Below are 144,179 nucleotides of genomic sequence, written 5' to 3' on the forward strand. Positions count from 1 at the left end.
TAAATGTTCAATACAGAGAAACCTCCCTTTCAGTTCAGAGTAAAATTAGCTATTTAAATAGCTAGCTTACAATTTAACATCTGACACATAACTGGTGTGTGGTATATTTTGATAGTAAGCAGAGGCATACAACAGCACACAGTTAGCTTAGATGTTAAATTTGTCATGATCAAGAATGAAGAGGCTTTGTGCTCTCATCCAAGCAAACACCCAGCAAACAGGTATCCTTCAGGGAGGGGTCCCTAAAGGTTACCTGGAGGTTCATTTTAAAAACGTTTTTGGAAAATACCTCCGGTTCACTAAAACCAGAGCCCTTGAACAGAGAATGGAAAATTTAAAATAAAATAAAATAAATTCCCCATGCTCTCTGGAAGTGAACTAACAGTGACTGACTTCTGTCAGTGTTGTTTCCAATTGCTGTTGAATGTTATACCCTTGTTTCAGCCTTCTTGGTGCTGCCTCAAGTTCTGTCATCTCATGTGAGAATGTGGCCACCTGCTGATGTGGCGAGTAACTACACCGCACACACACACGTTTTTACAGACCTACTGCAGTAGGAATTAGACAAAATAATACAAAACAGATAGGAGGGAAGTCACAAATGTCCCAGGGCCCACAAACTCACAGGAAGTGATCCACAAATGTGCAAAACTTGTTTCATGTGTAAAAATGGACCCAAAAAATGCATAAATATGACTTCACCTGTAATTGCTGTGGTGAAACTCTTTACATTTGTAAAACCTGTGACAGTTTTATGTGAAATTAAAGTACGTGTTTGCAGAGTAGCCTAAGTTTTGTGCATTTGCAAATGAATTTTTGTGGGTGTGAATTAACACAAATGTAAAAGGACATGTCTGTGCATAGTGACATATTTGTGGATCATGGTACACAGCCAAATAATTTCACATGTACTTGTGTTATAGTTAGTCCAATTTTTTATTTTCTGATATTAATTTTTGCTATAATTATCCTTGTTAATGACCACTGCTAAGACTTTGAATCACTCAAAGCAAAGCAGAAGTCAATCAACAAGGATCAATGCCTGTTTAAGAGCTAATGTAACAGTGCTGTGGTTGATGTGTGGTTGTGTTTAGACACAGAAACCACTCAGCTGTAGTTAGTAAAAGCAGCTGAAAAAGCAGCAGAGGGTCGCTATAAAACACCACTGCCTGCATGTCTTTGGATGTGGGAGGAAACCAGAGCACCTGGAGGAAACCCACGCAGACATGGGGAGAACATGCAAACTCCACACAGAGAGGCTGGCCCCCTGTGAGGTGACAGTGATTACCACTGCATCACCATGTCGCCCTGCATTCATAAATATACATGATGAATATATATTCATCATGTATATTTATAAACACATAACAGAGATGTTATCCACACCTCAAGTGTAGAATGGTCGTTTGTCCTGTTTAGAATGGAGGAGGTGTTATGGGTTTGATGCTATAATAAGGAGTGAGCGGGCTGAAGTCACTGGCTAATGAGCAGATGCTGCAGGAAGCCAGGATACTCAAAGGAACAAGTACACGCACAGCTGTAATGCCAACACGTAAGCCTACTTTCTGCACACCTCTGGCACAGCGACGCCACCAACTGCTGCTCTGACCCTCCACAGCTGGAGCCTCGACTTCTGGAGCCTCGATATCTGAAGCCTCGGCAGCTGGGGCCACCGGCTCCTCAGATACATCTAGCTGGTCTAAATTCTCAGTCACACTACATTCCTCTCTGAAACTAACACCAGCTAGAATCTCCTCCTCCTGCCTCGTGTCGAGCTGCGTCTTAATATCGTTGGACTGTTCTAAATTATTTATATGAAGCAAAAGCACCTCTATCACTTCCTTCATGTCAACAATTTCACCCGATTGCTTTGTTAGGAGCTCATCCTTCATGCAGATAAAACTCTCATCCTCCACTATCTGGTGCTGAAGAGCTTGCACAGCTTTCTTTAGGTCTTCATTTTGCCCATTTTGTTGTTCTGTCTGAGTCTCCAGTCGAGCCACTTCCTCGATGAGGCTTATATTTTGTCCGGTCAGAGAGATTTCATTGTCCTTACTACTGCACAGTGCAGCCCTCAACTCTTTAATCTCTGCCTCCCTACTCTCCGCCAGAGATTCAAAATGGGTCAGAGTCTGGGTCAGGTCCTGTATGACTAAATCTTTTTCTCCAGTGGCTTCCTGAGATTTCCTAAGCTCATTTTTCAAACTCATTATCTCCTCTTCCAGTATAACTGTGTACTTCTGAACACTGTTCAGCATTGCATCACACTCAAGCTCCTTGCTGTCACGCAGTGCTCCCCTCATCGATTCCATGGCTGTCATCTCCTCCTCCATAATGTCTCCAGGGCTGTCACTTGAACTTGCTGGTACTGACATACTAACATTCTCAGTGGCCTCTTGTGGAGACAAGCAGAGGCGATGAAACTCACCTACCTCACCGACGACCTCACTATCAGACATATTGTCTCTGTTAACGGATTTTCAAACGATTGTAGACGTTTTAAAAAAAATCCTACACAGGTCAGTTTGTAGTTACGACGAAATCCTATTTACAAACTTTCTCTCTGTGCTCTGAAGTGTCATACAGGGCGTTCTAGATTCTAGAACGCCCTGTATGACACTTCAGAGCACATTCGCACATTTGCGCATGCGCTCGAATCGCAGTGACGTCACTACTTCTGTTGTGTGTGACATGTATGGAGTGTGTTCTCCTTTATGTAAATATGCTTTTATTTGTGCTAAAAAAGTTACAGGTGTTGTGCCATTCATGTAAATATCAAAAAGCGCTTACTGCTGGAATATGACTGCAAGCACTTGGCCGGCTTGGACTAGTTCAAATGTAACGTTACAAACATGTTACGGCCTATCGGCCCACCGGGACCCACGGACCGGGTAAAAGGAGCCGACGAAAGAAACGCGAGTCTCCATGTTACCTACATACTTTGTGAGTACTCGTGCTAGTTACTGTATTTCAATAAAACAAACCAGAAATTAGCACTATGAATAGTCTTATTTCACAAAATTGTTGCCGTGACCGGAAGCTGGGAATCCTCAGTTCCGGTCACTACTTTCGTATGTGCCGCTACGATCTATTGCTGTGTGAACTGTTACTATGGAGCCTGGACAGCGCACTCTCTCCCAGTTACTTATATCTTTGCCCAAGTTTACAAATGCAGATGTTGTTCGTCTTGTTGACACATTTTCGGGAGACGTGAAAAGGTCAAAGTTGGACAAGGGATATATAAGCGTGCTCTCCTTTATGTAAATGTGCTTTTATTTTACAGGTGCGGAAAAAGTTACAGGTGTTGGGCCGAGCTGCGCGTGCACCTCTCGGGAGCGCCAGAAAATATCTGACTTGTAAATAAATGGGGTTGAGGCTCAATAAAAGATGCAAAATGATTATTTAGTCTACTTGTATATTTACTGTTGTTTTTTTTTTGTTACTAAGAATTAAATATAAGAAAAAGCTTCTAACCCTGCATTAGTTATCCATATCATTGTAGTTTAACACATTTACAGTGGTTTTGTTTAAAGTTATTCTGAATGTTTAAGAAAGTTGACTGACTCATCTGGTATTTCATAGATGTTACACATTTGACACACTGGTTAAAATGTAACATGCACCTCAAGCGATGGCACCTGAGGTGTGTGGTTCTGGAGTATATAACTGACTGAATGTTACACGTCATTCCTGTAATCAGTAATTACTATGTTGATGTCAAAGCCAGTTTTATACCTGCTCTACAGACTTAATAAACTAGGTAAAATATATATTTTTTTATTATTCATATGGAAATACAAAATTAAGATACATGCATTGGTAAAGGCATAAATACAGTAGGATCAACATAAAAAAATATTTATAAAAACACAGGAAAATTTAAGCTCATGACAGCTTCCACTGAAACAGCCTCTTTTAGTTGGAAAACAACCATGTGCTTGTCATGAAAAAACAGACGCCATTTTGATCTCATTGTACTGAACAAAGAAAAGCCAAAGCAAAAAAGCACATATACATTATACCACAGAAACATGTACTTTGGTCAATGAACAAAAGTGATGCTGAGCGACAAGGTGATAAATGCACTGATTAGTAGACTGAATCACGATGGAGTACGATGGAGTATGATAGAGAGTATAAAAGCAGCTTTAATGATCAATGTGGAATTGTCCGTTGAACTTAAAACACTGAATTAGTGGTAATAAAAGCAATGCGATGAAAGCTAGTGGACCAAAGCAGCACAATAATCAGTCAGTTTTCATGACTCAAGGCGTCTTCAGTGAGTGCCTGTACCATAGATTCTTCCTGCCTGACATCTCAAAACACGACTTCATCCTACAGAGGCTATTTCTAACAAAACCACTCTGGACCATGTTTCCACATTGGTGTGTTTTCTCCCCACAGACAGTTTGGCATTGTATATAGATACACGTCGCTCTTACAAATATAGATAATATGCATGTCAAAATACTGTCACACAAAATATGGTTTAAAAAATAGGCACAAATGGGAGTTTTGTGTCAACAATGAGTTTTAACTGTCCTCACTATTTTAAAACTAACTACAACTTAGAAACAAAATGTACAAATACCACAATATAATGCCTTGGCAACAGTCCTTATTCCTCGTGCTCATTTGACTAACTCATAATTCTGGAACATAACAAGCCTGACACTGTTTTAACAGAGCTTCATTTCTGAGCCTGTGGTGACATGACTGTAAACCAAGCACAGGAGACTTATTATAACCTTGTTGAGTGCATAATCACACCCAAACTGAAATCTTTTGTGTGATGGTGTGGCCTGGATCATTAGTGTCACTCACCATGTAAGAATAGCACCTTGGAGCTACATCAGAAGCTCGTGGTTAAAAAGAGTATGCACACAAAACAGGCACTTCTTAGCACGTGTTTTAAAATCACACATGATCATATGATGCACACATGCACATCCATGCACACAGTTAAGACCTGAGAATGCCACAGTAATGATACATGAAATTAAATCAAGATGATAAAAGTTCAAAATGAAAATACATTTACTCAACTACTTTTACTAAATTAATATGCACTATTTATTCTGTACACGGGGATTTGTCTAAAAATGATTCAATTGACCTTGTTCTTCCGTGTCATATTAAGATTGTGGAGGCTTTTGCGTCATTTCTTTAATCATAACTACGGTTACATATTCCTAGTTGATGTTAATAACTGGTTCACTCCACATCAATTTTTCCAACATTACATCCACATTAAAAATCTTTTCTACAGAGCTTCTTATGGCAAAAACAGAGCTGCTGAGTAACAGCCTGCTCTTCTCTGAAGACAATAAGCTTATTTAAAATATAATTTTTAACAATTATGTCCCTTACACTAAAACAAAACCTTGAGGTACACCTGAAGTCACTCCAAGGCACGGTGGTGGTGCACCATAGCCTAAAAATGTTCAAACGATCCTCTTGTATCTGCCCATATGATCGTAAACCCTGACCATCTTGTAAATGAGGTGGATAAAATATTGCATATTATCTTGAGTAACTCGAGGCTGCCGTCTCTACACAACAGAAACTGCGTTCGTTCTTCAGCATAGATGACAATAATATCCATTCAGACACTTGAAAAGTCCAAGAATAAAAAAAGTAATAGAAACTTTAAAGCCACAATGAGTCGCAACATGCTGGCATATCCTGCTCCTTCACTACACCATGAACTGGGTGTATCCCTCAGCGCCTGTGACGATCACATCCATCCAGATCCTCATGGCCTCAGGAGAGGGAGCAACCATGTAGTAGATTCTGTCATGAGTCTTTACACTGAAGGTGAGGGAAGGGTTTGGGCTCTGAGGGAGAGGAAGGAAGGTGAAAGGAGGGAGGAGCCAGTCAAGGATGGAACAAAAAACACAGAAGGGAGATGGTGGATGATAAATGGTGAGTGGGAGACAGACAGGGAGACGTAAAGAATAATTTTACAAGTAAATTAGAAGATAATAATTCATACTTTTCAAGATATGAGTGATTTGCACACATCATGTTTGTAGCAACATATACACATACCTTATGTGCATTCTTCAAGTGATCATAATACACTTCTTCAATTGCTTGGAAGTAGATGACTCCTTTCAGCTTGGCTTCATGCTTGTCTACAGAAGACACAACAGAGGTTATGACATAAACAATATGTGTGAATGTACTGTAGGGTGTTCAGTTTTGTTTTAACGTATTGATTCATATTTCAAATGCACGTAAAATATAGGAAATACAAGTGATGATGCTCTGGATACTCTGTGCACGTATGTGTGTATTTGCATCTTATGTAGTAGTTTTAGTGTCTGCATGTGCATCTTCTGCCATACCTGAATAGTAGGACAGCGTGCGTCGGTTGCGGTCAAAGACAAACCAGCGTTTCTTCCATGTTTTGATTTTGCCTCCCATTTTGATCAAGTACCCACGACAGGTCTTTTCAGAGATGGACAAGTGGAAGCATGTGTCCGCGCTGTGGCCCGCCGACTCAATGTGAGCCCGCAAGTCAAAATCGTCCTTCCGCACCGGCAGGTACCGTGTGAGCGGCCGGGACTGGAGAGAAAAGAGTGAATAGGTTCATTGGAAAGGAGAGGGACTTGGTTAAGTAATAACAATGATGTATTTCTAATGTGTTTATATAATTCATACAAATCATGTAAATCTATATCATATGTTAGATGGATTTAAGTTTTCTTTCTTCTGCTGCCAGCAGTTGATGGTCCGGGCAACAGAACAGAGGATGATGGATGAAGCTTATACTAAGAACTGTCAGCATGGACATGATTGAAACCATACAGAGAGAGCAAAGTATGCATGAAATGTACAAACTGTAGCTATAGAAAAATAATTGAATGCTTTGTCAAAAGAATAAAAGTTGAGTTCCCTGAAAATGTGACATCAAGTTCAAAACAATCTTTTGGAACAATTACAGCATGACAAATCTCTCTTCTTGTTTAGAGAAAGCTTAATTAGTCTTCTCATAATGCTTCACTGGTCCCATAAAGGCTCACACAATTTGATATATGAGTCTACAGGTGATTAAAGTACATGCTGGGTCATCACAAATTGAGAAACACTTTCAAATCATAAATTAACGTTTATGATTGAAACACACATCTTTTATGCTCCTGGTTTTTCATTCCTCTTACCTGTGCCCTCTGTTTTTCTCGCAGTTTCACCTCACGGTCAATGAGTTTCTGGCGTCTGCTCGTCTCTTCCTGTAGCCTTTTCTCCAGATCCTCCCGTCTTTTCCTCTCCTCCTCCAGCGCCTGCTTCCGAGCCTCCATCTCTTGCTCCTGATGGATAATTGAAGTTGTCGTAAAGTTTGAAAACACACAAACACACACATACTCACAGACTTACACTTTTGCCATCTCTAAAGAACTTTACATTAATGCATTAATACTTTCACCCTGCGTGTACCACTAACACACTGTACAACAGTTAAAACAAAAGCATGAACTCATAATGAACAGGATTTGATCTCGTGCCGACCTTGTGTTCCAGGAGGCGGTTCTTCTCTGCCTGGGCTTCTCTCAGCATTCGCTCCATCTCCTCTAGCTTGGCCATATTTGAAGTACTGGCACTGTGCCACACAAACACATACAACACACATCAACTACACACGTACAACATCTTCTGTATAATCTATCACTGACACAGTCATGGGAAAACAAACACCGTCCACAAATCAACAGTCATGTGGTTGAACCTGAAATACACTGAAACTGTAATGAAGCTGAGCAGCTGCAAAGATAATTAATTAGACCTGCTACACCAGCAGCAAGCTCGACACACTGACTCTGTGACCCTGTATTGTCTTATTCTCTTATTATTTTAATGCTTGTGCACGTGTAACCCCACAGCGCTCAGGTGAGGTCGGGGCTTTATTAAAAGGTAGCGACCAGGTGCCAGACTGTAAGCAGCAGGCATCCAAGAGACACAGTGCTGGAAAAACACAAATATGGTGAGGCAAATAGCCAAACTAAAGTGAATCTGGAGTTGGCTTTTACATTCACTTTCGCTGGTGAGCGTGTTAACGAACAGTACCTGACAATCCTGCATTTTATACCTTTAAATACAGAGCATAATCACATTTGAGAAACAAGCCCCTCGTGTGTGTTAAACCTCAGTGTAATAATGCAAATGTACAGAGAGAACACACACACACACACACACACACAATCACAGTTTTTTTTTTAGCATTTCAGCAAAAAGGCTGAAGCCTCCTGAGAATAGTCCCAATTATCCACTGTTTATGTGTGTATGTGTGTGTGAGTGAGTGTGTGTGTGTGAGTGTGCATGCTGACTCAAAGAGGAAATCCATTAGGAAAGGAAGCCTGGATGTCAAGGCAATCTAAGGATCAGACCATCTCTCTCTGTCTCTCTGAAAGACTTTCTAACGCTCTGCAGTGTCACCGTCTTTAGTTCAGCACAGCAGGCAGAGTCAGGTCTCCCTGACTGCAGATGGACAACATATGACACACTCCTGACTGACATCACAGCGAAGAGATTTGTGTTTATGTTTGTCATATTTAACTGTATTTTTCTCTCAACATTTTCTCTCTCTCTCTCTCTCTCTCTCTCTCTCTCTCTCTCTCTCTCTCTCTCTCTCTCTCTCTCTCTCTCTCTCTCTCTCTCTCTCTCTCTCTCTCTCTCTCTCTCTCTCTCTCTCTCTCTCTCTCTCTCTCTCTCTCTCTCTCTCTCTCTCTCTCTCTCTCTCTCTCTCTCTCTCTCTCTCTCTCTCTCTCTCTCTCTCTGACATGCAAACACACACGCACACGCACTCTCTCTTATCCGCAGCCAGGAGGAAATGGATACCCAGTGTTGATCTGTGATGATGTCGCAACATTGTTAAGATGAATGGTACACATTAGACTCAGTCTAAACAAATCAGGAAGGAAGGGAGAGCAAAAGACAGAAGCAGGGTACCCCAAGTAATCTCAAAAAGGACTTGGAGGGAGGAAGGGAATTAAAAATGTAGGAGAAAAAAAAGAGCATGCAGAAAAAAAAAATGCTTTCCCGCTCTGTGGTATTTTTTTCATAAGCAGTTGCCATTTTCATATGAAGATCACCACAGCTCTCACTTTATATTCTGCCATAACCTTAACATAATACTGCAGATTTACGTATTGCTGAATTTGTCTGAAGTCTGTTGATTGCATACCATGTTAATTTTTATCCACTTCCATTATAAATATCATTAGGCAGAAATGAAAATCAACATACAATCAAACGTTAAAAAATATAATAGGCAGACTTACTTGAATCTGTATCTGTGACTGCTGTATATTGCATATTTTAGTCTTGTACTTTTATTTAGACTCAAATTAATCTTACATGACACATCCCCTGTTTCTTTGTAACTACTCACATAAACATGAATCTAACCAAACTCCAACCTCACTGTAACATCCATCCTTTCCTCTCTTCCTCCCATCTCTTTGCTGTTCTCTTACCTCAATCGATGAGAGGGTATCGCACTCATAGTCATCGTAGACCAGCCACGCTCAAATCTAATTATTCAAGTATTTGGATTACTTCCTCTTGCTCCAGCACTCCAAAAAACAGGAAACATCACTGACAAGACGACAAAAAACTCCACTTCTTTCATAAAACTACTAGTTTGTCCAGCACTGATTCAGGTTCCAACGCACACGCCTTCCAATCCGATCTAAGCCGGTACAACACAATCCAACTGGAACCATACTGAGGATCACAGAGGCAGCCTGTTCCAGGAAAACTTACAATGCAGAGAGGTCAATCTGCAAATGGTTTGGGACTGTGCAAAATTTCTCTGCAGACACAAGACCATACCATTCAGAGAAACAAGAGGAGGGGAGACAAAAGACAGATGCAACCACTGTAAAAAGGAGAGTGAGCACACATGGTTTCAGTCCAGAAGGGGGATGGACCCCTAAATGTGCCCCCTCACTCATACTGGTTTGCTCAGTTCATCTGAACCTGAGGGGGTTGACTGTGAACACACACTCACACAAACACACCCACACACACACACACACCTTCATGTTTTCTGTCTTCCGTAACCTGACCCTTCCAACACTAATCAAGAGTCCCCCTTAACTCATATAACACACACACTTCTACACATCTAATTCTCCAAGGAGGGACCATGAAAGGCGGGAAACCTCTGCTTTGCAGCTCCACACACTTTTTACATTAACTCAGTTTCTACGCTCTTTGTTCACCCCCCCCCACAGTCCATGTTTCACATTATGAACACAAAGGGACATTTTTGTGTATTCAAGTTTTCAATTTTCTGTCTGTCTCTTGTCATATTTCAACTTTCCAGCCTTTCTGTCATTCAAAGGGACACACAAAAGCACAAACACAAAGAAAGTATAGAAAGACGCAGTGAGTGATGTTGGTCAGCAAATACTTCACTTAGAAATATTTAAGCTAGACTTATTTTACACCTACAGCAGAAATGACACACTTCACTTTTTTGTTTCTGTCACTTCTATTAATATCCACAGACATATATGTACACACACACACACACATGACACACCAGCGACACTCACCTGGAGACATTATCAGGTGAGCAAGCAGAGATGCTGGTTTCAATGGAGTCAGTACTATCCACACTCATTGTGTCAAAGGCCTGGTTGTCACGGTACCCAAATGCATCGAGGTAGACATTGGTCTGGGAGGCTGCTCGGGAGCCGGGCTGACCTGGAGACACACAAACACAGAAAGAGAAATAAACAACAGCTTCAGTAGTTACTAACACAATCTATTATTCTAATGCATGTGTGCACATGCAATGTGCTGTACCTGTCTCTGTCACTCCATCTGGGACAACAGTTTGCCCCAGTGGCTTCAATTTTGGATCACAATGCCCCGCCACTGTGAACGCTCGTATACGTGCAGCCGAGAATAAATCCACACCTAACTGGTGTATCTACTCTTGTTGAAATGTGTCCAGATAGTGAGAATCACAAACAAACAAACAAACAAGCGGTTTCCAATATGAGTAAACGCAGCACAGAGTCCTAAAAGTAACTATGGCAGTCCAAAAATACCTGGAAAGAAAATGAGATGTCCTCAGAATTAGAGGGGAAAATAGGAACTAAATTATGGTGCGGATACTCTTAAGAAAGACAAACTCGGCCCCTGGGTACAGGAAGAAACACATACACACAAAAAACCTGATACCATCTGCCCCATGCAGCAGACCCACCCATCTGATGAGCCAGATCAAGGGACCAAAGGGACTGAGGGACCAAATACACAAACCAGTGTCCGGGAAAAACAGCAGTGCTATTATAGGACAAGGCACACACACACACACACACTACTCTAAAATTATACGTGAATAAAACTGATTTTGGGGATTTCCATCTTAGATAAGTGTAGTTATGAAAGAGTCATCTATAAATAATCAAAGTTGGTTGTTGCATGTAGTTACTTTGCACATAAGGAACTACATTTTCATTCACAATACTAAAACCATACGCACGTCAAAGCTGACATGGAAGAAAGGCACAGGGTCCTTGAGGTAACGGACCATCCTTCATCTTTCAGCAGCTATATCTGTGTTCAAAACCACATGTCAGCACACATCTAAACAGAGGGCACAAGGATTAGACTCTAATGAGTGATCTTAATGATGGGAAATGGCTGGTTGACAGTTGTGGCAGGAAATTTAATTAGTACAAACCTACCTCTAAGTGCGTCTTTTGTAACACTTCTAACAAATTAACCATTTTCTAACTGTTCAAACTCAAACCACCACCTCTGCTGAACGCTCACGTGCACAAACACACTTACTGGAGCAGCCCTCCTCCATTTACATTCCTGCACTATCTCCACTGACAGATAAACAAATGAGAAACTTTGTGATCCGACAAAACACAATCAGGTGCACGCCCACACACAAAACCCGTAACCAGGATAGATGCTACCATATTAGGTGTATTTTCATGTGATAACCCAGAGATGAGTGTGTTTGATCTTACAAGTACAGACATGAATAATAATAAGAGAATAATGAAAACAATGAAGATAGTCTTTACAAGTGGAGTTACATATATCTGTGCACCTACACGTACTCTCTTCATCTGTATTAGTGGTTTCTGAGCAAGTGTCCTTGTGGATGTGTGTGTACCTTTATGCAGACGTCGAGATTCATTTTCCTTGTTGGATAAGGAGAAAATTCTTGGAAGAATGCTGCCACAACTTGTGCTCTGTACCAGGGGATGATGGGACTGTAAACAACCAAGATGAGACCAGATGTTTTTACTTACATGTATTAGCAATTCGAAAATAAAAATTACAGTATTTACACAATATTTATAATACATTACACAACTCAATACCAAATTTGAGAAAATAAGCTACAGATAGACCAAGAGAAAGTATGACATCTATAACTTTGTACTGAATTATTTCATTTATTATGCATACATGACCATGACCATCTATATGTATGCGTACCTTGGTGGGAAAGCTGCGTCCCAGCGTTGCACATGTGAACTGGGGGGTCATGATGGGTGTGGTTTTCTTCCTGGGCAATGTGTCACTTAGATGGGAGCCACCTTCTCTCTCTGACCTCTTCCTCTCTTCCAGCAAACGGAAATGCTGATCAAACATACACACCACAACAGAGGGAGGAGGTGTACACTGTTAATTGATTATCAATTATTCATCATTGCCATCCATTCTGAATCAAATGAATGATAAAAATGATCTAATTTCATTTTTGGTTATATAACATTGTCCCAATTCTTTAATGAAAATGTAATGACTTTAAGTTGCAATGTGTTGGACTTAATATTTTGTACTTTTACCTTTGTAAATCAAAAAAGACACTGTAACAAAACAAAATGCATACCACAATTCTTCAGTCCATAGTGATTTATTTCAGCCATATGAATAAATACTCATTTATTCATATGTGTATGAGAAGGGATGGGATAGAAAGAGGATCAGCATTACTTATCGTGCACTATAAGTTAACTACAACCTGAACAATTATAAATCACCTTTTACAATCAACATTCATCAAAAGAATTGTGTAAAATGTGCATCTGGTTTCTACACATTGTCACACAAAAACAAACAAACAAAAAGTTGCTGATGTGCACACACACACACACACACACACACACACACACACACACACACACCAACAGACACACACACATTACCTGCCTGTGTTGGTGTCGGTGTTTTTTGACAGGAAGGGGAGGAGGGGGAGAGTCAGGAAGGGGAGAGGGATCTCGATATGACACCATGTTCTCTGGCCAGTGCACAGAGGGTGTTTTGGGGAGGGGGCGGGGACACAGATGGGAAGAGGAGGAAGAGGAAGAAGAGGAGTGACAGTCGGCAGGTGAGGAAGAATGACAGAGCTTTGAAAAGAAGAAAGGAATATTGTCAGAAAACTGGAATGGTGCAGAAGGAGGGAAAATAGCAACACTCTCATAAACACACACACACACACACACACACACACACACACTTTGCATCAACTACGTCCGCGTACTACATACGGAAACCCTTAACACCACTACACACACCTCATCCTCCGGTGGTTTGGGGCTGTCGTCGTCAGGGGACAAGTTTGCCTCGGACTCAGGGGAGGCATTGGCCAGTGTGGGGGCATGGACGGGATTAGGGTCCCCCCCAAGCTGTGAGTAAAGCTCATTGATTTCACTGACTGTGACATAGCCCTGGAAAGTGTCATGTGGAGAGAGAAGGCGTGAGGCATAGCATGAAGTGAGTCAGCCATATTAATGACAAACTTGAATATTAGTTGTGAGAGTGATGCAGAATTTGGTGGTGATTTTAGCAGTTTCAAAGCAAAAACAGAACAAAAAGTCTCATCACTTAGAAGTTACACAGACACTGAACTGTTAACATTCATTGGGTGAAGTACACAAGACAATAGACACTGTTACAAGGTTACCTGAGTATTAATACATGTGAGTATAAGCTGTGCACAGAAGTAATGAAATAGGTCTCTGCTTAAATTTCTGTAACGTCTTTCTTTCCTGCATTGCAGTGACTGGCAGTTACAACAAGAGACTGAAAGGGGAAAAAGAAGGAACCACAAGGACAGAACAAAGGAAGGATGGTATGGCTTTACTGTCTGGACAAAGAGGAAAACAGAAAGCGATATATTAGTAAAACAAGACAAAAGTACCTCTGCATTCTTGAGAGAAATAGAGGAAAGGAGGGATGACAGGGTGCATAAGTTGCTTGGAAGAGGAGAAATTGTGGCAGAGGTGGTGTCACAGCATCGGTCGCTAAAAGACTGACACACATCAGCCAGAGAGGCTGTATCCTAGCAGAGGAGGAAACCCCAACCATTAAAAATGAGGAGAGTCCTGCCTACTCTAAGAGTCTGAAGGAGTTCAAAGAGAAAAACAGTCTTCAGTTTCTTGTCTGACAGCTGTCAATCAAACCTACCTCCCTTAAAGTGAAACTTCGGCCACCAGTGAAGTCTGCATATTTTCTTTCCAGCATAGCGAGATTTTCCTTCTCCTAAGAGACAGAAAAAGGAAACAAATGAAACAGCAATCAATTTTGAAAACAAAATAAACTTCTTCTTCATTATTCATTCTTTATATTCATACACAGAAGCCAGGACAGCCACATGCAAACACACACAAACACGGACAGCTTCGTACCCTTTGCAGCATTGCTTCGAGGGTGCTCCTCTCCTTCAGGAAACTCTCCTTCTCTCGCTGAGCCTGCTGGGTAATCTGCGCTGCCTGTTTCTTCAGAGTTAACAGTCGCTCCTGAAGGTACAGCAAAACAAGCCTGTTACGTGTTTCTAGCTCACTTATCAAACTAGTGCCAAAGCTACTACATGAAATAATTTTGTATGCTTTCAGACCATTTTAAACAGAGATTCATCTTAAAAGGTTCAGTGTGTAGAAATTAGGTGTTTCACAACAAACCAGTACATCTTAGAAAATTCGAAAAGGCTGCACATCAGCAAAAATATGGTTAGGTTTTTATTTTAATGGATTTTTAACTTATTCTGGATTGTAAATAAAACATGATATTGTACAGTATACATATTTCCATAGGTTGGATTCAAAACAAATAGACAGACAGACAGTCGATACCTTGCGAGTGACAGTGCTCCGCTGGAAGTCTGCGATTTCCCGGAGAAGCTGTTGCGTGTGGGTCTCCTTCTCCTCGTCTTGCCTGCTCTCTTTCTCCAGTTGCTGGAACTCCAGGTCCTCAAATCGCTTCGACTCTGCATCGAGCACCTCACAGTCCTGAAAGACAAACACACACAAGAAATAATGCACAGGTAAACAGGTAAGACGAAGGATTGCATGTATACATCGTAAACTTAACGGGACATACAGTACAGGCCAAAAGTTTGGACACACCTTCTCATTCAATGCGTTTTCTTTATTTTCATGACTATTTACATTGTAGATTCTCACTGAAGGCATCAAAACTATGAATCAACACATGTGGAGTTATGTACTTAACAAAAAAAGGTGAAATAACTGAAAACATGTTTTATATTCTAGTTTCTTCAAAATAGCCACCCTTTGCTCTGATTACTGCTTTGCACACTCTTGGCATTCTCTCCATGAGCTTCAAGAGGTAGTCACCTGAAATGGTTTTCCAACAGTCTTGAAGGAGTTCCCAGAGGTGTTTAGCACTTGTTGGCCCCTTTGCCTTCACTCTGCGGTCCAGCTCACCCCAAACCATCTCGATTGGGTTCAGGTCCGGTGACTGTGGAGGCCAGGTCATCTGCCGCAGCACTCCATCACTCTCCTTCTTGGTCAAATAGCCCTTACACAGCCTGGAGGTGTGTTTGGGGTCATTGTCCTGTTGAAAAATAAATGATCGTCCAACTAAACGCAAACTGGATGGGATGGCATGTCGCTGCAGGATGCTGTGGTAGCCATGCTGGTTCAGTGTGCCTTCAATTTTGAATAAATCCCCAACAGTGTCACCAGCAAAACACCCCCACACCATCACACCTCCTCCTCCATGCTTCACAGTGGGAACCAGGCATGTGGAATCCATCCGTTCACCTTTTCTGCGTCTCACAATGACACAGCGGTTGGAACCAAAGATCTCAAATTTGGACTCATCAGACCAAAGCACAGATTTCCACTGGTCTAATGTCCATTCCTTGTGTTTCTTGGCCCAAACAAATCTCTTCTGCTTGTTGCCTCTCCTTAGCAGTGGTTTGCTAGCAGCTATTTGACCATGAAGGCCTGATTCACGCAGTCTCCTCTTAACAGTTGTTCTAGAGATGGGTCTGCTGCTAGAACTCTGTGTGGCATTCATCTGGTCTCTGATCTGAGCTGCTGTTAACTTGCGATTTCTGAGGCTGGTGACTCGGATGAACTTATCCTCAGAAGCAGAGGTGACTCTTGGTCTTCCTTTCCTGGGTCGGTCCTCATGTGTGCCAGTTTCGTTGTAGCGCTTGATGGTTTTTGCGACTCCACTTGGGGACACATTTAAAGTTTTTGCAATTTTCCGGACTGACTGACCTTCATTTCTTAAAGTAATGATGGCCACTCGTTTTTCTTTAGTTAGCTGATTGGTTCTTGCCATAATATGAATTTTAACAGTTGTCCAATAGGGCTGTCGGCTGTGTATTAACCTGACTTCTGCACAACACAACTGATGGTCCCAACCCCATTGATAAAGCAAGAAATTCCACTAATTAACCCTGATAAGGCACACCTGTGAAGTGGAAACCATTTCAGGTGACTACCTCTTGAAGCTCATGGAGAGAATGCCAAGAGTGTGCAAAGCAGTAATCAGAGCAAAGGGTGGCTATTTTGAAGAAACTAGAATATAAAACATGTTTTCAGTTATTTCACCTTTTTTTGTTAAGTACATAACTCCACATGTGTTCATTCATAGTTTTGATGCCTTCAGTGAGAATCTACAATGTAAATAGTCATGAAAATAAAGAAAACGCATTGAATGAGAAGGTGTGTCCAAACTTTTGGCCTGTACTGTACATCTGATAAAACATGCAAGATGCAGGTAAACAAAAAAACCTAAAGGACTTGTGGTCACACACAGATACAAAGGGGATGTATGGCTGTTAAATGCATGCAAATACATCAATATAATAAGATGCTAAGATTTACAGTGGACTCTGGAGTAGCACTGAAGCAGTAAATATTATGTTATATGGTTCAGACACACTGAGAACACTTAAATGATGTATACTTTATTGATGAATTAATCTAACATCATGAATTATCTAATCGATCAAGTGTACATTCAAGTGTTCATGGACAACCTGACAACATGAAACTCTTCATTTAATTTGATAATTAACCTTTGAAACTTTGAGTGATGAGAATTCTTCCCAGTATGGGTAAACATGTGAATCATGTTGATATTATGACAAATCATGAAATATAATAAAAACTCTGAGAGGAAACAGCTTTGACACACACAATAAGAAAGCACCTTCTCATTTCACAATACACACAGACACAGACGAAGCAAACCAGACACACACATATCCCTGATGTTTCATCAACACTTAACAGTCATGCAGAGCACTACACCAAAGCATAACCAGTGTCTGAGTAAGCATGCAACATGTTACAGGCTGTAAGCATTCCCCTGAAGTACAGATGATTTAAAAGTGTTGTCTCTTCAATGCATCTTTTTAAACATGTTGTTATGTGGGATAAAACCAAAGCACCCAGAGAAAACCCATGCAGGTTTGGTTAGTGGTGACTCTAAATAATCCATAGGTGTGAATGTGAGTGTGAATGATTATCTGTCTCTAAGCGTCAGCCCTGTGATTGACTGACAACCTGCACAAGGTGTACCCCACCTCTCAAGCAATGACAACGGGCATAGGTTCTAGAGCCCTGCCACCCTCCAAAGCAGAAGCAGGTACAGCGAATGGATGGATGGATGGACTGATATTATGTGGCAGACACAAAGTGTAATGCCTTCAACCTTTTGCCTAAATATCAGTGTACTTATATAACAGCCAAATAAAGAAATGTGTGAACACAGAAACCAAAAAAGCTAGACATTGAGAAGAGAGAACATGAACCAGGTAAAAATCAAAGATAGATGTGGGGTGAGGTGCACGTTAGCCTAGGAAAGAAAAAGTGTGCATATTCACATGCAAGTTCAAGTATGCATCACGTGTCTCTTTCTCGAGTCTTTTCATGTGAACACCTGTCCACATATGGTTTATGTTTTAAGTGTCAATATCCTCATGTGCACTTACATCTGCCTTTGTTCTGAGTCAGTCAGTGTATGCATGCTCAGTTTTCTCTGTATGGATCCACTGGCCTACACACTAAAGTACATACCTTCTTATGCATATGTTTGTGAGGTGTGAGTGTGTGTGTGTACTGACCCTGGCCAACTGCTCCTGCAGGGGCTCCTTGGTGGCCTCAGGGCAGCTGTCCAGCTGAGAGCGCTGCTCACACACAATCTGAGCCAACCTCTCTACTCTGCCCCTTTCTGCCTGTAGCAACACGCTCGCCTGGCATACACACACGTACATAACACATAGACGCACATACGTGCCCACACAAACACGCATGTACACAATGATCATGTGTACATACGAACAAAGAAACAGAGACACACATGAACACACACATACAGGACAGAGAGAGGATGGCAGCGTTAGTGGGACTGGGGAGCCACAGTTAGTCACTACGGCGACCAGGTCAGCAAGATTAGCCTAGAGGGACGGCAGGGGAGGGAAAGCACGAGAAAAAAATCTACCAAAGGGATGGAGAACTGGAGAGGTATTGAGTAGAAATGAAGGTAGTATGAATAGTGTCATGAGTTCTGTCTCCTGCCTTTCTTCCTCTGTTTGTTTGAATGGAAATGACTGAGGGAATGGATGAGAAGGAATGGCTCAGAAGATTAATGATCCTCTCTATAAATAACACAACATATACACACACCCAAAGTCTGTTCAATCACTCAACATTACCTGCTCTACAACGGAAGCTTTGAACACTCGGGGCAATACTTATCTATCTGATCAGTCTGTCTGTCTTTCCCTCTGGCTCACTCGGTATCACAATACGGTTTTATCATATACAGTATCTACTTCCTGTGGGGTCCATGGAAATTTCACAATCATTCTTGGGCTCAATCCAACAGATGAGAACACCCCAATGCCAAACTGAGACATGTGCACGCAAACACACACATATACACACAGCAAATTTAATCTGTTTATCCACTTACACTCCCCACCCTGTCAATGATACCACATATTGGTATAAATGTAGACAGACACACATAAACACACACATACACACTCACTCACCCACACCCACGGTCCTCCCGCAGAAGTGTGTGTAAGACAGGATCACTTGGTGACTGCTATACCCTGGGCAGTATTAGCAGATATATATTTGGAGCAGAGAGCATGAGAGGGATTAACACCTACCAGTTAGTCACATGACCCCTAAATGTATGAGAGTCGGAGAGCAGAGTATGTATTTTCAATACCACATACACACACACATACACCTTAGGAAGGGAAATGTTTAGTGTACATGTTTGAAGAAGGGTTTTAAAACACTGATACATTTTTTCCCCCCATTAGTCAGGGTATGTTTCTCTGCTCTGCCCAATACTAATATGACCTACAAGTCTTTCAGCAAAGAAAGACAAACAATTTACAGGCGATGTATCATCAAACGTCATTGTCTGTGGATTATTGCTCTCTGCTCTTGCTCTCTGTGTCAGCCATTCTGAATCTCTGAGAAATATCCATCTCACTCACTGTTTTATAATGAGACGGCCCTGTTAAATACCTTTTCCTTTTCCTGCTGGGACTTGGTCTCTAGGTCAGCCATCTTGTTGTGAAGTGCTTCCAGAGCCTCTTTCTCCTGCTGGAGAGCAGTGACCTCTGAGTCCTGCTCGGCCTCCACCAGAGCTCGCTCAAGCTCCACCTTGGGTAAATACACAGCAGTATGTAAACCATTTGTAGTGATCCTTGGTCTATCTTTACTGTTATTACAAACCTGTACATAACACTACAGAATAAAGTGTGAACAAAATGCATTACGGATTTGATTTGATGCTGTGTTCTGTCTGCCCAAAGCGGCATCATCCCTCACTCTGTCTTCTCTTTACCTCTTGGGCAGATTCCTCCATTTGGTTGTCCAGCTCTTTAATCTTTTGCTCCAGCTCCTCCATGTTGTTCAGCACCTGGATCCTTTCCTCTTCCACACGCCTCACCTCCTCCTCTGAGGGCCTCACTTCATGTCCGCGGCGATGAGCTGCATCATCTAGAGCCTGGTAATGACATTGTCACAGAGATTAAACCATTGTTAGGATGTTGTTAAAACTTTTTTAGGGCCAATATGTTCACAGAAAAAAAATCTAAATCTTATATTAAAGCTTATAATATTTGTATCCACTGTCAGACTGCTTTAAGTTTTTCTTATGGTGGCACAGTACTTACTTAAGGCGATAAACATTTCTGTTCTATTGCACCAAGAAATGTGGGCAGACACCAGCACACATAGACCCACATACACAAACCCCAGCTGTCAGCTCTAAATTGTAACACTTAGCCTGCTCTAATCTAATAAATGGGCTCTAAATATCTCCTATCTGTGTACGTGAAGGATGTGTGTGTCGATACTTTAATAAGAGGAGTGATCCTTGTCACTCTCTTCTTTTCCAGAGAGAACAGGGAGCATAAACACTTCCCACATCAATCCTGATTAATCTTTTAAGAAGCTGACTAAAGTCAAAGGTGCTGCTTCAGCAGTCTTACACTCTTTTCAGACAGGAGACGTGTATGATGCTGAATGATAATGTAACATGCATTTGAACTGTTCAAAAGAGACTGTTGCTTTGCATTATTCAACCCATATTCTCAGTGAAATAAAAAGGACTCTGTATACTTTTATGTTTCATACATTTCTGCACATTTTAAAGTCTGAAAATTGGGATGGAAATTCTGTAATAAGTCTCCTGTTCAACACTCAACAACAGCTAAAGATGTAGTAAATTTGTAAAAATAAATATCATATCTCTTGTACCTCATTGGTCCTCTGAGCGCGTGGAGAAGGTGAGGGGGCAAAGCTTCGCAGACTGACGGCAGGTGACTCTGCCCTGTTGTCTCGGTGACCGCTGCTGCGCCTCCGTCGTACCTGTAGATCATCATCATAGTAGCCATTCTCTGATCCATGATCTCTGGCCATGTGTCCATTCCCCGTCGTTCCATTAACAGCTGAAGAGTCAGAAAAGACAGATGGTGTGTCGTCATCGTCGTCGTTCACTTGAAGCTTCTCGAGCTCCTGGTTGATCTTCTGGAGGTCCGCCACAGCTGACGTGGGACTTGTAGCCTTGTTATCGCCATCTCTTTCAGCCCGGCCCAGCTCCGAACACAGAGACAAGATGGTCTCCAGCCGTTGTCGCTCCTGGGATAAGCACACACACATACACACAAGTTACAGTATGTGCAAATGTGTTAGTGTCAGCTCATTATTATTATGTATGATGTTGTTTAGGAGAGGTTATTTAAAAAAAGATGTATTTCTAAGTGGCAGGTCGTGATAATTTTACTTCAAAACCTTCATAGTAGCTACCTTGAGTGACAAAAGCAAAGTTCCCTACTGAACCCAGTCAGTCTCCTAGACACACTATAGAGTGTTGGGGCGCTACACAAATACAATATAAACCTGTGCTCTAAAACAACACAGACTTGTAGTGGTGCTGAATGAGCGCACTGAAGGTGAGATATGTCAGACAACAAATAGAGTATAAATGATTTCAGGTAGTACCTAAATTTCCATGTCATTTCTATTAGTCAGATGTTAACTATTCAAAACCAGTATGCAACAAATTTTGTGCTATTTCACGCTGATTCTGACATCTTATTTTTCTTCACATACATGCATTTGCGTTTGCAAAATCGGTTAAAATAAATGTACTTGTTATGTACCATACTAGAGCGAGAGTCACAGCAGCTCATCTAGTATTATTTCTTTCTGTCATAAAATCAAGTTTCCAATGCTCAAGTTACCTGGGGAAGCATCGTGGAAGTGAATCCCTCTAGTTTAAATGTCCTTGTTTAGTCCAAAATACACTCAGTGCCATCCTATTTGATGTTGTTTGTAATCCACATACTCAAGATTAGTATATAATTTGTGTAGTCTAGAAAGTATATTTCTTCTAACTATGAATCCCTGGAGCAAGACTTCCCCTTCCCACACTTCTGCCTGCCTGAACACAGCAATATGGGGGAGCTACGGAGGCTGCACACAGTCAAAATACCCCCTCATAGGTTCAGCAGTTGCTTCTCTGGAGGGAGAGGTGTGTAAGCTACACGGCAAGCCTGTGTGTGTAATATTAGAGGTGGAAAGAGGGAGGTTAGAAAAAGAAGAACGTGGAGCAGAGGTGTGTGAATGTGTGTGTATGAGGGAGAGAGAAAGAGTAAGCTAATGAGAAGGCAGACAGCTGTCAACTATGATCAGATGTGTGCACAAGAATGACTCAGGACACAGGAATGTGTCTGTGTGTACTGCCGCTAAGGAAACAAGACACTTTCCAGGGAAATGTGCTCTAGGAAGGAATCTGAACCAGGTGAAGTTTGGACTTTGAAAGTCTTAAGACAGTTATCTGCCAGATTAGAAAGCCTGAAGAGAGATATCCTATTTAAGAAAAGCATTCAAGCACTACACATACATTATATTGCTCATCATTTAACCAGTTATTTTAGAAATGAAACATAAAACCGTTATTAATTTAAATCAACATAAAATAATTAATCAGAATACAATTTGTTTACCAGGGGAATTATCTTTTGTATAGATGTGTGAATGCACACAAACAAACAAACATATAAAGCCCATTTATAGCGTGTAATGGTAACCAGGGGCTGAGGCAAAACAAGCCTGTGTCAGTTTGTCACCTTGTTCTATTCTAATAGACACAAGCCTCTGTGGAGCCCTTAAAGTAATCAGCTGTCAACTAGAGAAAGACAGATGGAGAGAGGGAGACACACTGAAAGAATAAAGATGGAGATAGAAAGATGGAGAGAAAATCAAAGACAGGAAAAATAGCAGGAGAAAGTGTGAGGAAATAGAAAGAGGGGTAACAAGTTAGGAAATATGAGCCGGGGCTTTGGGCTGACAGTGGACAAAAAGTGGAGTGCTGGAATTAAAGTATTCTGATCTCTCTAACCTGCTGTGCTTTTCAGGGGAAATAAAAAGCAGAGAGAAATGGGGAAAATGGAAATCAATCACACTCTTACTTTAATCTCTCTGTCTCTTTAATCCGTCTTATTCTATTCGTCATGATCACCTTTCAGTGCTCCGTTTTTAGTAGCCATTACAGTTATGCTTTGCTTTCAGTCCTGTAAACTCCAAACTAGTTACACTAACAAGACATAATACAGTACTATGGTAAATGACACTTTGTAAATATGGACTGATGGAATAATAACTTAAACTTAACCAAACCATATCAAATGTATTAAAACTGCAGATCCTAAATATTAATCTTGTTAGCTGTTATTTCCCTTCCTTTTGTAGGATGTAGGTTTCCTGTAGTGCCACTAGAGGGCAGACAAGGTTAAGGCAATGCTTTCCCAAGCTTGAGTCTTGAACACCGATTCTGCAGGTGGCTTTCTCACAATGCCGTTAAAATCAGTTAGGATCAATCACTCAAAGCTGTTATTCGAAACATATTTTAAAGGTATTGATAATTTTGACACTTAAATACAGATACTCAAATAACTGTTTGATTAAGCCAATTAGAATACATCATTTACTGTACCTAACGAGTGGCTGTTATTTTATAGATTGGGGCACAAACTAAAAACAAATGGTTGTGAATCAATCAACTTCAAATGCAACATGGCTGGGTTTAAATAAATGTTCCTTCTTGACATTAAAGTGCACTCTGATCAGAGAGGGAGTGGCATGTCCACACTACTTCATCTTGCAAATATTACTACAATCAAAAATATCTGGAGGCCAGCTGAAAGCCACTGAGAAGCTTGTGAAACATAATTTGGTTTGTACAGCATCCAGAAAACGATTTCTCACAGTCACCACTTTACTTAGCAGAATATGACTGTGTGAAAGCGAGAGCGATTTACAGAGGGAAGGATAGTGGCAGTACGAGTCCAGCTGTCATTATTATATGCTGAGCATCTGTGTGTTTATCCACCTGCTACACTACAACTCTGCTCTCTAATCTTCTTGGTTTCACTAACCCACATGTGACTGATGTGTTCTGTGGCTCTTCAGTGGTCCGAACCACACTGGGCGGACCTCCAGATGACTGACATAAACACGCACCACACATACACACATACACAATCCAAGCACAAGGTTAAGAATAGCCCTGTTAGTATGGGCTAACTGCCAGAGGCATCTGTGGAGTGGTGAACCTCAGTGTGTGTGTGTGTGTGTGTGTGTGTGTGTTAAGATCCCTGGGAGAGTATGTTTGAGGGGACAAGGAGGAGGTTAATGTGAAGGGATGCATTCCTGAACTCATTTCACTTTATTTGTGTGATTGCATGTGTATGCAAAACAATAGCAATCTTCCACTGCAAATTTGAACATATTCCCCTATTTTCCTTCAGTCATCTTACGAGAACAGAGTGTTCACCTGCAAACAGTCTGTCCATCTGTAAGCTTAACTAATTTACACATTACACTACAGGATGGGGTCTGTATCATAGGTCACATCTATACAATGTCATGTGATCCAAATGACAACATATTTCCATAATTTGAATATGCAGACACTGGGGACATGAGGAAAATTTGGTGTCCTCTGTTCAAACAGAGAAAGCCACGTGAGCAAACACAAACTCACCAGTCTCTCCACCTCCTGCTCACGGAGTCTCTCCTCTTTTTGGTGTTGGTGGTAGTCGGTCAGTTCCTCCTTCCCACTCAGTGAGCTGATGCTCCCCCTTCTTTCCCTGAAACCTCCAGGTGGGGTCACTCCTGCCTTTCCAAATGACTGCTTCCTCTCACCCAGCCCCATCCCAGGTTCCAGCCCCGCCTTCCCAAATGAAGACCTCCTCTCTCCAAGTCCAAGCCCCAGGCCACCAGAAAGCTCTAAGCCCACCCCTCGCCTCTCCCTTTCCCCCAAAGTCAGGCCCACTCCTGGGGAGACTCCACGGTTGGCCACCCGCTCCAGCTCTGGGGGGCTGGAACTGGTGGAGCTGATGGAGCCAACAGAGCTAGTGGAGGTCAGGCTGAGTTTTTTGGCCACTCGAGGAGAAGAGGAGCCCCCCGCTCTGGATGGGATGGTCACATCAGGTGGGGCGTTTGTGGAAGAGATAGAGGGGGTGGTGGAGGCAGAGCTCTTAGGGGAAGAGAGTGAGATAGACACAACACTTTCTCCTTTTGTGGTCTGGATTTGATTCTTGTTGGATGAGAGCTGGCTAGAGTTACTAGAGTTGTGGTTGAGGTCAGGGCTGGCATTCTGGCTGTTGTTGTAATGATCTTTGCTAAATTTGTAACTGCCAGCAACATCGGAACGCCGTGGGGGGAGCGTTGACAAGGTCAGAACTCCGTTGTTGTTGTCACTGGGGGACTGGGAGGGGCAGAGGCGTGGCAGTGAGCGGCTGTGCCCTCCTCCCATCATACCACTTAGCGAGCCCGCTGAGTATTTCCTGGTTCTGCTGCTGGGCGATGGCTCTTGGTTGCCGTAGCTACGGCGGCCAAGACGGGGGCTTGAGGGCATGCTGGCTGCACCTCCCGTTGATGGAGTGCGGGGTGAGGAGGAGGAGGGAGGAAGAGACAGGAGGAAACTGTTGCTACCATCAACAGAAGTAGAGGAGCCGCCGCCATTCCATGTGGACAGTAAAGAAGAAGAGCCCGGGTTGTGCAAACGCCGGCCATCGCTAATGCCGTAGTTGTCCTGGTTGCGACTGCTTGAAATGCGGGAGGTCAGAGAAGAGTCAGATCGTCGTCCAGGGGAAAGAGGGGGAGCAGATTTTAAAGACATGGGTGCACGATCTGAGCCATAGAGACGTCTTGCCTGTTCCTGGTAGGATGATGAGGATGTGGCAGGACTCGTGATAGGTGTGGTGGGGGGAGACTGAGAGATAAAATAAAATATATATATATGTTACAATAGAAAATACTTAAAATGCAATCTTAACATAATACCTGATGCATATAAAATATAAGCAGACCTCCACTCAAGCTTTGTGACAGAAACAAGAGTTACGAGTAAATCTTGTGTTGCCTGTTAAACATTGTAGTGGACTACAAGACAAGGGGTAAACCCTGGTTAGCCATATTAAGTCCTGTAGATAATAAGTAAACCCTAGTTAGCTCTGTTTCCCCTAAGACAAACATCCAGGCTAACCATATAGACTCTACAAGCTCTGTTGGGGCATTACGTAGAAAGCAACATAATAAATCCTGAAGTGGAGCTAAATGATGGCTGACCTGTGTCACGCTGAAGTAGGAGGGGTTCGCATTCCCGTTGGCTCTCAGGCTGTTCTCCAGGGCAATCTTCTTACGCTGCAGGGTGTCCATCAAGTCCCTGAGCTCAGAGGCTGATCGCATGCCCCTGGCACTGCTGGTGCCACCCACCACCGCATGGCTATAGTCACTGCTAAACTTCAGGTAGTCTGGAGGTGCGGAGAAAGTCAAAATGGAAAAGAAATTAAATGTAAAATATGGGTAATATGCAAATAAAGGTTAGCATTCATGGGTAAGAGGAACAGAGAGGAATATGGAGTGAGATTGTGAGCAATGAGAAAGGAAAACTAAGGGCAAATACAAGTAACTTGCAATGTGCAGTGGAGATTCATATATATATCTAGACATGGACGTTACATTCTTCTCCGTTCAGTTTGTGGAAAATTGAGAAAAAAGATCAGCAACAGGAAAAGAAGAAGGGAGAAGAATGAAACGAGGGAGGAGCACAGAGTCATAAATAGTGGCAGAGGAGAGAAAGGGAGTAAGAGAGCAGTTGTGTATGTACCTGAAGCTACAGCTATTCGTAGATGGGGCTATTGGCAGAGCAAACCCAACCCAAACAATCTGCAACTGGCAGCAAATCACCCAGAATACGAGTCAACCCCCATACACACACGCACACTGCACAAAACCATCCATTAGATCCAAGACAAATATTTTAACTCTAACTTGGGTTCAGTTCCTTGAGAGTAGGATTTTGGGAAATGAAAAAGACCACAAAATATTCTGGAATACCCTCAAGGGGCCCCCCGCCTTTCCTAAAGCCTTTTATTTAAAGCAGTTTCAGCAGTAAGGGGGTCTTTTTCCAAACCTCAACTAAGTCCGTTTTAACTTCCTTCCTGCTAAATCTTACCAAGACAAATCAGACAAAGACTATTTTTGGTAAAGGATTGCTGGGGTTGGAAGGAGTATTTTTGATTGATAGCACTCGTTCTGCTTTTTTGTGCAGAATTTAAAAAAAAAAAACAACTCTGAATAATATCCTGTCATCAAAAATGCAGGTAACACAAAGAAGAGGGTAGGAAGAAGCAATATGTGAGAACCTGCCCAGTGTTGTTAATTCATCTGCGGCTTTATGTGGAAAAGGAGCTATTACAATTTTCAAGCTTAGACCACCCAGTGTTTAAGTGTCACACACGCCCACACACACCAAAAAAAAAAAAAAAGTTTTCCTACAACTGAAAACTGTGGCTCCGCCTGAGAGAAACACACATATGTGTACATGCCAAGAGTGTGCAAAAGTGTTGAAGAATTTAAGCATATGTTAGAATGTTAAATTACTACTGCTTTGTTGAGTTATATTGTCAGAGAAACTGGAGTAACTAAAAACCCTTGTTGTAGCTGAATATAAGCCTGTGTGAGAAAATGTCAAACAGTACACAGTGGAGAGAAATGGGGCAGAAAATGAAAGACATCATAAGACCTAGAAACACACAGACACACACGCGCAGGGTGTTTGTGTCCATACATGGGCAGAATTATGCTGGAGGCCTGGCGTGCATCAACTCCCTTCTATCGTGACTATTCTCCTCCATGCCCAGCTTCTTTTGCTTTGTGTGGCAATCTTTGTTGTAGGTGCACGTGTTAAGAGTGTGAGTCTTGGCAATCTGGAGGATAATAACTTTCTGTTTGCAAAGTGTGTGTGAAAGAGATGTGAGCTATTTCTACAAAAACATCAGTGAAGCAGAGGAGAGAGGAGTGCACTCCTCATGTCTAGAAGTTTAAAGAGCAAGGACTCCACTGATTATGGCACACACACACACACACACACACACACACAGACACACACACCTTGCTCAAAGTCTGATCAATCACAAAGAAGACAGCGGAGTCCAGCTGTATCACCATGGAAATGCACAGGCACCAGATGACAATAACATTCCAATATGCTTTGAATTTAAGGTTTAGCATGTGTGACAGAGAGAGCGTATGTTTAGGAAAGACAGATGTGAGGACTGAAAGACATACCTGCCTCCACCCTACCCTTCAAGCTTTCTAACACACGCACTCAAGACTAACATCCCAATGTCACACACCTGTCTGGGTCACGACTACCTGTGACTTTACCCTGAGGTCCCTGCCAGGGCACAGGAGCAAACATGTTCATGTCAGATGTTACATAAGGAGAATAAAATGATGATGAACTACAGGCAGAGCGCGGGTGAAAAGCAGATAGACGAGATGATGAAAAGGGAGAGGGAGGAGGAAGATGAGTTGGTGATGTCGGAGAACAAAGACAGAGAGGAGGATCAAAGAAAAAGAACAGGGATCAAGTGCAGGTTATGGGTCAGGAAAGGGTTTTACCAGCCCCCCTTTCTCTGTGTGTGTGTGTGTGTGTGTGTGTGTGTGTGTGTGTATACCTGTGTTGTAGGCTAAAGCTGACACGGGGCTCTTCTGTGGAAGCATGCTCTTCATTCTGTTTGCCTCCTCAGGGTGATTGAAGCGGAAGAAATAGGACTTACCCAGACACAGGGAATAACCTGGAGAGAAAACACACAGACACACGGGGTGAAACTAGAGATACAACTCATACTTACTTTGACTGAGGTTGAATACAAAACAAGTTAGACAACGGTGCCATATATATTAGGGATACATTATACACTACATATGAAGAGGCACTCATAAAGTACAGTTTCATATTGGTATGAGCCTGAAGTATTTATTCACAGCCAGAAACACAGTCTCTCACACACTCGTGCACAGCCAGCCATTCCAGACCACAGTGTTTGCTCTGGCCATCAATTAGGCTGAGAGGGCCAGGTATTAAACAAGATGTCAGGGTCACAACCTCTGTAATACACACAGACAGCCACAGCTGTCCAAATACCTCAGAAGGGAAGGGAGAAAGACACCAGTGCTGACACACACATAGGGGATCTGACGCAGGGAAAGTGAGAAAGTGGACAGCAAAAATAAGAAACAAAGAGACCACAGTGATGCAAAAAGGAGAAGACAGCAAAGAGGAGAGTAAATCACAAGACTGGCTAATAAACAAAGAGTTCGCTCTTATTTGCCTGTCTTATCACACACACACGCAATCTCCTTTCTCGCTTCATTCTTCAAACCTCCAGCCCTGGAGGTAGAAGGTTCAGATAAGCATTACAGTAAACCCCCACAATGTTAGCATGTGTGTAATAGGCTAAAAAAAAGCACCTCCTTAATAGCTCCATTACAGTTACATCAGATTCCTTGGACCTGAAGTCAGACACAGCTACTGAGGCAAGAGGGGGGATAGCGAGAGGGCGAATGGAAAAAGACTAAATGGAAAAATGTCAGTTGTTTTTCTTTCTTTTCCCCCCTCTCTCATTCTCATTTCACTTTTGCCTTTTCCTTTCTCACTCGTTTCCCCAACACCTCCACTGAAACATCATGTTAAAAGCCTAATTTCAGATTATAGTTTAGTTTTAAGAGGTTGTATCTGTCTAGACGTGGCCTTAGTGTGCCGAGAGAGCGGATTCTTTACTGCCATCAAAGCTGTAATTTCTCAACACAGTGGGGGGGGGGACCTGAGTGCTGTGGTGAGGTGGAGCTAACACCACACACATGAAAACAGTGTAAGAAATGTTTAGTCTGCACAGCTGGACTGTGAACTTCTCAAATACATACTGGTGTAAACACAATCTTGCAGGTTTGGGTGCAAACTGTGAAGCAGGGGCACTGTGATAGAGAAATCTAAAGATGTGCGTCTTGCGAGTACAAGAAGACAGAAACACACACATGTTAGCATGAAGGTTAGTGTGAGCAAGATCTAATAATATGTGTTTCTCACTGTCAGACATGAGTAATGTGTGTCTTCAAAATGTTGTGCATGCTGTGTGTGTCAGTGTGGGAACATGTCGCGTAGCAGTGTCTACCTAATGACTCACAGTAACTCTCAGTATTTAGCAGGACAGCAAACACAGAGGCACAAGCACACTCACACTCTTTGCCAGCAGTCAGCTCTTGTAAAAATCTAATTTCCTACTCTCAATAGCCTCACCATGTGCCACCTTTAAAGTGGAGGGTAAAGTGTGTTGCCCTGATTTGTTCACAGCCCCCACCCCTCGTGTCTATCTAATTTCCCCACAGGACCTCTTAGCTAACAAATAACCACTAGCTAATCCTCTCCTCCTGCACATCTTGGGCATAAACAAATAAAAGCAGTGTGTGTGTTTGTGACAGAGGAAAAAAGGGGGAGACGGGGGAATTTAGCAACAGTATTTTTAAAATGTAAAACCAGCTGATTCAACTTTTAGATCTCCTCTTGCTCTTTCAGACACACAAAGCTGGATTATTAGTTAAACAGAAAAAAAATGCTGACCTTTCCCTAACCCTTACTCCTAAAATACATCTCTGATTTAAGTACAAGAGAGCTCACAGCATGCGCTACATCCAACCAAAAAATGCTAATCTTAACTGCTTGCATACAAACTAAATTTAAGTCTGCTGTCCTAAATAACTTGCACATAAACACATGCCCACTGCCCTCTGCACACACACTCACAAAGACATACCAGGCACAACACATTTTGATCTCATTCACGTGTTTACTTGTTTGCCAGCTAATTGAGTTTGCCTCCCACGTCAAAGCATGCACCCCCCCCCCAATACACACATGCACAGACCCTCTCCAGCGAAACTGGAAATTAGTCTGTATATACATTTATGGGGATAATTTAAAGTTTGTGATCTACAAAGTCAGACCTCAGAGTCTTTGAGGGCACAGATGTAGGAACCGTATCACGTCTGGAGCCAATTTTTGTTTCCATGTAGATCACAGCGAACCAAACTACGCTCTCACCACAATGTTATGGAAGGGGAAACTCAAAACTGTTTCTATATTTGGTTAACATAAGTGGGGGAATCAGCAAATTGTGACCATTGGGTCAGAATGAAAAATAAACCAATGAAGATCCCATGTCGAACAGGATGAAACTCTGAACTGAAACTAATTGGTCAGGTTTGACATGCAAAGTAATCACAAGTAATCACCAAAAAAGATGCCCTATGTGTTTTACCAAGATACATAAACTATTTAAAAAACTGGCTGCCTTCTAAATGTTGCTATGATCCCTTCATTCTACATGGTACCAAAAGCTGAATTTACTCATTCATGAAAAGATGCATACACACAAGGTCCCAGTGGGAGTGTAAATTGGCCTCAAAACCACAAATGAACCCTCTCTGGGGGACAAGGGTCCTGCAGTAACATCATAAAAAAACAGACTGGTCTTTCTCAGGGGAGTCCGTGTGGATTAGTTCAGTCAGTCACTCGCACTTTCTCTCTCATATATATATACACACACACACATATTCTGGCTCCTCACCAGAGGCTCAGTAGATATCTGGTCTGTGCTTTATCTCAAATCTAGTCCACAGAGCATCACTTCATTGACCCACCCCACTTCTCTCAAGAGAGGGTTGCAAGTCTAAGGACAACCACGGGTAAACCATAAACTACCCCTAATCTATCACAGAGAAAATACAGAAAGATAACACAAAAACCACACTCATAATATGACTTATTTCTTATTTATCTGTTTTTTTTGTTTTGTTTTTAAAAAAGCCCAAATGTGCTTGAGGCAGCCAGAAGAAAGACTTGCGGACACAATAGCATCCAGGACAATGAAGCAGGTTTTGTTTTCAGGTGTCAGGTAACATTAACACTGAACCCGTCCTCACAGCCATGGGCTAGTTCTCTTTGTCACATGCAGCCACACCAGTATGTGAACTTGGCTGCTAGTTTACGACCCTGAGGCATGCACACTATCAAAAAGCAGCAGCAGCCAACAGGTTGAGATGGAACACCTCAAAAAATTGGCTGCGAAGAGGAAATCTGACTTTCACCACTGACCGGCTTGGACCGCATTAAATAGCAGCACTGATTCACACCTCCACTCCTTAAACAAAAAGGCATGTGCTTTACAGTCTTATATCATTCCTGACATGTAAAAAGGCTAATTAAAAAAGCGTATGGTTGATAAATAAAAACAGGCAGACATCAGCTCATTTTCAGATTAGTGCAGTAGTATTTCCATTGATACATGGTGACAGATGGGACAGATGGGACAATCAGAAGGGCTTTCTTTTAAAGGAAAATCAATAATATCTGCTGATGAGCAAATGCTGTTTATCCTGGGTGATAATAGAAGCCAACCCTGCAGATTTAAGTGTCATGAGACAAAGCCTTAAATACACACATGTGTGGATTGATGGGGATAACATTGCTTAACCTGTTCAAAGAGCAAGTGAGGCTGGCTTCAAAACAGTGTGCTCACAGAAAACATGGTAGATAACATTGGTTTGAATGTGAAACAGCCATTTTTAGCATCAAACACACTCACAACACATTCACATAGATAAATAGCATCTCAAGGGAAACTACAATAGTTTACTACATCTGTAAGGTGTTTGGCGTCGTAAATAGGTACAAAACACTAACGTATTTAATTCAGGAAAAGGTAAAAAGCTCAGTGCCACAGTGCCTGAGAAAATGTTACGGCACTTTGTTACGTTGTTTACAAGAGCTAACGTTAGCTTAATTTTAAAAAACCGTTACAAACCGTTTGAGTCCCATTCAGTGAGCACAACGACTTGTTCCTGACTTCCCTTTAACGTCTAACAAATGTTCATGACAGGACCTCAAAATGCCTCCTTCTAGAAATGTAAAACAGAAAATAAAAATATATTTATATATCTACACTCCTGCCGGTCCCTGTGTCGTTATTTGCCTCCTCAGCTGTGATATCTCCTCACCCCGCTTCACTCCGTGTCGAAGAAAGTTCACTGATTTACCATCCACGAGTCTGAGTACTGGACTGTACCAACTCTCGGTAGAGAGGGGGTAAGATGCTCAATGTTTATCAAAACGAATGGTGTTTAAATACTGTTGAGAAATCCAATACCACTGTTGTAGATTAATAACACCAAAACGACTATTTTAAAAGGAAAAACATGTGTAAATAAGTAAAACCACATGTAAACTATCGGTGTGATACGCCAACACCCCTATCTGCAGATGGTAGGGTCACAAGCTATTAGACAGTGAGGTATTTGGTGGACGCCCCCTCAGCCTTCCTTTGTCTACCTACCTATTTTCTCCCTGTTGTCTTTGAAATACCTTGGACGAGTGTAACCCAAAACAACTGGGCTACAGAGACTCACACACAAAACATATTAAACTGATGGCTTTCTTTTATTACAATGACAAACTAATTCATTTAAGAGGCAAATATACTGACTTCTGAAACAAAGCAACAGTTGACAAAGAGCAGATTTGGGGGGTATGCTTGGCAGACTGACTGGCTAACTTTGCTCCCCTGCCCGTGTCAAGGGTGCTCTCACCAACTGTTTCTTGTTTCTTTTAGATGCTTTGTTATCTGCATGTATTTCAACACATGAACCCATTGACAGCTAGAGCACTGCTTTTTATCATGCGTGCAGATGCGTGTGTGTATATAGCCTCATTTCCATTGCATGGTACAGCAAGGAGAGGCAGAGTGGTTGTTGGAGCAGCTGTGTTTTGTTCAGCAGCTTGATTTGCATTTGCTGCAGACCGGTGTGAATGGTGGGAGATTGAGTTTTAAACCCAAACTCCATTTAAATGCTATCGGAAATGCAGAAATAGATGTTATCCCTAATGGTTTTCACAGTATTTAGAAAGATCAAAGCCTGCAGTTATAGGGCTTGTCACTGTTGTTTTTCCTACATGATGATTTCCATTGTCATCATTGGAAAGCTTAGTATGCTGTATGAACACATTACTACTCAACAAGTGACTTACAGCTGTTCCAGTGAGTTGAAAGTGAAGCTGATGTGATTCCAGGTCAAGCTCCGAAGTCCCAAATACAGAGCAGATCACTTCCTAAACATAGCTAATCATCTCCAGACTGCCCCACAGTGTGCATGTGTCAGTGTGTGTGTGTCAGTGTGTTTGTGTGTGTGGTTAGACTAACTCAACCCAGAGCATCTGAGGCCAGTGGATATTCCTGAAAGATGTTCACTCTTTCTCTCGCTCCATAATTTTCCTAACCATGCCCTTTTGACTTTTTTTAAAAACACCCCTTTTCTCTTTTAGTCCTTTTCTCCACCCCTGCGACTTCACAAAGCCCCGGCATCATGCGTGTACACAGACCAAGATGATGTCAATATTTGAATCAGCCAGGCACAGCGAGAAGATAAATAGGCCTGTCAATATTTAACTTGAAATGGCTAGGCCACACAGGACACAATGAAAAAGGAGGAAAGGGTACACAGAAAGGATGGAGAAGCAAAGTTCAGAGCAAAAACAGTGAAACAAGGAGAGAGCTGCAACTGTGTAGGCAACCTGGCAGAACAGAGAGGGCAGTTCGACAAGAGGTAAACAGATCAGGATACTGGCAGACGAAAAACAGACACGTGGGCAGGGGAGGACAGAAAGATAAGAAAATACATGCATTCAGATATGGGAGGATACCATGTGTGTGTGTTTTGCAAGTTTTCTGCAGGCTGCTGTAACAGAATTGGATGTGCAGTGTGCGCTCCACAGTTGCTGGAAGCTGTGACTCACTGTAGCAGCGAGCTGATCCAAACCACAATGAATTAAACCAAACCAGAGGTGCACACACATGCACTACATCATTCAAAACACACACACAAACATGTGGAAATGCTCACACACACACACACACACACACACACACACACACACACACAGGCCTATACATTTATGTGAAAACACACACATACACACACACGCACACACGCATTGTTTCCATGCAGAACGTCAGCACAACGTTAACTGTGCCCATGTGATTCATACACACACCGAACGGAATGCAAGTTAACCAAACCACAAACTAACCACTCTCTCTCTGTCACACACACGCATGCACACACACAGGAGTTATGAAATACAGAAAGTATGCACACTCCATGCAGTTAAGTCAACTTTCACTCCACCTATTTTAATGACCAGTAGGTGGCAATATATCAAAGCATGTACAAGTGTGGCCCCAACACCTGATATACTGTATGGGCGCTTTCTGTAAGTAAACTGAGCTACAACAAGTGTGTGTGAGTGTGCTTAGATCTTACCCTGTGTGAGTGGTGTGGGCACAGTAACCTGTACTCCATCCAGACTGCAAAGGTGACCACAGGGGTCAAGGGTCACCACCCCTCCTGTGTTACAGGTAATGATGAGAAAGCAAGGTATCAGTATACCTTCAGTGCAACGTAAAGCATCTGTACATTTCTACATCATCACTTATTCAACAGCGCCTCGCTGCTGAAAGATCACTCCTAACTATTTTAATTATAACATACACACAAAGCCATGCTATTTCTATCTTCACTACAAGGCTTCGTGCTGAATGCTTAGCGAAGTCATTATACAGGATGTATCACACAGGAACAAAAAAACAGTGTGTAATCAATCACTCTGCCTCTCTCTTTAAAGATCACTTTCTTTCATCCACACCATACACTGACAATGTACTGAGAGATATCCAGCTTTAAAGTTCATCCACTCCTATATTTATCTTGAAACACATTTCATGAAACAAGTTTTATATCTAAGTTCGGGAACAAAGACCACCCCTCAATGTCATCTAAAGGTAATTAAACACACCTTATCTGTCTCCCCTTAATCCCCTTTTCTTAATGACTCCCCCACCCTATCTCAACTTCCCTGGTTCCGTTGCACCCTCCTCCCTTCAGCTGACACCTGTCCGCAACCCTCATTACCCCTACCTTCCTTCCTTCTCTGTCCCTACATCCCCTACATCATACCTTCGACCCTCATCCCTTCATTCCACATCCCTCGAACCTCTTCCCTACTTCCCTCGACCCTCATCCCCATACACCGGTGTGGTATGGTAATTCTAACTGACTCTGATGCAGCTTTGTTATATTAACCCTCTTAAAACAAAAGACTCTGAGAACGACTGAACTAAAATGAAAAGCCTTGTTATTTAAACAAATCCTTGGCCCACACCTAGCAATGTGCAGACGCTAACTGGGTAGCAATTTAAGTACACATTTGCCTGTCCTGAAAAGATAACAGTGTTAATTAATCGGTCTGCCAATATTATGAATCCATTCCATAGAAAGTGAACTGACATCAACCTTCATTGATGATGAGACAGTGCTCTGCCTCGATGCCAGGCCCCTGGATGGTGATGTCCTGGGGAACTGGAGCATCTTCTCTGCCGATGCGGGTCACCCCTGGAACATCGAGCAATACACAATAAAAATTATAGAAAATTGAGATTAACTTTGATTGATATTGTCTCCAAGAAAACCTGATTACTTGTAGACAACATCTTTACAAGTAAAACTAAACTAGCGCAAAGACGCACATGTCTTTTTGAACCATGTGTGGCCTGTGAGCCACACTTATAAGGAGTACTTCAGTATAATTAACTTGAACTGTTTATTCTTTTTGGAGAAAAATAGACCCTCAGTTCTCCTTAAATGGCTTTTCACATTGTTGGCATTCCTCACTGAAATGGAAGGGCACACCAAGCCAGGCAACTGTGAACGTGTGTGCAGTGTGGTAGAGGTTATCCAAGAAGCATAATAATGTCAAATATTCCTATCATTTTAATACCATCCACTGTGTAATACTGTAAATCATAAGTGGCTGATATCACACTTAACCAACCACTTCATATGCATTACTGTGGACGTATGACTGACTGTGGTTAATAATTTATCAAACTGACCGCAGCTTTATTTAAAAAGGTCAAAAATCCATCCATTTAAAAGCCATTACAGTTTTCCTCTGCACTGTTCTCACGGCCGAGAGGAGGCAAAACAAAAAGTGTCTGTCTCTCTGCATTAGGGACATAATGAGAGCTCTGTGATTCCCACAAGATATGTTAACTGTACGAGTGTATGTGAGAGTCAGCGGTGTTAGCCAAGGACAGACACTCACTTACTTTTAATGCTTTTAATCTACTGTCAGTCACTTTGTATTAGTATCCCGTCTACTGTCTGCAGGCTATTGAATTATAATAAGTCCTACAAGCGTGCCTCTCGTTATATCATGTCGTAAATCTCCATATCTTCGCTCCCATCTCTTTGCTATCATGTGTTTGGCTAACTAGCTGGAATAGTAATTAAGCTATGGCACCAGGGCTTGCTGATGTAATGAATGAATGTGTGAGCATAAGAGAAGGTGAGAGTGAGAGCGCAGCCACCTGTGGATGGCTGATGATAGAGAAACTATAAATACGTTTAAATACACTGCAGTGATGTCACCATAATCATCTAGTGTGTGTGTGTGTTTGTGTGTAAGCATCATGTGTGCCATGTTTGAACTTATTTTAGTGCAACTTCTCTGAGGAATAGTGTAGATTTCAGTCTTTATTTTAGTTTAATGGAATGGTGCTCTCTCTCTGTCAGGCAGCCACAGCGTGAGTCATCTCTCTTTTATAGTTGTTTGGGTTGCAGTCTGTAAGCGCAGTGTTTTCCTCATTTTTATACGGTTAACTTTGGGTTCAGTCAGCGCACTAACCAGTAAGTGGGGTAATTTTCGTCCCCATTGACAATAAAAATAAATAACCAGGGATGTAGTAATTTGTTTAAATATGTGTTTTCGGTCCGAGGGAGCCTTGTAGGAAGAAGCTATGTTAGCTCCCTGTCTTGACTTTATTGCGACCCAGCATTAAGTATCACTTTCCCCAGTCATAGCCCCCCTCCCACTTCTCCAGTAACCATGGAAATGAAGCGATGGGTGGGCGGGGAGAGGGCAAAAAGAGAGGGGAAGGGGAGCGGGGGAAAGGCAGGGAAACAAAGCAATGAGGGAGGGACAGAGAGGGAAGGGAGAGTACTGTGAAGGTCTGGGTTCACCACAGGTGACAGCTTTACATGACTTGTGAGAAATTACATTCATTTAAAAACTCAATGATCCTGGGCATTTGTAAGACAGGGGAAGATGAATGGTTACTGTATAGCCTGGTAATCCTAACCCAATATGTGAGTGTTTCTCTGCTGCAAGTGTGTGTGTGTTTTACCTTCTTTCAGTGGCAAGAGGGTGATTGCTATACTCAGCCTCCCACTCCCCAGGCTCACCAGGTGAGGCGTGGCTGTCTGGACCTTCAGCCCCTTTCCAGTGTCAATCAGGTCCAGAGGTGGAGACTAGAAGCATCAGTCAGAGTGGAAAGGTAATTCTAACCTTTATTTATTTTAAGTACAGTATATAAGGGAAATACAGTATCCTAAATGATATAAAATGTGTGTATGTGTGTTTCTGTGCATGTGTATGTGTGTGTACTGTGTCACCTTGGGTTCAACTGGGGACATCTGATCTGACTCTGGTTGGAACATCATCTCGGAGTCCTGCAGCACGGATGAGAGAGAAGGGAAAATAAGCTCAGACCGCACATGTAATTATTCACACACTAAATGCCTATGCTGAAAATGGTACTGCATACCAGCATGTAAGCAAACATGACATACACATGTGAGAGCAGGGTCAAGAAAGTACACACGAGTTGTTGTACACATCTGCGCAAATCATTATGCCCATGCACAGCTACACACACACACACACACAAAGAAAAAAAACAACTGTGCCCAGCTGCCACATGAGAGGAACACTCCGTGTGAAAGTGTTCCAGAGGGAAAATACCATTAGAGAGGAAAACTACACACACAGGCACACAAAAGCTGGTTTGCAGTGGGAAGGAGTGGTAGAAATGTTCCATGAAAACAGAGTTCCCACAGGGTTATAGTCTGCCATTATACTGCCTAGTGCTTTAAATGTGTGTGTGTGTGTGTGTGTTGCACCAAAAAGCAACAGAGCTAAATGACAGTAAGTAAGTGTCAATCAGTTGCATTACCTACACGCCCAGTGCTTAAGTCCGCAGCAAGATACTATGGTATAGTCCAGATTGTCCTGATATTGGCATAGACATTCATAGTATCCAGAGGGTGATCCCTAATATTTTGGCAGTCCCCTGACGTCTCCTCTACACACACACACACACACACACACACACACACACACAAACACGATCAAAATCTTTCAGATTTTTATGAATTTCACCGAGTTCATTCACGCTCCCCAGAAGGTGAGCACTTTCCATTCTCCATAAGCTTTCTTCTTGTGCCACTGGTCAAGACATCTACAAGGCAGATGCTGCTCGTATCCATGCTCTCAAGTAAATCATTTTATTTTTGATTAAGTGTCCAGCTCATGACAAACCTCAGAAAAATCATCAGTAAACACTTTACCAATGCTTTGTGGAGTGTAGCAGACATTTCAGCCTCGAGGGGCCACTAGTAGGACTTTAGTGTGATGAATACTCTTATTTTGTATTAGTTGACCGCGGAGTCCAAGATCAAGAAGAAAAATCAAAATGTCTTAATGGTGGGAATAAATAGCAGGACATGGGAAAACTCTGAGACAGCAGGGCAGGATCAGACTGGCAGAAAAAGACAGAATGATAAACTATAAAGAGGAATGAAAACACAGCGAGATAAGAGGAAACAAAATCAAAACTGCCTCAAAAATGTGTGTGTGTGTTTGAGTAAAAACACTCAGATCCAGTGCCAGGGACAACCCCTGCAGTACCCTACAATTCAATAAAAGGAAAAACAGTCACAGACACAAACACCCAGACGGATGAGTGAAATGCTTCACACCAAAGCAGGGATGATTACAGCACATGGGAAACCACCCTAACCACATCTCCATTTCCACCTTCCGTCATCTCCTTCCTCTCTTCCTCTGCTCTCTCCGTGTTATCCTGTAATAATCCCGTAATAATATACATTATCCACCTCAGTTTTCACGATTAGTATCTGATTTGTTTCCAATACTTCTCCTTCCTTTTACTAAAGTGCTCTTTGCTATTTCTTCAACTGTTTTTCCAGCTCTTCCTCCTGTCTTTCTTTCATTTCTCTTCTCTATGTGCCACCCTCCTGCCTCCTCAAATTCTCCTCTCTTTTCCTTTTTCACCCAATCTCCAGAAGAGGAAGCGCAAATCAAAGCCAGCTCCATACCACTTCCTCTAATTCAGCGCCAACTTCCCCTCTGAGGTCACTTCCTTCACTGCACTGACACCCTTATTGCCTTTAAACACACTTGCTCACACACTTGCTATTCTTCGCAATTCAGCCACCCTTGCAACCCCTATGCACACGCAAACATCCACAAATAAAGTCACGCATCAGCTCTTTTTGTTATCGCATGCAGATATGAGGCCCCACATTCCACTGATTTTTTTTCATCACTAGTGTAGACAAAGCAAACACGCGGTGTATGATGGCAACATCAGCCGGACAAATTGCAAAGGTGCTGCAGAGACCAGATGAAAATGGAGATCAAAGTCACATTTCAAAGTTCAGTGGGACTGTTTTGAGTATAGTGACAAGACTGTTCTCTTTTTTTCCAACCGTCTCCTCCCGCTTCCTTCCTGTATGTCCTTTCCCACCTCCTAGACTCTCCCCTTTTGTCATATGCCATCGTGCCTCCTCATTGTCTCTTTTTTTTCCACAGCTCCCACTTCTCCTTCTGAGCTTCACTGTGGGCAGGTCAAGACAAGTCTTTGGCCTTGTTGTGCTCCAGTTTAAGCAGAGAGGTGAGGTGAGTCAACCCCCCTTCTAGATTTAGCAGATTTCAGCTCTGGTATCCTGAGGGATCTCCACAATCTCCAATCACCAAACCTGGTGCTATCAGGGTGTCTGAACTAGACAGCTGGAGAAGTTTGAGATTACTGGATGGTCTAGGTATTTGCAGGCTTATAGAGACACTTGAATATATATAAAGATGTGCTTGTAAAGAAACTTGCTGTTATTTCCCGAACCTTTAAAGCTGTGCTAAACAAAATCTTGGAATTGCTAATACATGAAACAATTATATATAATGTAAAAGGAATTGCTTCTTGTGGCAAACCCACAGAGAATTTCCACTCGACTCTCTCCTATTTAGCGTCGTTCAGCTCATAGTTGGTGATCATAGTGGAGCATTTAGTAGCTAAAGAGCCAGATCAAGGAAATGGTAGAGACCAAAAGCTAAAAGAGAGTGAATACTGGATTTATACTCATCAGCTGGTCAGAGACAAGACTCCAAATGAATGCGAATGTTGCTGTGTTTGCCTTATGTGTATGAGATGATAAGATATGTTGAAGCTGTATTTTGCCTATTGCCCCAAAGTGACCACAAAAATAGATTATAGCTGGTCTGAGGAACCCATTGAGAGTATACTAAGAGCATAGACTGTATAAAGCAATGACGCTACAACCTTTAGGTTTGTGGACTCCCTCTAGTCCTTGAGTCTGGCATTTTGGCTGTCACCATCTTGGTTTTTTGAAGCCAGAAGTGACCATATTTGGACAAGAGAATGGAGCTGTGGAGGAGTGAGTGGTGGATTGGACTCATAGATTGTACCAATGTCTTACAGACAGCCTGTCGCTCAAGTATTCCTGCTCATATGCGTAACTTTAAGCCTAAATAAAATGCAAACGGCGAGTTATATGATAATGTCATCACCATAATAAAACTGTAAAGCTGAATTTGGTGCAGCTTGGTACATGACGTTCTGTAGTCTCATCTAGCCACTTGTTAGCAACCATCTTTTTGAAGACACATAGAAGTTTCAAAGTTTACAAGTGGGGTATTTACTGATGTATTTTATGCCGTAGAACAAAATGTGAAAGTCTCCTAAGCTTGTGTTATAAACAGACCTTATTTTAGACATTGAACCAAAACCCATTTTCAAAAAACCTATTGACTTTGAGACCAAGGAACAGGGAGAGATAAAATGCGAATTCATTTCTGGAGTTTAGGTCTCATTCTGACAGCGCTAGCCTCAAGTGGCCATTGAGGGAACTGCAGTTTTTGGCACTTCAGCATTGGCTTTGTTTTTTTTAGCCCTAGAGGTTGCCACTTGGTTAACAGTAGGACAGCTAGTTTTTCTATCTCTGGCCTTACATTAACTTGTCAGGATGTCACAGTATCATTACAGCTACAACAGAGTTTTTTTTAATTTTTTTATTTTTTAGAAATGTTTTTGGGCATTTTAGCCTTTAATTGATAGGACAGACAAGTGTGAAAGGGGGAGAGAGAGAGAGAGGGGGTGACCTGCAGCAAAGGGCCACAGGCTGGAGTCGAACCCGGGCCGATGCGGCAACAGCCTTGTACATGGGGCGCCTGCTCTACCACTAAGCCACCGACGCGGCGACGCCCCAGCTACAACGGAGTTTGATGACAGAATATGTTATAATATATGTGAATAATTACTATCAGGTTCTGGTATTAAGTAACATTTGAGGCAGACTGAGGGAAAGAAGGTCCAGCAGAGTAAAATTCCACATTTGATTACAAACTAACTCCTGTAATGGAGTGGAAGACTGGGGATGTTTCAAATGTATTTTTTCCTTTTATGGGAAAATATCCTAAACTCACAGCCCTGACCTACTTTTAATACTTTAACACTAAATCTGGTTTACACCTGAACTCCCCCTTTATAGAACTGAAGACCAGCTAAGACAAATTTAAACATACATGATGTTTTTAAAAACACAAGAAGACAAGTACAAGAAACTGCATACACACACAGTCCCTCTTTGATCCCATCTGTAGAACAGCTGAGTCTCCCCAAAATGCTCTGTTTGCCCTGCATCTGGCGACAGAGATGGGGTTAGAAATGCGGGGTGATGGAAAAAGAGAAAGCGATGGAGGATAGAGAGAGGACTCATAAAACCAGAAGAGCAGATCCAGCATTCTCAGACTGTTTCATTTCATACTTTTTCTTCATTCCCTCCTTTCATCTCTCTGTCCAGTCCCTCCTCTGTTTGTCTTTCCTCTACATCTGTTTAGTCTTTCTCTCTGTTTCAATTACCTTCTGCGTTGTTGTTTCTGTCTGTTTCTGTTGCAGGCTGCATTCTCGGGACACTTCAGCTTGTTGTTAATGCCACTGATGTGAAACAGATTCTTTTTAGTGCACTTAGAAGTTGGGACATTTAACTCGCTCACATGTGTGTGTCTGTCAAAAACAATAAGCTCATGATGTTGGGTTAAATCTTCTATATGGCGTTTTTTAGAATAAAATATATGATACACATGGACAAGAAGCACGCCTCAGAGAAATGCACAAGCGGAGTTCAAACGCACATGCTTACCCAGGTGTGCTCTTTGTGTAAGGAAGTATTTTAGATAGTAAGGTTTTAGTGAAAATGCATGTTTGGGAAGTACTGAGCTGGATAAATGAGAATGTGTTCACCAATAGAATGTGAGAAAAATGTTTTCCTCATGAATTCAAGGTAACACAGGTTGACTATATACAAATGGTCATTTTGTAGGTTAATTAATAACATTGTCAGAAAACAGAGAGCACACTAGAGTGAAACATGCAACAGACAAACCATCAGGATTCTTCTTTTTTACTTTTAATGCAGATAGTCCAAGTTGGCCATCTGCGTCTTCGGTGCATGTGGCTGCTTTATTTAGATAGCTTACATTGGCCTTAGGCTTGAGGGTGTTTCAAGGCAGACAGCTTCTTAAGATGATATATGGGCTGCTGGGGTATAAACTTGACCAACTAATGGAGATGGGGGTGGGAATAATGATACACTAGCTGCAGTCAAGGTGACTGTTAAGATGGTTTTAGGCGTTTTTGCTACAGAAATAAAATTTGGCCACCTTCACATGCAAAAGACAGTTTTACAAAGAGCACCATGAGTTCCAGGTGCTGAGGAGTGCACAGATTTACTCATTGGTCTGGTCAACTTCTTTGCACAACCTTTGAAAGACTATATGACAGGCTGGAACTGTTACATCTGTTGCTTCGGTTCCTATTGCATCTTTTTTCCCCATATATATATGCAACCTGGCCAGCTCTAAAGAAATGACTTCATTGGTGTAAAGACAACAGATAATTTCCAAAATGCTGGTTTTGGAACTGTTCTCCAAGTCTTTGGGTTTTGGAAACCAATGTTTGCCATGCAGTATGATTGTAGAGTATTCTGTTACTGTGCCCAATATCTATATATTGTGTCGTGTTCATGTGCGTGTCTGAGTGTTGATTGTGCCTGCAGCACCTTGATGAATCTGTAATCCTATTTCCCAAAATGTTAAGAACAAATATCTTTCACATTTTTCTTGTCAATTGCTCTCAGTCTCATCTTTGTCCATTGTTTTTGATGACCTGTATCTGCTGTCTTTCCACCTGGTTTCTTCTCTTATGCTCCTGATGTGTTTCATCTGCCATTTAAGCTTTAAATGCTGTGTCTTCACCCTCGTCACACTCATCTCTGTGCCTTTATCTCTCTCTTTCTCCATCTCTCTGTCTCTTTCTAACATCCCCTCCCCTTACATTCCTGCATTACCCTCTCCTCCTCCCACCTGACAAAGCCGGCATTGTATCACAGATGCTGTTTAATATGGAGTCCCTCTCTCTGTGTCCCTCTTATAGAGCAACTCATAGGGCTAAACAGGGTTATCTTCCTCACTTCTCTTCACTGCACTCTGTGTTCGGTGCGCAATTATGTCTTTAACAAAACTTGAATGTATGCCTTATGCGTGCGTCAACACTAGAGATGTTAACATTCTCACACACAAGCATGCAGGCTACCCTTTTAGACATAAAATACTGCTACTCTCTGTCACTGTTCCATAAGAAAGTCTTAAATTGACTTCATCGTGCGTGGGTAAATGTGTTTATGTCTTTGATTGTGTGCATGTGTGTTTTGGTGAAAAACCTGCAAGCCGATTAACTTGACCTTAAAGCCCCGCTAAAACACAACAAACATCCAGCAGCATTGTTCAACTTAAACTCTCTCACACTCCACTGAGCGTTTTTTTCCCCATCATTTACCAAAATGCAAGATCCTCACAGGAGAGAAAGTCCATTGTTGTTGCAGCTGACTCAGAGTTGGAGGAAATCTAACTTGAATTTCTATCGAGGGTGTGTGTGTCTTTGGAAAAGCCCAGATTACCTTTACGGCCATATGGAGGGGATCAACTGATGTTTTGGTTTCTGAGGGGCCGGATATGACAGAGAGACGAGGAGGGACAGTGAACTGGTAGAGGGACATATAAGCCACATTAGTAACATAATGTAGCTCACATGTTGAAATGATCTGTGACTACTGGATAGAAAAGAAAAGAGGAAGGCAGAAAGATGGACTTTGAGATAATAAGAAAAACAAACTGAGTGTGTCGGGGAGAGAGAAGAAAAGGAAGTGGATAAAAACACAGACCAAAGAATTCAGAGATGAAGGAAAAGAGATTACTAGTGAGCCAAGACGTTTCCCCAAGTTGCATTTCTGGCCTCCAAACACAATGTGATCCTATACTGCACTGATGACAATCCAAACATATACCTGGCAAACACATAAACAATAAATACTGTGGAAAGAATTTTGACAACACAGAGTAGAAATCTAATTTGCTTCAGCACACAAATGATGCTTTCAAGTGCTGTATTGTATCTGGTTTTTATGTGCACCTCTATCGTAAGTCTTTAAACTTTGCTGTGGTAGTCTTGCAGCGAGTCTAGTAGCTGATAACAGCATTGGTATGTGCAGTCCTTGTGACAAAACGGTTGCATCCTCCTGGTTTCCACATCACGGCCAGAACAAACTTGACAGGTATAATGGTTTTAACATTATTATTTATTTATTATTTATTTTTTCATACCTTCATACCCTCCTGACATTTCACTCGGCCATAGAGCATATGATGGTATTGGTATAAAAAACTAAAGTAAACTGAAGTAGCTACTGGTGATAGAAGTGATTTTAGTATGTATGTATGTCTAACCTACAATGCTGTGTTTCTAACATGCAGTTAGCAGATATCAGCACATCAGTAGGCTGAATGGAGGTGATGTGTTCAATAAAATCATGTGGCTACTGAAATGCTTTGTGGTTGGAAGAAGTCAACATAAGTTATATGTGGCAATACTCACAAGCAGGGGCAAAGGTATTTTTCTTATTTACTAGTCCTGTAACGTTATCCCCACCACTCTTAGTCGCCATCTTTCTCAGCTCAGCTGCCTGTTCTACCAGTGCAGACTGACCTCTGGTGGTGCATGCTGGGCACTACAATACATTGTCTCAGTACAGCATCTCCATATCAGTTTAATTATGTGTATGAGTATCTGTATTTTTGATGGTATTGAAAATCATACCGTTGGGACTTCTAAATACCCCAGTAATACTTTGATACCACCTAAGCCTAATTCTTTTTTTTTTCAATAAGTTATCAGTAATTTTTATTGATTTCTTATGAACAGAAAAAAACCCCATCAGATTACCTTCATCATATGACTATATAAAAACATAAAAATTAAAAAGTAAATAGGATGCAATGACTGTAGAGGTTACACAGTTGTGTCATTAGACAGGAGACGGCGCTAAGACAAACTGACTACAAGAAAAAAACAAAACTAAAAATAAAATAGATAAATAAATAAAAAATATATAAGAATGAATAAATCAAACAACCAGTGGTGGGTTTGAGCCAGTATGTTGTGAGATAGTTGCATCAGGGGACTAATGAAGGAGATGCCCACTTAGCTTAGTATTTGTCCACCTGACTGATGAGCCTAAAGGAACCCATGCCTAATTCTGATAACACTGTTGCTATAATGGCACCACACATGGAGAATTGTAATACCCTCTGTGATAAAAACATTTACACAGAAGACATAAAATGCTGTGGTTGGACCCGTCAAGGGCAAATCTACAACCTCATAATTACACTACAATCCAGAGCCATAATACGCAGTATACAACTTGTTCCCATGCACATTACTGACAGCTCCACATGACCCCAGTGCAACACCTTATATCATTTCCTCACTGGGAAATCAAAAGTAATAAGGTCTTCATTAGACATCTGACATGTTAATAGAGGTGGGAGGTGGTAAGACTTCTGACTTCTTTCTTAAATGTGCTGGTTGATTCCCATGTTAGGCCACTAGACTAGAGTGCCATGGACTGCTTCACTGTGTCAGATGTGGGATGAGGCTCTTATTCATACACTAACATACAATATCATCATCAGTCAAACTGCTCTGATTTGTCCTCTTAACATCCCTGTGGTACTCACATGGTGTTGTTTTATAGTGGGCAATGTCAGAATTACAGAATAACGCATAGGCCCTTTTTAATGTGTTTATCTTCAGTAGGATCACTTAATACACATAAAGGCTATTGTGTTAATGGGACTTTTACTCAGTAGCCCAGAAACCAACAAAACTTTCATTGTATTTTATTTGCTGAGAACAAAAATCCGGAATTAAAGTCGGATAAGATTTGGCTTATCGTTACACAGCTCACTTTAGAAACAAACACTGTAAAGAACTCCCGGAGCTGTGGATTAAACATCAGTAGCTGTTGAAACACCATGAAAGACTTCCATTAAACGTCCTAATTTAGAAACACGCATTTGAGTCATATAAGAAATTGGCTTTCTGATATTTTCCCCTCATAAAAACAGCGCTTACCATGATTGAAGCGGGACTGGCCACTTCTGTCATCGTGCAGCGAAGGGCGCAATTACGCAACTGCTCCAAGATCCCGAAAATATCCTGTCACTTGTTGATCACAGTCTCTTTCTTGACAGTGAATACATTCCCTGCGCGGCATCAGCAGCCTGTGTGTCTGGGAGATACTTTCAATCCTCCGTTACCTTCTCACACACACACGAACACTCTCCAAATGTACACAAACGTAAAAAAAGCCGGCGGCTTCAGCCAATTGCGACGTGTGGAGGAATGCAGCAACAGCTGGAAGTGGAAGCAGGAGAGGGAACAAGGGGAGGGAGTTTCTCTCCTCTTTCCCTCCCTCTCTGTCTCTCTCTACCACACTGACACACACACACACACACACACACACACACACACAGATCATAATGTGCAGGTGTTAACAGACCACCTCCACCTGACCTCTAATTCTCACTGACTCAAAGGGAGAAGCCTCTAGGCTGACACAGAGGAGGAGAAAAGGGGAGAGAAGGAAAAAAGACAGGGACAAAGAGAGGCAGAGAGCATTCTTTCAGACCCACTTGGCTGTAATGATAAGACACCACGATAAAGCATGTTTAGCTAATGATATTAGAGCAGGAATGCAGTCTAGTCTCCCTTCACATGACACACTGCAGCCCCAAATACTGCAGGTTTTGATTCATTCAGTCAGTGGAGACAGGTCCAGACTGGTGCACAAACAAACTGATACAATGCATGTCATGCAGCACTTGCAGTGAGTGATAAAGGTTAAGAAAATGTAAGTATTTACATTCCTTTGAGAGAAAAAACCCATAACACCATTCAAAGGATCTGTACTGTGTGTGATAGGCCTGTTACAAAATATATAGCCCGTCTGTATGAACACAGGATGGGTTAAGGCAGTGAAGTAATCTACACATTCAACCCAAACAAAAAATTCAAATATTCCCAAGGATGGAAAATTATAATCTCTCCTGTTACACTTAAAGGTTCAGTGCAGGCTACCGTAAAACTTCAGTTAATAGCCTAGGCTATTGTTTGCTTAAATCACTGAAATCAGCGGGCCTATATTTGGGACAGGCCTTTAATTCCTCTCACACAAAACTGTTGCTCAACACAGATGGGAAATACAATCAAATTGTTTATTGAAACCAGTATGAATATTAGTTGTTTAAAAATTAGGCTTCAGATAATATATCAATTATGAGTCATTCATTTGACAGACACTTGATCTGAGGACCCTTGCAGACTAAAGGAATACGAATAACTTACTGGGTAACTGAGGAATGGACACATAATTTGAGGCAGCCAAGAACCTGATTTTATACATCTGAAGAACTTCTATAGAAATGAGCTGCTTGGCAACCAGACCAGGCCTCTAATTGAGACAGGCCTTTATTTGTTAAAATGTGTAGCCACACCGGGCTAGTAAAAAGGACTGGGCGTTTAATTGAAGTTTAATGGTAATTTTTACCAGGAAAAGTTTTTGTCATATTCATTTAAACTATCACTGTATCCTGGCAGTAGGACAAGTAGGACGATTATGTGACACACAATCCACAATTCTCCTCCTACTCCTCTTAATGGTATTTGCAAGAATTGTGAAAACAACCAGTCAGAGCCAGGAGGAGTCTCTAACGCAGCTGTCAATCACTGCTCCCCACACAGCAAAGACAAGTAAACAGGAGCAGGTATGTGGAGCAGGCTAAAAAGAAAGCGTTAAACTGAGCCTCAGATAAAACAAGTAAACATCGGAGCAGCTTTTCCAAGGTAAAGGGAGAGCCATGGGACTTAAAAGGATTCAAAACTAATGTCAGCTCAGACTTGGTTTCACTGTTTCGTCTTTGCTTGCTTTTCATTGTCAGTCTTCTTCTGTTGACATGTCTTTGCCGTGTACGCTGTTGGCAAAGAAAGCACAGGCAGTTTTTTAATCGCTGGTGGTTGTTTCTCAGCCACTGTGTTGGCGCATGCTGAAAATATTGAGCCTGTGCGGTGTAGACGAGCAGTGATTGACACTGTGTTACAGCTCTGATTGGTTGTTTCATTCAGAGGTGGTGGACTCTTGCAAATGTCATTAGGTGCACTCAGAGGAGCAAGAGGGACCGGATTTTTTTTGAAGATGATCTGTCTCATGTACTACTGTCAGGATGTAGTGACCGTTTCAGCAAATATGACAGAATTGTTTTCATTTTTTAAAAAAGTTATCTCCTGAACCTTTAAAACATTTACGGTAAAACTGAAGTGGCTTTTAATTCCACTGCACTTAGCCTTTATATTGCTGAGGGATAAGTTCATTACTTAATTATACGCTGTCTGATATGACCACACTAATTTGCCCAAGACAGGGGGTGCAGATGATGAACAAAGTTTGTTGGCTGTTTCGACAAAATTATATAGGAAAAGAATGTGCAAACAGTTTCTTAATTTTCATCAAAAAATCCATCTGTGTTTCCACCATGAAAACACATATTCTAGAACTTAATGCAAAAAGTTAATTTATCATTAAATGTCTGGTCTGTCCGATGCCGCATGAGAAACTGTTGGTATTTAAGCCGTGGCTGGCTGCTCTTTGCAAAAGCTATGTTCACCATCTGAAAAATCTCAGCTACATGTATGGTCATGCATCAGTCTGAAGACATCATGCAGGAGATGCCAGTAGTTCTGTATCAGAGGTAGTTAATTTTATTTGGCAGAGGTTCGTGCATTCTCCACAGTTCATAGCAGAGGTTACATAAAACAACAACACGCATTGTGCAAAACTATAATACAACCTTAGTCATGCAGAATGCTGTTTAGGCTATGCACGCCAACCACAACTAAAGCGTAATGCATGGTGTGCTCTCTTGGCTGGAGAATGATAAATGTTGTCTTGAAAGTGGTCCTCTGGTTAGGACTGAGGCCAAGGAGGGTTTGCCTGCACACAAGTACACACACAAAAGCACAAACACACACACATGCATATCCATGGCAGCAGGATTATCTTATCTCCCAGGCACTGCAAGGATCTCTTTGTGGATAAACAGGAAGAGAGCTCGTGCACCCGGCCCTGCTCCACTTTCTCCATTGTTCCTCAGTTTTCCTTGATACTCAGTATGTGAAGAGATCTACTTTATCAATAAAGGTTTTGAACTCATAGACGCACATATCCTTAAAAGTGTGACTCTTCAAATTACATAAAGTTCACAAACCTGACTGTCCTCGCAAGGATAAAGGAGAGAAAAAGGGGAGGACATGCATTATAGGCCAGACCCAGAGTGGAATAAGTTTATTGGAAAAAAAAGCACTGCCCATTACATTTGTTTTTCTCATTACTGTTAACCAACACCAGAAATGTGCCTCCATGTGGCACCATGTCATGTGGGCTTTTGTGGTCACTTTAGGCCTTGACTCAACATTAACAGATGCATCGTTTGAGCCAACAGCCTTAAAAAGGCAACAGCTAAATGTTATCAGGATAATTCTCCCTGAAAATGGCCTTACACTTCCTTTTAACTTTCCCTGTCAAGTGTTTCCAGAAGCTTAAAGCTATTATGCTTTCCATGGTCGCTTGCTAGCATGAGAGCTGCTCAGCATTCCCAATGACATCATCCCGGAGCCCGTGGGTTCGAGAGGGTTTGAACGTTTGACAGCATTCCCGAGTGAATTCCACAACTCCCATGTGATCCCAGGAGGCTGAGCAGGAACTCTGGAGCTGTTTGGAGAGGGATTCCACCCGGTGTTAGGAGACCTTGCCGTGAGAGACCCCTTCATTCAGACAAATCGCACATCTTTTTCTACCTCACAAAATGCCTGTGAAACAGTATCTGAACTATTTACAACCAGTACTCTGACAATCTCAGGGATGATCATCCATGTAGGTCTCTGAGGTGTTGTGTGGGTAAAACTATTCAAACCACATGCTTTTAATAACATCTTAATGACAGATAAATGGATGACATCAACACTGTTTGTGGCAAAGGGTGAGCCAGGTGCATTTTCATCTGTTTGCAGTGGTCTGGTGCTGTGCCTCTACACGTTTCGTCAAGTCTTTCTCTCTCGTTACTCATCCCACACTTTGTCAGAGGTAGGACAGTCATAAGATACAGTGTCATGTGTTTTTACAGCTGTTTCAATAGTCATCATGGTCTAAAAGAGAGCACTAACAAATCTGTGTGTAATGGATGTTACTGACCTGGTCCACTCGGGCCACTGACATCACTTCACATATAGCAGTGGTTAAATGCCTTAAACTCTGTTTACTCACAGTGTATACGCAGGGTTAATCACTTTTTTTAAGCCAACGCAAATGGCTTTCCAAGAATAGTTAGACATCTTTATTTAACACAAACACACCACGTAACCAAAGCAACCAACTGCCACTGAAATGCCAAAAACCATCTCATTAAATACTGGAAACTGACCGTGTTTTTGACTGTGATGAAGTCAAGTGTGGTGCAGACCAGGGAGGGGGCTGAAGTGTTGAATTTAGCGACACAGAAATGAGGCGATGGGGCACAAAGGTCATAAAAGCCAAGTGTTGTTGCAGATCTACTTAGACTGTGGTGCCCAAAATAGTTTTAGGGAGCTGTGTGTCAATGTTTGCTCCACTTTTGGTACAGACTGTTTGTAGAGGATCTTGGTCTGCAAACACATGCACACAGGCACAAATGCAGTGTTATGACTTTAGGACTTTATTAACACCTGGAAGTACATGCTTGAGTTGCTGTCTTCTCCTTTGAAACCTGGGAAGCCAGCAGGGATACAGAGGACTGAGCGAGTGAGAGAGAGAGGACCAATCCAAACAACAAAGGAATGCTCTCCATCAGCCGGAGCTGCTGCACTCCGCTCTCCCACTTGCCTGCCGTGGTATGTGTAATTACTCCACAATTAAAGTGCCTGTGCTTGTGACTGTGTGTGTTTGTGCGTGCGTGAGCCTCGCAGCACTTGGTGACCACGCTCAGCCATGTCAACAATGTGGCCTGGACAGAAGAGCCAATTTCACACAAGTGAGTCAGGGAGTGAAAAAAGACGGGCAGAGTTGATACGAAAAGACAACATTTTACTTTCCTGTTAGACGATGCTGCTGCTGCTGAAGAGAGACACACAGCTGTTCAGATTTCTCTCTCTGCATCCTACATTTTTTTATGATCCCAGCTGAACTTCCTCTTGCTTTCTTCTCCTTCTACTTTCTTTCTAACTGCCTCTGCTTTATAAATCACTTGCGTCTTCTTCTGAAATCTCCTTCTCCTCCTCTCATTCCCTACTCTGACCACAGGAATGCTGGGTGACTGTCACTGCAGTACTGTCCACGTCATGCATAGTAATCACTGGGCCCACAAGGCACACACACAAACACAGCAACAAACACAAAACATTTCAGACTACAGTACGTTGGCGTTTTTCTTTCCTTGCTATTTCTACATGTATATAAGCCTTGTTTTATGGAGCCCAACACAGACTTGACACATGCTGGACATGATATACTGTAAATGCCTGTCTATGCATTTCCCCTACATACTTTTACAGTCCCAGCCAGGAAATTGTTTCTATTTCTGCATGTCTAGTAAAACAATGACATGGAAAAAAAGATACTGACAAACAAACATTTATAGCTGTGCATATATATGGGTTTACATGTTTTATGAGCATAGTGGCACAATTTCTACATATATTTGGCTTTCCCTCTGCAGTTCCCCCCTAAAGGTGCCACTGTTTGTATCTCTAGTTAAACTTTACAGCCCAACAATATGTACTGAGAGTGTTGGCACAGTGGGCATCGTTTTCACAACACATGGCAATGCTTAAAATGGAAACATAAAATGCTGCTAAGAATGCAAAACACGCTACCTGTACTTCTCATTATGGGAAAAACACCAAGTGCGTCGTTAAAAACTCAGCTACCGCTCTCTGGCCAAGTGTTTACAATTACTGATGCTATGTAAAAAAGACTCCACTGCCATGATGTCGGGCATTTTCTTTCACAATTTTTTAACATAATGTTGGATGTATTAGTAGCCTGTAAACAAAATATTTGTCCTTACTGCATTTTATAAACCCTTTGAAACCTGGAGCAACATTACTTTTCTTGTGCTGCTTTCAGGTGCCTTTGAACCCTGTGCTAATTGGCAAATTATTCTCAAAAACATGGGGAAAAAGGCAATAAGCAACTTAGTAAGACGTGTCCCATAAATTGCAAAAAACTAATAGATTTAGAAAATTATTTTTTAAAAAATGGGGAAAAATTATATTTAGAATTATTATTATTACATACTTAAAAGTATGGTACAGAATTATTATAATAATTTAAGCAATTTTTAAGGTCATGTCCTTGTTTGTTTGTTTTTAACATTTTTTTCCTAATTTTCTTTCTTTTTTTAAAATTTTCTCTTTTTACTAATTTTCGGGGGAATTTTTTTGGGTCATTTCTTTTTTCGTTGCTCATTGCCTTCTTCCCATATTTTTGAAAGAAATCAAGCCGATTTGCTCAGGTTTCAAAGGGTTAAAATACCTGAAGTTTTGATGCAGCCATAACTTAAATATCTATACATACAACAAAAATCAAAATAATCATGTAATATCGGATTAGGGCTTCCCCCTTGGCAAAAACGAATCTGTGATGTGGTCGGAACATTTTAAAGAATGACAGCTATTTTAATGTTTAAGATCTTGGAACCGTATAAGTGATATCTCTGAGTCATATGATCCTTGTCCAGGTCACAGCTTCCTGTGAGTCTCTTTCGTCATGGTGACCTTGCTGCTCCGCCATTTGATAGTACCAGTGTGGTATATTTCCATTATTTCCCCCAAAAGGAAACGCAGGAAGATTAATCCAGACATGAAGCCAGAGCTGTGGTATGACAGGATGATGGTAAAAATGCCACTGGGCATGCTCTGTGATCTGAGCACCAGCTTCTTTCCCTCTTTTGGACTTTGTGTGCATGATATTGGGGGCTGAGAGAGTCGGCTGCATCCAAAGCAGTGACGTTCAAAATTCCAAAAAGTTCAAAGGTTTTATGTCATTCAAGGGCCATTCAAGGGTCCCTGGATCACACAGTATCTATCTATGTGTGTCCTTGAGCAAGACTAAGAAACTTGGTCAGCTAAAGAAAGAGCCATTTTCTAGCTGATGAAAAAAATTCTTATTAAAGTCACAAAGCAAAATAATACATTATTATTTAAAGTTATTTCATAGCATTACGTAAGTATTATCCAACAATGGTGGAGGAATCTGACCTCTGACCTGCGACCTCCACCACTCTGTGGGTCAGCGCACATTTGTCCTGTTGTGCAAACATATGTCATCTTGGTTTGCGGCCCTGTTCAGACAACAGCAGGTTGTTGAGTTTGATGACTATGTTGGCAAAGTCAGTGAGCTCCACAAAGTCAGAGGTGATGATGTTTACCCCATCCACCCCTGGCCTCTGAGCCTCAACCCAGGAAATGATGGTCGGCAGGTTTCTAAAGCCACAAAAGGAGAAGGTATGTATTAGAGGGGAGACAGTTACACCGATTTTTGTTACACCAAAAATGCTGTCACTTCAATTTCAATTTAAACTCATACCCCGACCTTGCGACTCAGATTATCCCGAGCCAAGTTTCTGTCTCTGTGAGATTTATTGTTATGTCTATCACGTTGCCAAACTCTAATCAGTTGTTCCTTGGCTGACTTTCTATCTGTCCACCAAAATCCATAAACAGCCATTGATAAGGTTTGGAGATTCAGTATCTTGATGTTGGAGAAAGTGGACCTAATGGAAAAACAGTTAAAGGGAGTGATGTTTGTGTCCGTCTGTCTGTCAGTGAGAGACTACTTTGCCACTATTGTCTGAAAATCATTGCTTTGCATTCAAACACATTCTGTTTTGGTTCTTGGCAAAGCAATGACACATACACAGGCACACAAACACATGCCATGTCTCTGTAACTGTATCTTTCCAACACCCTTAAATTCTCCACTATGTCTGAACCGCCAGCAGAACAAAACCAGGAAGTCAGAATGTTTATCCAGTGGCGATAAACAATCCCATTTCCTCGGAAGTGCAAAATTAGGCCGCCTCCTGTCTCGCCAGAGAGTCAGTTCAGGAGTTTTATACCCCGGCATCAGTGGCAGTTTCTCTCAGATTTGCGGGTATGGTGGGTATGTACTCTAAGTCAGGATTTCCGCTGTCATTTCCACTCAAAGCTTCGGCTCCACGAGCTGGGTGACTGCTGAAGTTTGTGCAAATAATCTAGTCCTTGCTTAGGAAATAAGGTCTCTTATCAGAGAGATGAAATGTGTTTCTGTTTGATCCTCTATAGTTTGGAAATGGATAAAGAGGATTAGAGCTTATCCTTAGTGAAATAAACCAGTGACGTGAAAGAAAATTGTAACAGAGAAGTCACAATTTGTTTCACTACTGCACTACATCCTCCATCAGAGGGTGTGGTGTGTAGTAGATACACTCATATTCCCAAAACAGCTGTGCCAATCCATCCACAGTAAAGCCTGACAACAATAGCAAATGGAAAGACGCTTTTTCAGGAGATCATATTGTTGTCTGGATGATGTAGCACAGCACCATGTGAACACACAACACCACAAGTCTTAAGCCAGAAGCAGATACTGTGGGTTTTTATTCATCTAATTTGTACTATGACAATAGAAATAATTATTTTTAAAATGCTGATGAAGCTGTTTCTATATGACGGCATCTATTAATGGTCACATCAAACTGTTAAATGTGACACAACAGCGTTCGCACAGATCAAGAACAGAACATGAAACGCCTCTTTTGCAAAAAGAAAGTGTGAAAGTCAGTAATAACACACAGTCATCTATTGGTTGTAGTGTGTTTCATTTAAATGAGTTCTTTACATTTTTGCATTTTTCTGTTACTGTGCATTTGCTCTAAGTATCTAGTTTGCTCTTGTTCATAATGCCATTTTCAAGCACATGTGCAAAGATGACAATCCGTTGTTGCATGCATGAACTGTACTGCCCTCTACTGGCCACAGACTTACATAGTTAAATGGAGATGACTCTACAAGAAGAGGATAAGGCTCACAGATGCCTGAGCACATACACAGTCACACACTTGGGCTCAATTGCTAAATCTTAGACATGTGTTTGAAAGTTAATTCTAAGTAAAAACTGAAGTATCAAAACTATAATTAATGTATATCACATCCTCAATGTTCCACCACACCTCACTCAGTCACAACCTTCTGAAAACACCCAAACTCAGTTACTGACTTCTCCACCAGGTAGTTGCGCAGCCCCCAGACCAGGCCCTTGGCCACGGTGTTAACCCTGGGTGTGAGGATGGCCTGAGACACATGGAAGGAGCCCTGCTTGGCCCTTTCTTTCAGCGTAGTTTCCAGGAACTAGAGGAGAGAATGTCAAACACAAGCAGTTTAAACACAACATATCTAATCTGTATCACCTCCTAATGCGAGATAGAGGTCTAAACTGCTGACTTGTTAGCTTGAATCCTCCATCTCGTGCAGGTATCTGTACTGATTTACCACTGAATGTATGAATGACACAAGTACATATGTGGCGTTGTTGTTTTTTGACCTGTGTGAGTTTGTCGGGTTCGGTGGTGTTCGCCCAGGGAGCAGGGATCTTGTTGCCAGGCCACATGACAGGGATGCCCTGAGCTGATGGATGATGGTAGAACACAATCACCTGAGGAGACAAGTAAATCAAAGACAGTGAGTAGAAAAGTTTAAAGACTGCACAGATGGGGTATACCTCACATAACATGAGGTAACACTCAGATAGTCCCATGTTGACAGTCAAGTAGATATCAGGTACAGCCCTGCACACAGAAATGGCTGGGCCCCTGAAAAGGTCCAGTATGTTTTGTTTTTACCCTGCAACAGTGGAAAAAGAAGAAGGAGAAAAAGTAGAAGAAGAAGAAGAGGAAGAAGAAGAAGCAGCAGCAGCAAAGACTCATACCATTTGGATGCCGGTACAGCAAATTAAATTTGGTTATCATTACTTATATTTAGGATGAACATGATTATTGCTGGCTCATTTTTACCCCCTTATGAGCAACATATGAAAATTATTTTAATTGTTCTATGTCCTATTTCTTCAGCTACATGCACTAACATGACAATATTTGCAACCTAGACCCCAAAGTTACTGTATAATAATGAGTAGCCCTGCATCTACAGTAATATCTAAACACTTGTACAGCCGCACATTATGGGCATCTGAGATAAAACTCATCTGCATCAGAGTTTAATATTCCAATAAAGTAGCTGTGACCATCATAAAAACACATCTGACTAGTCCACTGTTCACCACAGTGATTTAGCAGTGGAATAATAAGACAACTGATGAGGTGTCTTCTCTATAACATGTTCAACAACATAGTTAGCTGGTAATTGTGCAGATCTCTCCTCCTCTACTGTCTCTCCTCTGTCAGCTCTGCACTCTCTCCCTCTCCTTCTCCTTTGCCAACTAAGCCAGTCACAGATTAGGGTCATAGGAGCAGGAGTTAAACTGATAGTATGTATGAGACACAGACATGCACACAGAACCGTGCTGGCCCAGTCGCAAAAATAAAATGTTTACGCACCTTGTATGTTTCTGCAAACCAAGGCTACGTTACATTTGTACATCAGACGCATGATGTAGTTCAGATGGCATGTATATGAGCTGAGTTGCTCATCAGGAGGAGGAGGAGGAGGAGGAGGAGGGGATGGTGGATGGGGCGATACCTGCCAAGCAGCAGACAGAACATGTCCAGCTGTGTTTGTAGCCACAAAAGCGGGTGTTTCTTTTTTTTTTTAATGACAATTCGGGACATGTCCAGCTGTGCTTGTAGTGACCACATTGGGTATTTTAAACCAAAACATGTTTTCCTTCAACTAACCAAGTGTTTTTGTGCCTGAATCTAACCACACATTAGCCTCAGCTATGTCACAACATACTATAAAACTATTTGAATGTATAAAAAGAAGAGAATGAAGACAGTGTGAGATGAGGAAATTGAAAAAGAAATGTAGGGCGAGCCAACACAAAAAGAAGAGTGTGAACAAAGGATAAAAGCTAAATACACTGAAAGAAGAAAGGTGGTGTGGATGATGGAACAAGTGTTAATGGGATGACACTGACCACTAATTGCAGCAGGGGATTACCTGACCACAGGGGTTAAGTGGACTGTCCAGTAAACACACACCTCCATGTTGCTTTTACTTGTACATGTGTATGAGCTCTAAGTGGTCTGAGATCACTGGAGTCAATCGATGCACTCTGATCTCACCTGATGTTTCTTCTGCCAGAGGTAGTCCAGAGTGATGCTCTCCACTGCACAGTTGTGACACAGCTTGCTGCCAAACACTTCCTGGAGCATGTTGATGAGGTACACATGATGCTCTGGGCCCATCGCGTAGTAGTGGTTGAAGTCTAGAAACACTACCTACATCAAACAAACATTAATCAGTTAGTAGGCAAACTCTATCCGTCTATGGTCATGCTTGTGTATTTGTGTTTAATTTAAATCATATTTCTCACCTCTTTCCTGTGCCTGCTCAAGAAGGAGTTAATTTCTAGCAAGCCATCGCACACCTGTGGGCGAGAGAAGAGTGAAAGGTCGGGGGTCATTTGCTGCATCAAACCTAAAGGTCTGATGGTGACGCACTACTGGTAGCAAAACAGAGTCATAAAGGGGACAGGTCAGATTTCAGGAGAGGGATGTTTACACCTAAACTCACAACCTTTGATCCCTGTCCAAGGCCATCTCCATCGCACTGCTAACAACATCAGCTGGAAACTAGAACACAACACTAACAGAACACATTCAATGTCCGCGCTGTTGTATAATGCTGAAGGACAAAAGTGGAACGTGACAGATGATATAAAACATATCTAATCACAATAAGGGAGGACACAGAGGCAGACACAACAGCCACAATGATGTCTGTACATATTTACTCCACTGCTCACCTTGTGGCCAAACAGGCCGTGGATGAAGTAGATCTCATTCCCAGCCTCGCCCGGTTTGGAGGAGACCCTGAGATCAAAGTAGCGAATTCCTGCATCCAGCTGCTCTTTAAATGTCAGATTCTGGGAATACAGACATTATATATTACATGATGCATAACTACTGGCTACACAAACCAACACATCTGGTATTCTATAAAACATACAGAAACTCTGCCCAAAATATCACAACATAAGTCATCTGCAAGCTGCCAGGCTCCAGATGGTTAGATGTGAACTCAGTACCTGGGTCATGGACCACTTCACCATGACTTTCTTAGCTATGACGCTGAACATGGTGGCGAGGTATTTCACATATGCCTTCTGGTCGGGTCCCACAGGAGCATGCACATCCACCCAGTAGGTGAAAGAATCATGAGACCCTGGAAATGACAAATGAAGATCCAAAAGAACAATTAACAGATCATATTCAAGTCAGACTTGCAGCTGTGTTGTCACCCAGAGCTGACAGTGCTATCAATCCAGGTGTGGTGTAGGCTACAGATGGACGCAAAGAACCAACCTCTTTACGCATGACAGTCTCACCTGGCACTGCAATGTGCTTGAGGGGCATGGCACTGAGCTTGGGGGGCAGCGAGCCCATCCAGTCGGCATTAGCATTGCCGATCCCTGCAGGTCGGGTCTTCATGCCACAAACAGGCTTTCAACAACCCCCCCACTCAGGAAACCGCTCTCCGGTGCAGATGCAATCCCGGCGACGGATACCGGTGCGCTCCCATCGGATAAGAACTACAAATTATCATCTTGCAGTGTCACAGTTAATCTACATGTACCACCGGTTCAAAACGCTTCCGACTCCCACCAGTATGAGCCGTGTCCTCGCCCGGTTTGCAGTAGGTTATTGCACGCGTCTCGATGCGCTGTTTTCAACCGGGCATCCGTTGAGAAGACCGGCTGCTGGCTAACGACCGCGATAATCCTCTTAGAGCAAAATTCCACTTGTTATCCCCCCTTCTACTGTTTCTTGGCTTTACATGCTGTGTGCGTGTGTGTGTGTGTGTGTGTGTGTGTGTGTGTGTGTGTGTGTGGGTGGGTGGGTGTGAAGACCACCCCTTGCACACACTAACGCACACACACACAAAAGCACACATGAGAAAGCTGTCTTAATTTAATTATTTAATCTTAATGTACTGTGGCTCAGAGTCGCGTGGACTGCAATGAATGAATACCTGAGCATTAATCAGCACATACAGATCATCTTATCTGTGACCGGGAAGTGATGAAGATGACACACACGCTCCTAGGCTGCATCAAGTCTGACATCAAAACGTGTGTGTGTTCAGGTGTTAATGATTTGATCTATTCTATTGTATTCCATTCTATTCTATTCAGTTAATCTATTCATTTCTTTTATTGGGCCTGTTGGAAATGTCTTGGAGGCTTGGTCTATCTACTGATCCACACTGACAACATTTGAATAGTCAGTTAACATTTTAAACGTGTGTTTGTCTCATCATCACCATACATAAGGCCTATACAGTGTATTGGCAAATGTGAAAAAAAAAAACAGAACTACACCACAGCCCGACAGCTCCATCTAGTGGTGCAACACATGAACTGCCAGTGTGTCCACAGAGGTTGAGCTCTCACTTATGTCACTTTCTTGTCATCCTAAACTTTCGTGTTGTGATTACTGTGGGAAACTAGGGATATTTAGACTTGATATTGAATATTAGTGTACTTTATGTGAATTAGAAGAAAAAAACAATTCGCCATTTCTTTTATAACAATGTATACCAGAATATTTTGGGTGGATGTTCAACTTTATATAAGAAGAAAAATTGGGCAAAGAATACATTATCACTTGTTTTGAAAGCCACGAGGTGGAAAAATATAGGCTAGTATTTTTTGTATTGATTTTAAAAAATTCCACATCCACAAAAGCAAACAGGTGGACTCAAAACCTCAACAGAATGTGGCTTAAGAGGCCTTGCAAATAAAAAGGTTACAAGGACGAACACTGACTTTTACCACTTTTTCATATTTTTCTTATTTATTTTGTTTGTTGTTTTCTCCTGAATTTCTTCTCTGTTTACATGTACCCCTGGCATGTTCAGTTGTTGTGCATATAATGTTACTGTAGGCTATGTATTGATATTCCTTAAATAAAAATATAATAGCCTAAATAAATAAATAAAATAAAATAAAATAAAATAAAATAAAATAAAATAAATAATAACGATAAAACCGGAAACTTGGAACACTGCCTTTTTCAGTTCTAAGCAGCTACAGCTTTGGAGCAAAACTAAAAAATACTCACCGGCAGCTTTGGTTGTCGCCATTTGTAGTTCAAATAATTTTGCCAGTTTGTTAGGGTGTTGAAACGTTAGCCTGTTAGAGTCAAAATGTTTTAGGGACACCGTAAAACACTAAAATACTACATGGCATATAAATATCAATTAGTTAATTACATTTTCAGCCGTTGTTGAACGTGTTTTTTCACTTCCGCACTCCCACAAAGCATTGCGCCCGCACGCGCCACCGCTCGTCACCTGGCAACTCAGCAAGCGTCGCGTTTGTGTGTACGTTTCCACGGGGAGCAGTCACGCGCACAGGCACGCACCCTGTAGTCAGAGCTCCTAGGTTTTAGATACTAGGTGAATTTTATCTGATGTCACGTCGTGTTATCAGCGGGCACAGACAACGGCTGAAGGGAGAAGCTACAACCTCCATGGTGAGTTTAAAACTACACGAAACATAGGGGACAAGGGGCTAACGGAGGGAACAAGGGACTAACCGAGGGGACAAGGGGCGCGAGCAAAAATGGTTGAACTCAGCTGTCAAAATGACGTGAGCTACTACAAATTTACCTCTAGTTTGTGTCAGTGAACTGGGGCCACACCGTCTATCTGACAGAATTTTAGATAGTTCAAATCTTGAATTATTAGGCCTATTTTAAGTTAGGCTGTGTCTAAGGTAACGTCCTAGTTTTAAGGACAGTTAGTTGAATGTGTGTGACAGCTGAGATACTTAACTACACTGTTATTTGACCAAGTAATCGCATTCAGAGGTTATGATCAAATTGAACTTTCTCTGTTTCAGAGTCCACGTGTGTTTTCAATATAATTGACCTTGAATAGCTTCCTAATGTCACGGGGCCTGGACACATCTTAATTCCCTTTAAATCCCTCCACAACAGATTGCAGTATGTGAAAGCTGAGTGCGTGCCAGCAGCCTGGCTTCTCGACCTGTCTTACTGTTTATTGTGTTAGGGAGACAGGGATATCAAGCAGGGGCTTGTTCAGAGAAGTAATCTCTACTTTACACTGGGAGTGGGATAAACTGAGAAGCCAAAAATAATGGACATACATGTAACTACACTATGATTATAATTAGTCACACAGCTAAATCCAGTTTGGGCACTATCTTTGGACGGGAGTTCCCAGCCCCATTCAGTGAAATAAACACTAATCTTATTTTGTTCAGCGGCCCTTGGCTTACCTCTGTATTTCCTTTAACCTCAATATAGTAGGTCAGGAAGGAGACAGGTTTTTGCTCCACACACTTCACTGAAGTTTCATGAAAATAGCTGACAGATGGATTTCTAATCCTTACACCCTGGAGCTCACATTTATGAGGCAATTATTGCTCAGAGTGTGTGTATGCATTTCATTCTTTGCTGCCAATAAACCCATTAACCACCGTTCAGCCCAAAAAATACCTGGTTTTCCTTGACATTTAATTAACCACATTATGTCAGGGTATGGATGGTGTTTTTCAGTTAACCAGCACCACCTGTGTTAACTGCCTTACACAAAAGAAACTTTATGTGAGTTGATGAAGAAAGGTACGATTTCTTGCAACTTGTTGGTCACAACCGCTCTCATAATCAGAAAATGTTCTTTGAATCCACCCTTTTAATGGCTGAGTTTATACCTTGAGGATGGTTCAAATAGCCAGATTTGTTTTGTGGAAGAAATTAGAGTACTATGAAACATGGAGCTGTACTCTGCTTGGATATTATGATATATACATTTGTTGGCACCACCAAAATCACAGACTTTCCCTGTGTTTTCTGTTTGAGAAACTGTCTGGGGCAATCCAGCGTGAATCCTCCGTGCAAAAGGATAAGGTAGGCTTAAAGGGTTCCAGAGAGGCGATTCAGTTTACCTTATTATCTCTAAGGTGTTAGACATGAGGCAGATGTGAGAATATTTTGAATTTTATTAACACAAAAGATGTGATTAAAAACAAGTATATAAGATTAGGGATGGTGTTGGAGAAAACCTGCCCTCTAGAATGTAAAATCTATTCTATTACAAACAATATTTCTCCCCTAAACATGAGAGTATAACAGACAAAACAAGAAAATATAATAAGCATAAATGCACATAACACATAAACATAATTAATACATTAAGTCATTCAGATTTAAATGAGGGTAATGATGGACAGGTTTTAATGAAGTGAGGACTGTTGTTCCAGAGCATATTGTCCAAGTGCTGTGCGGTAATAGGGAAGATAAATATCTTCTGCTTGTCTTGTTGGATAAGCTGTACTTTTAAAACATAGATTTATACAAAAAAAATATTGGTTTTATAAATGTTAATATTAAACATTGGCAGCAGATTTAATTTCTTGAACAGAGGAGCCGATGATTCCCAACGATTTGCTGCAGTTGCAAACTGGACAAATTTCTTTTGGATTACAAGTAGTAGTGCAGGGAAGAAGGATATGTACTGGCCCAAACGATGTGACAGTATGATGCGTAAGTTTTCTAATGATGCCCAGTGACTTCATAGTCTTTTTTAGAATTTTATTTTCCGTGTTTTCAACAACATAACTACTACTGTAATATATCCAGAGTGGAATACCAAAATACAAACATTTGCATATTGTCCATTTTTATGCCCCGATCCCTCAGAAGCGAAGAAAAAAAATGGTTGTATAGGACTAAAATGGAAGCTAAAATGACAGTACACATGTGTACATGGGCAGACACACATTTCAGACATACATAAGCAGACAGCAACATAAGTCTAAATGTGAACATACGCACACACACACAATCATACAAATAGATTTATACATCAGTTACAGTTGTCTCTAGCCAGTCTACATTGCAATTTGCTCTAAGTAAGAATCAATTATGAACTATCACACCGTTTTAGTGTCTTTGTATGTGTCAGAAATGGTTGCCATGTCCTGTAAAATTTACCTGTAGATCCACCCAGCGTATACCTTATTTTGAAAACCCACTGGACATGTGTGTGAGACTCCTCCTGCTCCCACTTATAAGTGTAAGGCGTCGAGCGATTAAGGAGGCAAAGGCATTTGAGTGACTTCATTGTCTTTTTACACACAACTCAGTGTGGTCTTTCCAGGACACTTGTTCATCTACTAATACTTAAGATAAAGTTTGTTTATTCTGAACCATTTTCAGTACATGATCGGTAAAATTAGCTTGTGATCGGACAATATTAGTGTCATCAGCAAAGAGGATGGGTAATGCAACTAAAGTCATGTGTGGGAAAAAAACAGTACAGAGATATTTATTTTTTACCAGAAGAAAATGCAGAATATCAGTATCACACAAGTCTGACAACTGCTGTTAAAAAGTATTTTGGCAGAATATACTGTGCAGTATAAACAGTGTGATCACTGTGGCCTATGGCGTCAATCAAATCCTCTTGCCAGGCAGGGTGCTTGGGGACGGCGGTGGATGCCGGTAAGCATGATGGTGATGTAACATCCTATTTACATCCCTGTTGGCCTAATCTGCCTAGGGCTGGCTTTGTCATCTCCCTTGTGTGGTCATGTTGGAGCCTCCTACTAGTGAGACGCACACCTAATCCTCCTCACTCAGGGAAAAAAACAAGAAGTGGTCCTCGCTTTGCTTTGTCTTAAGATCTCTTAAAAATCCAGTTTTGTGAGCGGGTAAAGCTTCTAACTGCTGTGCACTTTGTATTTGTAGTTGGTGTGTATCTGCTGCTGCTAATAATAATTTCCTTATTGTCACTGAAGGATCCCAAAGACACAGTGTCGACTCTTGGCTGACCTACATCACCAGCACCCAACCTTTCTAACAACGGATCAGTTACCGCAAGATGAGTTTGGATCTTCAAGAATTGGTGAGCATCCTGACATACTGGCTTTCCTGGGAAAAAGAACGGCTGAACACCTCCGGAGACGAGAGAGACATGTATCAATAAATCTGCACTGTGTTTCGCCAACTTTTGTTACGCAGACGGAAAGTTAACAAGCTGATGAAACCATCCTGAGAGATGATGAATCGCTACACCACCCTGAAGCAGCTGGGTGACGGCACCTACGGGAGTGTGCTGATGGGGAGAAGCAACGAGTCTGGAGAGCTGGTGGCTATCAAGAGGTGAGGATCATTTTTTAAGATTAAAATATTGTTTCTCTTTGTGAGAGCGTGACAATACATTGATATGATATTAATCACCTCTCTGATATTTGCCTACATGCAGTGTTATAAAGCAGATGTACTTCAGGACTGTCATACTTTGCCCTGGGTTAACATTATACTGAGAGGGCCACTGGTTTCCTGCCATGACGGGGGCAAAACAAACCAGCTTACACGCCTTTGTTTCAGCAGCATGGCAGCAAGGTTCAATAATAGATGAGAAACTGGGGAGATGCGTCCACTGGTTGATCATTTGGTTACCATGCAAGACAATACACACGGTGACGGTGAAAGGGAGTGAAAGTAGAGGGAGTGTGTCAGGTTGCTGACATTGTGGAAGGGCCGGCCGAAACTGGCAGCTGCCCAGAGAGGAGAAAAAGATATGTGCATGTTCTGTAACTGTTACATAATTCCAGTTGGAGGGAGAGGTAGCGTTGAACAGAGAAGAAGAGCTGTCATAAAGGTGTCCTGTACACCAGCAGCTGTGTGGTTGTAATGTACAGAGGAACACGTACTGCGATAAAGCTGATAACTTAATACATCATAATTCAAGTAGAAAGAAAACAATGGTGAAGCCTGTACAGTGTAGAATATAATATGTATCACTTAACAGTCTTGAATGTATAGTATGCTGGTTTTGTTCTTGAAATGAAATGAGCTGAAATTAGAGACACCTCAAAAAAGATGAATTATTGATGGAGACAGCAGTTTTGTAAGGATAGTGTCTGTACTGCGTGTTGCCTACATTATATTCCCTGTATTTTGTAGTTAAAATATCTGATCTGTGCTCTAAATTATTGTTTGGTGTTGTCTTTCTTTCACAGAATGAAGAGGAAGTTTTATTCCTGGGAAGAATGTATGAACCTAAGAGAGGTGAAGGTAAGGATGGTGACACTTCAGGCAAGTTATGGGACAGTGGCGGCCCTAGCACATTTGGTGCCCTAGGCGAGCCTCCCCCTTTGCCCAATATTTTCAGTTTTACTGAATAGAACTTGAACGCTTCACAATGTAAATCAATGCAACCTCCATGAGCTGTTTGTTTTAGCCACCAGGTGCTTAGAGATAATGATATCTAGCTCTCCTCCTGCTGATTTCGTGTTCGTTCTCATCACAGATATGTTTGGGATGTATACCAAGCCTATCTGGGTGTTACCTAATCACCTTAAAAGGATGATTTATCCTTAATTAATGTTTTAGTGAGCAGAGAGAGAGTGTAGTTTAGGTTTTACACCACTCATTTATGAAGAAAAAACATCTACAATCACTCAGTATCATGTCCTGTTTTACCTAAGGCAGGAGAACATAACAGCCATAATGATGTGAATGTATTTTATTGAAACTGAAAATGGCAAGAACACTCTGGAACTGTGGGGTTAATTATATAAGCATTTATAACCATTACAACCATCAAACACTGTCCTCACTGCTAATGTATATTATTAAAAAATCCTCATAACTACTATCTCATACTACCACTAATAATAATAATAGAGATAATAGAGCAAAGCGGCTGAAGGCTCTAGACCTCATTGTGGTCAGGCGGGCTGGCGGGGCAGTGAGGTTGATCGAAGGGGAAGACCCGAGAGTGTGGGTGTAGGTGTGTAAAGAGTTTGGAGAGGTGCTAGGTTGTGGTTGGCCTTAAAGGTGAGGAGTAATTAACTTTTAATTCAGCATTAACTGATATTTAACCAAAAAACAAAACCTCACATTCAAAGCAGTGATAGGAAACCTTGCGTGTACAACCTTAGCATATGTGTTTCCTACATTTGCAGCAAGTTTTGAGCATGTTTTGCTCTCCTTTAGTTACTGAAATGCCAGCTCAGGTAACTGAATAATCTTATGATTTTTAAATATTTTCATTTTTGTGGGTCACTGTAGAAAAGGCTGTCAAATTTCAGGCTAAAAAAATGGCATTTAGGGTGTTTTTACTGCTGTCAAATGTTAGGACAGGTCAAATTTGACCTGAATAGTATGTGTGGATTAAGTTTTCATACAATTATATCACTTTACTATAATACAGCCATTATCACCAAGAAAAGAAGACACTTACCAACACTTTTTTTACACTATTTATTTCTGTTTGTTTTTTTACTTGATTGTTTTATTGACTAATTGGCACCTGACCAGCCGTAGCACTGATCAACTTTATATACTAGTTGTACAATGACAATTAAGGCTTTCTCTTGTCTTGAAATATTATGATATCCAAACTCTGAGGTGGTATCTCGTCTCACATCACAATATCAATGTGATATCGATATATTGCCCAGCCTGACACTGTGTTTTACTGACCTGTTATTATTTACACAAGTGCCATTATTCTTACTTTTACTTTTGTTTCTTACTTATTTGTCATACCAGTCACTGAAGAAGCTGAACCATGCGAATGTGGTGAAACTGAAGGAGGTAATCAGAGAGAACGATCACCTCTACTTTGTCTTTGAGTACATGAAGGAGAATCTCTACCAGCTTATGAAGGACAGGTAAGAAGAGAAAATAACACACTGTAAGATGCAAATGTCTGTACAAGGTGTATAACACAGTCTAGTTTGATATCATATGAATATATATGAAGTTTCTAAATGTCAGCATCTGTTTGGGAGCACAAGCCTGACATGGCAAAAAAAGGTTTAGACACTTATTAACACTATTAATTGGTATAATTTGTAAGATCTCACAGGATCTGATGGTTTCCAGTGGAATATTTTATGTTATTGTCACCACACCATGCCATGCATTAGACACTGCTCTGTTTGTACACAGCTGCCACCCAGACTAACATCACCTCTGGGGGAAGTGCTGATGTTTTTGCTAGTTTGGAACCCCCAGGTGTACACTGCGCTGGCTCACACCTGTGTTTGTCACCTGTGAAAGGCAAAAAGCAGACAAGTCAAGAAAGCCTGTGATGTTTTAAATGGTTAAATGAATATTTTCATGTGTGTTTCAGCATATTTTACCAGTTACAGTGCGTGTGTGTGTTCAAGAGCAAACTGAATGCTGTTAATGTAATGATCCTAACGTTAGCAGGCTCAAGAGTATTCTATCAATTTTATGTTTGCAGAAAAAAACTGTTCCCCGAGTCAGTGATAAGAAACATAAGCTTTCAGATTTTACAAGGCCTGTCATTTATTCACAAACATGGTAGGTGTACTGTGTTCTCTTCATGCCTTGCAAGTGCATGAGCGTGGTCACTTACTGCAAGATTCACTGAACAGTTACACAGCATCAAAATAATCAGAAAACTATAAATCTATGAAATATGGAATATTTCAACCCTGAATTGTCAAATTGGTGATTAACTGATCTGAATCTTGTAGTTTGTGAACCCTTCATTACGACCTCTAACTCACTGGTCTGCGTTTCTATAATTTATGGATGTGTGCAAGTTTTAAAGAATCTCACATAAACTCGTTCATACAAATTTATTGGTGTGTAAATGCAAACAAACACATTCACAGGCAGCCTGTGTTTGCCTTATAGTACAGTCCTACACTTCCACACATCCAGGACGCATGTGCTCTTCAGGATTTCTCCTTCTTCTAACTGCTTTTCTTTAATTTCTCTTTTACCCCTCCCTCCTTCCTTTGCTGCCTCTTTGCTCCGCTGTTAGAGAGAATAAGATGTTCTCTGAGAATGAAATTAGGAACATCATGTTTCAAGTGATATCTGGGTTGGCTTTTGTACATAAGCATGGTAAGAGGCTTTACTCTATAATTCTTTACCTGTTTAAAGTAGCGTGGCCTGTCTGTAGTTGGTTTGGGTGTACTCTAAAACTTCAGTTAAAAGCCCAGTCCCTTACTAGCCCAGTGTGGCTACACATTTTGACAAATCAATGCCTGTCTCAATTAGCCAAGCAGTTTATTTTGTTTTATAGAAGTTCTTTGGACATATAAATCCAGGTTGCTGGCTGCCTCAAACCAGTGTCCATTCCTCGATTACCCTGTAAGTTATTCATATTCCTTTAGTATGTAAGGGTCCTCAGATCAAAAGAATTAAAAGGATTTTTCATAAAAATAAAAGTTGTGAGTATTGTTTTAACAAGATAAAGTGGTGTTGTGTCGCTATGCTGGGTGCCGTAACCCTCGAGTGCCGTAACTCACTGTCTGTTGGAGCTATCAAATTCATGATTGATATATCATCTAAAGCCTAATTTTTAAACAAGTAATATTCATACTGGTTTAAAGAAACAATTTGATTGTATTTCCTGATCTTTGCTGAGCAACAGTTTTGTATGAAAGGAATGAAAGGCCTGCCCCATATATAGGCCTGTTGATTTTAGTAATTTAAGCAAATAATAGCCCGGGCTACTGGTTGAAGTTTTATGGTATGCTGTAAAAAAAGTCTTGTAATTTAGTGTGACCCTCAGATAGAACACCTCAAGCTCTACGATGTATGTAAAGTACATGTAATATACTTGTTTTACTCTGTATGCCTGCTAGATATGTTTATGTTCAGATGCATTTATAGCATTTTAGCTTCCGTTGGGTATACCTGTTTGATCAGCAGAGACATTTGACTTTTATTTCACAAAAAAGGAAAGAAAGAAAGATGAAGTTCAGTAGTCTGCACGCAGTCTAAGGTTTTGCCTGTGTCTTCATGCTTAGAATTTGGATCATGTAAAGTGATCCTTCATATGCAACTACTTTCCATAGCAGAGTATATTTGTCAGAAAATATAATGCCACCTGGATTGCTGTTTTTTTCTATTTTTTTCAAAATATAACAAAGAATTTTAATATTGTAACTGCTAAATGCACTACCAAAGTTTTTCTTTCGGTACATGTGGCAACTAATGCACAGTGCAGATAAGATAAGGTAACTAAGACAGCTTGGTTACGTTCAGAGAAACAATATGGCCATGGTTAAATAATAAAAAACATTTCATTTTTTTTAATTTATAAGGACAACGCACATATACACCCATTTAGCAGCTCCTCCGTTTTCCTTTTCTTGTGCTATTTGAGTTTTGCATTGCACTGAATGTAAAATACTAATATTGAATAGTTGCATTGATTGTTTGCTTGATATTAACGTCTCTACAGGTTTTTTTCATCGAGACATGAAGCCAGAGAACCTGCTCTGCATGGGTCCAGAACTGGTCAAAATAGCAGATTTTGGACTGGCAAGAGAGATCCGCTCCAAACCTCCCTACACAGACTATGTGTCAACCAGATGGTGAGCATACTGTCAAGGCATCAGTAGTCATTTGAAACACAGAGGAGAGACAATAGGCATCAATTACAGTGTGCTAGGCTGCTTGTGAGTTCAATCATTATGTTGTGTTTTTCTGTTGTCTGCTGGGTTTATTTGAGTCTGTTCTCTGTCCAGGTACCGAGCTCCAGAGGTCCTGCTCAGGTCGTCTACCTACAGCTCTCCCATCGACCTGTGGGCTGTGGGCTGCATCATGGCTGAACTCTACACTCTCAGACCTCTTTTCCCTGGCAACAGTGAAGTGGACGAGATCTTTAAGATCTGCCAAGTATTAGGCACCGTCAAAAAGGTGAGAAGAGACTGAATGTAGAGAGGTAGTTTAACTGTAAACACCCAGTGTCAAATGGATTGAAATTATATTAACAAAGATATGATTCAGTTTGTTTGGAGAAAATGTGTTCACCATATAGAAACAAACAGTATGTAAGTAGGCCAGGAGCAGCGTTCCTCTCTCTGTGGTGCAAATCAGCTTAAGTGTGCTCCATGCTGAACAGGACATGCACTTCATTTAAAAAGCCCTCCCCAAAGCCATTATTATTCTTATGATTGCTGAGCAGAGTTAGAGCCCATTTTTTTTGGTCTGTGACCTCAGCCACAAGGCAAGGCATGCGGTGACATTGTTTCTGGGTGTATTAGTTGTAAAAGTTTATTAGCCCACAAGACAAAGTCTCATTTTTGTTATTCATGCATATTTTATCATATATATATTGTACAACTGCATTTGGAAATGCAGGTGTTCAGGTGTTGGATTTCCTCTGCATCATTATAAATGATCTACATAGAGGGAGTACATGTACCCTCACAATAGTACAACAGTGATGACCATCTGATTATCTCTTCTCTTAGTCGGATTGGTCAGAGGGCTACCAGCTAGCATCTGCTATGAACTTTCGCTTTCCCCAATGTGTGCCGACCCACCTGAAGACCCTCATCCCGAATGCCAGCAATGAGGCTATCGCCCTGATGAGGGACCTGCTGCAGTGGGACCCCAAAAAAAGACCCACTGCTGTACAGGTAGGCAAGACCAAGCCTCAAGGTCGAATCTAAAGGTTTGTTTATGTCATGAGAATTTAAGACTTTATTTGCTGTTTCTGTTCGATGTAAATGCCATTTATTGGGAGTGACAGTATTAAGCGCTATGAATCTGCACAGAGGGGACAAAAGCAACATGTGTCTGTGACTGCCTCAAGTATAACCTGGACTCCAAGGACACACTTTTAGTTTAAACCTATGAAAACGTACCTTCTTCAGAGATGTGATTTTCATTCCAGTGCAACAACACTCACCACTACATGCAGATTATCTGTAGTCCCTATACTGAGACTGCATTAGCATCCTAATCCCAGTCATTTTAAGTAGATCTTAAGCCATACTTCATTCCCTCTGTGTTCTACCTGTGTGCTATGCGTCATACATATTATGTATAGCACATGGTCATCACATAGTTAGATATAATTTACACCCCTCTGAGACAGTTGGATTACTCTATGGGCGCTGAGTCGGAAATACCTTTCCAGAGGGAGTGACGGTGCTTTTCCATTCTCTGCTTACGAAGCTCCCAGGTGTAGGATGAATATCTACTCAGAGCCCACTTTAAGGAAGCACTTCGGAGTCATTTTAAACTTACTCAGCAAAAATGATAATGATTTGAGTTGGATGAATTCTACATTGCGTGTCTGTCATTCTTACATGCTTTCGTGTCAAGTTATTATAATTGTTTGGTGTATACGTTTATGAACATGTCTTTTGCATTCACGCACACCTCCCTGCAGGTTTGAGTGTGCAAGTTACACAATGCTCTGATTCATGTTGTTTGTATGTACAGGGCTTAAAGTCCGTGACTCTCTTGTTATGGACTACATAAGGTAAAAGAAGTGTTGATTTTGCTGGAAAACAGTGCTTGCAGATTATTCATAATGTATTCCCTTCTCTCCTTGCCTAGGCGCTGCGCTACCCGTACTTCCAGGTAGGCCAGATTTTAGGGCCTCGTCCTCAGAGCCAGGATGTCAAGAAAGTCCAGGCCAGGCCACAGGCCCAGAGGCAGGCCTCAGAGTCCAAGGCTGATCCCCAGCAGTCCTCCTCTGAGTCCAAAGCCTCCGCATCCTCCTGCAAAAACCAAAAGCAGCAACACCATCAGCCTCTTCAGCAGATCCCCCTTCCCCAGTCTGAGAGTAAACTAGGAGGCCTTAGCCATGCAGTGAGTGTCTTAATGCAAACCACAGCTTTACTTTATTTCATGTTAAATAAAGACTTGATAATAAAACATAAGGGAATCCTTTATATTTGGAAATTGGACTCCTCCTCCAAGAAGGAAGACTTGTATGACATGTATTGTCTGCTTCTGCAGAAAGCAGCATCTCTGGGCAGTGAGAACAGTGTTGGTGGCGGTGGGATTGGGGTGCTGAAGAGTGGCCGTCGACGCTGGGGCCAGACGGTGGCCAAGACCTCAGACAGCTGGGAGGAATCTGACCCTTCAGAAACCGCCGCCTCCAACTCCAAGAGACCCAGCCTGGGGAACGCAGAGGAGGAGAGGAACCGTAAAGAGCACCGCCCACAGTAAGTGCTGTGATGTCCGAACAGAAGTGGATCTGGATAATTTAAGATGGGATTAGATCATCTGAGTTGTGAAGCATTTTATCATTGTCATAGGGTTATAAAATTATATGCAATATGTTCTGCCCAATCTGAATACATTTTTCGACAATATGATAAGACTTAATGTGATGCACTTCTGTTACAAATGAAGTTTGGTCACAGACCTTTAAACGTCTGGTTTCTGTTTCAGGCCCAAGGAGCAGAAACCTTTATATTCCTTCAGCACTGTCACTAAGCTACCCAACAATGTTAAGATTGGCCAAATGGACTCTAATCTCCCAGGATCTGCTGCACGGCAGCACTATTTAAGCCAGTCACGATACTTGCCAGGTAAGACTGCACAACTGACAGCCAAGCAGGTCATCTTTATCACTGGAATGAGGTCACCACAACATAGTGTTATAAAAGCAATGTTTCCTTTCTCTTTGTGGTTTTGCATCATGTTGCGTCCTAAACTCCCCTGGAAATGACTTTTCAGACCTTGTTTATCTGAGTCAGTTGATTTATTGTCAAGCATGACGGCTTGTAGATCTAATTACATTTTGAAAAACAGCCGGTGTAACAAATTTCCTGTTTGGAAAGTTTCCCTTGAAAACTCAAATCAGCTGGTCCACAAACACAAATGTCAATAATTATTGGTCATTAAAACAAAGCATCATCCTCATATCAAGAAAAACAAAACAATCGGGCATCATTGCATTCCCATGGAGTCGGACAGTTTTACAAAAATGCAACACGGTGATTTAAATGTTTGCACCCTTGATTTTTCACAAACTTCCTTTTGCTTTAAGGGCTGATCGGCAAGAATCAGTCGTCTTCTGGGGAAAAGGAGTTGAGTGGTATGACGCTGCGGGACCTGTGGGAGAACTCCTCAAACACTGTAAATAAACCACTCGCTCCTATTGGAGGAGGATTATCTGTCAGAACCAACGCAGGTAAGGACTGATGTCTGATATGGAGGTGTTAAGATGGTTTGATGGAGTGCGCAGTAGACGTGGCTCGGGTTTACAGATTCACTAACGTTAAAGAAATCATATAACCAAACAACTGCGTCAACAGCTTGTAGAGCTGAATGACTTGTGTTCCAGGATATTCATGAGTTCTCTATGATTAAAAAAAGTCACTAAAAAGAAATAAGGGCCTTTTAATGCATACCATTTTTGTGCCCTGATTCTTCAGTGAATATTTTACTCTTTCAGTGCTTGTTTTACCCCCTATAACGCGTTTTGTTTGGCAACAAACTCAGACATTAAGCCCAATTATTCACAGAAAAGTGAATGACTACACCGTGACTCGTCTCATTTTGCCGTGCAGTGGAAACCTGGCGACTGTCAGTGTCACCTACAGTTACATAATATGACACTGTCCTCTCTGTGCCACAAAGGCTCTAAATGCTAATGATGCAGCTAATGTCTCCTGATCAGTAGTTATGGAGCCATTGACAAAGCAGCGTTAGGAGTGAGCCTAAGTGTCTGTGGCTTTAGAAAAGGGAGACCTCTATAAATCATTTGTCATGTAGACAGACACACAATATGGGCCCCCGCTGTGCTGCCTTCTTCTGTCTCTTTCTTTCACCTTGTCTCTCCCTCCCTATTGCTTATTCATGAGATTAAGACTGTCGGTGTAAGATCAAGTGTTTCTAAATGGCCCTCAACTGCACCCCCTGCTCATTTGTCCCACCTCCTAACATGCACACACACACACCTTTTGATACACCTATTACTCATGAATACAACTTTTCATTAAAATCAAAGTACCTTTCTTTTTGTTTTTTCTTTCTCTGTTAACTTTAGTTGAGACACAGCTTCATCTTTGCTAACGTATATATGATATTTGTCTTTCAATTTCCTCACTGATTTCTATTTTTCTTTTCCTTCTTTCTCTCTGAATGCATGCATATCTCCTCCGACTCTACTTTTTGGTGTGAGACTAGAAGAGAATGGCTCTAAATCTGAGGATAGCCCACCAGAGAAAAGTGTTGTTAAAGAAAGAATACTGGAGAAAATTGATCTCTCCAAAGGTATTTACATGCGATGACTTCATGTGAACTGTTTTGCTGTGTTTGCAATGATGTAAGTTGACTTAAAGGGTAACTTTGGACCCTATATTCCCATTTTTTGTGTCTAAGTGACTACTAGAAATGTCAGTTTTTGAAATTGGTCCAGTATTGAGTGAGACCGCTGCAGCCAGCAATGGCAAAACAGGCTGTAATGTAACGTTAATGGGCAATTGCGCACCGTTAGTGTTTGATTTTGCCACAAATTATTATTTTAAGTGTCTTACAACATGGGAAGGACCCGACAGAGGTAGACCTTTTCTTTTATAGAGTAAGATCCTTTTTGTTTAACCAGACACAGCCTAAAATTACTATTACCAAACCCACAAGACTCCATTTAAAAAAACAGTAATTTAATTATCATAAAACACACTTCATTCAAAGTCACTGAAACAAAATAAAATTCGGGAAAACTGCCTTGGTTCATTTTTTCACTGTTCCAACAATTACCCACTTTGGTTTGGTTTAAATAAACCCTTAATTTAACCAGTTAGATGTGTAAATATGCCAGCTCTGTACACGCTTAAATTACTGTTTATTTAAATGGAGTCTGGGGAGTTTGGCGATCACGATTTTTGGGGCTGATTCTGGCTAAACGAAAAGGATCTTACTCTGAAACAAAAAGGTCTCTTTCTGTGGGGATCTTTTCCATAGTGTTGTCATACTTTAAAATGATAATCTGGGCTTGTCAGTGGCAAACACAAAATCTTTAGTGGATATAAATCAATGGTGCACAAATGCCCCGAGTGGCTAGATTGCAGCCGGTTTCACTGCTGCTAACAGTCTCCATCGACCAATTTCAGAAATAGTTGCCTTCATAAGTCACGGAGACATAAGAGCATGGGAAAATAGGATCCAGGTTGAAAAATATTACAATGACCCTTTAACTGCAAGTAACTATGCTGATGCTATTTTGTATACAAACATTAATTCTAGTCAGTGTTGGCCGATGCAACCAGCTTCAGGTATTCAGCCAGCGACTTTACATGTAAAAGAACCCAGCTGCTAAAGGCTCTGCAGGAGACAAGGGTACAAATACACAGTTTAACCAGAAAACCAAGAACTCCAGTTGCTAAATAGATGTTAAATTGCACCACAACCACAACATGTTCTTAAGGGAACAATGAGGCTTTTCACTAATTACTCTGATAACCATCTGTGGCTGCTGCTGAAGCAGATCAATGGAGTCGCTGGAGAAGCTGAATGACTCAGTCACTTGGCCTCAGTCATTTGTTTGGGTCTACAGTAGCTGTTGCATATGCAGCAGCCACTTCACACACACTCACACAAGTGATTTGTATCAGTAAAGCCAAGTGTGAGAACATCTATTAGGTGTGTTTACCAAAGTTTTCTTCGTTTGTATGCTTTTGTGTTTTAAATGGTGCACGTTATTTTAGCTTTAGTGACGCTGACTAGAAGCAAACGCTGGTCGGGCACCCGGTGGGTGTAACAATAAATACGCACAAAAATAAAGTCATATCTTTCTCTTCTTTTAGGGAACTTTGTCAGCACCAAGTACAACCTGTCTGGTGGTTATATCCCTTCATTCCAAAAGAAAGAGGTGGGCTCAGTGGGACAGAGGATCCAGCTCGCTCCTTTGGCCGGCCAGCACACAAGTAAGATTTTATTCCATCTAAGTTAAGAGAACAAAGTGATTCCTGGTACTTTTAGGTCAGATAACCTCCCCATGTCCCCACTTATCTGGCTCAAAAGCTGCACTCCTCATCGAAGAATAAGTTTGGTATCTTTAATCCTGAACCCTGTTATCCCATGCTTTTTTTTAAAAAAAACGATTAATGGGAACAACAGCAGCTCTGTTTGTGTCGTCAATTTACGTCCACTAAAAGCGCTTGTTTCAACCACTGACAGGTTCATCTTATCATTTTAAATGTCTGACAACATTATGGAAAGGATCCTTACAGAGATGGATCTTTTTGTTTAAGAGAAAGGTCCTTTTCTTTTTTGTTTTTTAAATAAACAGTAATGCTGGTGTGTATAGAGCCAGCATGTGTTTACATCTAACTGTGTGAAAAAGGTTTATTTAAACCAAACCAACGTTGGTGATTGTTGGAACAGTGAAAAGACAAACCAAGATGGTTTTTCTAAATTTTATTTTGTACACATACACTCTTCAAAATATACAGAAACAGTTGTGCAAATTTAAATAATAGCAGAGCCTGTATGATATATCAACACAGACATTTTTCCAAATATAAATATGTGCTTAAGTGGCTCATACAGATCCTTTCCGTAATGTTAGACAAATAGAGTAATAATCTGAGCCTATTTGTCACAAAAACAAGCACTTTAAGTTAACGCAAATTGACGGTTTAAACACGCCCCAGATAGTTACTTTGCAGCCTGTTGTGCTGCTGCCGGCTGCTGTTTCAGTTTCACTTTCAAAGTTGCTGTTCCCATCAGTCACTGAGACACAAAAACATGGAAAATTAGGGTCCAGGTTGAAAAATACCACACTTACCCTTTAAGTAAATCCTGTTTATGTAGGTCTGTTCTGTGAGAATAACTGCTGTCTTGTATGGTCATCCCTTACTCGACCATTATGCCATGGCTGACTACTCTTACTTCTTTTCTTATTTTTCTTTTCTTCAATATTTCCATCCATACTCTCACTGGTACTATGTTTCTCCTCTCTCTCTTCACTCCTTCAGTCAGTCTTTCTTCTTCTCCTGATAATAAAAAAGAAAAATCGAAATCTGCAAAAGCCAAGACCGTGTCCAACTCATCTCTGAGTGAAACTAATGAAGGTATTGCTGTTTTCTAGTTGCTGCTATAAAGGTTTTTTACACTTACTTGAATTATTTTGTCATATTTTTAGAGCTGTTCCTCTGTATTGTTTCCCTGTCCTTTGCTTTTGCTTACAACATGTCTCTTTACTTTTGATGCTTCAAAAACATCATGTTTAACTGCTGTTAATGAAGACAGATACCTTATAGCTACTGTATTAACTGGATAGACAAACTGACTGACTAGCATGTTCCTCCAGATTATGAGGGCTGGAAGAGGAGGGCAGACAGGACTCAGATGAAGGGGAGCAGCTACTCCGCCCTGGGGAAAACCTCTGGGAATCTCCTGACCAGAGCGCCGGCTGTACAGCCTGTCCACGGCAGGGTGGACTGGACATCCAAATATGGTGGAAATCGGTAGTTCAGAAAGAATGTTGCGCAGCTTGTTGGACTGTGTTGCCTTGTGGTGCACATCTTTGGCTAAGGAAGGTAACTGCAAGCAGAGTTAAAATCACACTTGAACCTGGAGGAAATTCTGTAAGTTCCCTGAAACAGAAATTTCCAATATGGAGGTAGCTGGTAGCAGACAGAGTAGTCACAGATGTACATCCCACACTCTGAGGAGACATTTTTAATGCCACAGTGGCATGATTTTGTTTCCAGAGAGCCTTAGAGATGTAGGATCGAACTGTAAATGTGCACTAGTCTCTGTCTTTCGGAGATAACGGTTGCCATGATGCTGAATCAAGACTGATGTTGTCTGCAAGACAATCCCACTGAACTCCTGTGGGAAACAGTGTGAGCCAATACTACTGTTAGTGTTGGGGTATTCTCAATAGACTTTAAATGTAGCATCTAACTTTTCTTTTTTTACTAGTAGTTTTTATTGTCAAGTATTGTTTTACTACAGATGACAAAGCGGTCATTAATTAATGTTTCCTACAATGCTGTTTCCTCTGCTTTTACTCTCAGAAAAAAAACCTTCAGTGTAATGTCTACAGAAATGATTGCTAATTGTGGGTGCTGTAAGACAACTGCACACCTCTTTGTATTATGCATTGAATTCACTTAACATTTTGTAAACCTTTTTATACAAATAAATATGTCAAAGTTCTTAAAGCATTCATTCAAAAAAAGGACAAGACAACCATTCCTATATATAAACAAGGTATTATATTTCATCCTCAAATATACACTTCTTTTTTTGTTACAAAATGACATTAACAGTGAATGACAAGTGCTGACAGGCTGCTCCTTAAACAGAAGATTGGGTACACATTAGAATCTTCACTCCATCAGGTACTCTGGGGTTTCTGGAGCAACGCCAAACTGAGCTTCCCCACCATCAGGAGACTGAAACAAGAAAAAAAGGACATATCACATCCCTGACTTTGACTTTTAGCTTCAGAGCAGGAGTGATCAACAGTAAAGGTCTATTTAATGATCCCATTACAGACACATTTATCAAGAACATTTGCTTCCGTAGAAATAACCATCACACCCTCTTACTGTCATCCTTACCAGAAATCCTCATTAGCTTCACCTTGAATATGTTCATGCAGGTAAAGTCAGTGAAATGGTATTAGATGGATACCTTGCTCCAGCCATCAAGCCAGCTGGCATTAACTTCCTGGATGCGTAGAACCTCTTTCCCATGATGCCTGTCAGAGCTCCTGATGTAGCTGGAAGACACCACGTGGTGGAAAATGTCAGTGGAGGGTGGTTAATCAGGATGGATTACAACCACAGAGACACATGATTGTCCTTAAACAGAAACTCTTCACCTATCCCCGTGCAGCACATTCACATCATGTGCAGTATATTCTTACTATACTAACCGAGGGACACCCAAATGTTATTGGGGTCATTGGAGATCTGGTAGGCTCCCAAACCTGCCAGGCCACCGAAGAGAGCACCGGCTGCCAGGGAGGGGACGCTGCCTGAAAGACACAACACAAAGCAGGTCAACACTTGTACCTGACATCCATGAGAATGGAGAGCAGTGGTGTAGTGGATAGTATGTGGTATACGGGGTATATTCACCTCTTTCTGTGGCTGTTTATAGTATACCCACCTATCAGACAAAAAGGCACAGGAATATATTTGGCTACCCATGTACAGTGGCATGCAAAAGTTTGGGCACCCCTGTTCAAAACTTCATTTACTGCGAATAGTTAAGTAAGTAGAGGATGAGCTTCTTTGGGCTTCTGTTGCAACCAGTGGCACAGCGAACATTTCACAGGTAGAGGGAGGAATGGATAGAGATATATTCCAGCTAATTCGGGAAGCAAACATCACAGCATCTGTTAAAAAGCTGAAGATGAAGAGAGGAAGGCTTCTATAACTGGACAATGATCCTGAACAAACACCTCAAAATCGACAATGGACTACCTCAAGAGGAGCAAGCTGAAGGTTTTGCCATGGCCCTCACTGTCCCCTGACCTAAACATCATTAAAAATCTGTGGGAAGACCTCAAAAGAGCAGCGCATGCAAGATCAAGACCAACACTAACTTGGGCCCTACACCCATACTGCAGCCATAGAAACACAACATACAACATAGCACATAGACACCTCAATATTATATCCATGAAACACAGAAAGCTAAATAAATATATAAATAACAGCATATGCTAAAAAGACCTCTTAATCTCCTACCAGAGGGCAACAGCTCGTACTCTGTATGCAGAACACGAGGAGTCATTCATGATCTTATTGGACTGTTCAAAAATAGACTGCATGGAAATGTGCTCCTTGACACCTATTATTTCCCACACTGTATGGATCAGTCAAAACTACTAAGGCTGCCTGATAAAAAATCTTACATCTCAGACAATGTGAGAAATGCAACCACTGTTGTAATCTGCTACAGAGACTATCAACATGTGGGTTCCAGGTTAGGGAGTTGCCGATAAAGACACTGAAATATGTGTATCTCCAAAAAGAAGTCAGAGGGGTCGCAGTTCAAGACGGCCCAAGAATCTCACAGAGGTAGACGCCTTTTGCAATTAAGAAAATCCTCCAAACAAGAATTTAAACACTCATAGCTGGTTACAAAAATCATTTAGTAGCTGTAATACCTGCCAAAGGGGGCGCTACTAAGCACTGACCATGCAGGAGGCCCAAACTTTTGCTTCAGGCCCTTTTCCTTTTTTATTTTTAAAGTGTAAAAGATTGAAATTAAAAAGTAATCTTGCTTAAAATACTGAAGAAATGTGTCACCTTTAACTTGATGCCTTTTGGAAATCAGTCAATCTTCTACTTACTTAACTACTCACAGTGAATTAAATTGTGACCAGTGGTGCCCAAACTTTTGCCTGCCACTGTCCATAGCAGCACACTAACCTCATCAACTACTATTACACCACTGCTGAAGAGCATTCATTGACAGGTGTGTTATGGGAGAGACATATCCTAGTTTTAAAATGCAAAGAACTTCAGAGACGCAGTGATGTATAAAATAAAGTTAACAATTACGCAAATACCACATCAAACGTCATTATAATCTCAAAACTTTGGTGCTTTTTAAATATTTTAGACACCTGAAAAGTGTTTCCTTCCACCGGTCCCCACATTAAATACAGCACATACCTGCTTTCACATAACCAACGACTCCCCCGGATGCAATGAGGGCTGCGTACCCATATCCTACCCAGTCCACAGACATGTTGGACACCTGCAAGAGTCACAGCGTGTGAGTGGCACAACAACCTCAATGTGAACGGTAACTATTTAATTAAGACGACTTCGTGTTGCCAACCTAATATAACTTACATATGTTAATATATCTAAAGGACTGTCTGGGTGCTGCAGCACGGAGCTGTTAACGAAAACTAGCTGAGGCAACAGCAGATACAGAAGCATTGTAGTATTAGAGATATTGTTTCCCGCAGTGACACAGCAGCTGTTGTCAGTTTGTGATCAGGGCTCGTTACATTTTGGCTCCACTCAGGGTTATGTGTGTGTCTGGTGTGTGAGATAAGGCTAACTGCTGTACACAGCCTTAGCTCGGCACCAGGAACACAAGCTAGCATCTCTGTTGCTACAGCACACATACAGGGCTAACACCGAAGCTAACTGAGCATATACGTCATTGTTTGTTATAAGGTTAGAGATTTAAACATTTAAGAATGTCAAATATAAAACTGAAAACGCAGATGTAGCTACATACAACCTTGCTCTTCAGGTTTGCCCTCTGTTACAATCAACGGCAGCTTGTTTTCCACCGAGCACAAATGACTGGTGCACACAATAACTGGAGGGTGGCTGATGGGAAATGTAGGCTGGGAGGCAGGTGCTGCATTCAAAGGAGGCGGAATTTCTACTACTACTACTACTACTACTAATTATTATTATTATTATTATTATTATCATTATTATTATTATTAAAGTTGTGTTTTTTTTTCTGGCATAGATTGTTCATAGCCTATTTCCCCCAAAATTTAATAGCTTTTTTCCCCCCCAAACTTTTGATGTCGTTCACCAAAACATATGTAGTTGATGTAATTTAATATAAAAAATAAATAAATACAGAAATAAATAAAATAAAATGACATAAAATAAAACACAAAATGTAATAAAATAAAATAAAATAAAATAAAAAATGATAAAATAAAATAAAATATGATAAAATAGAATAAAATACAAATAAAATATGTGCACTATTCCCCAAATGTAAATAAGACAGCAGATTCTGTTCCTCATAAACATAACTTTCGCTGCACCACAGCTCCTGAAGAAGCCTGTTCTATGCCGTGCAAAATAAATCTCACACAAGTTCAGGTGTCTTTCTTGTTTATTATTTAGTTATTTATTCATCTATTTATTTAACCTTATTCCAGCAGTTGTAACAGCACTTCAGGTTTTTTTTTTTTTTTTTTACATTTTAGATTTTTACATTTAATAATTCATATTATTAATGATACATTTAATTACGTTTGCAATTTGAAACAATAATGTAAAGTATTGCAGTGTGTGTAGGACTGATGATGTATTAACATGTTTGACATAATCACTCTATTGTTGTAGCATATAATTTGACACTGCCACCTCCTAAGACTGATTAGGTGCCATTGAGCCCCATCTGTTTCTTCACTGGTGTGCATTAGACAACACACCATTATTCCAAAGATAATTTGCTTGAAGGAATCTATGAGGACTTTTGTTGTTTGATATGTCATCATTGTATGAGATTAAGAAACTTTCGGAAGACTTAGCCCCCTTTGTAAAGAGTCATCTTTATCATCTCATCTGCTAACTTCAGATTAATGACCTCACAGTGAAATCAAATTACCAGCACAAAGACCAGTGATGGTCCCAGACACCAGAGTGGGAAATGGCTTTATTTTTATGACCACAAGATGGCGCCACAGGATCAGATTAAATTGTATTTTAAGCCATACTCCAACATCCCAAAGCTTTAACTTGTTTTTTTCCCCCCCAAATATACTTTCTTTACATTCAAAGAAAGACGTCTGCACACAAGCAGGACAAAACACACACTATATCACCTTTCACTGCATCGGAATGTGTGTTTTCAGTACTGGAGCCCTGCTGGGTGATAACCGTGAAAATGGGCCGGTTTAGTTTTGGACGTCTGATTAAAAGTTCATGAAGAAGGACAGGTGGAAAAAGGTCACAGTGAGGGCTCAGCTGTGCTTAATGAATGTCGTGTATGTAAGTTTTTGGTCAAGTGATGAACAAACCTGACATTTGCCTGAATTTTGACCCGTGGTCATATTTTATATTTCACTCATTTACACATGTTCTTTCTGGCCACCTGTTTTTTGTTTTTTTTTTTTGGACTGGCATCGGTTTGGCAGTTTGACTTACTGGAATGCTCACCGCGCACACATTCTCATTTGGTTTCAATTACCTGCAATATTGTCTTAAATCCACAGGCGGCGCGTCCTCGCCCTTCTCCGGAAGCAAGGTGGCGCTAGAGCACAATTTATCTTGCCTGGGCAGCAGCGTTTCACACAAAGGGCCTGAAACCTTCTCACTCAACAGACACCAATTTCATGAATCTCACGGAGCTACATGAGGTTTGAGTGCTGGTGACAGGATAGTTGCTGTCTTCAGCAGCCAGGCACGTCCAGCTGGAGCGTGTCTGCAGCCAGAATATTACAAATCAAGCTGGGCATCTTGTCTAAGATACATTTTCAACTTCTCCATAACTTTGGGGGGGGGGGGGGGGGGGGGCAAGGCATTAGTCCCATCAGCGATCACGTTTTAAAACACAGCTAGGGGAGGACAGCTTCAAGTGAATGTTTCACAGCATTTTTTGTCAATGAGACACGCGTAAATTACGGCCGAAGATCTCGGAGAGCTTTTGGACAGCACCACACACACGCACAAGCATAAACACGCAACACAACCACTAATACCAAATCAATACAGCAAATAAAAATTAATAAATACCCCTACTAATAATAATAATTACAACAATGTCTTGTAATTTGTCTAAATATGAATGGCTGCACAAAGTGCCCGAGGTGCAGCCGTTGCCGACGCCTATTAAATACAGCTCGCAGTTTTAGGAAGCTGAACGTTGCCGGAGGCCCAGTGCGATGGTGGAAGTGGTTGAAACCAAGCCCTAGACAAACAGGCTGGATATTCAAAAGGGACCCCGCTCTTGTCTGAGAGTAACCCACTCTCAGACAGCTCTGCTTTAAAACTTACTCCTCCCTGAGTGCGCAGAGCCCCAAACAATATTTCTGATCCCCCCCCTCTCCACCACCACCACCACCTCCCTCTCTTTTGTCCAGTCCTGGTGAGGTCTATATAGCTGCAGGTATTGTGTGTGCAGTTAAAATGTGTTCGCCTTTGAAGTCAAACATGAAGGCTTGTTTTAAATATTAACGCCACAAAAAAATCTACAGATTCTTTGTGGAATTATGCAATTGCGAAAAACACACGAGTATAAAGGATTTATTGGAGAAAATGAAAAAAATGAAGTGTGTTTTTTCGTATAAAAGTTTGTCAAATATTCTTAGTGCATGCATTAAATATGTTTAAATACGGGTTTGATGTATTGAGGGAACCATCCATAATACAGTCAGCCAGCGACGTGCACCGCGTCCCTTTGCTGTCTGCATCAAAAACTTAAAAGAGGACAAAAATGTTTTTGTTTTTTTTTCTGACCATTATCACCTATGTGAGCGCACGTGTTGCTCTCCTCTGTGTGTGTGTTGGTGTGTGTGCGTGTGTAAGACAGAGAGAGGGGGAGCTCATTCGCTGTTGCCCCGAGGGGTCTACATAAGTATGTATTAGAAATAAACAGTGGATAAATAAATAATGACCCTCACAATAGCAGGGTAGCTCTCTGTGTAGAAGTAATGATGTTGGCAGTTAACCTTCAAGTTTTTTAACTTGACACAGTTTCATTTGCAGTGAGAATTCATGTTTTTTACCAACACAAAAAGGTAAAGAAGACAGAAAAAAGGAAAGATATCAAACAGATATTTAAAACATATTATCCATAAAATTATTATTATTATTTTTTTGCTTAAGTTTCTGGCAGATTCCCTATTAAGTCATTTTTATTTAAACATTTTCACCATAATTTAATAGGAGGGTAATACCACAGTGCACTTTACAGTTTTCTCACTTTTTTATAAATTATTTTCAGGTGAATACCTGATGCAAAGAAATCCTCACTTTTTAAAATATGGATTTTACATGGCAAAAGCTTAAGCTGACACTTTTCTGCAAATATAATTAATGTTTGTTTTTTTTTAATGAATAAAAATGGCTGTGATTGTACCTCAGAGTTTCCTCAAATATGTAACATCAACATTTTTTATTTGTTTTTATCGTTTATCTCATTTTTTGTCACTTAAATATGACAGCCCAGGCCTATCCAGCAGCACCCAGTCAAACACACTTTCTCACTCTTTCCCAGGTAGTTTCTCCTTTCTCGTCCACACCCGCTGCAGTGCGCATGCGTCACCAGGTGGCCCCCGCACCGTTTTTATGGCCAGGTGAGGCGATCCGGTCCAGGTAAAAAAGCAAAAGGTTTACTCTGGGACCGGAGGCTCAATGAGATAGACACGGCACCGGATCGACCAAAAATCCACCAAAGGCAGCAGAAGACAAAGAATGTCAATTATGGGCAAAATGGGGGACTGGCAGGTATGTGCTGCTTACTTTAAGACAAAAACACGGCTGTGAAAAATCCATGAAAACTGTCAAAGTGTCGACTTGTTGTAGGATGAGGCTGCACATGCACCGTAAAAATCTTTTGTTAAGAGAGTTGGTACAGTGTAGTTTATGGGTTTAACCCGTCAGGAGATCACACAAAGAGAGTCGAGATATTTTATTTTGGAAAGTCTGTTTTGCGGTGATGTAGCCTTACATGTCAAATTGTCCATCTCGAAAACCTGAGGCATGTTGTTGAAGCTTATGCGCGTTTCACACACACTGTTGTGTGTTTTAGCATATGTTAAAAATGTGTGGAAACAGACATGAGGTGTGGGTTTGTGAGAAGTGAAGTTTGGGCGAGACGCAGCCTTTATTCCGAAATGTGTCGGTGCGCCTTTGGAGTGAAATCCAACTTTCCATAAATGTAGTTGAGCATATATTCACTTTAAATTCAGATTACATGTTTTAAACTGACGAGTTAAAAGTTAATGGACTTTCTATAGAGTGTATCTTGTCTGAGCTTCACTGAAAACCTGGCCTTGTTTTGTGAGGTGTGGAGGATTTAAGAGAAGACCTGCTGAAACAGAACACTTCAGTTTCACTCGTTAAAAACACGATCACCACTACGACTATAGACAAGCAGGCCAGATCTCCAGAAAGACACTCGCATGCATAGCTGTCATTGTCAGCCAGTATCATCGCTCCATTCTCATGAATAACAACTGCTCGCTAAAATAAAGCACCTCGCCAAAAATGGTAATCCAGGTTTTAAAGGAGAGGGGCCAACGCCTTAAAGAACTGCCGACCTGTCTGCTGACCCACGACCTGCTGAGGTGAAGGCTCGGCCGGCGACAGGACAGAGCCAGGCTCCCTCAGCCGCTCATTCAGATGAAACAAGGCCATGTTGTTGTGTTAATTATTTACATTCACCCCCCCTCCTCCTCCTCCCTCAAACCCTGCGCCCTTACAGGTAGTCAATGGACCTGTAGAGCCGCTCCGAATGGCTCACCTTTTTAACATAACACTGGAAGAATAGCCTCTCAAGGTCTCCACTCTCAATGGGATTAAAATAACAGTTTGGGAGTTTTAAAAAAATCAAGGTTGGCAACAAAGTGTGCGACAGGGTTGTATTTGCATAGGCATGCTGTTTCCACATCAATAAGAGGTTTTACAGGAGTGCAGCCACAAAAAAAAGTTATTTCACATTTTTGCTCCTTTTTATCAAACAGATTTATCCTTAAAATCTTTAAATTCTGGAGTTGCTTTTCTGTCTCCTCGCGTAAAATTCTACTAGAAACCGTCCCAGGTGCATGCAGGTCCCCATGCATGACTGTACCCTCCTCCCCCCCTCACCAAACACACACACACACCTCACTGAACAGTAGAAATAATAAGCATGTGTAGCGTCTTGCTGCTTTAGTTTTTACCTGTGCGCTGTCCATTGGTGTTGTGTGAGCAGATGGGGGGAATCAAACGGCTGTTGATATGCTAATGAGGCCCTGTGCCAGTGTTATTACAGAGCTGCTCCAGCCCTTCACTTCCACCATTAGAGGGAGACCTCAGAGCGCAAGACAGACAGCAACCCACAGCTTCAATAAAAGTAGTTTTTCTGAGCGGGGAGCACAATTCACTGAGTGAAAACAAGACTAAGGCGATACCTATACTCAATATCCACCTCAGCAACCCATGAAAATGCTTTGGAAATTAACTGATAACATTAAATATGAAGATTGCGAGGTAAGGGGCTCCTCTTCCATTTTGTTTAATTTAATTTTTGAAATTTACTGAGACGATTAATTTTTTTTTTTTAAGGGATGTGTTGTATTGTTTTGATCCAAATATGTCATTCTGCTGACAGCTGCTAGTGAACACATTTAATTCAAGTGCAGGATGAATAGATTTATGTCTTTTATTAATTTCATAGGTGCTTCTTTTTTTGTGTATTTGTGTAGATTAAAACTGGAGTATAATTTAATCATGAGAATAATTACAATATTAATCATGACAATAATAATAATAATAATAATAATAATAATTCTGCATTTTAATAATAACAGCTGAATTTAAAATATTAGTTGCATGAGCAAAAGCACACCACTGATTATTTTTTCTCTCTTTAAATTCACATTAAAAAATAAATCCAAATATTTTATGACACGTGAAAACATTAAAACAATAATATACACTTACCACGCTTTTAATTAAAAATACATATTTTGGCTAAATGGCAGATGTAAGCGCTGCCTGCTTTATTCACTGCTCACATGGCATGGACATTTACCCTTCAATTTTAATTTCTCTGCAATTTGAGCCGTTAGATTTCGCGTGTGTGTGTGTGTGTGCATGTAATGTGTGAGGTGCATACACTGAGTGATTGTTGTTATGGGCATAGACAAAGTTTGGCAGTAATATCAGGGACTTGTTTAGGAGTGGAGAAGCCAGTCGGACGTGTTTTGAACCCGCGTCCTGGGAGGATAGGGACGACCGGGAGTAGGAAAACAAAAGCTGGGCACCTCCGCATTCATGCTGTGGTATTGTTTTTAATTTACAGACAATGTTCTCCTGCTGCTGTGGAAGCGAAAAAATTAAATTTGCAATCGAAATCCGGTCACAGCCCGGTGTTTCGTAATTTAAAAAAAATGTGTGATTAAGCAGGAAGGGGAGTGGAGTTCTCGTTTAGCCGCGCGTAAAAGTTGGTGAGAGCGCCGGATCCGAGCGGCCCTGTCAAACACTTTAGGAGTTTATTTTTCTGCGTCTTTCCGGGTCAAAGTTAAAAGTTAGCCGGTGTGACACTGGGTTTGGTGTCGAGGAGGAACCGGTGGATTTAATTCGGCGGAGACAGAGGAGAGAAAGGAGACCCATGGAGGACAGCTCGCTGTCGGAGTCTGAGGTGGAAAACAAAGGGACGAGCGGTAGAAATGAGCCGGTCGGAGTGCCCATAGCGTCGTCTGCTGGATTTTCACCCAGTTCAGAGGTGCACGTTGTTTCCTTCCATGGCTGCTTCTTCCCCTGTCTGTGGTCCACCTCCCTTCATTCCTATGTCTTTCTTTCACTTTTGCGCTTTGGCCCTGGGACCCTTTTAAAATGCCCCCCCTCCTCCCTCTCGCTCTGATTCGTCAGCCGAGAGTGAATGTCCCTCTTTTTGTCTCTCTCTCTCTCCACTCCCTCCACAGTCTCTCACTCCCTCTTTCTCTCTCACTCCCTCTCTCTCCCCATCTCTGATTAGATACTGATTCCTCCTTTCAATGGACGTCATTTAAGCGCAGACTCCTGCCTTGAGTTGCGTCCTCCGCTTCACGCCCGATTTCCGACCATTCTTTCCTTATTATTAAGTATTCCTGTAATATTAATAGTCATGAATGCGCTCTATTAGGAGTCCAAGAGGGAGACGAAGAAGCGGCTCTTTTGCTAATATGAGCTCAAGCGAGGGGACGGCAGCACTGTGATAGAAGCCAAGGAGAGCAGGGGAGAAAAGAGGGTTTACCAAGAGAAACTTTTCAGCCCAAATCCGCCAGCAACGCCGAAAACCTGCGTTTTTAGACCCACATGAAGGGCAGCGGGGATCTAACCATTTATTTCTGATGGATTATCGTCCTGCTTCTGTGGCACATATCTGATCGCCGGGGCCATCGTGATCTTTCAGGAGAGAAGACTCTTTTCGGGGGGCTGTATTTTTTTGTTTTACTGGTTAATTCCCCTTTGCTCGCCCCCCAAAACACTCCAAAGTGTTTTTCGAACTGTTTATTCATTTCTCGAGTGGCACCAAAAAAAATCCTGTTAAATGTTAGTGCACAGTTTTTCCGCGATGGTAAGTTGCTGCAGCCTCACCGTGTCAAGATACTTCCAATTTGTTTGCACCAGATTTTGTTTAAATATTTCTTTCCGCTGAAAAGTGTTTTGTGAAGCTTGCATGCTTTGAAAAATCTGCGGGACACCTTGGAGAAGTGCTGAAATAATGCAAAGGCTCGGGCATCTCCACCTCCGGAATTTCGATGTTTTATTTGATTATTTACTTTTGAGTATTTATTGTCATGTTATTTTATTTGTTAAACTTTGCGGACAAGTGCTTGATGTGTGAAAATGCTGTCCTTATTGCTAAAATCAGTCAGGAGAAATTATTCAGATTTAAGAAAACAGATTCCACACTTGGTCTAATTCCTGTCATACACTCAGGCCATATTTGATAATGCCCCAGCAGAAGCCCGCAGAGCTTTCTCCAGTTAAAACAAAGAGGGAGAAAATGCGATCATGTATGCTTGTGTATTACTGAAATGTATTTAGGCTAAAACGCACTTTTCTCTCTGTCCTTCCCTGCCAGGACCGTCACGACGGCACCAGCAATGGGACAGCCAGGCTACCTCAGCTGGGCGGCGTGGGCCAGAGTCCCTACACGAGCGCCCCTCCGCTCTCCCACACACCGAACTCGGACTTCCAGCCCCCGTACTTCCCCCCACCCTACCAGCCCATCTACCCGCAGTCTCAGGACCCTTACTCGCACGTCAACGACCCGTACTCCCTCAACTCCCTGCACGCCCAGCCGCAGCCGCAGCACCCGGGCTGGCCGGGCCAGAGGCAGGGTCAGGAGAGCGGCCTGCTGCACCAGCACCGCAGCCTGCCCCACCAGCTGTGCCGGGAGTACCGCAGGGAAGTGCTCCTACCGTCCGGCCACGGCATCGATACGGGACTGTCGGACTCTATCCCAATCCATGGAATACCTCACTCTTTAGATGACGTTCAGGTGAGGCAGCATTTACCTGAGTTAATCTTTTTTTCCTAGGCTGCTTAAAAATAGAGAATAATATAACCGTCATTATTAATTGTTGGCACAGCTGGTTACCACTGTTATATTCTGAATTAATATTATAAATAATAATCAAAACGGCAATGGTGTTATTTTTATTTAATTATATAATATTAGTTTTTAATTATTATTACAATTTAAGCACCATGCCTTTCATGTTAGCCTCTTATTCATTTTAACATTATTACATTAATATTAAAAATGTTAAATATTATTGCTATAGTTTATTAACTGTAAGCAGGATGACACGCATTAAATTAGCCTCTTATTGCAGCTATTTTTTTTACACCATGAAAAATATCATTTTTTACCTCAGTGTTGTCAAAATTACTTTTAATAAAACAGCACAAATCTGCATGGTTGTTTCCATTTTAAAAAGATAGTTTCCCATGCGTAAAACATTGCAAATTCTGATAGCTGCAAAATCCGATGTGGTTTTGTCCTATTTAACACAATTAATTAAATGAAATAGATTAAAAGAAAATAAAAATGCGCACGTATTTGCACACTGATTTCCTCACGTCCTCTGACTTTATTTGATTCCTCAGTGTAAAAACAGATGCGCACAATCACATCATAACACACTGCATGCACCCTAACAGCAGAATTGAGTTTGGTGGATTGAGTTTAGGTTAATAGCTGCGATTACTAAAGATGCATGATAAATGAGCGCTAAAATTGTCAATAACCACTCGTTCTTATTTAGAGGATTCTTCCCAGTTTTTAATCAGAAACAAACACCAATAATCCTCTAATTAGTTCATAGGCCTTTAATAGGCTGCGCTGCCGTAATTACTATCCAATCTAGATTAGAAGTTTCCTTGTGAGTAGAGCCAATATGAGGGCGAAATTAGGTCAGGATTATGGGGCGACACAGCTTCGTTATTTAAGTCTGAGTTTGTGATCTAGTGTAAAATGCGTCCATCAGTGGGACCCGCTGAAAACACTCGTGGACAATAATAACAGGTATGGGCCTCGAGAGCCTCCATGTTGGGGTGATTGTGGCCGCTAATTGTGTCAGGCTTTGTTCGTGCACAGCATCCATTCACTCACACACACTCTCTCTCTCACACACACACGACTGATACTTTCCTGCCTTTGTGCTAAAATTGTCCTTTTTTTTGCATTTGTGTCACAGCCTGTTGATGATCAAGGAATTCACATTCCCGACCAGACTGTAATTAAAAAAGGTAAGCAATTTCCTCCGAGATACCATGCATGTTTCTGCAAGCTGCACACCGCTGGGCTACACACACGCACACACACACACACACACTGGGCTACACACACATACACACACCATTCACCATTCTGCTCGAGAGAACTCGATGCAATGCGGTAATGCCTGACTGATCCTAATACGCAGTAGCCTATTTTTCATTACATGGTTTCCAAGTGCATCAAACTGGCTGCACCTTTTTTTTTTCTCTCCTCTCGCTGATGGAATTTACTGTCAGCGTTTCAGAGCAGCGGGGAGATGAGTAGAGCTGGTTGGGCTTTGTAGGCCCGTGGTATTGATGGTCAAAGATATAGGCCCATAGACGATCCTGGCACTTCAGTGGGGGAAGCTGCAATCACACTGCGTGGTCAAATTTAAAATGGAAGTTGGTACCGGTGGATGGAGCACATGCAGGCCTTGTGTGTGTGTGTGTGTGTGTGTGTGTGTGTGTGTGTGTGTGTGTGTGTGTGTGTGCAGGATGGTGCTCTGTCATTTAGGGATGGAATCAAAGTCGGACTTGTTGTTGGATTTTTTTTTTTTTTTAAATTATTTTCAGTTTAAAAATCCGATTCTTGTTGCTAATGATGCAACACGAGCAGACCCCTTTTCATGGTCAGGTTTAAAAGCGTTTTGTCAGGTCAAATTAGAGCTCGCTAGATAAGATGTGGGGCGATTTTTCTGTCTTTCCTTTTCCGTCTTTTTTCCCATTCTCTCTATTTTGAGTCTGTCTATCTGCGCATCAACATGATAATTGGCTTCTTATATTAGTAATCTCAAGAGTTCGTTTAACTCCTATTGTCTCTATTAGGCTCCCCTGAGCCATTAATGTCACAAGTGATCTATCCAAAGGCGCACAGTCCCCTTTGTCTCCGGTTACTGCACACCAGAACGGTGTAAAGCCCAGTAGTGTTGAGCCCCCCACCCCCTACACTCCACCAATACCCCCCCACTCCCCGGTTTGAAATCACACACGGGCGACGGCGTTTTGCTGGATACCGAGGATATGTCAAAATAGGTAGACTGAACCAAATCTCTCGGTTGGTGTGGCTGCTTTGTGCAAAGTGGATCCACGGTGCGCTAAAATGGACTGTGTGAGCGCTCAGATCCTGGAGATCCTCGCTGTCTGCTGCTGAGATCTCTATGCTTCGATAAAGAGCAGATGAATGGAAATATTGTGAATTTTGTGCGTAAATAGTTGAGCGAGAATTACGCACGATCGTCCTCAATGTTACTGCTTCCATAACACACACACAAACATTATTTTTATTATTATTTCTGTGATTGTTAGTGTTATTGCCATGTATAGGCTTCCATTAGTCGTTTTCCTCTGCATGTTCTTGTTGCTGAAAGTGTACACATGTGGTGCTAAACTCTAAATCCGGGGCCTAAATCCCCCCTTCTCATTTAGTTAAGGCTCTGCATTGCATGAAATTCACTGAGCACGGTCTCTCTCTGCCTCACCCCTCCCTCCCTCCCTCCTTCCCTCACTCTCTCCATCCCCACCATCCCTCTCCCCCTCTCTTTCCCTCCCTTGCTAGGTCCAGTGTCTTTATCCAAGAACAACAACGTCTCCTCCATCCCCGTAAATAAGGACGGTCTTTTCGGAGGAGTGGTAAACCCCAACGAGGTGTTCTGCTCAGTTCCGGGTCGCCTGTCCCTCCTCAGCTCCACATCAAAGTACAAGGTCACGGTGGCGGAGGTGCAGAGACGCCTCTCGCCGCCCGAGTGCCTCAACGCCTCTCTGCTGGGCGGGGTGCTGAGGAGGTGAGTTCGACTGGAAGGCTGCAAAAACAAAAAAAAAAAAAATCTCTCCTCTCTCTTTCTCTTTGTACCTGTGTGTGTGTTTGTGCCTGTGTGCGTGCGTATGAACTCTCTCACTCGACTCCAATTCTGTCTGTGAGCGTGCATCTCTCTCCCTCTCTCTCCTCTGTACCAAGAATAATTAAAATCGACCAACCATGACACCTAGCTCCTGCATTTAAAGCAGGAGGGGTCTGTTAAATTCCATATTAACTTCCCTAGCGCATGGATCTCTCTCTCTCTCTTTCCCTCCCTCCCTCTCTCTCAAATTAATGTAGGCCTAGTCTGTTTCAAGCCCAGCTCTATAGGCCCAGTGAAGGCATTACACATGAAAACATTGGTCTCCAGTGAACTGTCTACTGAAGTGCTGCAGACACGCAGCCAGTAATAGTACTGCCTATTAAGTAGGGCTTTATTTATTCATTTTGTACAGTATTTGTCTGCTGGTGAAAAAGGCTGGGCTCTTTTGGTATTATTTATAGCTCGTATGAGGGATGTAATGGAGGGTGAAGCCAGCCAAATTCAGTCCATTCACCTTTTTAATTAGTGAAAAAAAAGGCTGAGCCACATGCTCACATATGATGCATATATAAGAGCATGCACCACAGGAAGTAGCATCAAAATACCAGGAGTGGAGTCATTAAAAAATTCCAAATGTTCCTGCCACTAAATTCACATTATAATTACATATAATTTTTTATATATATTATATTTAAATGTCTGCTCTGTTCTGTCACAGGGCCAAGTCCAAGAACGGAGGAAGATCCTTAAGGGAGAAGCTGGATAAAATCGGCTTGAATCTACCTGCGGGCAGACGCAAGGCAGCCAACGTCACCTTGCTGACGTCACTAGTCGAAGGTAAGTCGAGCGCTGTAAATCACGTTCCCACTCTTGTTGCTCCCGCGATATCAGGTGCTTGCAAACTGGGATTTTTTTTTCTCCCCCTTCTCTCTCTCTCTCTCTCTCTCTCTCTCTCGTCTTTCTTTCTCTGTGTTGGAAATCAGCATATGCGCTCATCCGTGTAATGTGGACCGACTTTGCCTCGCAAGTAATAAAGCATGAAGGATGTGTGTGTGTGTGTGTGTGTGTGTGTGTGTGTGTGAGAGAGAGAGAGAGAGAGAGAGAGAGAGAGAGAGAGAGAGAATAGTGCTGGTAATTCTAGTGGCTTTGCAGCGTTGGCCTTCGCTTTCAGGAGCACACTTGCAGGTCCACGGCTGGCCTAGTTTATACACTGGATGAATTTGTGTTGAAGTCCAGTTAATTATTGAGTGTTGCTTGTTTATTGGGCGCCGCTGAGCTGCTTCACCTCATGGATGAGGAGTCGATTGATTTATTAACCCTGCATTGTTTCAAACATTAATACAAGCCTGGGTATGGCTGCTTTTTAATGGTGACTTAATTCTGTCGTTAATAGCTTCCCATGCTTTAGTTTCACTGAAGATTTTTGTTGCATGCAAATGGCATGGCGCTGACCTATTGGGAGCTATATGTTTTGGGCCTATTAAAGAATAAATTAGTCAATTATGGCACGCTGGGGGAAAAAAAGATGCCTTTTAGGCGACTGGATAAATCCATTTTGCTTGCAGAGTTGAACCGTATTATTCAGTGCAGTGGTATTTTGGTGTGCTGTGGGTTTCCAAAGGTGAAAGCCTGCGATGGTTCATTGGTCCCTGTTAATCATTATTGCAGAAGAGGGCCGAATGTTCATTGTGCTTGGTAGAAATGTGGTGCTGTATTGTAATGAGCCTGGAGAAATGTATGATTCTGGATAATAAAGGGGTGGTGGCACGCAGGCAGGGAGGGGGGGTGGAGGATGATGGCAGAGGGTGGGAGAAGGCAGCCGGTTATTTAGTGAAGGGACACTGCGTTTGCTGAAGTGCTGTCATTGTTTATGATCCGCTCCATTTTATGGAAACGAGTTTACTGGACTTGAGCTTTGATGCTAATTGGCGCATGCGTTCTTCCGGAGTGGAGGCTTATGGGCAGGAAGCCCTGCAGTAAAAACTCAACTGCTTCAGGAAATTAAAACCAAATACTTGGAGGAAAAAAATAACCAACAAGAGAAGCTCGGGCGGAATGCAACCTGTAATTCTCATAGCTGAATATGTAAAGACAAAGATTTAGGTATAACCCTTTAAAAATTGCTTCCCCATGCCTGTGTGATCTGCTGGACTTCCGATAATGTGCAAGCATTGGTAATCAATGACATGGTGTTAAGCATGACGCTCCGTCCATATTTCATATCCACTTATTGTTCCCCTCCATATTTCAGCGTTCTCACGGTATGAAGGAGAGAGCTGACGTGTATTGACAGCTCGCAGGGCTCCTTTATTATTATCGTCACTATTATTATTATTGTTATTATGCTCATTAGTGTTGCTGTGGAGGCACAGGTGCTGTAACCCTGCTGTGTGGACGCTCTGTGCGCATCATGTGTTGGGTCCAAACAGGGGGTGTGAACTGCTCTCAATCTGATGTAACCATATTAATAAGCAAACACATTCAACCTTCTTTTTTTTCTTCTTCCTCTTCTTCTTCTCTCTCAGGCGAAGCGGTACATCTTGCCAGGGATTTTGGTTATGTATGCGAGACCGAGTTTCCAGCCAAGGCAGTAGCTGAATATGTAAACCGTCAGCATTCCGACCCAAACGAACAAGTCCAAAGAAAAAACATGCTATTGGCCACAAAGTAAGTGCTGTTATCACATATCACTGTGTCACACACATCGAGTGCATCTGTGTTTATCTGGCACACACACACACACACACACACACACACACACACACACCTCACCACCATTTTCAAACGTGCCCGTCTAACACAAAAAAAATCCACACACATGTCAGACGTGTAATCATAATAAAAACACACTGTCATCACTGATCATCTCCTTATATTAATTAACACACTTTTACTCTATTGTTTTTTTTAGCCACACACTTTTTGCTACTCCTGCATTTTATCCAGACTTTTCTTTTTTTTCTTTTCTGATTATTAACACATTTAATTCCACATTATATTTTACACTATAATTAAATTAATGCAGTTAAATACACTGCTGCTGTTGACTTGTTGGCCTGTTCCTCATCCACACACACACACACACACACACACGCGCGCGCAGCAGTATTGTGTTTGTGATTTCAGTGACATTGACACATAGCTGGTTCACATGCAGCGCTACCATTGGTGTTGGTTATTTTTTACTACGTGTTAACTGAAACATGGGGATTCCTTAAATGGTCTACGTTTAATATTGATGACGGGCCCGCTGTAATCAAACAGCTGTAACCGCTTATTACAGGCTTAGTGTTTATTAAAATACCAACACCATGAAATAGCTTTTAATGATAGAATATGACTTTGTATACATTATGAAAATATTTTACATTAATACACAGTGTTGTGCAAATAAGCAAAATGTAAGTTGCAGGTGGATGTTTTTTTTTTTTAAAGCGTTATTAATTTAAGTTTATTGTATTATTGGCTGACTGAAGTTTTAAAATGTTGCTCTCACACCGACAACTCATTTGGACTCGTGTTTTCCTTTAAAGTCTTAATAAAAGTAAGATATCCTGCCACTGAGCTCTGAGATGAAGTTTCACCTGTTTGTAGCTCCAGGACATTTTCTTTAGCCAAGTGTTAATTTCTGCAAACACAACAGAGTAAGAAGCACAATTTCATCCCACTAATAAATGTTTTAAAAAAGAAAATGAGATGATTTTTGCAGTGCATTTTTGCATGATTTTTGGCTGCTCACTTTTCTCTTACTTTAAGGGATTTTACAGAATTAGAATTTACAGCCCAGCTCCCCTGCAGGACTGACTGATTATAACAAAGGCTATTTTTTTGCAGTGTGCCCAGTTAGATTTATTTTTATATTACAATGCATGCTGGGATTTGCGATGTTCTGGCTCACGCCGCTCTGTCTCTCTTTGTTTCAGGCAAGTCTGCAAAGAGTTCACAGACCTGCTGTCCCAGGACCGCTCGCCGCTGGGAAACTCACGGCCGCAGCCCATTCTCGAACCGGGGATCCAGAGCTGTTTGACCCACTTCAGTCTAATCTCGCACGGTTTCGGGACTCCGGCACTGTGCGCGGCAGTCACTGCCCTGCAGAACTATCTGACCGAGGCTATCAAAGCCATGGACAAAATGTACCTCAACAACAACCCCAACAGTCACTCAGATAACGGCACTAAAGGCGGAGACAAAGACGAGAAGCACAGAAAGTGATGTTTCCATCCCACCTTCACCGAGGGCCAAAGTCCGGGGCCCTTCTTCTACACCGACCCACACCCCTCCGCCTCGCCCCGGCCCCCACCCATCCAATATAAATATTATAAATACCTTATAAATACTATTGATAAAGTTAAACGTGCCACTTCCTGATCTTGCGCGGTTTTACATGTTTTGTTTTTACATCCCACTTTGGATTCACGGGGGGAAACACGACGCAAGAACCTTCTTCTTCTTCCAACACCTGAACCATATGAAATGTTATTTAAAAAAACGAAAAAAAAGAGAAAAGAATAAAAGCTGCAGAGGAACAGCTCCAGGGCGAGGAAAAAGGTGTATTGCCTCAGCCAGAGGACTTTTTTATGTACTCCCCTTATTTTTTATGAGCTGCAACGAATGGACTGAAATCCAGCGACCCCTCTATATCTCAATTTTACGATTGTGACAAAAACGAAGCTAAAAGAGGATGAATTCTTATCAGTATTGTGAATAATAAACTTGAAAAACAAAGAGAAATTCCACAGAGCTCCATGTCATGACTTCAGTTGTAGACTCTCACTCTCTCTCTCCAAGCGACCAACTTGAACTTTTTGAATTTCAACACGATTCACGGTTATATAAGGGAATCAGTGTTCATGTATGTATATATTTATTTATGTGTAATTTAATGGGAATTGTAAATATGGTGCGTCTGTTGAAACTTCTTTTTTTATTTATCTGGTGCCTCCTGTTTTAGTGGGTTTGAATATTCGGTTAGTTCTTCATGTGATTTTATGGTTCTTAGAAAACAGAAGTTTGGGGTATTTTTATTTCTCTGGGATATTTCAATTCAGCCCTCTTGTAGCATGTTGAGGCGACATTGAAGCAAGTGAACAAATTGAATAGAAATAAACTTCCATTTCTCTCTATATATATCATCCTTATTCAGTTTTTTTTTTTTAAATTTGAGACAGAGCATATAGGTGAGACCCTGAGGAGATCTGTTTTTTTTTGTTTCTATTTTCGTTTTTATACAAGCTTTTATGTGTTGTGCCAATCAGAATACGTTTCACCTCTTGTTCTCTCCTTGAAGCACCATAAAAGCAATAAATGGAATATTGTCTTTTTTTTTTTTTTTAAATGTTGGAAGACATTCAAAAAACATCTTTTTGGGACCACCTGATATCTTGTTATGTCCGATAATGTCCAAAATTGGAGGCGGTTTTAGCTGTATTGTATAGACATGTGCTGGCAATAGTTCCCATGCCTGTCAATGTATTATAGTCCTTTGTTGCCCAGAAAAAAAAATAAATATTTGATACGCTTCATCTCGATTTTTATTCACATCTTTTAATTTTTTATTCACTGCTTAAAACGCCCGGTGTTTTTTTTATTCTTTTATTTCTATTTTTTGTCTTAGTATTTTTTTTTTCCCATTCTGAACGGCTACAGTAATTGAGTTTAAGTCTCCCCTGACGATTGCTCCTTGCAATAAGCAGCTGAACTCATTGTTTCCCTCAAGTATAATAAAAAAAAAATCTTACTTTAAACTCCCTAGTTCAGAGCACAGGATCTTATGCAGGCCAAATGGCTCACAACAATGGATATATTCGCGTTTGAAGTGTGCAGCGCCACCCCTCCAGCTAAAACCCTCTGAGATGTATATAGGCCTGGTGTGCAATGTTTGGTTGTTATAGGCTATATTTGGCTCCCCCCTCCTGCCCCCCCCCCCCCCCCCCCCCCCATCCCCCGTTTATTCTGTGCTGGAGCCTTATTCAAAGACATGCATCAAATATTTGTTGTGTTGTTTGCCTCTCAGTGTAATCAATGAACAATCAGCGCTCAGTATGCTGGATTTTTTTAATCTATATCTCGTGGTATACTTTCATAACGAATCTCCTTCTCTGACTGGTATTTTTTTTTGTCTCATGTCGTTGTGTTTGGCTGAGTGGGTCTATAAATGTGGCTATCACGCAGGCTGTAATAGCAAATCTGATGCTGGCCTTTGCTTTATTTTGCGTGCAGAGCTGCAGAGTGCAGGCCGTTGCATAACATTTGAGTTTGATTGTATATTGATGGCGTGGCACCTATAGCTCCGGAATCTATCTCGTCTGGAGCATGAATCAGTCTGGTGATATATGCATCTTGGTATTGTTTCTTGCTTTCCCTATTTCACTGTCTGGTAACCATGCAGTTTAAAATATTGTAACAACTGGGCGACCCCCCCCACCCCCCCCCCTTTCCTCCTCCTTTCTCCTTTCTCCTCCTTCCTCCTTCCTCCTTCCTCCTCCTCTTTCTCTCTCTCCAATCTCCTCAGCAGCCATATTTATTATCTGCATGATTTTCGGGGCCCTGGTTTAATTCTGAGGCAGTTGTTTTGCAGGAGGGTGAATGAAGCCTAACTGTACATGTCCTTGGCATAATTGCGATGCACAGTGCTGGAGCAGGTGAAGCGAGGCATTGTCTGTCAGGCCCTGTTTTTGTTGGCTCAGTCTTCAGATTGTGTGTGGGATCCTGTCCTCAGGCACAATAGCTCACTCATAAAGGGGAGAGACTACCCGGCTGCTCCTGCTATGGTGGATGTGAGGGGGGGAATAGCATAAATAGTCACTTTAAGGGAAAACAATCGTATTAAAACAGCATTCACTGGTATTAGCGCAGAAAGGAAGCCCCCTCACGTGTGTCATTAATGCTAATGTTATTTAATAAATTTATCGGGTTTTGCTTGGATGAATGAAAACAGGTTTTTGAGGGTGAAACGAACGCATTAGAAATAGTGGTATCTGTGACAATGGTGGATATTTGTGTGCATTATTAGTGTGAGATGAGGAGGATCGCAGGGCCTGTAATTGTGCCTGTCTGTGTAATGGAATTGGAGTGTTAAAGAAACTCTAAGTCCTATTGTCTGTCGTTTTTGTTTACACCTATACTTGCCTATAATTTGCATACCTTTTAAATACAAAATTGTAATGTTAGCCTAATTTGATCTTAAACAGGTAGAGCTAGTTTCTCATAATGCCTCACAGCGAATTCATTTGCAAAGAAGAAAAAAAAAAACAAGGTCTGAAATTTGAAGAGCCAGTCAGCAATACCCAGCTGAATTTGGCTAATTCAATCCATAACTGCTGCTTGTCTCAACTAAAGCAATTACAGCTGATTCCCGTATAGTAATTAATAAGTGTGAGGCCTGTTGTTATCAAATATTCTGGAGGATATGCGAAATAAAATATATACCAGGGGTTAGAGCGTCTTGCTCAAGGATGGAGTGAAGATTTTTCTTTACATCTGCTCATTTCACACAGTATCTCTCCGCTGGTGAAGGCAGGTTCAGTGAGCTGGCGCTCTGTTGATATTTATAGTTTGAGGCAGAGATGTAATGAAGGACAAACACAGACAGACTTGAACCACCTCTGTGCGCGCACTTTATTCTGACTTTAAATCAAAAGCTGCAGCGCCAAATTTAAATAAACGGAACATGTATCGATGATTAATTCAGAGCTTGGATTAATGCTTGTGTGCTAATACTGCCACTATATTTATTCTTCATGCTCCTCGCCTTCTATTGATCACTGTCTGTCGGGCATTTAACCCAACTTTGCATCTCCAACCAGCTGCACTTCACTGCTGCTGCGCTCATCGCTCCAAATGCGCAAATAAATGTGTCCCTTCCTCTCAGCCGCGTTTGTGGTCAGAAAGTATTTAGTTGATGCCGCTGAGGTCACTGCTTGGTGAAAAAGGAGTGTCTGCATGGCCTAATTACCCCTGTAGCACCATCGCTACAACAGTCTGCACTGTAACGCTCGCAGGGCGATGCTTTGGAGCTGCATGCAGGGGAAGATATAGGGCAACAGCCTTCAAGGCCCAGATTTGTTCTCTGCACTGCCACAAATGTTATATTGGTGTGATTGGAATTTGATTTAAGCCCAGCTGTCCTCCTGACATTTAAACAGAGGGATCTGATGGAGATTGAAGTGATTGTTTAAAGATGATCAGTCACTGCGCAGTACTTTGGGGGAAAAATGTCTTTGCGAAGGATTAGTGTCCACACAGTGCTGGAAAGTTTCTCCTTATTGATGGAACAGAGATGTTTTGAGAGAGGATTTTGATGGACTACGCATGTTGATGCTCCAGAAATACTCACAGAGACAAAGTCTAACATGATAGAGAGCAGATGGGCACTTGTATCGATACAATTTCTGCAAATAAGTGCAGTCCAGAAGAGCTTCCTGTGTCAGATTTGCGCGTTTCAAACTGCCGGCTTAATAGTAAGTGGCTTGGACAAGACGCAGGGGTTCCTCTAAATGACATTTGATACGCTCATTGGTGCAATCGAATTATGTGACTTTAAAGTTTGCAATGAAGCGCAAAATGTCTAATTGTCTTCAACTCTGACATCAGCCTCATTTTGGGGGCTGCCCCCCCCCCGTATGGGCCCCTTGCCCACTCTGCGAGCCAGGGCTCAAGAAGCCAAGAAAGGTCAATGACTCCACCAAATCATCAGCTCACCCCTGATTACTCGAGACATTAGGTAATCGATTAGAAAACATTAAGTGACTTTGAATAAACAAAGGGACTCCTGATAGGCGCTCAATAATCCCACCGCAATATGGCTCATTCACAAAAATGAGAGGTGTTTGATTAGTTGACATCTGCAGAGGAAGGACACACACACACACACACACGTATAGAATTTTTTTAATGGTGTCTATTTGCCTATTTGACTCAAGGTTTCCTCAACAATAAACAATGTTTGCAGCACTTATCAGGAATCATTGTTGTCCTCCAGTCACCTATCAAGCACCGAGCTCTGCCAATTTCATGGGCTTGTGTTTCCCCGAATATATGAGAAAAGGAGCGGATTAAATTTGTGTTAATGTTTCCCCACTTGGTTAATGCAGTTTATATTCTAGTTTTAGTCATTCTCTCTCTCTCTCTCTCTCTCTCTCTCTCTGCCTGTGTCTCTCCCTGCATCCTCTGCAGTCAGCCAGGGGGGGAGTGTCGCCCCGGGCCAAACATATGCTTCTTTCCATTGCACTAATCCAAATGCAGCGTGGAGGAATAATTGCTCGAGTGGCCGTGGCTTCGCAGGGGCTTTGTCCCTCACTGGCTCCCGTCAGCCAGGCACACGCCATTTCAATCAAGTCTCTCTGTCTCCCTCTCTCTCTGTATCAAACCCCAGACCTTTTATCAAACCAGACCCTCACGCTTCATAAGCACACAGACACATCCTTTAAAAATTATTCTTTATTTTTTATTATTCTAAATGTTGTTGTTGCTGTCAGGTCACCACATTTGGAGCACCATCTTCATTAATATTGACAGTGCACCACTTTGGCAGGCTTTATTGGCAAAATGGGCGCATGAGCAATGACTACAAGACTTTTGTCAGGCGCATTTTACATATTTTTTCTCACAGATTCCAAGCACCAAGTGTTATTCAAGTCAGGGGGGAGAAAGAAATCCACTTGGTCATCCAAGCAAAAAGTTGACATGGCTGATTATGAGTTGCTTTGGCTGTAATATGCTGCTGGAAAAAGACAAAAATGAAGTGACAAGTGACATCATGTGCAGAGCTGCACAGATGTTGCTTCAAGCTCGAGGCAGTTTGGGAATCTAAAATGCTGAGGGCTAATTTAAAGTAATCTTTACTCTATTAGTAAGCAATAATAATAATAATAATAATAATAATAATATCAAATTATTATTATTATTATTGCTAATTTTACAAGTCACGACAACAACAAAATATTACTATTAATAACAATAATAATAATATGATTTTCTGAATTTAACTTAATTTAAATGAATAAATGTTGGGAAAAATCTAAAAAATATATGTCAAATATAAATGTAGGGGCATTCAGGTGGACTAACAGCTCGCCCCACTGTGCAGAGTTTTGCTATCTGTCTTTAAATGATTGGGTTCATTATAAAAGCTGATTCGATAAGGAACAAATATGCCTGTTTCCTTGTGATGATTTCACAAACGCACACACTTTCTCCTGCACGTGCAAAGTAGACGAAAGTGCACACGGGCCTGTGTTGTGCTGTGAACACACACACACACACACACACCCGGTGCTCTAACACCCCGTGTCATCCTTTGCCTTATTTCCTCTGAATCAACGATGGAAAAATCACTCTAGTAAAATGGAGCATTTGCTAGGAAATCACATATTTCCACGGATAAGGAATGGAATAAGGGAATAAGACAGACAGAGAGAGAAGGAGAGAGTTGGGAGGTGGTGGGTGAGGGTGGGGGGTGCAGCAGCGGAGAGCCGTGGATGTCTGACTGAATTAATAGACATGATAATTTCACACTATTTCATAGTGAGCTATCTGTTCCATCACAGCAAAATAAAAGGGTCACTGCGCAGCTGTGGCAAACCCCAAGCGTTATTATGAAGTTTGATGATAGACCCCCACCCTCTCTTTCTTTTTTTCTCCTCCCTCTCTCTCTCTCTCTTTTTCTTCTCTCTGGTACTTTGCTTCAGGCCAGCAATAGCTCGGGGCCACGCCGGTGCCTCCCCATGATAAAGGACTTATACTCAGTCTGTGCGCAAAGAAAGCCGCAGCAGCTCCTCTCTCTCCCGAACCTAATCAACTCACTGGCTTGGCCCTTTAACGATTGGTATACACCCCCCGCCTCTGTCTCACTCTTTCTCCATCCCTCTCTTTTTCTCTTTCTGTCTCTCTGTCTTTCTGTGAGTGGCTGCACATGGACATTTATTTTTTATCCTTACGCCCCTAAACAAAACTTATAATACTAATACTAATACTAATAACAACAATAATGACAAATACACAATAAGACGCTATAAAATAAATACTGATCAAAATAGAAAACAACAAAATACAGGAATCGCACATTGTGGCACAATACAAAAAACCCCCAAAACAAAACAAAACAAATAAATATATTTATATATACACCTACCAAAACAAAGGGAGGAATAATATTTCATGACTAAAGTTGTGAGAGTAAAAACAAAACACCACAAAGGGCGTAAAGGTCACTTTAAACTCACCTGAGGTTGTTACACAAAGAGGCACACATTTTTTTTTAAATAAAGTCATAAGGTTGCGTACTTTTTTGACTCCTACGCATTTTGTTGGACTTTTTTTTTTTTTTTTTTTTTTTTAAATAAACAAAAAACTCAGCTGCTCCAAACCAGTACACAGTTTAGGGGGGCAACTTAACATCCAAATTTCTGCTCTCAGAATCTGAGGACAAGAACAGATGTGATTTATTCTTCGCTCCTACAAACATGTCTATATGTCTCCCAAAATTAAAAAAAGAAGAAGAAGAAATTCATAAAGAAATGGGACACACACTATGGGTCTCTTTTCCTGAAGCTTCCAGGTTGATAGGCTCCTAAAACTCCAATGCCAGGTGATAGGGCCCATTCTGTCCATATGGGTTCGCTTCTGCCTTCAGGTTAGACAGTTTTAACTTCATCCAGCAGGAAAGAAACACTTATGCAGTGGCTACAATATTTATTCTTAGATGTAAAGGGAAAGTAGAGAGATGTCTGGTGCCGAATTCCCAAAAATACTACTATGTATTATTTGGGAATGTTATTGTGCTGTTGGTTTTTGGGTATTGAAGGTAATTATTTTGATATAAGTGGACATTGAGTGCCAAAAAATAAATGTCTCTAAACTTTAAATGGAGAATAAAGTGAATTTAACTCTGAAGGACTGTTGGCAACTCCAAGACTGATGTTGATGTGTGGGCCTACGCATGTGGAGAAGACATACTCCGCACTATCCAGCCTTTCATCATCACACAATAAGAAATAAATAAGTTATACTTTATTGATTGTCATTGCTGTTTGAACCCTATACACTAAATAGTGACAGTGAGAGATGGAGGGGCGGCAGCTGTGGCAGGTAACAAAGATCATCATGAGCCAGTTTCAAGCCAACACTCCTGAGAGCACACAAGAGCCTTTGGAGCTACAAGAAGGTCACGGAGGCTGTTCTCAACTTATTTATATGACAAGGAAACAATGATTTGTATATGCATGCAGAAGTGTGACTGAACCAGGCCTGACTGAGACCAACTCATTAGCCTGACCCTGATAAAGATAAAAATAATATACCCTCTGTTTAGACTTGAACTCCTTAAAATGAAAAAGGGGGATTTTCCTGAGCCTTTAATAGATTTTAAAAGCTGTCTAAAATACATTTTATTTAGCTACCGAGCTGTATTTCTTCTGTCTGCTCGATATCCGCCTAGTATCTATCAAGAATTACAAGGTTTATCATTATTTAGCCTACAATTCCACACATAACAAAGTGGAAAACCCTGCGAAACAGCATTTAGACTATTGTTAAAGGGAAGTCTGTTGAAACCAAAACTAATGGAACTTTTCTTTCAGTAGTGTAACAGCACCTTAAGGCACGGTGACCTTTGTGCACATATCCAGTGTTGGAGGAAATCTTTTAAAAACCCTGTTATAAATCAGAGTTGAGAGATTGAAATGAATAGAATAACATGCTAAAAATAACATCTAACTGTAGGTGCGAGGCCGTTTCTGCTGCTGTAGTACAACGGTGTACAATGTGAATTTTCTTTTTCATAATATCCCCATTTCTTGTGTAAATGACATGACATCTGTTTGGTAACATTTTGGTGCGGTTATTTGGGTAATAATGGCTTTGCCTAAGGTTAAGGTTAAAAACCTCAAGAACAGTCATCACTAACAGAAAATAGTTCACTTAAAATCATATGATTGTGACTCTGATCATTTAGTCTTCATTAACTGAGTCTCTTTTCACACTGGTTTTGTTTTTAGCCGTGCTTCGAACAGTCTACTGAATTGTTGAGTGACTTTAGCTAGTGTCCTTTATAACACAGAACTCTAGAAACACTTATTGCACCGAAGTGTGAATCTCTATTGTTGCAAAGTCAACACAAGCAGGCATAAAACGAATATGTGAGTGACCATTTACTACTCATAACTTTAAGAACAAGCACCGGAAATTAGCAGTAGCTATAAATTCTGAGGCACAATGCAACGGGTAATGGTTGTGTAGTTCTCCATGATGACTATACCGTATTAGTCTCTATCAAATCAACATCAGATGAAATGAAACTCTATGAAGGAAAAGCTATTTTTTCATTGAATGTTATTTGTTAATTGATCTCATGGACGTGTAAATGGTTCACAGCAACACAGAAGTACAACACAGTTTTCGTCATTTCCAGCAGATCCTGCGAGCAGCTGATAATAATGTATGATACTTTACGATAAACAGCCACATTATTAGCTTAAAGGAGAGTCTTGTATGGTTGAGAGAGTTAGAGAGCTTGGTCTGGCCTCTCGGAAGCCTGTGAAGAAATGGTTTTGATCTTACCACAGGCTAAACACTGCCAACAGGACTTGACATTGCAGAACAATTTCCCAATTACCTTTTGACATGCATATTGACACAAACGCGCAAAACTGTAATTTTCCCTCTGAATTTGTTAGCTTGAGGGGCTCACTTTCATGCCAGTGGATTGTCAGATGTGCTGCTCTCTCTCCCTCTGTTTCTCATACTCACTATCTCTCACTCTCTCCCTCTTTCCCAGTATGCTTACATGTGAGTGTCCAGAAAAAGGATTCCCTCCTGACAGCTGGAAAATGGAAAAGACCATTTTCAAAATGGAGGAAAAAAGTGTGAACTTTCCACGAGGCTTTGTTCATATGAAATGAATTTTCTGCCAATATTTAAATGTAGTTGAAGTTGACATTTAAGTGTATTTAAAGTTACAGTGGATATATTTTTATATCAGTGTGTATTTTTTACCTCATGCTCTATGGTTTTTGGAATCTTCATGGATGTAAATGCGATCTGATGGTTCGCTTCCATAAACAAGTTTCATCTAATACCACTGAACACTTGTGTGCCAAAAACCTCAACCTTTCCCAATAAACTTTGCAAAGCTCACAAACATGTTGTCTCTTCATTGTCAATCTCAACGTTGTGGCCAAACTCAACATGCCAGTTGACACTGAAATGCCATAATCACTGGGATGTTTTCCTGCGTTTGAGATGTCCAGGCAGCAAAGAGAGGAGAGAGGACGATGGCCGTGTCATCGCGAGCTTGTCATCGTGTTCGGCTTGATTGGCACATGCTAGGCCAGATTACAGGAGTTGGTGTTGATGGAGGGCTACCCTGAGACTCCCAGCCGTCTGCTATCAGGAACCCCCCGAAAAGTGGGTCAGGCTCGGGCTTGGCTCTGCCCCGAGCCCCTTTGCCCCAGCGTTAGTCCCAGTGCAAGTGTTGAGGAAGAGGAGGATCAAGCCTCAGGCCTCAGATGAAGGCCAAAGCCAGTATCTCAACCCTTCCATGGATCACATTTCCAAAATCAGAAACACACACGTATGCAGTTTCCTTAAACACAGTTAGAGAAATACAGTATGTAGTAGCTGACGACATCTTTGGTTAGAAATGGTGATTACTTCGTCCTTTCTCATTGTGGGCGATGATTTGACACAATGACATTCACTTCAGATTTACTGTTCTTCATCTGTTCACATTTATTCCAGACAAACAGCAGCTGATTTTTTAAATAAATTAAACAATAAACTTTCCTTGTGTTTGCTGGTTGAATCTTGTTTTGAATACGATGGCAGGAAGTGGAAAACCAACCCAATCCCCATAATGACATTGTGTGTTTCTGCAAACCGTGGATACGATACATTTGTGTGTTGGATATGGTGAAACTTAACATTTTCAGTTTTTAAAATTATGTTGTGACACTACTGTGGTTAAATGGTGATTATGTCTAGGCAGAAAAACTTGCTTACTATTGGAAAACATCATGTTTTGGCTTAAAATACATGCCTTTGTCAATGTACCACAGATTTTAATAGATCTGGGGAAAACTGCATTTTCCTACTCTGCACCTCGGACATGGAGCAATATCAAAAATAATCTAATATTAGATACACTTACATAGTGACAGAGACATGTGCTTGTTTTTCTTGAGAGGCCACGATGTTTGAATAGTTGTTGTTTTATTGTGGATTTTTGCACATTTTTGCATTTTAAAAAGTACACACTTTTCGCATTATACAAAAATGGATGGACATGTCCCAATCTCTCATTTAGAAACACCTGACTTTTAACTGCTGGACATGTCCTGATCTATGATTACAACATAGCTGATTTTGTCAATATAAATCATAAAACAATGGCTGGACATGTCTTGAGCTGTTGTTGAAAAAACATTCACTTTTGTCAACCATTAAAAAAACGGCTGGACATGTCCCCATCTCCTCTTTAAAAACACCTGATTTTGTCAATAAAGAACTATAGTTGGACATGTCCCAAACTCTCGTTAAAAAATACCAGTTTTTGTCAACACACAAAAATGGCTGGACATGTCCCAGTATTGTGTTAAAAAATACCTGCTTTTGTCATTATAGAACAATGGCTGGACTTGTCCTGAACTCTCATTATAAAACACTTGATATTGTCAATATACAAAAAAGGCCTTACATGTCCCGATCTTGGGTTGGAAAATACTCACTTAGAACAATGGCTGGACATGTCCCAAACTCTTGTTAACAAACACCTGATTTTGTCAATGCACAAAAACAACTAGACATGTCCCAATCTATTGTTGCAAAATACCCAATTTTGTCCATGTAAAATACAAAACAACTGCTGGACATGTCTCAAACTGTTGTTAAAAAACACCTGATTTTGTCAGTCATACAAAAACTGCTGGACACGTCCTGATCTCTTGTTAAAAAACACCTGATTCTGTCAATATAAAATATAAAACAATGGTCAAGCATGTCCTGAAATGTTGTTAAAAAACACCTGCTTTTATCAATCATATGAAAACGGCTGGACATGTCCCAAACTCTCGTAAAAAACAAAAATGCTTTTGTCAATAACTCAAAAACACTCGGACAAGTCCCAATCTGTCCTTACAAAACACCTGACTTTGTCAATATAAAAAAAACCATATACACATATATATATATATAAAAACTGTACGTGTCCCAAACTTTCGTTAAAAAACACCTGCTTTTGTCAATCATAGAAAAACGTCTGAACGTGTCCCGATCTCTTGTTAAAAAGCAAAAATTTTGTTGAGCCATCCAACTTCCACTCTACCCTCTGGTGAGATGCTCAGCTCATATACATGTAATCATTATATGTTATACACATGAAACATACAAATGTAACATATCAGTGGCTTGCAGAATTGTACAATGCAAACATTTTATGTGACTGGGCTGAAGGAATGTGGCAAAACCCCCAGTTTTAAATTTAATATGCAGCCCCAGCCCTTCACATTAAAGCCACACATCCTGATTTTGTTTCTACTACTTCTACTTAAACAGAGTGTATTAGGCTTCCCCTAGATCGTGTTTGATGACGACTGTGAGGTCGGATGTTCTTTTGCTTTGAGCTCCCAATGTTAAAAGTACATAGCAAGTCTGGTAACATGTTGAGCCCTTATGGCAACCAGTTCATGACCTGTCAAAGTGTTTATGAAACACACTTTCAAAAGAAAAGCAAAAAGATCATAAAAATGACAATACAGGGTAAACAAATGGTTCAAATGTTGGATAGAGGCAAGTTTGTTTGGTTGAGAGAGCAAATGACATATCATATAAAGTTCTCACTGGTCTTATTGGGAAACCACATTAATGACTGTGGTGACAGCGGGTGGAGTTTGACAGTAGAGTGACATTCAACCACAAGTCATTTAAAACAGCGTGGCTCCACTGCTGTGGCTGAAAAGTTCAAGAAAATTATACAACAATTTGTGCTTTGAATACAGAGCAGAATATGTTTTTTCCCTTAACACAAGGACAAGTATAGTTAACTAGCAGACTACTCTGAACCTCTTAGATGCAACCTGAATAGATGAATCATTTTCCTGGCCCTGAAGAAGTCGCACAGCAGATACAAATGAGAAAATGTAAATGCGGCCTATGTGAATTCACCATGGGCACCCTCTTTATCTCCCTCCATGGCCCTGGCGCACACTTTCAAAAAGTGTGTAACCCAAATGAGCTCCGTCTTCTTTCAGTAGTCACCTAAATTAAAGCAGCCACAACTAAGGGCTGGGGCTGAACGCCAAAGCTTTGCAGTGGCAGCACCGTGTTTAACACAAGTTCCATTAAAAAGAGCCCATTACTACTACTGAAGGAAACGATGCCCGGGGCCTCTCTAAAGTGTTGCGAAAACCTCATTGATAATTAAATGTTGGTTACCCCCGGTATGCATCGCTCCCGCACTTTGCTTACCAATCAAACCTCCGCCCACCACTGCTGCCATTCGCTCTCTCTCCACAGTGTTTATCAAGGAATCATACAGCTCTCTAATAGGTGCCAATTAGAACCAATGGGGGCTCTGGGGTTAATTATTCCCAACACATTATTTGATTGAGCGTATTTAGAGCAGTACAGTGCTGGGGAAAAATGGTGGCGGGGGTAGCTGTAGATAAAGCCTTAGTGTTTGTTGATGTACACTTACAGACAGTGACAGACACCTGCATGCTGACGTGCACACACACATACACACAAATCCTGTTTGGTAGCAGCTGATATACTGTCCTTCCTCTTCCTGTAGCAGGAAGTAATCTTAATTTGATTCTGTGTTGTGCTTCATGCTGCATGCTTTGTGTGAAACAATATAAAAATGGAGGAGAAGGTCTCACGTTGCACCTCCCTCGCTCCACAACCACTGCCAATTGATTTGATTAGGATCCTCACATCATGTTATTCAAAGGTCTTTCTTTGCATGCCGGCTCATGGCGGCCCATGTCGATGTCTCAAGGTAGCGTGAGAATACAGACAGCAGGATAAAAGAGGCAACTTGTTAATAATTTGTATTGTTGAATAATCTCACTCACACAAATAAGAAATGCCCCAAATGTATTAGATTTCACTGCCGAAGCAAACAAACAAAAACAACAACCAGTGCGAAAGAAAAAAAATAAATCGTTACGCAGGTTCTTTCAAGTGCAGCGTGGAGTGTATCGCCATCAATAATACAATAATATGTGTAGAGGGAGAAACAAATGTGGATTCAAGCAGCTCTCCTTGAACAGTAAACACTGGCAAGAGAAGAAAGTAAAGAAAGAGCGAGACAAAAAAATAATATACACAATGAGCTGTAGGTATCTGATTTATGCTGGGCAAATAGATAATAATCATTATGCCCAAATAGTGCCTCTCCTCAGTCACACAGCAAAGAAGCAAAGACATAAAAGTAAGTTGAGAATAAAGCTTTTGACAGGTTGCTAATGGATCGCTGTAGGCCCATCTGTTTCACTGCAAATAGAGAAATGGCGGGGTTTTGATTTGGGTGTTGAAACTGTTACCACTGTCACTGTAAACAATAATTGTCAAACATATTTACCTCGCAATCGCTTTAGCAGATGTTCCGCTTTTTGTTTCAAGCGGCTTTTTTCTGTGTTGTATCTCCCCTCTGCAGACACACCACATGCCCCACCACCACCACCACCACCACCACTGCTGCACCCCCAACTAGAATATTGAGCAGGTATTTGCGAAAGGTGCTCCAGGGCACGGAGTGCGAGGGATTGGGGTGGGGTGGGGCGACGGTGGAGAGGGGAGGAGAAGTGAGAGGGGGAGGAGGGAAAGGGAGAGAGAGAGGAGGAGGGAGGAAGAGATTATCTGGGCCCTTCATCAGTGGTTCACCCCCCCCAACCATCCATCCCCTCCACCACCACCTCCTCCTCCTGCTCCTGCCCATCATGGAGCCCTGAGGGCCCGTGGAGGCGGCCCCGTGCCTCGCAGCCATGCAACCTCTTTATCACTCTAATCTGTTAATTGTAGGCGCTCAATTGGCACATGGTGGCTTTTTATTAGAGCCTCCCAACATTAACTAGACAGAGGATGTAGAAAAGCTGGTGTGGCCCTTGTCTTTTCTGTTTTACTCTTATGGTCTACCATTTACAGCAGAAGGACACCATTGTACTCTATACTGAGCATTTAGCAGGACTCATAGTGATCACACACTCTTCACACCTTTAAAATCTGATTTATAATGAGGAAAATTAACATTTAAATAAACTGGCACCTGTTTAAAAAAGAAAAACAGCTGTGGAGCGATAACATTTTCTGTTTCTAGCTTACAAACTGCAGCAAATAATTTGAAAAATCCAATTATTCCAAATGAGAGACACACTGAACCTTAACCCCTTCATCTTTTTTCCTTTACAATAGAGACTTTGCTCTTTAAAAGGAGGATGAATGCAGAGATGACCCTTTACGTCAGGCAAGTGATCAGCAGATCTGATCTCAGGTGCTCAGCTCTCCTCCCTCTGCTCCTCCTGCTGTCTTTGTGCAGCTTGTTACAGTGAGCTGATCCCCCGCCCTGTCCGAGGAGACTCTGAGGGACGACTGGTGGAAGGCCAGAGGTCTCCCTCCTGTCCTGTTCAGGCTTGTCCATGGCGACTGCTCTTTTACCCCCTCCACCCTCAATTTCTCTGCCTCCTCCTTTGTTGTCAGACTTGTGGTTTGTATCAGTGAGACGGCAGAGACGTCCACAGGTCCATTTTAAGAATAAAAGAGGTGGGGGATTTACCCAGGCCGTCCAGGTGACACAGACATGAATGCACTCATCACACACCGTCAATGCTTTCTGTGGCCCAAACAGCTTGTGTTTGTTGTCAAAAGACTGATTAGGAAAAAGACCCCTCTCTGCTGGCACTCCCAAGCCCTCACAAAAGGTCAACAGCAGCTAAATTCTGATAAATCATCATGTTTCTCTGAGCAAACGTTAATCTCAATATCAGCATTCTGCCAAAAAGCGTCCGTTAAATGGCTGTGACTAATTCATAGTATAGTCAAATTGTGTCCCACAAAAGAAGGCAGCAATATTTTATTCAAATTTATGAAATGTTTTTTACGTAGATTATGTGAAGAGAACCAAATCACTTGCAAAGAAGTTGAAATTCAAAAGGCGTTTTGCATGTTTGTGTAAGGTCACGGCTCAGGAGTTCGTTTTCCAGTTTCAAAGGTGCGCATGGTGCGCCCAGCGATTGATGCTTTCAAATGTTTGATGTCAAAGTAGCAGAGTGGGGGGCGTTATACTTTCAACAAAGTTTTACCTCGTGAATCCCGCAGAGAAATGCAGGCCTGGAACTTGGTGACAGAACAATGGAGTGAGCGATTTATGGCTGGCTATTAACAACTCCTGCTTTCAGGCCTCCATACTGCAAACAGGTGTTTTACGAGTCCGCCTGCTGTTTATTTCCACCCAACTTTCAGAGTTTCCATTTCTACCTCCGACCAAGGGTTAAAAAAATTAAACAGCTCAGCAGATGACAGCTTCACATCACATGGTTTATACTTTCTTCCTGTTTGGTCTCGTATATTTGACTGAGTTAGGGGGGAAAAAAAGTCCTGAGAAGAAACACTGCTCCCTTGCAGCTGAATGATGAATATTTTCCTTGTTATCGCTGATCACTGACTAAGCCTCTTTTTATTGGTTACTCACCACAGAGGCAGAAAAAATTAGCGCTGCGAGAATGTTAAAAACTGTCATGAAGGGCACAAAAGGCATGACACTGCCTCAATTCCAAGAGTACAAATTGATTTAAGTATAAACATGCCAGGCTTACAATCATCATCACACCAGTTACACCACCAACAAAGCCACTCGATGTCCTCGGCTGCTTCTCCCGCGTCCGTGTCACATTTACCAAGTCACTCATGGCAAGACATGAGAAAATAAAGACATCATGGTAACAAATTGGATTTGGAGATTCAAATTGTGTTTAATTTTTCACAGACAGGAGAGACTTTTGGTTCAATCGGGTCTTTGTGTGTGCGGAGAGACAATTTTAGAACAAGAAAAACTATTGGGGGTATTGATTTGTAACAGATCATGTATTAGCATTTGCCCTTGCACAGTATGTTTGAGGTCTTTTTTGAGACTGTGTCCACACATGCTTGAGTTTTGGTGATAAATCTGCAAATTATCAATGCCTCTGTGTTTCAAATTTGTGCTTCACTGTGTGGAATGATTCGGGTGTTTGAGCGAGAAAACTTATTAAGAACAAGCCGTTAAGTTTTTATCTTGATTCTGTGGCCTGGTCACAAGGACTCCATGCGGCAGTGGGTATGATACAGAACAAAATGTGGCATGAATCTGTCTACTTTGGGTCAACAGTGCCGCAAAGTGTAGCTGCAGAAACTTTTCACGCCCTGAACGCTCCTCAGTCACATCTGCTCACACTCAGTTAAGAGCATTGTCATTAACTCGACTCGAGGTACATTTATATTTCAGGCACTTAGCCATGCTCGAGTGACTCCAGGTATCATTTCTTTGCAAAATGGAGGAGGAATCTGTAGGAGAGGAGAGGGAGGATGTGAAGCGTTTCCTGAATGGATACATTTTCAGGTTACAGCAGAAGACAGGGAGTAACTCTGCCATCCTGCATGGAGTGAAACTAATCTAATTCACTTTGAGGAATGTATGGGCCAATGCATACAAGGTGTGAGGCGACGGCCTGTAAACAAAACTCTCCAAGGGTTTAATTAGAAACTGACACACATATAATATAACTTTTGAAAAGCTAAATATAACAGTGAAATTGCTACCTTGGCTACTTTAGCAAATGGCTGAGGTTTTACTGTAATGTCGAAGTAGGTTAAGACAAGTCTCAAGAACAGAATATGTCATGAAATCCCAAACAAGTCTTGGTGACTGATTGACTCCTTAACTCCACACTAAGACAACAAAAAGCAATTTTAATCTATTGAAATGCCTCAGCTTGCTGTCATGGTAATAATCTTTACAGTTTACAAAGATGAGAAACAACAAAACTAGCTCGAGAGTAGCAACACATGCCACCAGTAAAAATCCCTTTGTTTCTTTGGGACTCCTGTCACAGAAAAATATGAAAAATGCGTCCTCCTTCTTCACATCGCTGCTGTGGGATTTTCTAGTCAATTCCTCTTTGTAGAGCAGAAACAGCACTGTGGCATTACACCGAGTATAAAGTGGGACTTAAACCTTGTCTTTATGTGTGTGTGACAGGCTTAAACTAATTGTCTGTGTAGTGAAGCATTAGCTGTTTCCTGTTGTGCTGACAGCTTTGTCATTGGCGGTCAAACTTTGCAGCGGGCTGAACATGCCACGCTCCAGACCGCACTCCAGTTAAATAGCTTTTATTGGGTGACTTTTCGCCAGGCTAAATGGGGATACATTTTATTCGTAGTGTTTGGGGAGAGCCCGAGGTGTGTACGGCCAACATAAGTGGAAAGGCTTTGCAACTTAAAGGAGCCCTTACCTCCCGGCACTGTTTTATTACAACTACTGTTTACATCTCCCAATACATCCTAAGTATTTCCATTATTAAGTTTGGACAAATCATTTGCCTGGGGTTCAAGGTAGTATGCCATTGAAACATGATCCTACTGTTGATCTTATTACTGCCAAACCAAACAAGCAGAAATCAATTTCAGCAGGAAAGGTAAAGGAAGAGGAAGAAAAAAAAAGAAGAGGAAATTAGATCAAAACGATCGGGGGTGGTGGTTGCAGCTGTGGGTGCAGGAGAGAGGTGGGGCTAGGAGGTATAGTATATGCCACGAGTGTTTGCTCGCTGCCCAAACAAGTCGACAAATAGTGAGCGGTAATTTCTAAAGCGTTAAAAAATATTGTACCTCTCCACAGAGCTGCTCACCCCCACCTCCTGCCCCGGAGGTGAAATCAGACACCTTAGATTACAGGTCTTTTTTTTTTTTGTATTCATCACATACTGTGCTCAGTTTTAAAGACGAACTCCACACTGTGAGAAAGTATGTTCCAGCTGCTTTGGTGCTAATGATGCTTCAAGTCTGATTACTTGGCAGTTTAAAGGTTTTTATACACCAGTTTTGCATTTCATACATTGACTTAATAGAGTGTTAACAAAAATGCAGATGCTGTTTCTCTGGACGGTACATCCTGTATTTATTATTTTTTATTTGGAAGAACTTACATAGAGTTGATTAAACATAAACTTGATGTCCTATAGACAAATATCACTGATTAAACTAAGACTCCAGAGTTTTTGTTGCTGCCTTTATTCAAAAACAAAGACAGGGTGAAGTGTGGTGCTGCGTCCCACTGGACACTAGCACATTAGTCCATCCCAGAAGAGTCCCATCCCAGGAGAACTTGCACCCCTGCAGAAGAATGGCTGAGAAAAAGAGGTGATAAATTAGCCCTGGGAGGAAATGCAAAGCAGAGGCTCTGGCAGCGGGCCACTTGGATCCCCTATAAAACAGCAACATGCATAGTGTCTCTACTATATTTCTCCAGTTTGGGTGGCACCGGCGAGGAGAGGAAAGTGGGATGATGCGTTTACACAGTTAATACCACATGAGTGATGTCATGGAAAAGTTAGCCATTTTTCACAGCTTCTACCACCACTTCATCCCCCACCATCTCTCCCCATTTCCTGACATCCTCCACCTCCTTGTTTGTGCACACAGGGGATGACAGTTCACTAATACACCTACTAATTGCACGCAGTATGTTTGTGTGCAAATATACATATGCACTAACACAAATAGGCTTGCGTGCTCAAATGCTAATGCACACAAACGCACATACAAACTGTAAAGATTTCAGTGTTGGCTTGAAATGTGTTAATCAAGTCGACAGTGTAAAGAAAGTTGACGGTGCTTGCAGCATCTGAATCTTTATTTACAATGTATGTGTGCAGATTTTGGCAGTGGAGGTTGTTGCGAATATGATCCGCCTCTGATGAACGTGAATGGACAAGTCTATGTGAGAATTGCATTGCAAACTTATTTCTGAGCTTATTATAATAATATTACAAAACAAACTGGGCCATTTGCATTCTGCTTTCACATGGTTAAACCCAGGGAGCAGGGCCCGCTACTAACATATGGCATATTCCTTAAAGATCATACATATTTCAAATATGTTAATATGGCGCCGAATATATGCAGCGCGAGGTTACAAAACGCACATTAGAAAGCCATGAATTAATCTCATGAAAAATGCAAACCTGTCTAATTATTCTTTGGGACAATCATCAATTGCAAAACAGCTTCTCACATTTTAAAAAAAGAGAGCAAATAGTCATGGGGGAAAATGCTCACTCCCATTCTGCATTAGCATTTCTGTGTTAAGCACTGCAGTATTTCTAGCATTGGTCAGTCATGCAGGCTGCTTGAAACCAACCAGAATTCCCGGGGACTTTCGCCCTCTTACATCATGCAGTCAGAGACAGTAATGAGTGAAGAAGCTCTTTCTCTCTGTGTGTGCAAATCCTTGGGTGTGTGCAGGGGCCCTTAATGTAGCACACAGTTGATTTTCCAGCTTTGCTGCTCTAAATAGCTCTGTGAGTGGGGCAAGGATCACTAGCATGCTTCTGAAACATGCACAATGGTGAGCATGCCTGCACACATACACATAAGTGAGCAGAGTGTGTGATGGCATGCGGTCGCTGTGTTTCTTTTTATCTGATTTGCATGATCAGATGAAAATGTTTGAACAAAAGAGCGCAGACATGAAACAGGTGACACAGGAATTGAATATAAATACAAAATGCAATAACAGGTTACAGTCAGCAGCATGCTAATCACTCAAGCGCTGTTCCAAGGATAGACCTCAAACAATTCAGAAATGACATTGAAATGAATTGTCAGATGCCTGTGCTGTATAACAGAGCTGTACGACTGTGGCAACACTAATTGCCTGTTATCTTAGCAGAACGCTAAGGTCTGACTTTGATTACATACTGTTCTATATGTGCTCTACTGTGGAATTGTCAAAGCAGTCAACCTGTCTGTCTGAATCTGTCACTCACAGCGGTCACTAAAGATGATGGCACGTCAACGTATGCTCCACCTGGAAAAAAAAAAACCAACAAAAAAGCTTCTCTTGTGTCATAAAGCAGGAGGCACCTTTAATTTTTGACAACACACAACTTTCAGGCATTTAGGCCCAAATACTGTTTGTTACACCAACAGCTAAATAAACCATAGCACCTACTTGTCAAGCTAATGTATCTCTCTATGCTCAAGTCAAAACATATTTATCTTAAAACTTTAAAGAACAGCTGCATTTCATCAAACGGGAGCTTGGCCTTAAGAACAGCGCTCTCACCACTCCTTTACCGCTCACAAATCTAAGAGAAGACAGCACTTCTTTGATGCTAGACAACCCAAACGGCAAACATAATACTGTCTGCAAAGTGTGAATATTTGTATCTTTTTTTTCCCTTCCTCTTCTCTTTTTTTCAGCCTGCCCTGCTGTCTGCCTGTGTTGTTTTGAAGCGGTGAATAGATTTAAAAGATGCAGGATGACAAGACAAAGAGCTGGGGAATAGCCCCCGGGCGCTTGTGCTTTAAGTCATGCCATTTCCTTGCATGGCAGGCAGCCCTAAATAAGTTACTTATAAGCATTTATTGATGCACAAGTGTGGCATCTGTTCCTAGGCTGCGGTTCTGGATGTAATTAGCTCAGAACCTTACGCACTTCAATCAAGCGACACATTAAGAGATACAACTCCCCCACAACCCCCCCTCCCCTTCAATGTTTCTTCCTCATTCCCTCTTTCAATCTCTCTCGCTTGGATGTTTTACTCATTCACACTGCGCGGAATCCTCCATGCACAGTAATTACTCCACGATAACCTCCATCATCATTATCGTTATCCTCTCCAGCATTCAGCCAGCATAGTGGGGATTGCTTAACTGTAAAGCCAGCGAGGTGCTGCCGGTGGTGTGGGGACTCGCTTTGATGACATCATCGTCGATAAAGGGACACCAAACAATCAAATAGGCACATGAAACCAGTCGCCGGTTCAGGCGTGAGCTATTTCACAGAGCCAGATTTGAAACGACCCCTGAAATTCTTTTAATAGGGTTTGTTTCACTGTGTACGGATCGCTTTGTTGCCTTGTGCGTGCACACACAGACATACCGTGGTGTGTGTTTGTCTCTGTGTGTCCGTGTGCATGTACTTAGGCACGGCGCAAAGAGGAATTAAATTTGATTAATTTCAGACGGATTTTGAAAATATAAACTATTCATTTTGTTGCATAGAACACAAGAGAAGGTTTAAACCTAGCCCAGGGGTAGAGCCTTTGTGTTGAGTCTTCTTTGATATTACTGAAGGCTTTTTATTGAGCTCTTGACATGATAGATAAACCATACAGTGGATTGAATGGCCTTCCTCTGCAGCACCCAGTAAATGCCATTTGCCATTAACAATGCTGCAGTGGGGTACATAAACCATTAATATAACCTTTATGACCATGCGGTCTAACTGAGCATGTCTCCTATACGCAGCTCCTCTTCTGATGGACGTGTTAGCTGAGGCCTCCTCTCAATACCACTAAAAGAAGAATTTAATTGCACCAAACAGATGAGATGACAGACATTAGCTTTTTAAAGGCTGTCGTAAAATGGAGACAGGATGAAAAACATAAGAAGTGGTACACCTATCTCCTGCAAACTCAGCCAATAAAAACTGTACCTCACCATGTAAAAAAAAAGAACAGATGAAGCAGCTTGTGGTTTCTATGTGGTCTAACAAAGCCAGCAACCAGTAACAAGGAGTCTGTGACCTGCTGTGTGGGTTTAATTGACGGGACGAGTGCCTCTTCCAGGCCACGGGTGTGGAGAAGGTGGAGAGTGACAGGCGATAAGTCACAAGATGAGTGGGCCCAGTATAGAGACCTGTGGGGTGCCACAGACCCTCGGCCACTCCAGCAGGGCCTGGCCATTGATCATCACTGGGGGCCTATCAAGGAAGGGATGTGACTAAAGCAGGCATGTGTGGAACAATGGTCCATAGTTTGGCCGACGTGCTTAAGCAGCTGGGCGTCAGTGCCTTTAATAGAAGGGGTAGACTCCCTCTACATGATCCACAAAGCATTGTCTGTTTCCCCCCTCGGACAGAAAAGGTGGTTTTTTTGCGAGGGGCTGGACCCTCTATCATGTGGTGGCTTTTTACCCCTCAGCCAGCAGTCTCCATCAGCTGAATGGACTTTGTGGCTGACATGGTCTATATGTTTGTGTGTGGATGGAGGGGGGGAAGCTACAAAGTAAGAAAGCAGCCCATTGAGTCACATAGCGAGGGGGGGAACACACACAGCATATCACAAGGGAGCATCTGGTAGGAGGAATGTGTACATGATGTCAAATGATAGTCCAAAGATAGGCCTCCCTTCATAAAAACCAGCAAGGGTGATAAAGGGCAGCCCTGACAAGAAGAGTCAAGAGGAAGAGAATCTTGTTTGTGTTGCCTTGTTGGAGAGTTTTCTTAATGGGGTTCGTTGGCAATACAGTGCAAGATTGGGGAGGTCTTGCCTTCTCGTGACACATGAGTAGGAATGTTTCCATGACCAAGTAAACTGTCTGACTCAAATTGTGCGGTTGGCTAGAGAAACAGACAACACAATAGTGTCTTCCCCTCCCATTCCATTCAACATCCACACCAAGTATGTCTGTCTGGAAAGATAAAAAAGTTTTGAAGAGCATGCGTGCAAATCCACCTTGATCCATCCCCTGAATGCACACTTACTGTCAGTGTAAGCCAAGGCATGTTCAGGCACATGGAAGCTACTAAGAATCCTGCAAAACACCTGCTGTAATGCTCTGCAGTTGGAGCACGGCTATCAAATCACCACCTGTCTGTGCGCAGGTATCAGGGAAGATAAAACCTTATTTCATGAGTCTTTAAGTATGTAGTGCCGCCACCCCATATAAAGGGCAGATGAGGTGGTTTGGCACTGGAAAAGGTTCAATGGGATGCTGGAGAACCAAGTTGGTAAACAGGAGTAGTGCAAACAAAATTGCATTTATAACAAAATGTTTACTGGAAAAAATGCAAAAATGTTACCTGGGAAATTCAATGAAACTAAACTCAAGCAAAAGAACATCGAACAAATGGTGCGGCCTCATACCAATAAGGTAAAATAGGAGAAGTCATGGCGTCCTATTGTTTCATATCATTTTGTACAACACATGCGCAGTAAAATCTGGTCTGCATTTCCTGAAAGGCTCAATGGCTGGGCCACAGGGATGATTTACTGGGCTCACTAAACTGTCCACAGCCGGCCTTGGGTCAGAATATATTTTATATGAAAAATAAAGACATCGGTGAGAATTACATTTCTGCAATTACTGAAAAGGTCATCAATAAAAGACCATAAACAAACTCTTGCTATATGAAAATGTTCTATTGTATATCAGCCGCCATCTGTTCGGACGAACCCAAACACCATACCTGTCTGTTGTAATCTCCAACATCGTGCCCCATAGCTCCCATGGGATCAAAGACTGTGTCCCAGCCTTCATTTAGTCTTGGCTGCCAACTCATGTCCTCCTCCAACTGCAGGAAATGGCATTTTGCCTTCTCAGCTTTACCTAACTGGAACCTACCACCTGCTCAGGTAAAAATTATGCAAACCTGTTTGCACTATCCTTGATTGGGCTGATTTAGCTTAACATCCCAGAAGAAGAACAACAAAGAAAAACATGGATGAACACCTCCCACAACTCTTAATCATGTGAACACATTCAACAAACTATAACAAGCTTGTGTCATTTATGCACCTTGATTGGTAGGACCCAAATCAGTAATCAAGAAGACACATAAAACACTGTTAATGTTGGAGATCAGGGCCCAGTGAAAAGGGTGACGGGCAACCTTTCATAAAGTGTATTAAAAATATGTGTATCTTTTGTTAGGCAGCAGAGGTTACCCTTTAGCTTCAAACCCATATATCAGAGAAGAAAAAAACTCCAGTGTCCTACGGGGTTCAATTAAGTATCATTATATAATTATTACATTACAGAGATTTGTCTGGTATTGCTTCTAGTAGTGTATTATTTATGACAATTATTATTAGTGATTTAAACCCTAAAGCTCCAAAACAGTAGTTTGTTTGCAACACAGTATCCAAGGAATAATGTCCATATTGGATCATTCCACACCACATGATTTACATCCAATGCCAACACTTAGGTACTACTGCAGAAAGTAGTCTACCCTATATGTATAGATAGCAACCATAACCATAACCATAACCTAACCATAGTTTCCGTGTGCACTGTAGAAAGCAGGAAAATTTTAAACATTGTCCAATATTGGTGTTCATATTGGAGTGCATTTATAATCCAAAGATTTGGATTTACCCCAAATTTACCTGAAAATTCAACCTTCCAACCAAATATTAACCATTTACCATCTCTACAATCATCATCTACATTATTGTTATTTAAAAAACATCTGAAAAAGACTCTAATTTGCAAAGACTCTTAACACTTCATTGATTTATTTCTAATTTATTTGTGTTTTTGTTGTTGTTGGTATTGCAAATTGTACATCCTTAACCATTTTGTAATACTTCTTAGTCTGGAGCTCTTATTCAATTATGCAGTCTTTGTTTTTATCTTTTTCTTTTCATGTGTGATTGTTGTTATTTAATAGGTAAGGTATCCTCATAAGTGATTTTGGGCTTCTAGCCTCTCCTGCACAATGATTCAACTTTTCATTTCTTTTTCCTGTATTTTTTATATATCTATGTTCAGATTAACTTATCTAAACTAAAACAAATTGTATAGTGAGTTTGATCAGGTTGAATGGTTGTCATACTGCCATAATATTAGCTGTGCACAGCACTGTATAAAATGTTAGCATTAATAACATTTCATTGGAGAATTAGAAGCGGCCATGTTCCCAAACCCTTGTGATAAATAGCTGTGGTCCCAGCCACCCAGCCACAGAGCTTCACACAGACCAAATGGAAGCGGGAAATAGAGGATCAAGCAGCCATTTATCATGCACTTGTCAGATCTTGACCTCCTTACCATTAGCTGGCAGATGTCGGCCAGCATTCATACGCACTGAGTCTGTGCATTCAGAAAAAGCCAGGGCCACCAACCAGTTTGTATGTACACATAGCGTGCAATTCTGTATGTCGGTTGGGACAGACAGAGCCTGGGTAGGGTACAGTGAATGGTGGTTGTGGGCAAGTCACAGGGGAGCACTCACCTCAGCTCTGTAACCCCTCGCTGGTTGACCTATCCACCTATCTTTTAGCCTCTCTTTCCCTCTCTCTCTCTGTCCCTAGGCTCTGAGGTCTTCCCAAAGGGGTCCTCCTTTAAGCCACCTGACTATTACCTGTGGACTGAGCTGTCACAGTTAGCTACCTGCACAGGGGAGATACAGCACACACACATTAATGCACTTACATACACACACACACTCTCTGGTGGTGACACCCTGAGGGAGCGTTGTGGCAGGGGGCGAATGAGACTACCAGGGGACCCAGCAGCTCTGGGGAAAAAAGAGCATGCCATCAGTCAGGAGCTGGCCATGTGCGGGGCTGTGACATAAGCAAGATAGCAGTGTGGGTAGCAAACAAACCGTGTAGGGTGACACATGTAGGAACACTCTGCCAGTAATGAGCAATTAATATGAGTCACAAGGAAAACGGTAAGCTAAAAAAGAAAAAGAAAAAAGAATAATGTTATTGAAGGAGCTGTGAGCAACATTCAAAGCATGAATATAACAGCAAACAACTATGTAAAGATATAGTGGAGTAATGACATCCTGAGCAGAGAATGAAGTCATGCTACCTGTGAGCATATTGTAATCTGAGCTTCTCTATCCAATGATATGGTAGACAGCCGCACATTCTCACTCCGACCTCATCACATATCGACATTTCCAGATACAATGTGCAAGTTACCCTGGTTGCGTTGGTTTTGATGTTCTGGGGCGCTGTGTCAAGTTATGCCTGTTACATACATTGTCTTCTTTCAAATTACACTTCCGTTTTCACAGAAGATTTCCTGTTTACATACAGTCTCTTTCAAAATAAATGCACTACGTCAGTAGAACACCACAAATTGACGTTTTTTTCCCCTTCAAAACTAACACATGTGGTTGGGTTTAGGAAAAAAGAACGGGGTCTGGCTTCATGATCTTATGGGGCGCAAACCTTAACTTTCATTTTTGTCCTGCTGCATTTCCTCCAGACAAAGACCACGTGACATGACAGACATTTTATCTGCAGTGTCTGACGCTGCAAGACACTGCCCAAGCACCAGATTTCGACGACTTCAGAGGGTGCATGTGAGTACCTGTGGGTAGCCTTTGTCCCTCTGGCTAACTAATTGCCGCTCTGCACTGCGCTCATACGGCAGTTACTGCTGATGTTGCAGAAAGCGTAGCCCCCATCCTCTGGTTTTCCCCCCGAGGTTAATAATAGTTGTGTTAGCACCGTTGCCATTGTTAATGCTGTTTATTTAGTTAGCACTGTTAGCTGCTAGTTGTTGGCTCAGCCTCCTTCATGTTGAGAAGCCTATGATCTGAACGCCCCACACAGCTCTCTTTATATCAGCTAATTTTAAGTAGGATTAGGTAAGTAATTTCTGAAGGTTGTCTGTGTGAAAAGGAGTCAACCCTCATAACAAGACTTTAACAGCAAATGTAGGTATAAATAGCAACAAGCTGGTCTTGAAACAGTCTGCTCACCTTAACCTCCCGCCCTATCCATCATCGTCACTGCTGCACACATCACTTGTTGTGTTGTTTTATATCATGAATATCAATGAAGCAACTGCTTGGCAGCTGATAAGATAATGCAAAGCATTTGTTCCTGCACCCTTTCATTGAGGCTATTTTACCTTGTTTAGTTGAATTGACCTTTATCACCTTGTTTAGTCTGACATAAAGGGCTCTGCTAGCATCTCCACAGCTCCTCACCTCCTCCCTAAAAAGATGTGACACAGGGCACGTAAGGAGTGCAGGGTCATAAAAAAGCCCAAGTGAATCATTAGCTTGGTTTGGTGCCAGCCAGGGCTAACTCATTAGCTACGTGGAGGATCTGCCCTCCAGACAGAGTCTCCTCTCTTTTAAATACATCACAAATTCACCATGCAGCTAGGTTTTTCAAATGATAATTGCATTTCATGGCTTGCTACAACCTCACTAGCCAGTTTTGGCCATAGTCCTGCTGAGCTTCCTTTGGCCCGGCTGTGGTAACGTGGCAGTTGAGGTCTTTTGTCCCAGCTTGTTACGCCCCCGATGTGCTGGCTTTGGCTATCAAGGGAAGTCAGACGTCCTAGGGCCACTGTAACTTTATTAAGCACAATGCCAACCTTATGTAGCGCCCAAGACAGGGCAGGAGGGAAGTGAGGTGGACAAAGAAGACCATTGTGGGTGAGGTTGGAGGACTGGTGTAGAGAACCACATGCTCCTTTCCCACACTTATCAGTTGGGGCCAGCGTCCGAAAATAACAGCTGATGGCTAATAACAGCAAGGGACAACAGGAATTAACAGTTTTGATAAAGAGAGCACGCCTCTCTTATGTGTGTTCAGATCCTATCACTAATGTTCTGTATAATTTACATTCTTCTGATCTGACGTCATCATTTTTTTTGCAAATATTGTCCCAAGAAGATCAATGTTTACTATTTGTCAGAGACTGACTTTTATGGTTTGATAGGACAGAAAAGTTTTGAGCATCAAACGTTTAATCTCCTTCATTCTGGTGACTTTTATGCACCTATTTGTGCATTTTTGCATCAATTTGCAGTGTAAATGTTTTGAATTTCGTCTTCTATAAGGAAGCTGTGTCATTTCACCCAATGACTTATGGAGAAAGGGTGGGATTTAATAAGTTTAATCTTCCTACCACTCCTTTTCCGATGTCCAAATCAAAGTTACTTTACACTGACAAGCTTTGACACTATGCTCTTCATTATTTGTAAATATTACTTCCTTTCTGTGTGTGTGTTTGCTTGTTTGTACGTTCGTGTCTTTTTTTACATGTTCGAAATAAATATCAAATGTTTTTATTGTGGGGGATAAATGCACATTTTTCAAATATTGAGAGGGATGCGTCGCCAATGCCCCCCCAAAAACTGTACACCTATGATTGTGAGTGTTGTCTTTTCCTGGTTTTAAAGGCTGCATTACAGTTAAGTGATGTAATTTTTTTCTATCAGACTGTTCTAGCTGGTCTATTATTTGCCCTTAGCAAATTATAGCCACATTACTGATGATTATTATAAAAAATCTTGTGTAAATATTTTGTGAAAGCACCAATAGTTGAGCCAACAATATCATCTCAATATCAGTATTGAGGTATTTGATATTTGACTATATTTGACTATATTTGACTATATTTGACTTTCTCTATATCGCTCAGCCTTTCATTACTGCAGTTTGTTTATGATATATTATATTTCACAGAACCAGAAAAAGAGGCAAACAGTGGCAGCTGGTCAGTGGTTGGTTTATAAGTTTTTAACCTTTTACCACCCACCATTTGGCTCATGAAATACTGGCACTGTGTGCAACTTCCCCAGACTTCTACAGTACTATGAAAAGTTACAAAAATAAGAACGTAAACATGTAATATGTATTAATAACTCCCATCTCTTTAGTCATGTGGTCCCTTTAAAACAACGCAGTGTTGTACAAATAAGATATGAGGTATGTTGATCACAGTGTTCTCAATACACTGTGCGTTTAGACTGTGGTTTCAAAGCATCATGTTGTAGTAGCCTGCTGATATTTTTTTGCATAGTACATTTGCACAGAAATAACTAGTTGCAAAGGAACAGTGTCTTCTCTCTGAGCTGAAAGGTTGTACCCTGGTGCAAAGCACTGACCAGCAGGGTCTCGAGACAGCGGAGGAGAGAGAGACGCAGAAAACAATCTTCTGCTTGTTTCTGCTTTACCTCCACTGACATGGCCTGACCCCTCCATCGATCTCCTCTCCGCACAATGGGCCTCCTCCTGAAGAGCAGACTGTGTGTACGTGTGTGAGTGAATGTGTGTGTGTCCTCTTTCCTGACAACATATTTTGCTCTAACCAACATGCCCAGAACTCTCCAGGACAAGGCTCCAAGGTGTCTTCCAGAGAGCCTGATTCTGATGTTCATAAATTGTTACTACAGCGTGGAAGTTGTACGAACACGCTGATGTGCTTTTTATTATTCACTTAAACTGTACATAGAAAGAGGGGGGAGACACAAAAGGCGTATCTTTATTTTACAGTAAATATAGTGACATTTGATTTTTTTTTTTTAATTCCAGTGATCAGTTTTCATCACCTGAGGTGTTTGTGTTTCTTTTCTGTGATTTTCAGGAACATTTCCCCATTTACCAGCAGAGAGAGCAGGTTTGTGTTTATGCTTGTCAACATCAATGACAAAAAGCAAGTTGAATCATCCGAACACACACACATGCACACACTTGCACAGGCTTGTATGCACACAAACACTGCCCACTCGTCTTATCTTACACTGCTTGTTAGAAGTAAATACAGTACAGTGAGTAAACCAGGACCCCTGCCAAAAACAAGGGGGAAAAAATCAAAATGAAGAGAGGAAGAAAATAAAATGAAATTGAGAGAGAGAGAGAGTGAGAGAGAGAGAGAGAAAGAGAGAGGGAGGGAGGGAGCGAGGAGGAAGGGATGGAGAGGGAGCTGTTTGGGCCTAGAAAGTGACTTGAGATAAAAATAACTAGTCACACGACACAGAACAGATCTGGGCGCTGCTTCTTTTGCCCCGGGGCTCGGCCTGCCCAGCCACCACTGAGACAGAGAGGGGAGGGTGGAAGTGAGGAGGGATGAGGAGGTGATGGTGAAAAAATGAGAGAAGGTTTGGGGGATGGATGGCTGTGGGACTGGATGGAGTGAGCACGGGGGAAAGGTGGTGGTAAAGGGCAAAAATCTGTAAAGCTCACAGAGGGAGGCAGAAGAGGGGAAAATGTCCAGGAGTGATCAGAAGGGTAGAGGAAAGGAGGGACCGAGTGTGAGGACATGGGGACAGAAAGGAAAGTAGAAAGAAGTTTGAGAAGAGGTTGATGTATGGGCTCTTGCTTACTATTGTAAGTCCCCCTGAAAATGCTGCAGGCAAAATAAAAAAATATTTTGTGATTAATTGGAAAAAAGTGGACTATTATGAACTGACTGCACAAAAGCCAGCGCATACAGTAATATACATTCTAAATGAGCACCATACAATACGATGCAAATAGCTGGCAAGGGAGTAAAAAACAAGGTAGGAGTGTTCAAAGCTCTTAATATGTATTCAACTGAATTAATGCATTATGTATGGCTCCTTCCCGTCCTCTTTGGGAGGGCGTGCCGTATTTTTTCTTGTATGCTGATAACACTCGCAGCATGGTGAAGTACGTGGGTCAGCTTCTGCTTTGTGGAAACAAATCCTGGCTTTTGGGAACATATTTGCTCAAACTCAGACTGAAAAATGCTTGTCATTGACTGGTAAGTCTATACGCTTTTGGTTTTGGGAAGGTTTTGTGATCTCTGCCACAGACTTACAGACTCATGCTGTCACTAAAATACAGTGGAACTGAATGATCATTTGTGGTGCTTTAAAGCCACAGTTGATAACTTTTTAAGGCTGAAACTGCACACAGCACCAAATGAGACTGATAATCTATGAAAATAAAAACATATTCCTCTGCATACTCTGTTGTCTTGTAGCATTTTTAATGGCCTTACTGCATGAGAACGGAAACAACCAATCCTAGGTGAGGAGTCTCTATCGCTGCTGTCAGTCATAACTCCTTGTGTAAAACAAGGCAGTGCTGATCAAAATGAATCAAGACTTTGTTTCTGCATTGCCTATTTCTGTTTTCCTGTAAAATGAGAAAGTTGGTCCAGTCTTTGGGGTGGTGCTTGGTACTTTTGTTGATTGTTTCCAACATGGCGGCTGGGTCACAAAGTTTCAAAACCGTACACTAACAGTCTGAAAACATTTGAAGTGAGACATAGGTAATGCAATTATCGAATCTTTAGTCTTATCTGATCAGCACTGCCTTGTTTGACAATTTGACCACAGTTCACGAGCAGTAATTGACATGATTGACTGTTGTACAGTATATGAAACTCCTTGACTCTTATTGGTTGTTTTCAGTGCACGCGGTCAATTCTAGCGAATGCATCACAAACAGTGGGAAGATGAGAAGGGACATGTTCTTTTCGTAGTCTTTCTGTCTCATGTACTTTTTTCATAGAAGAAGTTTCAGCAAATATGACACTAAGGCCCCTTTTACACTGTCTATTAAAGGTGAGAATTTCACGCTGTTACGTTGCCTTGCGGATCTGTATAGGCAAGGCAAGGCAATTTTATTTATATAGCACCATTCATACACAAGGCGATTCAATGTGCTTTATAAGAGAAATACATTAAAAACAATAGATCATTAAAAACAAGAGCTAAAAGCAAGAAAATAAATAGTTAAAAACAGTGCAGAAAATGTATTTAAAAAGCAAACATAAAGCAAAAGCAACAGCAGACAAATATAAAAACAATAGCTACAGATTATCCTAACAATAAGTTACATATCTAGTTCACTGGTAAGCTGCAGTAAATAGTAATGTTTTAAGCCCTGATTTAAATGAGTTGACAGTTTCAGCCGACCTCAGATATCCTGGAAGTTTGTTCCACAGGCGGGGAGCATAGAAACTAAAGGCTGCTTCACCTTGTTTGGTTTTGATCCTGGGAACACTGAGTAAACCTGTTCCGGATGATCCGAGGGGTCTGGATGCTTCATAACGTACAAGTATATCAGAGATGTATTTATTTTTAAGGTATTTATAAAAGGTACAAATGCGGAATGGGAGAACAGAGTTGTTTCACCTGTAAGGCAGTATCGGAAGTAGTAACAGTGAGGTAGTAGATGTGACGTTCTGATGACGTGTTATGCATGCAACCCACCGCAAAGATATGTTAAAAGCAGCAGATAGCAGTTAGCAGCTAACTCTTAGAAGAGGAGCGGTGGCCCATTATGTCCACAAATTAGGAAAACAATGAGGTCCAGGAGCTCCTTACCCTCTGAGCAGTCATACAACAGGGACAGTAATGGACGTCACACTGGAGGCCGATGCCGTTGTGTTACATTTGATGCCTGTCACACCTGTTTTGCTTCCATGCCAGCATGCTATTTCAAATCCCACACTGGACCATCATGATGCCACTGTTAATTAATGCTGTGTAAAAAAGCAAAGGAGGCATAAAGAAAGGATTCCATAATGACCCTATAGCGCAATTTCAAAAGGGCTAAAGTTATTTCCATAAATGTTACTGAACTGTAGCTTTAAACGCAAAAATAACACTTTAAAAATTCACTCTTACATCTCTTCCCAGAAAAAAATGTTGCTGTTACACGTGATCAAAGCTCACTGCCAAACATTCTTGGTTAATACGTTTAGCATAGAAACTATAGTTTCTAGTTCAACTGCCAATGTAGATCTGAAAACCTTGCCAAAGAAAACTGAATCTATCTGTATGGAGTAAGTGGGAAAATATGCGTTTTGGTATTTGAAGTTACCCTTTAAATAAGAGAAAATCCAATCTAAATGAACCTCCAACGTCTCCCACAGCACAGTTTCTGGCAGTTGTCTTTGGGAAAATTTGCCCGTGCTAATATACTGTAAATCTTGTAAATCAGCAGTCTGTGTCGTCAACTCTCAGGACATCCCACACAGCTAACCTGGTGAATAGTCCAAACACCTCCGCCACTGAGGGGGATCCTGTTTTAAAGTCCATGGCTAACAAGCAGCTGGAGCGAAACATCTTCAGTCCTGCCTCTGCAACTACGTTTGAAAACTTTTATTTTTCTCTCTTGTCAATGTGCAACTGACTAACAACAGCGTGTTTCCATCCTGGCACCATATGCCCTCCATGCTGCTTAACAACCTCGTCAGTGGAGTCTGCAAAGGACCATAAAAAATAGGCGACCACGGATAACGCCTGATGGCCATTCTTGGCATCAGGAGGGGGGTCCCCTCCTCCTGAAGCAGGGCTAATTAACCGACAGGCTTATCTAATGATACCCCTATCTCTCTCTTTCTGTCTATCTCTCTTTCTCTCAGCCTAGGCCCCCCTTAGACACCTCTCCCTGCACGCTGACATTGTTTTCTATTATTATTCAGGCACTGATGCCTCGGTAAGTAGTAAAAAGCCTGTTGACCATTCAGTGGCCAGTGGAGAGGAGAGCTGGGGCTGTGGATAATTAAAAGTTCCCCAGGTCTCGGGCCCTCAGGGGTTAAAAGAAGGGGAGGGGCTGAGGTCTGAGGGGCTGACAGGGGCCCTGATGTACAAGTCGCTCTTTTGGGTAACTGCACAAGCACAGAAGATCTGAGATCAATCTGATGAGAATATCAAGCCCCACAAAAATATCTCCCAAACCTTGAATTAACAATATACTGCATTCTGAAGTTTAGTATATGTCTTTATAGTTATATATATATCAGGATACATAGATGAGAACTGGTTAGCATGAGTCGTGATAACCATCGAGGTTGCACAGATAAAACCTGCCCAACCCACAGAAAAACTGAAGGAAAAATACATCACAGCCACACTGAAACAAAGCATCAGTGATGTTGGTATCGCAGATATCCCCAAAATAAAAATGAAAAAACAAAGCAAAACATTACAGATCTCACGGATTATCAGTTGTGCACCCTCTGGTTCTCTCAGGCTTTTGGCTAATGTGCGTATCACTTATCTTTTACACCCTGATATTGTTAATCTGGCTGTGGCTCTAATATGAAAATTAAATATTTTTATTGTTTTGGATCTTTCATTTCGACAGTGAGCTTTGTATTTCTTTGTGTTTCTTTTTGTATGTTTGTTTTTGTTTGTACTGACATTATGTGGCATTTGAGCTTCTCTTATCGAGTTAGTTTTATATTTACATTACGACCGATACGATGTTTGTCTCGCTGTTTGAACAGAATCCTCAGCACATAACTTCACCCACCCACTCCGACACAGAACACAGTGAAGTCATGGCGAAGCAAGGACTGTGGCCACAGAGCCCCTCTTCTCTGATCGATCAGCTGATTAACTCTCATTACTGATTGGCTCTGAGCTGATTGCCATCCCATCATCAAGAAATCACCTCTTGCCCCAAGGCGTGTGTGTATGTGTGTGTGTTTGCGTGAGGATATAAGATGGGGGCTGTCACAGCTCACTCGATTACTGGGAGGTGAGGAGGGGAATAGAGGGGGAGGGTTTGACCATCACAGCACACAAACGCACAGAAATACACACACTATCCAGGGTCAAAGAAGTGTAAACAGAGGGCCAGAAATCATATTGCAGGACATTTTCGGCTACAGTCTCCATTGGCCGGCCACTCTTCTACCCTTCCTCCCTCCCTCTTTCTTCCCGTCCTCCTTCCCCTCCTCCTTTTTTTTAGGAGGCAGATTTAAGCTGGGTCAAGCAGAAACGCTAGCCCAGTTTCCGCTGCTATGGCCGATAAGGCATTGTACCTTGGCCCAGTAAACAATGGGATGCCATCTGTCCATTAGTGAGAGCACAGCATGAGCAAAGAGAGAGAGAGAGAGGACCCATTAGTGGGTCCTGTGTGAGGGCAACGTGAAACACATGAATGGGAGAGCTCCTCAGTGAGGGGTCAAGCAAGTTGCTGTAAGATTTGGATGATGAAGAATGAGGAATTTTTAATTTTTTCCATGAAATATATTTGACGTTTTTAGCTGTGATTCCACTGAAAAATAAAAAATAAAAAATAAATTTTATTTTGGAATTTGTCACGGTCTTTATGAGGTTCCAATATGAGAATAACTCTGGCATCAACAGTTCCCAGGTTTCAGGATGATCCCATAATTTGCAAAAACCCCATTCATAAACAAGAATTACAAATCTGTGGGCCTCTGAGGCTTACTCCGCTAAAGAGGTGAACACGAAGACAGCCTGAGGCGATGCATGTCTGCCTCCAGCTATGACCCCAAAAAGACCACAGCAAAACATCCCTGGAGGGTCAATTATGTCTGTTAGTAACACTGAAATGTAAAATTAAAGTCAAAAGATCTTCCACTGCAAAATAATACCAAGAAAAATTATCATCAGTCACGTGATTATTTTATCTTCTGTGATGAAGACATCAGTTATATGGGAGTAGGATCAAAGGCCGCTTCGTGTGGGAGCACATGCTGAAAACTCACTGAGTGGGTGCCAACTGTAAATTAGTACATTTGCAACTTTTCAACTTTTCAATAAAACACTAATTGTGTTTCGTATGCAACACAGATTTGTATATTAATAGGTAATGCTTTGTTCTTTTGTTACAGTTTTATGTATGAATCCAAAAAGAGGTTTTTTCCCATAATAATGTGACGACTCATGTTTAGATCCCGATCGCTGGTCTCCAGTCTTCTTTTCCCCTTTCTCTGTCTCCCTCTGTCTGTACCCATCGTCTGTCTCCCTCTTCTTCTCTATCCACATTCTGTGTAACTCCCTTTTTCAGTCTCTCACACACACCCAAGGAACTACTAGAAGTGGTAGCTTCACAGCTTCTCATCAGAGTGAAGGAGTAACGGGTACAAATGTCTGCTCTTTAGATGACACTTTGTGGTGCAGTCCCGGCACTCTGGGGACGATTGTCGAAGTGCTGCAAAGGAGCTGATCTGAAAACGGTTGTGAGTGTGAGACTTTGAGTGTAGTGCGCAGACTTGAGTGTGCAAGAACATCCATGCATGTTACAAATGTCTTCCAATGTGTTGATGTGTGTTTGTAGACATGTACATTAACTTGGACATTTGTGCGTACGTATAAATGTGTGTGCATGTGCGTACATGCTTTACTGTGCCTTGGACTGACTGTGGGGGGGCCGCACACACACATCTCAGTTCCATCCCTTAGGCAAAGAAGCTCTTCCACAGTGTTTTCACTAAACAATCTATTTCTTGCTAAGGTTGTAACTCTCCCAAAAAAGAGTGTTGTTTTCTGCCGCTAAAATGTGACAGGGTGTAGTACATGCTTGAGTCACGGCACACGTTGACAAGGCAGCAGTTGTGAATGAGTGGAACTGTGTTAACGTCAAGCTGTGTGGCACTGCAGAGGAGCATACATGCTCAGCTAACACTTCACACATGGGTAGAGTTTAAAAGGCAGTATTCTGCCAGTGTGGTCTTATAACTTTGAATCCAATTTAAAGAACAATACAATTTTATTTGAAAACAAATTAGTTTTTTTTCCTTCTTCTTCTTTAAAATTGGGTACATTTCTAGTAAACTGCTGTATTTTCCTCTGTCAGTGTAATGCAACATATGCCACGCTGCTTACTCAAGCTGGATGAGCAGATATTCAGAGAAAAGGAGATAGAAAGGGGAGAAATATGTGTTGAGAGCAAGACTGAAAAAGACAGACTGACAGAGAAAGGGGGAGAGACAGAGAGCCTGAGGGAGGATGGGGAAGGAAGGGGGAGTGGAGGGCTACCTGCTGCGAAACTTCAAAGTCCAAGCTGTCACCTACATTATTTGACCTTTCACCCCCTACAAACCCCATCATCATATTATTGTCCTGGTGTGTTGTATGTCTGAACCACTTTCTGGTAAAAGGAAAAAATGTCTTTCTGAGGAAAATGAAATTGTAGCAAAGAAGAAACTCGGAGAGGACAAGAAGAGGACAGAATTTAGGATCTGACGGTGTGCCTCATCCCTCTATAGATCCACATTTCTTTATCTCTTTCTCTCTCTCTCAGTCCAGGCTTTTCTTTTGCTCTGTTTTTCTCCCCCTCTCAATCTTCTTCTATCTTCTAGTGATGGAGGTAAAGAGAAGATGCCTTAAAATGATTAGAGTTAAATAAACGGTGGTGGGGCCTCAGGGCCTGAAGGCAGAGCTGATGTGAAATCAGATGCTATCAGCCAGGTGAAGCCTGGCTCACCTGGCTCCGCAACAACAGCAACATGAATAACTGCCATGCACGCCGCTAAATTATCAGGATTTACATATATTTATTTTTAAAATTAGGACAGGGGCCGGGCAACCCAGAAAGTGTGAGGAAAATGTGAGGAGGCAGTGCTGAGTTTAACTCCTCCCACAGAAATAAGAAGAAAAACATCCAGCGTAGAGCTATGTGAGTGTCTTTGCTTAGATTCTAAACTCCCGTCACCACGCAACACCCTCTGTATAAAGAAAACACACCATCAGTGCTGATCTAATCAAGTTTTTGGCCGGCTTATCAGTACAAACAATATGTGGACAGATTACTGTAATTGAAAATGATCAATCTGCTGCAAAGCTCTTTTTTTTCAAGCTCAGTTTGCTGCAGAGATATTCCAAGATCTCTGATAATGGAGCAACAAAGGCCACACGGGCTGATGTGCTGCAGAGCCATTCATACATCTAGGTACATTAAGAAACAGCAACAACAGCTGAAGTGCTCCCATGTAAGTTGCAAGCAGGTGAATATGTGTGATGCAGACTGGAAAATAGCAATACATTCTTACTACAATCAGAGACCAGATAATGAACCTTTCAGTTTAAAACAGACACTCTCATAAACACACACACACACACACACACACACACACACACACACACACACACACGCACACACAACAAGGTGTGTCTACTTTGCAGTGATGTTAAAGTAGCTAGGTATTTACGCTCTTGCCTGGCTTATCAGATTTCAGTATCTCCCCTAAGGCGATGTAACACAAAAAGATAGATAGCCATCCAGGCATGACCTCAGACAGACAGACACACACACACACACACACACACACATACACACACAGTTGATAGATGACAACCCAGGCATGACGTCAGACATCATCAGTGATTACCTTCTTACAAAAACTGAGATTAAACTGAAGCATAAACAGAGCAACTCTTGTGGTTTAGATTTCAAAGTGGTGCTGAAGTATTTTGAAGGGTGTGTGTGCGTGCATGTGTGAGTGTGTGTGTGTGTGTGTGTGTGTGCATGCATAAGTGTTAATCTGTATAATTTCCTGTGTCAGTAGCACTCTGCACCAAAACTGGAGCATGCATGTTTTGTGTGCGAGACAGCACGGGGAGACTTGACTTGATCCTGTAACTGTCGTCTTTTGTTCTTCGGGTGATACTCATCAGCGGCCCCACATCAGCACACCTGCCACATGCAGTGTGTGTGCAGTATCCCTCTGTTATGATGTCAATAATGCTACTTATTACACTGCAACTATATTCTCAGTGTAGCCAACTGACAGTCACATCTGTTGCCTCCCAGTACTGTATTCTAATATGCTTGTGTGTTGCTCTGTGCATATTTCTGTTGGAAAATAGAAACAAAATCACCGGCATAGTTTGTGATAAAGTTTCGCTGCACCTCTTGAGCCTCTCTGTGCTTCACCGAGGAGCGCAGCAGAGTCTGATGGTGTAGAAAAACAAACATGTGGCACAGGGTTACTTGCGTGAAACCGCACCATAGCAGCTTGTTCTATCTAAGTGGCAGTAAATGAGAAATGTTCATCATTCTTTTTCAAGCCTTCGTGAAGACACTTCACCTCAGCGGATCTGTTCAGTGGTGGATAGGGCACGAATGGTTATACTGGGCAGCTCTCCGGAGGGAGTTGGAGTGTAATCTTTCCACAGGCTATTGCTATGAATGAAAAAAAAAATCTTAGTCAGCTTTGCAGCTTATATAAACAAATTTTATTTACCGCTGACAATACAAAGTAGACTGGTATTTCATTCTCTTTTATAGATGTGTTTGAATTGAAAATGCAGGCTGCAAGAGCACACATGTGCCGTGACACACAGGCACTTGAGAGTGTATGTCTAGGTGTGTGTGTGTGCATGAAGGTGTGTGTGTCTGATTGCGTGTTCGGGAAGTAAAATCCAGTGCCTTTTGTTTATCCCCTGCTAAGTATCTAAATCCAGGGGAGCAGGCTCGGGCAGGCTCTTAAGACAGAGACCTTTCTCATTTAATCATCATTGGCCGCTTTGATGTGTGACCCCTGCTCCTCATGCTGGAAGAGGAGAAATTAACAGCTAGGTGAGTTCAGAGAGTCTTACTGTGTGTCATATTAACGTGCACGCACATACATGCATGCACTCACTTACTATATATATACAAACGCATGCTCATGCTGTCCCACGGACACATATGTAAGTAATCACACATGTACACACACACACACACACACATGGCTCGGTCTGGCAAACTCTTGACAGACAAATCCTGTTTTTGTATTTTCAGTCAGATGGTTTTTCAGCCTGAGAATCATCTGGCTTGTTAATTGTTTAAAATCACAAACATTAGCCAAATGAGGGCATCAGGCACATTGTGTAACTTCTGCTCAAAATCACCTTCAAACTATTTTAATGAAAAACGCTTGTTTTTAGCAAACAAAGACGATGAGCGAAAACCTTAAATGAAACTGTGCTGCGGTTGCACCTTTGACCCTTTGTCATTTAGAATCAACTCTACCTGCATGTCTTTACAATCTAGTTCTACCTGGTTCTCTGACCCCTCTCAGGTCAAAAAGTCAGGTGACCTCTGCATGAAAAAAAGGAATTACCCCCTAAACCCCCTGCTAGACTCTTTCAAAGCTGCAGTCATCAGTTTCTATCCAACAGCTAAATACTTCCATTCTTCTCTAAGATGTGAGATGCAGACTGGGTTTGGAGACATTAAGTTAGTGCTGAGGAGGAGGATCTGTGTGTCTTTCTTTACCTGACTAAGGTAGATGGGACCAGAGTATTACTGCAGCACTTGAGCGTGCGATGATGCTGATCCACTCAGAATGTGAACCTGTGACCCCGACCTGCACCTCTCACACCCAAAAGCAGCATCCTCCCTTTTCGAGCCTATCCCGTGACACATTCGCCCGCTAAAGCCGAGCTTTAATCTACCTTGGCGCTGTCTTAGACAACAGCGATGTCTACGAGCGTTTTGTGCCTCCATCTCCCGTCATCAGCTATGTCCTTTTTTGTTTTTAGTTGACAGCTTTAAAGTGCCTACCTAATCACCCACCCACCCCAACCCTCACCCGTCCTGGACCCAATCATGTGCGTGCCAAGTGTGCCTCTCCTTCGCCGTTGCAAGCTGTGTCTTTGTATCAGCATTACTGAGGATTTAGGAAAGAACTCGGGGATGCCAGCGCACTTGATCTGTTACGGAAACACATGTGGATAGTCCATGTGGCAAAGAGACACCGCTGACTTTTGTTTACATCTCCGCAGATGCCGTGAGGAACAATGAGGATCTATTAAAACCACATTGTCGATACATGCGAATGTCTGGCATGAATCGGGGAGGATATTTTCAATACTTACTTTGTGTTTGCTTTTTACCCCGCATCTTTTTTCTTTTTTTTTAATGATTCCCATGTCTGGCCCCACATAAAGCACTGGAACTACTTTTCTGTTGAAAACCTTAACTGCACAGTACTATTTAAGGGCATTTAGTGGTTTGTGGCAACTGACTCTAAATTGCAAAAACATTTGCACGGCAATACTCCCTCGCCTCGGAAAGTAGTTTCTAGATCAGGGTTTTATTGTGTTTGTTGATGACTGCCGTCTTTTTATGTGTTTTGCTCCATTGCTTCACTCCCTGCCCATTTTGGAGGAAAAAACAAAGGGAGGGGAGAAAAAGAAAAAAAAAAGCATTCCACTTGTTAATTCGCTGATCTCACCAACAATCGATTGAGATGTGTTTGTCACTGCTACGGCAGATTGAATGGCCCAAAAAAGAACATAGAGGCAGTAAAAGCAAGGAGAGTTTAATCTGAAGTTGTGAATGACAATATTGATTTGCCTTTTCTCTTTTGACAGGACAGGATGGCGACTCAGAATCAAAGGTAATGGGGATTATAACTGTCACAACATGCTGTTTTTTCCCCTCTCTTCTCTGCCTTTCCATGTCTTTGTCCATATCTGCTGTTTCTCTTGTCTGTGGTGTGATATATTTTTCGATAGCACATTGATTCTTGTAAAGAGGAGAGAGAGAGTGGTAAATGTTCAATATCCTGTGTCATATGTGGATTTTGTATGTGCAAGAGAGAAAATGGCACTCAGATAGTATTCAAGTGCATTTCATTAATCTTAAATAAGATTAAAGCAGCATCTACTGCATGTCTACTTCACATTTCCTGGCCTCTTTTACTGTAGCTCTAATGCAAATGTATCACAATAATGAATAAACATTAAATGTTACCAAGTCTACGTTAACAGACATTAACTTTAATTCTAATGCACACAAGTGCTGCAGCAGAGCAGAGCTCAGCCTGCACCAGAAGGAAGCTCATCTCTGTGAGTGAGAGTGGAGGTATTTGCCTTTAGAGGGCCTTGTGGACACATTAAGGCCTATTTACATGTCCATAACGCCAACAGAGAACCCCATCTCCGCACTTAGGCTCAGTGGAGCCGTAGTTTTAAATATTGCGGGGAAACAGAGCATTGAACGCCGCCTGACTCTTTTACAGAACAAGTAATGAGTCCCCAAGATAGCTTGTTTTGGATGATTTAAAACAGTATATTAAAGGGGAACTGCGCCCATTTTCACAATTCATACAAGTTACTCCAATGGTCTAAGACAGTCCAAAAATATAAATGAATATGAATATCTCTCTTCCAAATCTAAAAACTAGACTGTTAAAACTTGAATCTGTGATTTCATCAAGTATAAAGTCTAGAGCTGCTCCATGGACAATGAATTGGGAGAGATGTTATGGATGACACTGAGAGCACCCAGGGGAATGTTCTGAGTATATGAGTACATTTTCTATTTCAGAGCTGAGAACACTACAATAGAATAAAGCTCATTTGGGTATAAAATAATAAATCGAACATTCTGTAGGTCCACAAAATCAGGTCCCCATTATTGTCAAATAAGCAGTTTAAGACTTTATACTTGATGCTGCCCCAGTGTGAGATTTTAGATAGCATGCCAGTGTCCTGGAAGCAAAAGAAGTTTGATGGTAATATGGCGGCTGAGCTCGTCCTCTGCTTGTAGTATGAGGAGCTCCTCCTCCTGGACCTCACTGTCCCCCAATTTTGTGGACATTTTTGGGCTGCTGTTCTTCTTTGAGTTAGCTGCTAATTGCTTTTTAAATCTTCCAGCAGTGGGTTGCGCACGTTAGATGTCATCAAAACGTCACACCCTTCCTGTCCTGCTTGCTGTCCCTTTTACACAGACGTCTATTTCGTCTAGGTTACTGGCATAAAGATGAGACAGCTGTGTCCCTCATTCTGGTACTGTAACTTTTATAAAAACAGCAAAGTGGAATAGCATCACAACATTTTGCTTTGAACAGTCAGGGGCTAGGGGGGTTATTGATTTAACCTTCCTGGGCTATTAATATAACAATTTTTGATAGTTTCTTTGAAATTCTTCTTTTGAAATGAGTTATTTCCACTGATAGTAATTTAGCAACTATTTACATACACATATTGGTCTTTAGAGGACAAATGTCCCCAAGTAACATAAAAAAATTTTACAAATGTTTAACAAGAAAACAAGATGAATGTGATGAGCTTAACTGACCCCAGCGTGGAATCTTTAGCCCTTGTTTACACAATTATGCAAAATTATGGCCTTCCTTGACCATTCGCCGGGCCGCTCCCCTGTCGCTTTTTAGAAAAATGTTACCTTTTTCTTTCCCTTTTGTCTCGGCCACCACAATTAAGGACCGCGGCTCTGAATAACAAAACAGGGGCCCCTCCTTGCAAGGTAGCCTTAGGTTGTGTTTACACTCCAGGACATCAAAGGCATTGCTGAACTTTTCCGAGCCCCTCCTGCTCAGGTAGTAATCCCAAAGTATAATCTCTTTAAAAACTGTAAAACCCATTAGAGTGACACCATCTAAATCCTCACAGAAAGAGAGAGGGAGTGCAGGAAAGTGAATTTAGTGGGCCTCTAAATTGTGACAGACGCCTATCAAGTGGATTTATAAATGTGGCGAGGGAAGGGGAAAGATTGCGTGTTTACTCTCAAAATTTCCTGGGATATTTTTTGCAATAATTGGCTAGATGGATGGTTGCTTCCTGAGCAAACATGCTATAGGTGGTTTAAACAACATAATGTGTGTTTAAAGAAGAGATGTAATGGTGTTAATTTGGCCTAACTGACTCTAAAACAACAGCGAAAGCCAGTAAAACAAACAAACCTCCTCAGCTGCCCTGCCTTTAGGGGGATTCAAAACATAATTCAGACTCAAATAAATATTGTACAACTGCCGCCACCCTATGCATTTGGGATAGCAGTAGCTGCTAGTGCGATCTTAGTAGTTAAATGTTGATCTTTGATATCTTACAACAATCCAATATCCAGTTGTTACTACAGTTGTGCTTAATTACATGTCACCCTCTTGTTCTGTGCATCTTTTCCTTTTCTCCTCCACTCATGTCTTTTCACTTTTTCTCTCCCTTCTCCTCTCCTTCTCTCCTTCTCACTCATGCACTCAAGCTTACCTTTACCACACACTCCCTCTCAATTACACCACACACACACACACACACACACACACACACACACACACACACACATACACAGACACTGTCCAATCATCTACTCCACATGCAGCGAGCAACTTTCTAAAAGCTGTAAATCCTGGGGTGAAGAAATATTCCATTTCTACGGCCCCTCGCTGAGTATAGTCCCCTGGCCCGGGCTCTGCCATGCCATATCACAATCAATTCCATAAGCTAAACTGGGGTGTAAGGTGCTGTATGAAGGTCAGACAACCCACTTTGACTGCCATCTGAGCGTGAAGCACTTACCCTCCACACCATGTCCAAGCTAGCTGCCAAGCGAAACCTTAATATACCACCTTCCAGCGCTGTAACTCTCTCCTAGCGTTCACCCAACACAGGTCTTTGAATGCCAGATACTGAAAGCAGATACTCTGTGCATTTATGTATTGATTTTCACATTAAATTTGACCTTTTTAATGCCAAACAATTACAGGATCCAGCTGAATTTTATTCTCATCAGGGTGAGAGCGCCTTCCACCGCCGCAGACTAATGAAATGATTTTAGGTGGGTTAGCAGCTGCTTAAGGCAGGGTGACCCACCCCATTTATTCAGTCGTAAGGGAAACTCTGGGATACATTATTGCCTTTAGATGAGGAATTAATTTACAAAAGACATTGTTGAATAATAAATGACTGGATAAAATGTGCAAATGATATTTTATTGCAGGTTTTCAAACTTTTTATGTAGCTGTGGTCAAGGGGGAAACCTCAACAGGTCAGAAGTGTGCAGCTGATTACAATATTTAGTGAAAGGTCACTGTTAGCCTGATGTATATGCTTTTTACTCCTTTATTTTTTTATCATGTGTCTTCATTATGCCTCCTCCTCTTGCTGTCTTACATCTCTTCTTTTTGACCCTCAACCTTTCCACTGTTTTTACCAACCTGTCCATCTACTTTGAGT

The 144,179-nt window shown here is 41.6% G+C and overlaps 5 protein-coding genes and 1 long non-coding RNA gene across 28 annotated transcripts; 3 read left to right on the forward strand and 3 right to left on the reverse strand.

Annotated features, from left to right (window-relative positions):
- The first annotated feature begins 2,673 nt into the window (after positions 1–2,673).
- On the forward strand, positions 2,674–3,398 carry LOC144458850 (uncharacterized). Its single transcript, XR_013488223.1, has 2 exons — positions 2,674–2,943; positions 3,284–3,398. It is a non-coding gene; the product is annotated as an uncharacterized LOC144458850 (long non-coding RNA).
- Positions 3,399–3,761: 363 nt separating this feature from the next.
- phldb2b (pleckstrin homology-like domain, family B, member 2b) lies at positions 3,762–48,148 on the reverse strand. Of its 5 annotated transcripts, XM_033638706.2 has the most exons (24): positions 47,873–48,148; positions 38,697–38,753; positions 38,429–38,552; positions 36,537–36,635; positions 35,508–35,591; positions 28,811–28,930; positions 26,415–26,599; positions 24,826–26,058; positions 21,036–21,416; positions 20,119–20,280; positions 19,797–19,934; positions 18,371–18,499; positions 15,117–15,272; positions 14,673–14,783; positions 14,452–14,526; positions 13,560–13,712; positions 12,478–12,621; positions 12,149–12,248; positions 10,563–10,713; positions 7,513–7,603; positions 7,167–7,313; positions 6,351–6,570; positions 6,052–6,137; positions 3,762–5,837 (listed from the first exon to the last, which is right to left on the reverse strand). In XM_033638706.2, the coding sequence occupies exons 1-24, from the start codon at positions 47,903–47,905 to the stop codon at positions 5,697–5,699; spliced, it is 4,320 nt and encodes a 1,439-aa protein (XP_033494597.2). In that variant the 5' UTR covers positions 47,906–48,148; the 3' UTR covers positions 3,762–5,696. The 5 variants fall into 5 exon arrangements, with proteins under 5 accessions (XP_033494597.2, XP_078018629.1, XP_033494598.2 ...); XM_078162503.1 differs by lacking the exon at positions 18,371–18,499; XM_033638707.2 differs by lacking the exon at positions 13,560–13,712.
- Positions 48,149–53,440: 5,292 nt separating this feature from the next.
- plcxd2 (phosphatidylinositol-specific phospholipase C, X domain containing 2) lies at positions 53,441–62,326 on the reverse strand. 3 transcript variants are annotated; one of them, XM_033638425.2, is made up of 9 exons: positions 62,258–62,326; positions 62,107–62,177; positions 60,072–60,208; positions 59,790–59,909; positions 59,358–59,411; positions 59,107–59,262; positions 57,408–57,518; positions 57,084–57,214; positions 53,441–55,309 (listed from the first exon to the last, which is right to left on the reverse strand). In XM_033638425.2, the coding sequence occupies exons 1-9, from the start codon at positions 62,308–62,310 to the stop codon at positions 55,150–55,152; spliced, it is 993 nt and encodes a 330-aa protein (XP_033494316.1). In that variant the 5' UTR covers positions 62,311–62,326; the 3' UTR covers positions 53,441–55,149. The 3 variants fall into 3 exon arrangements, with proteins under 3 accessions (XP_033494316.1, XP_033494318.1, XP_033494317.1); XM_033638427.2 differs by having other exon boundaries at positions 62,107–62,290; XM_033638426.2 differs by lacking the exons at positions 62,107–62,177; positions 62,258–62,326 and adding an exon at positions 60,372–60,824.
- Positions 62,327–62,378: 52 nt separating this feature from the next.
- On the forward strand, positions 62,379–79,932 carry mak (male germ cell-associated kinase). 9 transcript variants are annotated; one of them, XM_033638629.2, is made up of 17 exons: positions 62,379–62,520; positions 65,811–65,917; positions 66,034–66,174; positions 67,038–67,092; positions 68,575–68,696; positions 69,275–69,354; positions 71,255–71,387; positions 71,541–71,712; positions 72,270–72,437; positions 73,366–73,620; positions 73,771–73,979; positions 74,209–74,348; positions 74,810–74,953; positions 75,952–76,038; positions 77,571–77,690; positions 78,744–78,839; positions 79,079–79,932. In XM_033638629.2, exons 3-17 carry the CDS (start codon positions 66,071–66,073, stop codon positions 79,237–79,239), a joined length of 2,046 nt encoding a protein of 681 aa, XP_033494520.1. In that variant the 5' UTR covers positions 62,379–62,520; positions 65,811–65,917; positions 66,034–66,070; the 3' UTR covers positions 79,240–79,932. The 9 variants fall into 9 exon arrangements, with proteins under 9 accessions (XP_033494520.1, XP_033494518.1, XP_033494523.1 ...); XM_033638627.2 differs by lacking the exon at positions 69,275–69,354 and adding an exon at positions 69,824–69,906; XM_033638628.2 differs by lacking the exons at positions 62,379–62,520; positions 69,275–69,354 and adding exons at positions 65,643–65,723; positions 69,824–69,906.
- Positions 79,933–79,968: 36 nt separating this feature from the next.
- tmem14ca (transmembrane protein 14Ca) lies at positions 79,969–83,094 on the reverse strand. 3 transcript variants are annotated; one of them, XM_033638642.2, is made up of 5 exons: positions 82,993–83,094; positions 82,410–82,494; positions 80,657–80,758; positions 80,413–80,500; positions 79,969–80,171 (listed from the first exon to the last, which is right to left on the reverse strand). In XM_033638642.2, the coding sequence occupies exons 2-5, from the start codon at positions 82,483–82,485 to the stop codon at positions 80,114–80,116; spliced, it is 324 nt and encodes a 107-aa protein (XP_033494533.1). In that variant the 5' UTR covers positions 82,486–82,494; positions 82,993–83,094; the 3' UTR covers positions 79,969–80,113. The 3 variants fall into 3 exon arrangements, with proteins under 3 accessions (XP_033494533.1, XP_033494534.1, XP_033494532.1); XM_033638643.2 differs by having other exon boundaries at positions 82,990–83,052; XM_033638641.2 differs by lacking the exon at positions 82,993–83,094 and adding an exon at positions 82,593–82,808.
- A 3,695-nt stretch (positions 83,095–86,789) lies between these two features.
- tfap2a (transcription factor AP-2 alpha) lies at positions 86,790–100,323 on the forward strand. 7 transcript variants are annotated; one of them, XM_033638639.2, is made up of 7 exons: positions 86,790–86,951; positions 91,279–91,698; positions 92,900–92,951; positions 94,519–94,744; positions 95,520–95,638; positions 97,327–97,468; positions 98,725–100,323. In XM_033638639.2, the coding sequence occupies exons 1-7, from the start codon at positions 86,919–86,921 to the stop codon at positions 99,011–99,013; spliced, it is 1,281 nt and encodes a 426-aa protein (XP_033494530.1). In that variant the 5' UTR covers positions 86,790–86,918; the 3' UTR covers positions 99,014–100,323. The 7 variants fall into 7 exon arrangements, with proteins under 7 accessions (XP_033494530.1, XP_033494529.1, XP_033494527.1 ...); XM_033638638.2 differs by lacking the exon at positions 86,790–86,951 and adding an exon at positions 88,496–88,697 and having other exon boundaries at positions 94,525–94,744; XM_033638636.2 differs by lacking the exon at positions 86,790–86,951 and adding an exon at positions 88,498–88,697.
- Positions 100,324–144,179: the final 43,856 nt, after the last annotated feature.

Source organism: Epinephelus lanceolatus, chromosome 20, assembly GCF_041903045.1.
Source record: "Epinephelus lanceolatus isolate andai-2023 chromosome 20, ASM4190304v1, whole genome shotgun sequence".
Taxonomy (NCBI): Eukaryota; Metazoa; Chordata; class Actinopteri; order Perciformes; family Serranidae; genus Epinephelus; species Epinephelus lanceolatus.

Bases quoted from the DNA above. Each gene is read 5' to 3' on its own strand.
- tmem14ca (XM_033638641.2), bottom strand. From the start codon at position 82,682: ATGCTTCTGTATCTGCTGTTGCCTCAGCTAGTTTTCGTTAACAGCTCC. The intron at 82,495-82,592 runs GTAAGTTATATT...TGACTCTTGCAG, and splicing joins CTTTAGATATATTAACATAT to GTGTCCAACATGTCTGTGGA. The intron at 80,501-80,656 runs GTTAGTATAGTA...GGTGTCTTCCAG, and splicing joins TAACATTTGGGTGTCCCTCG to CTACATCAGGAGCTCTGACA.
- plcxd2 (XM_033638425.2), bottom strand. From the start codon at position 62,310: ATGCTTTGTGGGAGTGCGGAAGTGAAAAAACACGTTCAACAACGGCTG. The intron at 62,178-62,257 runs GTAATTAACTAA...TGACTCTAACAG, and splicing joins GTTCAACAACGGCTGAAAAT to GCTAACGTTTCAACACCCTA. The intron at 57,215-57,407 runs GTCAAAAAACAA...TCTCTCCTCTAG, and splicing joins AACCCGACAAACTCACACAG to TTCCTGGAAACTACGCTGAA.
- phldb2b (XM_033638706.2), bottom strand. From the start codon at position 47,905: ATGACAGAAGTGGCCAGTCCCGCTTCAATCATG. The intron at 38,754-47,872 runs GTAAGCGCTGTT...TCCGTGCTGCAG, and splicing joins CCAGTCCCGCTTCAATCATG to GACTCCGAGATGATGTTCCA. The intron at 12,249-12,477 runs GTACGCATACAT...GGTTGTTTACAG, and splicing joins GACGCAGCTTTCCCACCAAG to TCCCATCATCCCCTGGTACA.
- tfap2a (XM_078162596.1), top strand. From the start codon at position 89,821: ATGGAGGACAGCTCGCTGTCGGAGTCTGAGGTGGAAAACAAAGGGACG. The intron at 91,699-92,899 runs GTGAGGCAGCAT...TTTGTGTCACAG, and splicing joins ACTCTTTAGATGACGTTCAG to CCTGTTGATGATCAAGGAAT. The intron at 95,639-97,326 runs GTAAGTCGAGCG...CTTCTCTCTCAG, and splicing joins GCTGACGTCACTAGTCGAAG to GCGAAGCGGTACATCTTGCC.
- mak (XM_033638627.2), top strand. From the start codon at position 66,071: ATGATGAATCGCTACACCACCCTGAAGCAGCTGGGTGACGGCACCTAC. The intron at 71,713-72,269 runs GTGAGAAGAGAC...CTCTTCTCTTAG, and splicing joins TATTAGGCACCGTCAAAAAG to TCGGATTGGTCAGAGGGCTA. The intron at 76,039-77,570 runs GTATTTACATGC...CTCTTCTTTTAG, and splicing joins GAAAATTGATCTCTCCAAAG to GGAACTTTGTCAGCACCAAG.